This window comes from Trematomus bernacchii, unplaced genomic scaffold (assembly GCF_902827165.1).
Source record: "Trematomus bernacchii unplaced genomic scaffold, fTreBer1.1, whole genome shotgun sequence".
Lineage (NCBI taxonomy): Eukaryota > Metazoa > Chordata > Actinopteri > Perciformes > Nototheniidae > Trematomus > Trematomus bernacchii.
Genome location: NW_022987705.1, coordinates 4251972 through 4396150, shown reverse-complemented (window position 1 = coordinate 4396150; position 144179 = coordinate 4251972). Strand labels below are relative to the sequence as shown.

Sequence of the window (144179 nt, the reverse complement as noted above, 5' to 3'; positions counted from 1 at the left end):
ATCACAGTATTTAGTGAATGTGCAAAGTAAAAACAAAGCTAGTATAAACTTCTGTATTTTAGTGATGTGTTTCTGTTTTAGGACAGTTGGTTTTCAACTCTTATTTATTTTCTTCCACCCCTTTATTTTATTTCTTATTCTTTCCTTTATTTTATTCTTTTTCGCTCTTTTTTTTCCCTTTTTATTTTAAATTGTTGAGTTTTTCTCATTATCTTATTCATGTTTTCTTATTTTCACTTTTTCTTGTTTTTCTTTTATTTATTTTTCACCTTTTTTATTATTATTTTTGTTTGTTTTTCTACTTTCCTTTCTTCCCCACACACACATTTTCTCTCTTATTTTTATCCAATTCATTTTTATTGGAGTAATATCCCAACATGATCACATGTCTCGCTGTATTTAATATGATGTGTAATATAATCTGATGAAATCCAGCTGTAACTCAAGAGGCCCTTCAGTTTATTTGTTTGTTTCATAAATGTTTTAACATTTTGCTGTCAGGACTTACTGTATTGTCTCCCTGTTATAATGAAACAATGTAAAAAGCATGTTACATTACATTACATTGCATTTAGCTGACGCTTTTATCCAAAGCCACTTACAATAAGTGCATTCGACCAAGAAGATACAAACTTGAAGAAAACAGAATCATATAAGTACATCAGGTTTCATAGAGCCAAAACATTTCAAGTGCTACTCAACTAGCTTTAGATAAGCCAGCCCTTTATTAGTATATAAGTGCTTTGTTAGTATGTAAGTGCTTAGTTAGTATCTAAGTGCGTGTTTTTTGTTTTCTGTTTTTCATTTTATTGCTCGAAGTGGAGTCGAAAGAGATGAGTTTTCAGTCTGCGCCGGAAGATGTTAAATGAAAGAAACTCTAATAATGTGTTTTAAACATTGATTTATTTGGTCTTTCTGTGATGATATTTGGTGTAAAAACAGACTGGTGAAACTCCACTGCTCTTATACTGGTTTTCTTGCTTGAAGATCATTTAATTCAGTGACTGTTTAATATTTTAATAACGTAAATTACCATATTTTCTCACTAGGGCACCGTTTGGCATTGTGTGGTTTCATACTAACATGATGTTAGCTAACTAAAATGATTGTGTTTATTCTTATGACTTTATTAGGTCTTTAACATCAAATATTAGATTGATTTTTTTAAAGAAAATCATGTATGAACTGTCTACCGGGCCATTTCCGTTCCTACCCTCACCTATGGTCATGAAGGATGGGTCATGACCGAAAGAACGAGATCGCGGATACAAGCGGCCGAGATGGGTTTTCTCCGCAGGGTGGCTGGCGTCTCCCTAGGGAGGTGTTCCAGGCACGTCCAGCTGGGAAGAGACCAAGGGGTAGACCTAGGACCAGGTGGAGGGATTATATCTCTTCGCTGGCCTGGGAGCGCCTTGGGATCCCCCAGTCAGAGCTGGTTGATGTGGCCAGGGAAAGGAAAGTTTGGGGCTCTCTGCTGGAATTGATACCTCCGCGACCCGACCACGGATAAGCGGGAGAAGATGGATGGATGGATGGATGGATGGATGGATGGATGGATGGATGGATGGATGAACTTATTTGAAAGACTTTATTTTGGCCAGATAGAATTTACGAGATTTAATAAACTAACTTTGACTTGAACCTGAGTGCTTACATCTAAGTGTGCATTTGATATTTATAAAACAAAAACATGTCATTCAAGTGTTTGATGACAGATATTGTGCTGGGTTTTTTCAGTTCTAGAAACAGGTATTAAAACAAGCTGTGTGGAACTCTACTGTAAACTGCAAATGAGGAGTACATGTACTAATGGTGGAGGATGTTAACTGTTTCATTTGAGTGAAATAAAGAAGACGGTGAAATAGATTTTGCTGACTGCAAAGAACATTAGTATTTGTACTCATACGACACTGTAAACATGTTTTAGTATAGATTTGCTCGTGTCAAACACAGTAAAGATTGTCTTCAATTCATCAAAGTTGTTACTCCTTTTTGTGAAAAACAACATTGTTTTTCAAGAACTTGATATATAATTGATAAAGTCATTATTATTATTTTCTGGGGTAGATTATTTCTTTAACTACATTTGACTAGTTCTTTTACTACGTTTCAATGCAAGACCTTTACCCAAATGAAGCATCTCCGTACTTCATCCACTGCTGATAAACATAATAAGATGCAAAAACCACGACAAAAAGACTCATCAAATGCATATTTTGCAATTTATTGTTTATTTACTTTTGATACTGTTAGGTGACAGGTGAGGGGTTTCTGGAGAATGACAGCGACTAACTTTCTCCATCAGAGGCCTCCAATGTGCAAAAGTGACGCGATGCAGTTTTAAAGGGCCATTGTCTGAAGTCACAGCTGCAAACAGCAAGTCATGGCTTCTAAAGGAAAGTATTTAGCAGAACTAACTTAAACATTTATCATGAGAGTAAGTATTTGAGATTGGTTTAAACTAGTGTTTGCATCCATTGAAATGTACGTGTCCCTTATAATAATACAGTTTACACAATACAAGATAAATTAACTGCGGATAATGCTCATACATGCTAATATATATCTAAAAACAAAACAAATAATGAACGCTTTATAATACAGAGAATAAGGCAGAGCATATACAGAACTAACCTAAAAGATTTAGTATCAAACATCTGTCAAGTATTAAGACCGCAACAAATAATTCAAAACAGTTTTATAGTATATACAAAAATACTTATGCAAATGCCCCTAGGAATATCTTAATAGAAAAAATAAGAGGAATCTCATCAGGAGGACATCACATTATATCTGAATCATGCACTGTCCCCACAGAGGGGTTTCAGTCCACATGTCTAGTTGTTGCTTTTGGGGTTTTAACTGTGAAATCACTGAGAAAAAAGTAGTTGGTCTGCTGTGCTCATTGGTCCTCGTTCTCAACCTCTGCAAGCTCATCCCGGAGAGACACACGATGATCTCATCCAACTTCTCTCACACTTTGGACTCGTTCTCTACGTTGGCAATGTCTCCGTTCCTCTCCGGCTGCAGGATCTTCCCCTGGTACTCCGGGTTCTTCTTGGTCTCCTGCTCTGACATCTGAAGCCCCTGCTGGCTCAGCTTGCTGGCCAGCGACCAGGTGAAGGGGAGGCGGCTGCGAGCGCTAAAGAGGTCTTTGGCGCTGCAGCTGGGCGTGTTGGTCTCGTAGATGTCGTGGAAGCTGTTGTAGTCCACCTCGTAGAAGCCGTCCTCCAGCGTCAGGACTGGCATGAAGCGGTAGCCCCACTTGATCTCACTGCTGACGTAGGAACTCCTCGCCTGGCACGTCATGCCTGCAGTCACAAGGACAAGGTTTTAAAGATTCAAGATTCAACGCTTTATTGTCATATGCACAGAAGCTAGTGTAGATATGACGATGAAGAACTTAAGTCCCAGGCTCCTCCAACAATGCAACATGAATATATGGGACATAAAACAAATTAAACCAATACAAGGAAAACATTTTTATGAATGGTTGGTTCATCCAAATAGTATAAGAAATGTTTACACCTATATCATAAGTGTTACATTTTCATACACTGCACTGTCAGTTTTCTTAGTCTATTTTAAGCTTGTTTTAATTTCCAATGTTAAGGGTTCTTTACAACATTTCTTTAATTGAATGTGTATGTTATTGGGTTCTTTTTGCACTTAGTCTCAATGTTTTAGGAAATGCACCCATTGAATTGTCTTGTTGAAATGTGCTATAGAAGTAAAGTGGTGAGAAGAGAAGCTTAAACCTAAACTTCTCTGTGATCACCAGCAACGGGATATTGTTATAAACCAAACCCTGTCAAAGAATAACCAGATTTAACACATGTGGTTCCCTAGGAGAAAGAAAATGGCTAGCTTTTCAGAGGTTTCTCTTGGCGGAGAGAACTCATTTCAGGTTTTCAAGCCTCTTTCTTAAAGTTTTGAAAAACGTGAAACAGCTAGAATTGAACTTCCAGGGGTTTTAGAAACATTTTTGTCAACTTTATCTGTCTAGGCAGATTAAAGGATTTAGTGAGTATCCTGGTGACACACTATGTTCATGCTGCTTTGCTACGTGAAACAATGAGGGGGTACTATCCCAAATTTAACACAACAGAAAAAAATTCTGGTACCAAAAGTGAATTGAGTCATGTCTAGTCGAGCACCGCATGGCTCGGCTTTGTACAATGCAGCTGAAACACGGCATATGTAATCTACGCATAATAGGCGTGTGGCGCAGTGGGTTGTGCGTTGGTGTTCGGATCAGGGGGTCACAGGTTCAAACCCCAGGTTCAAACCCCACTTCAGTCAGCATGTCGTTGTGTCCCTGGGCAAGACACTTCACCCCAAATTGCTCCTGGGGATTGCCCACAGTATTGAGTATGTAAGTTGCTTTGGATAAAAGCGTCTAACAAGTGACATGTAATGTAATGTAATGTAATAATAATAACATCACAAATCCGATGTATATCTACATGAAATTATGGGGCCCTTTTGTGGCGGTGACTTGAAGTGCTGGAGAGCTCCACCCTCTCTAAAGTTACAATGTGATGTACTACGTGTTTGATATAATGTGCAGGGTGGTTTGCATACCGCGTATCATGTATATCGTGTATACCATGGATGATGCTCTACCTCTGTGATGCTCCCTTTGTCCGTCTTTTCTGTTCTTGTCCTGTCTCTGGGGTAGTTTGCTGTGGTACTCTGATATTTTGATATGTGATACATTTAGCAGGCTGTGTTGGTATGTATGTATGTATGTTTTTCTTTTTCTGAAAAAACAAATACGATGTATAAACCATCTGGCGTCTCACCTGTGGCCTCCACCATCCCCTCCAGAATCACCACGATCTCCAGCTCTTCCGTGTGCAGGTTGCTCCGTGAGACGTCCCAGAAGGGGCTGCCCTGGTTGATCTCGTGGCAGATGATGAGCGGAGACACCAGGAAGAGCCGGTCGTCGCCCGTGTTGTAACCCACGTTCATGTCCGTCTGGTTCAAAGGGATGAACTCCCCTTCCTTGGTCTGCTTCGACTTGATGAGCTTGGCCCTGATCGAAGCCTCCACGATGTGCGAGTTCCTGAGATCTCCCACTCTGAACATCAGGCACAGCCGTCCGTCTCTCATGGAGATCACGGCGTTGGTGGAAAACACTAAAGTCTCAGCGCGCTTCTTGGGCTGGGAGATCTTTACAAACATGCAACCCACCATGAAGGCGTTCACGATGGAGCCCAGCACCGACTGGATCAAAAGCAGAAGGATCCCCTCGGGGCATTTGTCCGTGATGACTCTGTGCCCGTAACCGATGGTGGTCTCTGTCTCGATGGAGAACAGGAAAGCTGAGACGAACGAATGGAGGTTTTCCACACATGGAATCCACTTTTTGTCAATGTCTGATAAATGGTCTAAATCGCCCCGAACATACGCAATGAACCACCACGCGAACCCGAAGGTGAGCCACGTCACGGTGTACACCAACACGAATATGAACAGGTTGAGCATCCATTGCAGATCTACCAGTGTGGTGAAAAGGTCCGTCAGATAGCGGTACGTCTCACGCACATTCCCGTGATGGACGTTGCACTTCCCGTCTTTCTGGACGTACCGCTGAAGCCTCCTACTGCGGTCCCTCTCTGCTATCTTATTCGGAGGGTCCTCACGGGCCTGCTTTGGCAACTTGTGCGGTTTGAAAGTGGCCGGGCTCTCCACATCCTGCTCCATGGGGTTTCTGGATTGGAGGAATCAAGCCTTTAAGAGCAGAAAGAAGAAACATGGGGTTTAGCAAAGGCAAAGATTAAGAATTGAGTCAATAGTATTATGCGTTTGCAGATGTTCCCTTTACTGTAGTGTGTTATATAGGTTTTTGTGCATGTAAATGGTCTGCAAAGGCTAACATCCCTATTCTCCCCCCCCTGCCTGAAACGCCTCCATTGGACTCCTTTGTTTACTTACATAATGACATCACTATGTTACACTCTCGCTTCTATTGGCTAGCGCTCCAACACATTGTACGTGAAGGGGCGGGACATCTCTAAGCGGTTGGCCAATCACAACAGAGCCGGCCAGCTAACCAATCAGAGCAGACTGGGCTCTGGTTTCAGACAGAGGGTGAAAAGAGGTGCTGCAGCACAGGCAGTATGAGAAAAATAAAGAGCTTTTTGAACATTAAAGCATGGAGACATGTCACAGTAGAGACACAACATACAGCCTAATATGTCCTCTGTCCTCTATGTCCAATCTGAAGGCAGTTGGAGAACCCTGAATAATACATTTAAATAACAACACAATACAAAAAGATGGTCTCCTCTCCTATGCACATTGTCCTTGCCTTCATCAGTGTGTTTTTTTCTTGTATTGTATTTTACCACCTGAACAAATGGCCGCTCTGCTCTCCATTCACGGGAGAATATTATGAGCTGGAGCAGCACTGGTTTCCGTGGTAACGCACTGCTCAGTGTTCACAGAGGAAGGAATGTACCAGATGGATGAGGGCACGCACACGACCGCGGAAAAAACATCTATTTGTTTGGTTCTGTGAACGAGGGCCGAGGAGAAAAACTGCTTTGTGCATTAAGCTTCAATTAACATCTGTTCTAAAAAATATATATATAATAGATGCATATTTTCCTCAGACTGCAGACTCTTCCTGATACTGCGTACTGTGAACCTTCGCACATGCCAGCACGACAATACTACCTCTGAACAGCTCTTTCAATTTTATTTCATGTATCCTGCATCTTTTTTGGGAAATGTTTTTGAATAAATAGTCTTTATATTTTTATTTATTTTCTTTAATCTCCTTCTTGGTTGATGTATGCACCAATACACCTTAGCCAATTCCTTTAATTAATCTACTGCAATTAACATGATTCTGATTCTAACATTTACAGGCTTGTTAGGATCATGTTTGTTATGAAAACACTGACAATAAACTATTACACCCAGTAAAATATAAAGCAAGTTTTAAGGTGGCAATAGACAATTTTTTCTTTGCCTTCTTGTCATTTTGTAATATATTTTAATTGCAAAACTGAAGGCTTAATAGGCAGTGAGGTCTTTGGTATTATGAGATCGATCCAGCCCCTTGACAAAGACCATAATAATTGAATTATGTTATATTGTACAGTTTGACTTTTATCTCAGAGAAATGTATCTGCATTTTCTTGTGAATTTGTAAAATTAATATTTCAGATAATATATTTTTAAAATCCTGTTAATATGTGAGTGTATTACTTGTAAACGTACCACATTGGTCTCAAAGAGTATTCATGTTTTTCTTTCTAACAAATGTTTCTCTTAAATGTTATGCAGAATATCCATCCCTGATCTCTGAGTGTTAGCCGCTCTCCAGGCTGCCATTCATTTCCTACAATGGCCACAATACGCCGTCACAGTCTTATCCTTTAAGTAACCTGCTTTGTAATAGGATTACAGTATGACATATGATGAGTGAGAAGAACACACTGTGCTCATTTACAGCCAAGCTCTGCTGACATTCAATTAATAAAACATTATGGCCATGTCAAAAATAAAATAAATTACAAAATCATAGCTAGGATAGTAGTTATCTGGATTGTTAAAGTCAGTATAGTGAAGTTACTGATGGATCTTAAGTCAATCGATGGAGGTATTGTTTAAAGGATTGTCTATTTGGAGTTACATAAGCGTCCGTGCTGAAACAGGTGTTTGGCCTGCAGCAGGACGAGGTGCATAAAGGCATGTTGTGTCTAAAGAAGTCTGTCGATATGCACAAGACGAGATAAATAACCATTGATTTCAGTCCTGATATTGATTCTGCTCGTCTCAGCTGCTGCAGGTAACTGGAGCCAGATGTGGATCCAACATCCAGCCGAGCACAGATGCTATTTTTAGCACAGGCAGTATGCACGGCTCGGCTCATACTAAATATTTTCAAATCTCATCACTGTATTTCTTACGTTTTTTAGATCTCAGGTTATATGGTGGTCAGTGGTTTGAAACTAGCCTCATTTGACAAGATATTGTGAAAAGTACTGCACTGTTTGTGCAAAACGGTCAGTGTGAATATGGAACCCAATTATCCAAAATCACTCAGACTGCAAGACCATCCGCTGAGATTAAAGCATCAGCTCGTTCCTATAACACACACACACTAAATAAAGGGGAAACTACAACAGATTCACCTGCTGAGAAAATATTTGACATCAAGAGGAGAAGTTTGTGTCTGTTTTACATTAAAAGCCTAGAATCGGCTGATTCGATAGGTCCCAATCTTATTTCATCAAAAACGTACTACAACGTATAAAGTAGTTTAAAATAATTTCCAGAGAAGAGTAATCTCATGTAAGATAAGTGTAATTGGGTTAGCATCTGCTCCAAGTTCTCATTTGTATGATGTTTGCTGTAAAAATAAAATATAGGTTAAACAAAATACCAGGGAAAGAGAGGATTCCTGCTTGGCATCAAACCCTGGAGGTTTTTAAAACATGTAACTACAACAAGAGCACATCAGGAATCAGGTATCTCCACTTTAATTATAATAACATCATTGTGTCTTCCATTTAAATGTAGTGACACATTGATCAAACAGGTGTATTACTTTGAAGTAAGTCACTAAGCCTCAGGCAATCAATGAGTCATTCAAAAAGGCTTAATAGCTTTATTGAGTCTTAATTTATTCTCCAATTGTGTGACTTCACAGCACAATAATAATGTGCAATAATTAAACTGTGCAATTCTCTGGTTTGCTCTGGCATTAAGACGGCATGTTACTGCACATCTCCTTAAATATTCATATCCATCTTGCAGGGAGTTTTTTGCAGCCTTGATTGGTGATTATTTTCTTGGTAGAGCAGCGGGCACTACGCCTGAGAGGCAAGTATTCCGATGAATTGCTTACGTAAAAGTACTAATACCACAATCTAAGAATACTCAGTTAAAAGTAAACATTTTTTTAATTTGGAAAATGTACTACAAGTTCAAATAAATGCCACTATTAAAAATAAAGTGTGTGCCATGTTTGTGTTGTTCTTGAAATTGAATACAATTGAACTACACAAACCTCTCTATAATTAATCTTCCGAATATATATATATATATATAGATGATAAATCTCAGGAAACAGCCTTTGATTATATGTATTGTAAAAGTATTTTGGAAAAAGTGAACATTGTAAAATATGGTAACACCATGAAACTGGTTACGTATACTAAGAAAATTATTTATAACGTTTTCTGAAATTTGTTTAAATATTCAGTTGAGGTCATGTACAATTCTAACCTTTTGTAAATTTAGGAGAAATCTAAACACGCACAAAGACAGAAAATAGTCAAATAAAAAACGAAATGTGGATTTTGAATGTTCTACTTCCCTTGTAGTTTGAAAGAAGACAAGTGAAAAATTCTCTAAATTTGACCAGTGCAGGAAAAAATAGACCCATTTAGATTGAGCTGATCTTATATACTCATATAATACTTTTTAAAACATCATAATTAGCTTGTTAGAAAGATAGCTGCACGGTAGCCTGTTGCTTGAGACCACCTGTGTGAGGGCTTTTATCATTATAATAAGCACAATAATAACGTTTTTTTTTATTATAGAGCCATGCTAAGCTACGTGTGTGTGTGTGTGTGTGTGTGTGTGTGTGTGTGTGTGTGTGTGTGTGTGTGTGTGTGTGTGTGTGTGTGTGTGTGTGTGTGTGTGCAGCTGGGATCAGGTGCAGTAAGAGCAAGCTATTAGTCTGGAGATGTCCTGTTGTCATGGATACGGAGGTGATCCAGATAATAAGCATAACAATAAGCGTTGAGTTTCTGCGTTTTTCTCTCTAAATAAAAGCACCATTACTGCTGGTTAGTGGGGGGGAACGAGCGGCCCGCGGGCCTGCAGGCTCCCACAGCCCGGAACATTTGATCCTCTTCAACACCTCCAGGTTTCCATTCACTGCCGATTCCTCCTCTTCTTCTTCCTCCACAATGTCAACAGGAAGAAGCAGAAACCAGCCTTCTACAATTAATATTCATATCTTCATGCGTGTTTTCCTAATCATTGTTAATTAATCTGTGATTCGGCTCGCGCTGTTATGTAACCCTCCGCCCCCCGCAGCCAGAAACAGATGATCACATTTAACTAGCCTCCACCCGCAAAGCGAGCAGGAAAAGGAGGAAAAGGAGGAAGAGCCTACCTTGATGCTGAGTCCTCCCCCCGGGTCATCGTTGGTACCAGCTCTCTCCTCTCATGGAAAATGGTTCCTGGCTCAGGTTTCCGGGTTCCTGATGTATCAGCTCTGTGGCAAAAAACACCGAGTGAAAGGAGAGCCACTAGTTCCCTTGTTTCCTCCATCCTCAACATGGATAAGACATCCGTCAGCCTCACCCCTCAGCTGGGTAGAGAGACATAGAGAGAGAGAGAAGAGAGAGAGAGAGAGAGAGAGACGAGAGAGAGGAGAAGAGAGAGATAGAGAGGAGGCAGAGAGAGAGAGAGAGAGAAAAAGAGACATAGGAGAGCACTGAGAGAGAGAGAGAGAGAGAGAGAGAGAGAGAGAGAGAGAGGAAGAGACATAGGAGAGCACTGAGAGAGAGAGAGAGAGAGGAAGAGACATAGGAGAGCAGTGAGGGAGAGAGAGAGAGAGAGAGAGAGACATAGGAGAGCAGTGAGGGAGAGAGAGAGGGAGGAGATATGTGTGGTAATATGGGAACACAACGTATGCTTATAATAATGCATGTTAAATATGATATATGAATCTGCTATGAGGAGGAGGGAGCCTGAGTGTAGTAGAGCATCAGTTCCAGGAATAGAGGAACCAAAGAGGAAGATTTATTTTTATTTATGTTGCATTTGGAAAATAGTGTCGAGAAAAAAGTCGATTTTAACATTTATTCTCATAATTTCGAATATTACTCAAAATGCATGTGTGTATACAACACACACACATATATATGATGATTTCTGGTTATCTGTGTTCTTATTTACTGTGTATATGAAGGTTATAAACCTAAAAATAAATATAATTAAAGGTAGGGTAGGTAAGAATGGAGAAACCAGCTGGAGTGCGCTAGAATTTGAAAGTACACAACAGAAAAAAATCTTCCCCTTCCTTCAGACTTCCTTACAGAGCCCCTCCTCCAACACACACGAACGCGCACATGACCAATGAGGGCACGAGATAAGTTTGTGCACGAGATGGAAGGCTGACAGGCAGGTAGGCCATCCAGTTATTTTAGCCGGGCCGGCTCAGATGATTGGTCGTGCTTTTTACAGCACCACGGCTTCCACAGATGACATTTTTGTATGTATTTATTGTCAAAGCATTTAATGTATTCATTGCTATCGGGATGTTAAGAGCATTCCATGGAATATAACAAAAAGTGTTTCTGAAATAAATGACCTACCCCTTTAAAGGACATTATCAGAAATACTGAAATTAAAGGTGGGGTGGTAAGTTTGAGAAACCGGCTCGAGATACACTTTTTGTTATATTCCATGGAATGCTCTTAACATCCCGATAGCAATGAATATCTTAAGTGCTTTGCCAACAAATCCATAAAAAAATATCATCTGTGGAAGCCGTAGTACTGTAAAAAGCACGACCAATCATTTTAGCCGGCCCGGCTAAAATAACTGGATGGCCTACCTGCCTGTCAGCCTTCCATCTGTGCACAAACTTATCTCGTGCCCTCATTGGTCATGTGCGCGTTCGTGTGTGTTGGAGGAGGGGCTCTGGAAGGAAGTAGCAGATTTCTTCCGGCTGTGTATTTTCAAATTCTAGCGCACTCGAGCCGGTTTCTCCAAAATTACATTACACCTTTAAGTATAAAAAAATAAAAATAATATTTATAAATAATATATTATACCTACAGTATTTAGTTCTGTTAGAACATAAACAATAATAATAAATCAATAAAACAGGAGTCTCATCCCGTGTTGGAGCTCTCCGTGGTGCTGATCTTCTCCAAACTGCTTCTTTATTTCTGACCGACATTCAAAGATGGACGCAGATAATCAATCGGTTTCGCTGAGCTCTCTCTGATCATTTCACGGTGAAACAGATCATTAACTTTGTGTAAAATCTTCCAGAAGCTTCTGTAAATAAACGGACACATTGTGAAATCATTTATCAGTTTTTTGTTTTACTTTCACCATAAATAAAAAAAGAAAAGGACATTTCTTTTTTCACTGCAAACAAACAAACCTCAAATAATACTGCAGAACTATAGCTTCCTAGAAGCTAACAGAAACAGATAAATAACAATTAAAACAATTGCAATACATACAAGTGTAAACCCAGATTAGTTGTGTTGCATCACTTCTGCATTCATTTGTTTAAATTACAACAAAACAAGCTATTAAATGACCGATGGCGGCGACGATGCTTTCTATCGCTGTTTGAAGGATTCTCTCACTTGAGGTAAAAAAGGAAATAGTGTATTGGTTACAATCACAAGGTGCTTCATTATCAAGTACAGTAGGAAATAACATTTAACTTAGCTCTGACTCTGCTTCAACGCTTCGGTGGGTTTCTCTTAACGTGGTGATGTTAACAAAACATGTGGAACGAGAGTTGACATTAAATAGGAATAACTATTGATTATCTCTGTGACAATAATAAATATACATCTTCAAAGAAATGAAAGAATGTGTAAACAACTGCATCACATCTGCATTAGAGTGCAAACACTGCAGCTACCTTTAATTCTCTACAATTTAAATTAAGAGTAAAATGTGAAGACTGATAAAATGGATACCACCCAACCTTCTCACATCTTTAAAAACACGCTCCTCAGGAGGTTGCATAATTAAAATATACTCTGTTTATCCAAAAAAGGAACAGGCTCACAGTTCATCTGCATAACTTAGTCCTAAAAATACAGATCTGACTTCAGACTTTACCTACTTACAATATTCAATATTTACCACAAGGTCCTTTTGTGAGAGAGGAAATGTGAATAGATGACATGTTAGTTTAGGGAAAGCCAGGAGAAGTTGGGTGTGGTCACATGTGTTTTTTAGACGTGTAACCACACCTTACAGTGATGGAGAACAAACTGCACATCACTACGTTCAAGTGACAAATTAAAACACTGGAGGTCCGAAGATTTTATATTTTTAAGGGCTGCTACTTAACTTTTTTCAAAACGAATGCAGTCTTAATACAACAGTCGTACACTTAACCTTTATGAAGGTTAGCATTTCATTTCTTTCTAGGATTTACTGCAGGATTTCTTCATTAGAAAGCATTAGTTTTAACCTCTTAAAGGTAGGGTAGGTAAGAATGGAGAAACCAGCTCGAGTGCGCTAGAATTTGAAAGTACACAATCGGAAAAAAATCTGCCTCTTCCTTCAGACTTCCTTACAGAGCCCCTCCTCCAACACACACGAACGCGCACATGACCAATGAGGGCACGAGAGAAGTTTGTGCACAGATGGAAGGCTGACAGGCAGGTAGGCCATCCAGTTATTTTAGCCCGGCCGGCTCAGATGATTGGTCGTGTTTTTTTACTTGGATTTACAATAAAATCTTAATATTTTGGGGAAATGTAAGATACTAAGATGTTAAACCATGAATAGAAGGGGTCACATTTCAAGATATCAGCACAACATATTGGCAATATCAAAAAAGGCTAGTGCAGTCTTGCAATAACTCTTCCATTATGAAGGTTAGTTTTTCAGTTCTTGAGTCATGATTTAATGCAGGACTGCTGTATTAGATCACATTATTACATGGCTTAGTTGAATACTCGATTCTGATTGGTCAAGTGACACGTTGTTAATCCAGAACAGACAGACCGCTGTCAAGGACTTATTGACCGTTGTTAAGGACGCTCACATCTGCACAAAGAAGTCCGGTCGATTTAACTGTTTTGCTTTTCGAACTGGGACAAGAAAACAGCGGAGAAGTAACGGGGCAGAAACCCTCCTTTTTACGCAGCGGTCCAGACATAGACATCAAACGGCAAAACATATTCAGTTGCCAGTTACTTTGGCATTAGGGCAGGGATATCTAGATACTTTCCAAGGTTTGACATAATGAATTGTGCTACTTTTAAAGCAAGCAACGATGTTTTCAAATCTGTAATCAAAAAGCTCCTCAAAAAACGCTATCGAAGCACTTCCTGCCGTTGCTACGTAGTTCAAACGGTAACAACGGACTATTTTTCTTAGCGGATGCATATAATTTTAAATAAATAATAGCCTACTATTTTTTAAATCAATAAAAACATTTCAATTAATATTGGGAGTCATATTGTTACTTTGTTGAGAATGTGGCCGTGTAATAAGCGGGATAAAGTGCAGCGACTTGGTCATTATGGGGAAAAGAACACCCGACATGTCGGGTGTTCTTTTCCCCATAATGACCGCCTCGCTGCACTTTATCCCGCTTACTTAATAATAACTAGGTGTCATAATAAATTACAACTGAGATTGTTTGTTTTCTTCACTTCTTCACTTCTTTCTTCATAATAAATTAGAATATGTTTTGATTAAGCGCAGAATACTTACATGTTGGTTTTCAAAAGGCTCACATTTTACGGATATCAGCTCAAAATATTGGTGATATCAAAACTACGGTCTTGCAATAACTCCTTCTTTATGAAGGTAACTTTATCAGTTCTTGATTCATGATCTAAGTCAGGATTGTTGTATAAGACCACATTAATAATAGCTAGGTGTCATAATAAATAAAAACTGAGATTGTTTGTTTTCTTCACTTTGATAAATAATAAATTAGAATATTTTTGGGGAATACTTACATGTTGGTTTTAAAAAGGGTCACATTTTAAGATATCAGCACAAAATATTGGCGACTTCAATACAAAAACCAATATCGGCCGAGTCATAGTAAAAATTGAACATCCTCCCTTGTTGCCCTTTGGTCCCATCCGCGCTCTGAGTCGCTGCAGCCTCACCACCACGTGATCTTGAACTCGTAGATGGGCCTCTTGCAGTAGTAGTGGTTGATCAGGTGTTTGTCACAGACGCCGATGCACTGCTGCTCCGCCGTGATGCCGCGCTCCGACAGGTCGCTCACGATGCAGTGCAGCAGGTCGTAAACGTCCGCCACCGCCTCCCAGGGCCCGAAGGAAACGTCCACCTCGCAGTGATGCTCGAACAGCTTGGCCTCGCTGTCCGAGCGCTCGAAACGCAGAGAGTTAAACAGCGGACGCTCGTACGGCGTGATGGGCATCTCCTCTTTGTACACGCAGATCTTCAACTTGGCAAAACGAGCTTTCTTCTGCATGGCCCTCAGTTTGGCGATCTCCACTATGCGCTCCAGATTGTCTGAAACGAAAACAGTTGCATTTATTATTGCCATTTCAAAATGCATAATAGCCTTATTTATGTTTTTTTTCACGTTCAAGTTCAAGTTCCTTTACAGTGAGTCTCACATAACATGTTACATATACAATATCATACTGTTATATACAACAGCGTGTAACATGGTGGCACGCGTGCCGACCCCTGATTTAGAGTCATTGCGTGCCTATTGATTTGAACACGATCCGTGTATCCATCATTTCCTGGTCTTCTCTAAAGAAGAGGGACCAATGAAAACGTTGTCATGTTGCCGTTGTTCAGCATGGAAACATTCATTAGCTAACAATGACATTATTGTTCTATTAATATAAAGGGAGGTGTGAGAGGACTGCAGGTACCTCTGTAGTAGGGCATCAGGTCCAGGAAGGCTTGTCGAACCCTCTCCCCTGTGAGCGGCTGCGTCTCCTCCAGGCTGTCGAGCAGCGGGCCGAGGGCGTAGTACTGCGCCTCTTTGTGCACCGCCCGCACCCGCTCTCTGTGGGGCAGCTCCCCCTCCCGCAGGAAGTTCAAGATGTCCCTATGAATAGAAACAAGCATCACTACAACAAATCCACACACAGAAAAATGTATTCCTTATTTAGAGTTGTTTTGAATCTATTTTCAGACAAACTTCCCCCCTTAATAGCTATATATCGAAGAGGCCCTATTGTGCTTTGTGGGGTTTTCCCTTTCCTGTAGTGTGCTGGTGGTTTTAGTGCATGTAAATGGTCTGCAAAGGCTAAAATCCCAAAGTCTCTCCAACACACACCCCCCCTGCTTGAAACGTCCCATTGGTTTACTTCCGCAACATAGTTACATCAAAATGTAACACTCGCGCTTCTATTGGCTAGCGCTTCACCACAATGTATGTGATAGTCTAAGGGGCGGGGCATCTCCAAACGGTTGACCAATAACAACAGAGCCGGCCAGCTAACCATCAGAGCAGACTGGGCAGTTTTTGAATAAACTACAAATATGAAAGTTAGCATAACATGTCCTCTTTAATGTGCGATTATCTCAATTATTTCTATGTATATTTATATATTCATTGTATATATCGTCATTGTGATGTCATCTCGCGCAAATGATCGCTACTGGGAAAAACAACTGCAAACAGAATTGACAGAGGCTTATAGGCAACCAATCTAAAAGCCTCTGATGTCATGTCTATAGCTTTTAAAGTGTGTACTGTGTAATCAATAATACTTTTATAATGATCAGTTTAAGCAAAGAAAAACATTTTGGGTGTGACCCTAGATAACAACCTGTCCTTCACCGCAAACATCGCATGTGCCATCCGACCTCTGCAGCTCATCCAGAATGCAGCGGCTCGTCTGGTCTTCAACCTTCCTAAATGTTCCCACACCACCCCGCTCCTCCGCTCCCTTCACTGGCTTCCAGTAACTGCTAGAATCCACTTCAAGACACTGGTTCTTGCGTACCATGCTGTGAATGGATCTGGCCCTTCCTACATCCAGGACATGGTTAAACCGTACACCCCAGCACGTGCACTCCGCTCTGCATCAGCCAAACGGCTCGCTGCACCCGCACTGCGAGGGGGACCCAAGTTCCCATCAGCAAAAACACGTGGGTTTGCTATCCTGGCTCCAAAATGGTGGAATGAGCTCCCCATTGACATCAGGACAGCAGAAAGCTTACACACCTTCCGGCACAGAATGAAAACTCATCTCTTTCGACTCCACTTCGAGCGATAAAATTACTAACAAAGCACTTAGATACTAACAAAGCACTGGCTTATCTAAAGCCAGTTGAGTAGCACTTGAAATGTTTTGGCTCTATGAAACCTAATGTACTTATATGATTCTGTTTTCTTCTAGTTTGTATCTTCTTGGTCGAATGCACTTATTGTAAGTCGCTTTGGATAAAAGCGTCAGCTAAATGCAATGTAATGTAATTTTGATAGCAACATTCAGTAAAGAATCAGAGTATTGTTTCCATCACTGCTCAGTATATTGAGAGTTTCTGACAGCTGGACTCAAAGTCCTGGTATGATTCAACGTACTTGACCAATAAATGAATGATGATTTTCTGCTTCACTGCAGCAGAATCTGGAGGGCTTTTGAACATAGAGAGTAAAATGAATGCGGAGAAATACTGAGAAGTCCTGCAGGAGAAGAAGCTGCTGCAGTGTACAACACAACAGCAAGATTTATTCCCCAGAAAAAGACAAAAGCCTGAAAACACAGAGCAGGCTGTAAAGACGTTTCTGGGTTTACCTGCAGAGGCTTTTCTTATTTATTTAGTTACATATCCTCCAAGCTCCTTGTTTTTCCAGTCTCTCATCCACACCCCCTCACATTCACACAGAACTGACCTCACCCCAACCCACTCTTACATAAGTCATACATCTTGACTCAGATTGTGATCACATTCATATTTTAAAAGATTTTCTTTCGCCTCTTAGCGACGCTAGCAGCCCACTTTGGTCCGGACTTAAATATCTTATGAAACTTTGTACATCCGGTACTCTTCCCCAGACGATGATGCCCGCTGACTTCTCCTTCAAACCCCAGCTTGAGATTGACGTTTGAGTGAAATGTCTCGACAGCTATGGGATGGATTTCATTCACACTTGGAACACACATCATCAGTAACGATTTTAATCATTTTTCTTTCAGCTCAGTTTAGATTCACACTCACAGTATGACATTCACCATGTGTTCACTTTTTAGTACGTGTATAATTTGAATTGCATCACACTGTCCTTTTGTGCATTTGGTTTCTGCTGCTCATTATTATTCCTTAATGTTTATACTTTATGTACTTTTTTTAACTATTTCCAAATCTTTCCTCTGGTTATTAAAGTTGTATCTCTTTCCCATCAGCCTCAGCTTTGTATTGAATGCTATTGTTAGAATGATTATAAACTAATCTTATTATACCTTATAAACATCAGCCCATTTGAGCTTGATAGCATGCTGATATTAGCATTTTAAAGCCTCATAGAGCTGCTAGCATACACTCTTATTGTGTCTGTTTGGTATGTAATTCTACTCGATTACAGTTGATTCACAATTGAATGTCATTACATAATTAACTGTGACATTACTTTCATTTGTCTGTATACAGCGCAGAACAGAGAGGAAGAAAAGGTGTTTCTCCAGTCCAAACAAAAGGAAGAAATGATTCACGTTCAGACTGAGCGAAGACACAAAACAGGTACGAACATGTAGTGCAATAGACAACAACAGAAGGAGATTTATAAATATGAATGAGAGGAAACTAATACGTTTCACTGCTGCAGTGTGACGACCCTGTGGGGATGTTTACTGAAGTGTTGGTTTTTTAGCACAGATAAAAGAGATCGAATATTTCAAAGAAATGTCATTTATTTTATCTAGTTTTCTTGATATCAGTAACAGAGACGGCTTCAGGGACAAACACAAAGGTCAATAGCTGCAACTTTTTGTCAGTTTCCTCTTCCTCTCAACTTTGTTAAAGGTCACTGTGTACACAAAGACACACAGGCCCTTTTTTCACTGGTATCGACTTCTATATATCAACGAATAAGCAGAAAAATAAATATGTAAATCAGTTTAAACTCAGGGAAACCTGTCAGAAAATATAATGAGCTGTCATCAGCAGCTTTAAAACGTCTTACAGATTGCAGAGCGTTAACTTTTTTTCAAACGTTTTACTCTCGCACTTCACCCTGCTCTCCCATTCTGTAGATAAGTGAATAATTAAATCAGTTCGATAATATGAATGTTGTCTTCTTTGCACTACTGCTCAAAAGTTTGGAATAAGCTGTTATAATGTACAAAACAACAATTTGTAAAGAGGACTTTTCACAACCTAAAAGCTTGAAATAGCATTAGGAAACATAAAGTAGTCCCCTAAGACATCAGAGTGGACATTAATTATTGAATGAAAATCTGCTGTTCATATTTGACAAAAACAACTCACACACTTATTGCAACTCACCCAAAGTATGTTCCGTCCCGATCTATGAAGTATCGTCCCTCAACATCTCGAGGGATGTAGTGGCGTCCGCTGAACATGGCGGCCAACATGGTGTCCTCGTGCCGCCGCAGCGTGGACAGGCGGGTCGTGAAGTACGTGCCCCCGACGTTCAGAGAGATGACCTCTGGGAACTAGGAGGAAGAGGAGATAAAATGAGTGTAATGTGTCAATGAGATTGTTGGGAAAATACTGAATGTACTCTTCCAATATCATGATAACAAAGGTATCCCAACTGTAGCTGTGTACATGGCAGGATGTATGATTACCTAGAAGATAGGGCTGTGCGATTATGGCAAAAATCATAATCACGATTATTTTGGTCAATAAGATATCACGATTATTAAAAACGATTATCCATTTACTTTGAAAACATCCATATATTGTATACAGTATGTTTTTAACAGTTGATTACCCTGAACTTTAAGTATAATTCAACTGAAAAACCAATACAAATAAAAAATAAATTAAATTTTTTTTTTTTTAATAAAAATAATAATCGTTTTATTTCGATTACATTGTTTTCGTAATCGTTGCAAGCCAAAATCGTAATCGAGATTAAAATACGATTAATTGCACAGCCCTACTAGAAGAGCATCAGGACTGTTTTAGACATATGATAGCTATGTGATTAACATGATGATTCAGCCTCAATGGAGATAGACATATGACAAGCATGATCATTTCTGACGTGGAGCTAATCTGAACTAAACATTGAATACTGCTTTGAACCGGTATTCCTCCATCTTGTGACTGTGTAACTCCCTCTCGTGTATATCAGCATGTGAAGGACACTGTTCAGGAACTAGTTGTACCAAATGCTCTGTATGTGATGACTAACGCAACGCAAACATTTCCCAAATTGGGATAAATAAAGTATCTATCCATCTATCCATCTATCTATCTACTTCCATTCTTGCAAGGATAATAAATAAATGTATCCTGATATTGAAGCTCAAGCCGGTGACGAGTGATATTTTTCTAACAGAGATAATCCAGTATGACCAGTGGCGACTGGTCATTAGGGGCAGCCCCACCTAGTGTCAGCAGAAAGTATTACAAATAATGATTACAAAAATGCAAAAAAATAAATAAAAAAATATATAAAATATATTTTAAGATCATGTTTAATCATCTGATTCGTCTGTACATTGCTGTTTTAGTCTGTGTTCTTCTAATTAGTGTGTCTACAGTCACAGTGTGTGCCTATTGAGCTGTTTAGAGCCATGTGGGACAAAACCTTCCTCTCGCTGTGAAGTGAACGGTGACTGTAAAAACTACACTGCGCATGCTCAGAGTATTTTTCTATGTAATGTGTGTGGCAAAAAAATAATGACCAGAGGGGCATGGAGCTACCATCCCCACCATACGTCATCTCAAATCATTCAGAGCTGATTGGCTGTAAGTACGTGTGCCGCGAAAAGTGTGGTGCTTGAAGAGGAGACGAGAGAGCTGCAGTGGCGCGTCCTAAAACCAGGAAGTAAGCACAAAAAAGCAATGAGGTTTCTCCATAGCATTTTAGAAAATAGCTCGAAATAAGATCTGTGGGAAACGTACCTGTTAGATAAATGCACGTTTTGATCAGCCGGATAACATCCACATGTCTACCCTACTTTTATAATTTTTTATCATAAATCTATCGATTAGATTTATGATAGACTTTTGAAACTACAAGAAGATAAGGAGGACTTTTACAAAAAAGTAATAGAAATGTTTGTCCAGAAGGATAGGCAAATGGACTTCATCTTCAAGTCAAGGTAAGACCGCCATTTTATTGAAAATGGGATCTTACTAAGAGAGAACAATTCAATATTTAAATGATAAAATTACATTTTTTGGGTATCCTTTTGTTGAACTGTCTGTTTAAAATTAATCGAAGCATCAGACAAAAAAAGCTTTTGAAAATAATATTATATTTTGGTTTAGGTCAAAATATAATATTTGTAAACCTGAAGAGTCAGTGCCAGTGCCTCACCAGCCATGAACCTCACTGCACGTCACTGCAGAAGCTTATATATAGACATCTAAGTTTTTTGTGCCCCACCACTTTTGTACATATAAAAACGCCACTGAGTATGACACATGATATAGTAATTCAAGAATGTACATTTGGAAAGAACAACAAGGCATTAAAGTGTTATTTAAACCACTTGTAATGTTGAAAGGGCCTTTTTTCATGAGACACAAGAGTGCAAATGTTTGTGTTATTCCCCATGAGATGGTACAGTACATCATATAAACAGATAGATCCGCACAAAAAGAGTGTTTTAATACTGCCGTGTATAATAATAATACATGTTATTTATATAGTGCTTTTCCTGGTACTCACAGCTCTTCCCCATCCAAAATCAGCCACTACAACGTGCTACTACTGCATAAAAGCGGGCGCGGCAGACTGACAAACCCACATGTATTTGTGCAATTATTACAAAATTCACTAGATGTGTCATTACAATGTTGACATTTTCATTTAGAAATTGCCCCACCATCAACGAATACAAACATGTGCATTGGTGTGGCACACATTTGGTTAGAAATCAATGTCAGCTGGCCCAGATATCGCCTAGCTTTGAGGATCATTTTTATTCATCTGTTGTGCACAACATGTTTTTGAAAATACAGAATTTTTCTAGGAGTTTTTTTTTTATTCAAGCACTTTTGTAACCTTAAAGTATAACTGTTACTGAAAAGTGGTTGAGCTGCAACAATATGTTAATGGATGGGAGAGAGTTGCCATCTTTTTGGATTGATTAATTGTTGAAGTATTTTTAATGCGAAAACAAATCATAAAATGTTTTTGTTCTTAGCCTCTGAAATATAGAGATATCCTGCTTTTCTCCATTTTATATAATTGTATTAAACAAACAATTAATCTAGAAAATAATCATCAGATTAAAGCGATAATGAAGTTTATGATTTAAGGCCTCTACATATTGGACACACTAGGTTAAAAGTAGAACAGCTTATTTCCTTGTTGTTTATTGGACCAGAGAATTCAATAAATCACTGGACCCAGTTTGATTTAAAAGCTAATTCAACACCTCTTCAGATTAATCCAAAGGGCTGTGAATAGCCTGTATTTGACTGCAGGTCAGACTACAGAAATAAAAGGATTATTCAACTGCAATCCAAGTTAACACAAGTCATGTGACACGACTGTCGACCAATCAGGACGCGGCCTAGGTTCAAGACCACTGATCCCTTCTGTATAAATAGCCATAAACAGCCAAAAGTGAAACTATCAGTCAGGATGTACTAAGAATGTAGTTAACATCTGACACTGGGTAGAGATAATATGTTTTATTATTATATGGAAGTTTGAACTGACTTTAACTTTCTCTTTTTTGGAATAGTAGTTATTGACTAATTAATCCTTTGTTTATTAAGACAGTTATACTTACTCAAGTACTGTACTAAAAAAACTATGACATACTTTTACTTCACTCAAGTGCATAGATACTCACTGCAAATAGGTGGAAAATGTTGTGCTGTTTTTTACTGTTACTTTGCAAAATCCTAATGCAAAAAATAATGACTAAATGACTAATAATTTAGATAAACATAACACTTTATTCATCGCTTGATACCCTGCACATATAAGTTCATTTAGTAAATAATGAATGCAATAAATACTAAAATATATACAATTTATAAATAGGCCATTCTGCATTATGTGTATTTTTACTTTTTGTTGCCTACTTTAAGAAGGCTATGATTTGATGCTTTACTTCATTAATTTAAGTAAAATGTGTACTTGTTTACTTTCTACACTGTAACGTTACTACTTTAACTTAAGTAATGGATGTGAGTAGGCTACTCCTTCCACCATGGGTTATTTAGTACTAATACCTTACAAGTTAAGAACTAAATATCATGTCAATGTGTTAGCTTGTTTGTTTGCTGTTTCACGTGATTTTCTCCCGGTCCAGCAGCCCTGTACCGCGGCTCGGCCTACCTCCTGCTCCGGTGTGTTGAACGCGGAGCGGAGCGTCTTGCTGAGGGCGAAGCTCGGCGTCGGGGAGGCCGGTTTTCTGAACTCGGCCTCGGCAGCCGTAGTGGAGCCAGAGCTGCCGGACATGGCATCGCCAGGTTTCTCGGTGTCCCCCGCGGCCGAGAAAACCACCGTCACCCTGGGTAGAGGCAGCGCCCGCCTCTCCTGGATGAAGCGCCTCACCCGAGTAGTGGCGGCGGGCAGCGGGCTGAATGACGGAGCCTGCTGCCGCTCCTGCCGCTCCTGCCGCTCCTGCCGCTCCCTGCCACCGCCGCTCCCCTCAGAAGAACCGTTAGACCCGTTAGAACCGTTGGGACCGCTCGAGCCATTCTGCTGCATGCGCGCGGCGAGCCAACCGTTGGGCGGCGGCACCGAAATCACGGGACGATAGCTGCACGAGCCACGGTGAGCGACTGCTATTAAAAACAACAACAACACAGGGTGGGGAGCGAGCAGCTGCCGGAAGGAACACACCCCCGCCTTCAGAGCCGAACCGGAAGTAGGGGCACTCCGCCTTTCAATAATTAAACATTAAAAGAAACTGCACATATTCAAACCAAAGTGTTTTAGGTGAGCAGTCCAAAGCAAACAGGGCCCACAAAGAAGTCTCCACGCTGTCACGTATTGTGACGTCATCACGCCAAGAACCGCTCTTAAAATAAATAATAAATGATATCAACACGTGGCAAGAGAATCACAACTTAGTTTATGTGAAATATCACCTTTTTTTACTTTCGATGTTTGTCTCTGATGTCACCGTTTTTGTGTGTGTATATATCCTATGTCTATATTTTTTCTTGAATGAATACGATTTAAAAAAATAGGTTCATAACAAAAAAGTAGTAAAATATTGTACTGTGACTTTTAAGAAATGCAAATGTTATCACAACCTGCTGCCACTAGAATATATTAAAGCAAGGCATCAATACATGTAGATACATCTGTAATTAGAAGATATAGTACTACATTATTTTCTAATTTATTATTATTAATATAAATCAAAATACATGTACTAAATGTATTGAATACATGTGGTGTAGAGTAACATTTACGATACATAATATATTAAGAAGCAAAACAAAGAAGCTCCTCAAGTAAAGTACAATTACCTCAAACATTATACCAGAGTTCAGTACTTGAGTAAATGCACTGTAGGATTGTCCTACTATTAAGATAAGATGTATTAGTTGATTTAAAAAACAGCTGTTGTCAATTACAACAGAAAGATATTTAATATGACATGTAATGTAATGTAATATGAATTTTCCTTTTATTATTATTTATTTTTTGTATTTTCTATTACTTGAATAAGTTGGTTTAGCAAAACATTTTTATTATTGTTTGTATTTTGGCTGAACTGTGTTGCTAATTTCACTTCAGTAAAAAAACTAGTCCTTCCACCACTGCATACAACAACATGTGCAGACCTGTCATTTAAAAAAACATGATTAATCAGCTTGGATTAAATGTGTTAAAAGGATGTGTTACTGTGTCCACTCTTCAAAGCTCACAGAGATCAGACGAGCAGCTTCGGGGAGGTCTTCTCTGCCTCGAGTGTGACGGATGTGGCAAGATGTTGAAAAAGGAAACTCTTTGCTGCTGCTGAGCAGAAAGAGGGCAGCGGACCACTGGAGGTAAAACACTTCAATCATTATTGAGTGAGTTACATCTAACATAATGGCTCTTGTTGATGTCTAATATTATCTTTAAAATGTTTGTGTTTGTAGGGGTGTAAAGTAACTAAGTAGACTTACTCAAGTTTGTGCTTACAATTCTGACTTTACTGGAGTATTTCCATGTTATGCTACTTTGTTCTTCTACTCCACTACACTTCAGAGGTACATGGTGTACTTTTACTCCACTACATGTATTTAATACCTTTAGTTACTTTACATATTTGGATGAATGATGTGAAATATAATCAAGTGTTAAATCAGACTTTAGTTCCACCTGGAGTAAATTCACAAGCTACCCTGCAGTATACAAAGTTATTAAAACTAGCTGCACCTTTACCAGCTTTGATAACACTTTAATGATCAATCATTATAAAACATATCATATATATTATTCTGAAATGGACCAATCTGCACAATGACTACTTTTACTTTTAGTACTTTAAGTACTTTAACGTTTTTTTACTCTGCACTGTTTCTTAATAAATAAAAAACTCATAACTAATTAGTTAAAATAACAAATGTTATCAAATAAAAAGTACAATACAGATTGGGAACACATTTGCAAAAACATTCAAACAAATTCAAACTAATGGAAGAATACACATGGAAGATATTCATTCGTTACTTCGAGACACCCTAAATTCACAGTATACACAAACAAAATGTCACTTCAAAATGCTGGAGAGAGTGCGGAGAGCAGAAGGACAACGATGATTATATGTTTTGGTCCTGTAATGTTTTGTGCTGCTTCTTGGAAATAGTTATTGTTGGCATTTTTCGAAACAAGAACCCTCTATTACTTGGGAAAAGACCAGAGGCAATAAAACAAAAAGATTCCCTAACCCTAACCCTTTCAGTGACACGAATAGCAATCATTAACAAATCACAAGGAATTGGCTAAAAGATAATAACCTTATCAACTCACGATGGAACAACCTAGTAAATGAAATGTATGGAATGGAGAAAATGACAATGAGAATTAGAAACCAAGTTCATATTTTAGATTAAATATGGGTAAAGTATAGAGCACAACACATGTATAATGAACATGAAGAACTGACACTTAAAGTACACCTAATAATGTCTCCATTATGTTTTTGCCATGTATTATTATTTCATTTTTTCCCTGATTTGTCGACAGCTAAGTTATGTATCTATCTGTGTTTATTTGGTTAAAGGCAGGGTAGGTAAGAATGGAGAAAGCAGCTCGAGTGCGCTAGAATTTGAAAGTACGCAGCCGGAAAAAATCTGCCCCTTCCTTCAGACTTCCTTACAGAGCCCCTCCTCCAACACACACGAACGCGCACATGACCAATGAGGGCACGAGATAAGTTTGTGCACGAGATGGAAGGCTGACAGGCAGGTAGGCCATCCAGTTATTTTAGCCGGGCCGGCTCAGATGATTGGTCGTGCTTTTTACAGCGCCACGGCTTCCACAGATGAAATATTTTAATGTATTTATTGTCAAAGCATTTAATATATTCATTGCTATCGGGATGTTAAGAGCATTCCATGGAATATAACAAAAAGTGTTTCTGAAGTGAATTACCTACCCCACCTTTAAGTAGGCTTTGTAAATAATTTCTGCACAAATAGTACAATACAAGAAGAAGTATTATTGGCAAAAAAGGAATTGAAGAGTCTTGAGTAAAAACACATTATGCAATACCTTGTGAACAGCACAGAGAGATTTCTGGGGAAAAACGTTATCCACTTCCAAAGTGAATGGAGAGGTGAAAGAGACACTACGCCTCTGACCTCATGGTCTTCATTAAACACATAAAAACAACATTTAGTAGGTGATTAGTGGTTTTAGCACAGCTCAGAACAGGAAGTCTCTGCAGCTGATGATTAAAACCACACATATTATCACTGATATGCATCAATCATCGAGCAGTCGTCTCACAAGTAAAAGTCCTGCATTCAAAATGTCTCACAAGTAAAAGTACAAAAGTATTATCATCAAAATATAGTTAAAGTACAAACGGTAAAAGTACTCATTATGCAGATTGGTCCATTTCAGAATAATATATATGATATGTTTTATAATGATTGATCATGAAAGTGTTCTCAAAGCTGGTAAAGGTGCAGCTAGTTTGAATGACTTTGTATACTGCAGGGTAGCTTGTGAATTTACTCCAGGTGGAACTAAAGTCTGATTTAACACTTGATTATATTTCACATCATTCATCCACATCTGTAAAGTAAATAAAGGTGTTCAATACATGTAGTGGAGTAAAAGTACACCATGTACCTCTGAAGTGTAGTGGAGTAGAAGTACAAAGTAGCACACAATGGAAATACTCAAGTCAAGTTTAAGTACCTCAACATGTTACTTAAGTACTTGAGTAAATGTACTTAGTTACTTACTATAACTCTTATGTTTTTTTAAATTATTTTTATCATATCTTATGTTATATAGTATTGTATCTTTCCAGCTATCGTGTCTCATCCTATATTACCGTAACTACGATATATTATTCAATTTTATCCACGATTATCATATCAAATCGATGTTGTATATAAATATATATATTTGTATAAAGTTGTATAAAGTTGCCTACAACACTTTAGTAAAGTATAAGAAGTACTTAAAGGGGTGTAAATGTACTCAGTTTCACTACTGATGCATCTGAAGCGTCGGTGTCAGTTTTAGATACAGTTGAGGTTTCATTTTGTTTTAGCCAACCACATCCTGAGGACTGCTCTGTCTCAACAGGAAGACAGCAGCTACTTCAGCCATGAAGGAGAGAACACGTCTTTAAACTTTGTCCACTGAGAAGCCACATCATTCTGTTTCTGTGTGTGTGTGTGTGTGTGTGCCAGTGATGATAGGAAGCTCCGACGTTCTGGTCCTGACCGTTGGGTCGGTTCTGTCTCTGAGTCTGCTCTCAGTGCTCTGCCTGCGATGCAAGAAGAAACCCAGTAAGTGCATCATTTCCCTCCCACAGTAAAACTATCTGGGTCAGTCGTGGGCTGGTTCTACTCTAACAGCAGATCATTCTTTAGGGAGGAAACTTTCACACTTTCTACTACTGCCCTTTTCAGCCTGGGGTTAAAAATAAGCTCCTTTGTGGGGCTTGTGCTTCGTTCAGGTGCTAAAGTCAGACTTTCTGTATCCGTGCTAATGCTACTAGTTTTGTTTTTTGACGCTTAAAATATTCCTCTGATTTATTTTGTCTCATATATCTAACACTATAACTCATGTTTGACTTTCTTGACATATTAAATGTTTTCTCAACAATTCAATTGTATTCTCAACATTTGGGCTTAATTCTCAAAACGCTAAATAAAGAAAAATGTGCTTTTCTCATTTTTGAGTAAGAATTCAAATACTTTATTTATCCCGGGGAAATTAGGTAGCTCTATTTAAACCTTCCCCCCCCCAAAAACAAAACAAAGATAAAATAAAATATACACATAAGGAGTTCAAGTTAAACTGAGGATTAAGAATATTAAATAAAAGAATACAAATATTTATAATATCATAAAAAGTACAATATACAACAATGAATATTTAAAAATGGTACATCAAGTAATGATATTAATGATAAAAACCAAATGATTACTAGTAAGACTAGAACTACATATTTTTGAGTAGATTAAGTACATTTACCCAAGTACTATACTTTGAATAAGAGGATTGAACCCTCTTTATTTTTGTCAGACATGCACACGGTACTACACACTGTGAGATTATCGTGCCGTGTCCCGGCGACCCTTCGGTCAGAGCCACTGCCGCCCACTAAAGTACATCTAAGGAACTTATACTTAACTTTAAACTCCATTTAAATATGCTTTATACTTCACTTCTCACACATCTTCAGGGAAACTATTGTACTTATTACTCCACTACATTTATCAGCTTTAGTTACTTTCCAGAATAAGGTTTTTCGTCCCCTTCCTGTCCAGTGAATAATAATTATAATAGATTTATTTTGTAAGCGTTTTTACAGGTGCTCACAGTCTCTTTACAGAGATAGTGAAAAGAAAAGAACAACAAATAAATATATTTGAAGTCAAATTAAAATCAAGCAATACAACAACAATCACACAATAAAAGCCAGATTGAAGAGGTGAGTTTTTTGAAGGTGGTGAGGTCAGTGAAGACACGTTTCTCCACATTTGTTGATTTCTAACGTCTTGAAACTGAAGGATGCAAACTATTCCTTTACTATCAAGGTGTTTGACAGAAAGCCAAATTCATACCACCTCTGTACCATCCTTGAAAAACACAATTTCTTGAGTTTTGACCATTTTAAGTCTTTTAAAAGTATGTGTTTTATTTATAAATGTTTACATGGACCCCCCCCCCTCCCTCCCTTAGGGGAATTCATCCACAAAAAACACACTGGACGCTGCACTAGGTCAGAAACCAGAGGAGACTGTGAAGTCCACCGTAGACTGACCACTTTTGGACAAAATGTCCTCTCCATTAAAGGCAGCTCATTGTGGAATAGCCTCCCAACTGAGACACGGGATTGTCCCACTCTCAATAGCTTCAAAGGACAACTCAAAGAATGGTTGAGAAAAAACAGACCTGTAATCACCGCTAAATGCACTTTAACACAGGGGTATCTCCTCTTGCACTTTAGGTAGCACTTTTATCTTCTCCTGCACTTTATATATCATAGCTGCTACATTGTACTGCCAGGTGGTAAATGCTTGTATGCTGCTCATGCTCTTTCTGAATGTCATGTATTTATTTTTGCTATGTATATAAATGTCATGTTCTTGTATGTTGTATGTGACGGGACTGCGGATGGAAATGAGCTTAAAGCTAAAATCCGGCTCATTTACGCTTGTAAGCATTGTTTTGTTTTAAAGTGTTCATCGATGTGCACTGTCCCGGTTCAAATAAACGATTAAACAAAACTTTTTAAATCCCCTCTTGGATAAACTGGAAATTGCATCGTCGCAACGCTGTTTGTTGATTCTGAGAAACAAACATACAAACACATGATTATATTGAAGAAATAAAGCACTGCCGGGGATTCAACTACCCACCACAGATAGAGGAGTTCACAAGAGGACAACATGTACAGACAGTAGCATCACGTAGGCGGATGGAAACACGCTGATGGTCTGACAAGCGTTGCATGGCCCTGTAACATTTTCCATTTCTGATTGAAGCTCTTTTATCATCAGCTCTGTTTGTTACAGTAACTTCACCAACGACTGGTTTCATCAGCAGCCTAGTTCAAAGTGTTGAATAATAATGTGGGTTAAAAAGTATCCCACAATGAACAATACCAGATTTTTATAAACCAGCCGACTGTATGTTCAACACATTTGAGTTGAATGTCAAATCAGTGTGAATTAGACAATATGGATGCTTTGATAATAAAGATTTGATAACTGCTGTGTGTCGTTGCAGAGATCATCCACGAGGAGCATCAGATATACGACCCGAGGACGTTGTGAGTATTTGTTCCACAGAAGATCAATTTGACCGTTGTTTCAAACAGATTCGGAAGAAAGAATAAACAAAAAACTGTCAAATGATTATACAGACTGTCCATTATAATTAACATGGATGTTTTAAAAGAACTGCATACAAAAATCACATGTTAACAGTTAGACAATTGCTCTAATTTTCTTTTCAATCTTCCCGTCAACACTGTGGTTATTTCTTTGTTAAAATGAATATTTAATATATACGGATTTGTTTAATATCTTGACAGCCAACGGGGGGGAAGTAGGTTTGCTGTGACAGAATCAAAAACAGGTACGGTTATTTATTTTTGATTATCCAACTTTAAGATTATATCACTTATTTTGACTCATTTTATTGTGCTGTGTTGTGTTTCAGTCACCAGAGCAAACCAGATCCCTTCAACCACAGTGTATGTGTTTATCATTACATTTCTTATCGTCTTTTTAAAGTCAAATACTGTTTTCATTTAGGGTTAGGGTTAGGTGAAATACTGTTTTTATTAAAAAGTCAATTACTGTTTTCTTTTACAGTTTTTTAATGCTGGAAGAAGGAGATTTTAACATGTTTAGTTTGAAGTCATATCGCATAAAATACCATTATTGGTGTTTGAATTAGTAACAGAGTTTGTGTCGATTACTTTGTTAAAATATATTATTATTTGTTATGCTCCGTGTCACAGGGGCTCTGGTCCCTGTTGGTCCCCCCCCAGAACCGCCCATGCTTCATATTGCTTTGATAAATTAAAAAGGTCAGGTCACATTGTTTATATTCCATTCATATTTTCTCCGTTTATGAAAATGTCAAACGGCGCTTTCAATTTCACTTTCCAATGGTCAGAACATGGCCTTGTGACTGAAATCAAACAAACAAGTATACGCTATATGATAATTTAAATTGCATTGTTTTCATTTTACTCCAATAACATGGTAAATTATGCCATTTCATATTTAAATTAACATTTTAATAAAGTCCCGTATGGACTTCCATAGGAAACAGTGTTATGGCAAAATAGTAACATTTCTCTCAACATTTGAAATACAAAATGTCCCGTAATTAAAAAAATAAAATAATCATTTGATTTGTTTTTTTAGAGAAACTCAAGAGGACTTTGAGGACTTTTCAACAGGTACCATATTTTTCTCATGCTAAAGATGTCAATGCACACTAACAGTGGAAGTTAAATTATAACGACAATGTCTTACAGCTGCAAATGACGAGCAGTCAGACTATCAAAATGTCTCGGATGGTGAGAACACACACTATTTAAAACATACTGTAGATATCATTATACTTATTAAGTGTTTGCATTTTCACATATGTTCATCCCTACTGTCGCTACAGCTCAAACCGGAAATCCAGAACACACATATGTGTAAGTTTAACTTTTTATCCTTTGTATTTCTGAGAAAAACTGTACAAAGCAATTAATGGAAGCATTTAATTTTTTTAATGAAAATATTTAAAGGGGACCTATCATGCAAAATGCACTTTTTGATATAAACGTGTGTCCCCGGTGTGTCGGGAAACTCACACAGCATCAGAAAATAAAACCCTTTCTCTTTTCCTCCGTACCCAAATCTTTAAAAAAACGGGGGTACCACAAGCGCATACAGATTTGCTGTCGATATGACGTCAAATCGGCGGCGGACCCACAGAAAGTTGCTATCAGAAACAATGCCTGACGTGTTTTGGACGTAATCTCGTTTTTGTTTACATTAGCAAGCCTCGCTAACACTCAGAGCTAACCTGTACTGTGTAGAGCACATGTGTTTAAAAAGCAGGAAATAAAAAAAGGAACTCACCTTGTGGTAAACCCGCAAGAGAAAAAGCATTTGAGCTCTATACTATTTCAGAAATAATCCTTGATGTGGTTTAGAACAGGATGGTGTTTTATCACAGCAGAATTTAACTTTATCTCCGGTAGAATTCTGATCAGGCATTAGCTCCGCCTCCTCTTTTTTTCTTTTTCAAGCTGAGGACCCAAAATTCGCGTTTCTCTAACGGGCTAGAATGGAGGAGTATGAGCAGTATGAGGCATGGCAACGGGTGATCCGTTTGCTATTTTAAGCAAAAACCTTCACAGACATGTTTTGTATAGGTATGGCCCTACAATATATTTTCCCAATATAGCATAATAGGTCCTCTTTAAAGTCTGCGTCAGAAGAGAAGAGACCTTTCTGAACCAAGAATATGCAGATTTATTTTAAGTCTTAATGTCTTAAAGCGTTAATCTTTTTATACATTTTGTATATATATACTATTATTATTATTTTCAATTGTCAGAATGTAATCACCCAGCCGGTTTTTAATTGGAATAAAATACAAGAGGAGAGTCTTTTAGGAACTTGTATTAATGCTGAAAAAGGACATTTTGCATAAGTAATTTCATTTTTTAAGAATATTTTGCTAGTAATATTGGTATTGTTAATACTTTTTAAGATCACCTATCGTAGAATCTCTTTTACTTCCAATACAAATATAAGTGTATTTTTTATAGAAAGTATAATTCATAAATTGTCGAAAATGAGATAAATAAATACATGTGTTTTGTACCTAAACTTTAACAAACTTAGGTATGACGGATCTAGTATGTTCTAATAAACGATGTATTATGTTAATTATGCAACCTTTTAAATATCCATTGTTTTAGTAAAAGAAAAAAAGGTTAAAACACGTCATATTTTACATGTTTGTATAGAGCTCCACTCCCGATGTCAGCTTACATAAACGAACTGACTAAAGAAAGAATAACTGGTGAGCATTTTTACTTCATACTTCACTTTGGCCTCAAATACATTGAAATACTTTTGATACGTTTAGCATTATTGATTTAACATTTCTTACATTATTGTTATAGATCAGAATCCAGCTGTTTACGCCAACGTCATCTCATCACTGCCGATTAAAGAGGGTCAGTTCAATCATTGAGTCGGAATAATACAACAGATACAAAATAAAAACTCTCAACTTGTTTTATCTTATTTTTATTAAACAGATGAGGACGACTACGAGAACTCTGATTTTCTGGACAAAATTGTGGAGGAGGAAGAAGACAGTGAGTGCTATCACTGATATGTATTTATTATCCAACACATTGTACTGAAAGGCTAAGGGGCGGGACATCTCTAAGCGGTTGACCAATCACAACAGAGTGTATCAGGACAGGAAAAAAAGCACCTATTCTGATAGTTGATTAAAGGTAGGGTAGGTAATCCACTTCAGAAACACTTTTTGTTATATTCCATGGAATGCTCTTAACATCCCGATAGCAATGAATACATTAAATGCTTTGACAATAAATACATAAAAAACCGTCATCTGTGGAAGCCGTGGTACTGTAAAAAGCACGACCAATCATCTGAGCCGGCCCGGCTAAAATAACTGGATGGCCTACCTGCCTGTCAGCCTTCCATCTCGTGCACAAATTTATCTCGTGCCCTCATTGGTCATGTGCGCGTTCGTGTGTGTGTTGGAGGAGGGGCTCTGTAAGGAAGTCTGAAGGAAGAGGCAGATTTTTTCCGGTTGTGTACTTTCAAATTCTAGCGATCTCGAGCAGGGTTGCATTCGAATAGTCCATTTAGCTTAGGAACCTTCCTAACGGAGTGAAATGACCCGGAAGTCCCTCAGTGGCAGCCATGATAAGTGCCGTTCGAATTCTCTAAATTAAAAGGAAAGGAGGTTTCAAACTTCCTTTATAACCTCCTTTAGCCTAGGAACCACTGGACCTCCCTAACCGAAAGGAGAGGAGAAAATGCTGCCCCACAATGCCTTGCGGCCGCAGCATTTGCCGTCACACAACAGTCGGCCGTTCACGGAAACAACCGATTATGAACGAGAAATGATATCGGTATAAAGTTACGGTGCTTATTAAGCAATTTAAAACGTATGTGGTAAGTTGCCAAAGTGCTTTGTTTTGAACGTTCATCAGTATTATAATCAAAAAGAGAAATATGAACGTTAGTTTTTACTGAAATGATCAAATAAAGTCAAACATTTCACAGTCTTTACTGAGCTGTGTGGGGTTTGTTCAACTTTTAAAAGATGTTTGAATGGTGATATACACAGTGATAGATGTTAAGGACTAACGTTTATAATAAATACATTTGTATTGATTTTAAGATCTTTTCATACAATCATACGTATTGGGATCATTTGTATTAATGTGGACCGGAGGGAGAGGGTGACGAGCATAAGTTTCACTTTCCTTTTTTATTTAAATTCCAACTTTGGTCATGAAGAATATGTTTCTCTGTTGTCCCTGTTCATAAAGCATAAAACAACAGCATCAGAGCACGGTGCAGAGTCTCTAGATGAGTTTACAGTAGTCCCTCGTTCTTATTAAACATCCATGTTGTAGTCCGCTGTATAGAAAACTGTAGTTTCCATAGTTTCCCCACAGCAGCAGACGCACATTTATGACCTCCGATGGCGCATCATAAACACGTCGGATAGTGAAAGTGCAGTCGGATTCTCTAAAGTGCCGCAGTCTCTTCTCCTAAATCCTTTTGAATTCTCCTATCCACTATCCCTTAACCCCATGACGTTTCACTCCGAGGTCAAGGAATAGACGATAGGGTTAGAACTTAGGAGCTGTTTTTTTGGAGTATTCGAACGCAACCCTGGTTTCTCCATTCTTACCTACCCTACCTTTAATTGTTTTAAGTCCTATTTTGAGTAAAAAAAATCAAAAGGTCCTTTCATTCCACCCTCCGAAATGTCAAGTGTTGCTGCTATCCGTTTCACCCTCTGTAAAGTAAATATCTTTGGGTTTTGGAGTTGTTAGAAAATAAGAGAAATGTAGGTGGTCATAGATTCTTTTAACCGTGTTTAACCTGCTGGTATGTTCGTAAATTTGTTCTTAATCTTATAGAATTGTGATGCCATCTCGTCTTTGTGTATATTTTTTGTCTAATTTGTGCGTCTATTTGAAACTTTTAATTTCTTTGCTTTCCATTTTCCCCTGGACTCCCTGACAGAATATAGCATCTCAGTGGTATTTTTTAAAATGAGAAATATTTGAATAGGTTGCATCGCTCCTGGGAAATCGAGTAGAGTACACATATTGAAACAGTCATTTTCTTTTCTTACAGATGAGCCAGATTACGTGAATGAGAACGACTGACCGCAGAGAAGATGTTCCTGCACCCTGACCTCTTTGAGTTAAATTCAAAGTAAAATTATTATTTTTTAAAGTGTTTGTGTTCCTGCTCCGTGTCATGTGTTAATGATGGAGACAGCTGTGTGAATAAACGCTCATGGAGCTTGGCTGCCATCTACAGGTGAAAAATATGTTATAATATAATTACAAAACGGGGAGTAAGACATGTTTTCTTGTTGGTATTCTTAAATATTTAGGTGCTTTCTAGAGTCAACATTTTAAAATATTAGTTGTGAACTTTCAGCAAGTGTTTTCAAAAGTGAATGACGTGAATAACTGTTACTGCTACTCACAAACCTAGAGTCAAATCTTTTATCACATTTGATTTCACTTAAAATTAAACACTGAATAACATTAGGGTTAAAGAAAGCTCTGGATGTTTATGGAGCTAATTTAAAATAAGTGTTTTGCATGAAAGGTGACAGATCAAGCATTATGTATAACTCACAACAGGGTTAGAGATCAAACCCATAGGATTGGTTTCTTCCTTATTTATCAAAGTGATGTAAAGATAAGAGAAGTTTATCAGCAGAATTCCTTTCCAACTTTAGTTGACTTCTGTCTCTGATTTGTATCTCTATTAATATTAGAACATTTGTACAAGTTTGTGATCGCCACAGTCATTTCTAATAGAGAAATTAAGGATTTCACGTTAAAAGTCACACATGCAGGAGAATATATCAACCAGCTGAACACTTAATACTTTTGTGTGCTAAAATCAACATTTGTGAAGTAACTAAAGCTGCTAGGTACACGTAGCGGAGTAAAACAATAACTGAGTTTTACGAGGTGATGGATGATAGTCTTAAATGAAAACGATTTTATATTTTAACCTGTGCTATCATGGACTTGAGTTCTGATCACGACGACACGTCCTTACAATGAAGAATCAGACAGGAACGTTTTCACACTGTTTTATTAATCTGAGCAGATCAGATGAAGTCACTCAGAAACCAACGACCAGATTTAAAGACACAACGTCTACATACACATCACATAATTCTTATATATACTTTATGTATACACACACACAGGGTGGTAAAGTGACGTTTTCCATGGTTGGCTATGCAAAAGTGACGCAGCATTCACACAGGAGCAATGCTTAAGTATTTTGGGGGTTAACGCCCAGATTGAACAGATTCAGGCGACAGCAACAACCGTTAAATTCAGCAGGACATGATTATCTGAGAAAATAAACTAGTTCCACTTCAACAAGCCAAGATCTATCGTTTCCTCAGTGAGGTGAAGTAAGGCAGAATAAATCTCTGCTTTTTCTTTAAAAAAAAGATGGAATAGAAGATTTAATAGCTGGTGAAGCGGCGTTTGTTTTGAGGGAATTTCAGGAGTAGATACACACACACACACACCTCTCACAAGCACTTCCACACACATTCACGCACACACCAACAGGCTGATGGGAAGTTTAGGCGCTGCTCAGTGCGTCCACGCCGGGCAGGACTTTCCCTGAAAGAGAGGAAGCAAAAACACAGTCATGAACAAGCGACACAACAAACAAAAACAGCAGTAAAAAGGAAATAAACCCACAAATATTTAGAAAATTGTTGGGAAAATACTGAATGCACTCTTCCAATATGAGAGTAGCACATGATAACAAAGGTATCCCAACTGTAGCTGTGTACATGGCAGGATGTATGATTACCTAGAAGAGCATCAGGACTGTTTTAGGCATATGATAGCTATGTGATTAACATGATGATTCAGCCTCTATGGAGAGAGACATGTGACAAGCATGATCATTTCTGACGTGGAGCTAATCTGAACTAAACATTGAATACTGCTTTATATTCCTCCATCTTGTGACTGTGTAACTCCCTCTCTTGGATATCAGCATGTGAAGGACACCGTTATTGATATTTAAGCTCAAGCCGGTGATTAGTGATATTAACAGTATTCAGAAAGTCAGAATTTTAGATTTTGAGAAAAAGTAAAAATTATGAGTCAGAATTTTTGATTTTGAGAAAAAGTCAAAATTATGAGAAAGTCAGAATTTTAGATTTTGAGAAAAAGTCAAAATTATGAGTCATAATTTTTGAATCTTTTGAAAAAGTCAGATTCTTTTTGAAAAAGACAGAATTTTTTGATTTTGAGAAAAAGACAGAATTTTTTGATTTTCAGAAAAAGGCCTACATTGAGAAAAAAAACTCAGTATTTTGTACATGGCAGGATGTATGATTACTAGATGAACCGGTATTCCTCCATCTTGTGACTGTAACTCCCTCTCTTGGATATCAGCATGTGAAGGACACTGTTCAGGAACTAGTTGATGCTCTGTATGTGATGACTACTTCCATTCTTGAGAGGATCAGAAACACATGGATCCTGAGGTTGAAGATCAAGCCGGTGACCAGTGATATTTTTCTAACAAGAATAAAATTGTTTTATGAAACATGTCAATAAAGCAAGATGTCACTGTTTGTGTTTCCGTCTCTCACCCTCCAGCAGCTCCAGGCTGGCTCCGCCCCCGGTGCTCACGTGGCTGACTTTGTCCTCTGTGTTCCACTTGGCGCAGCAGGTGGCGGTGTCACCCCCCCCCTAAACACAAACACAGATCAAATGTCATTTATAGGTTTACCAAACATATTCAAATTGACCTCAGGTTGGGTTTACAGTATATTTCAAGCTCAGGCTTGTTCGTGGTTGGCTGGCATTTTGATATGCATGTACAATATAACATTTTAAGAGCAAGTCATGTGGTATGTCAATTCCAAATGGGTAAGGAATATTTCCGTGCACTAATTATCTTTATTGCACATTTGTGTATTAGCAAATCCCATAAAGCAGGACTTCATCGAATCATTTATTAATATGGCTTCAGGAGTTCAATAGGTAATAATTCTTGCTCTAATTATATTGTTGTGAAAGCTGTATTTATTCAATTGTGTTGCTAAAAATGACCTTTTACGTGATGACATTAAACACATCATGATAATGTAATTCTTAACTGTTGTCAAGTACTATTTTTTTTTTTATAAACCGAGAATAAATGTACCACAATACAACTCCATGTAAACTCTGCTCACTGTCTGCTAACAGCTTACAATAACTAGCTCTCCATTTGCCAATTTTAAAATACACGTGTTGTTCATGATGTAGCACAATCAGGGGAAAAGACAAAAAAGAACACATTTTCAGAAAGGTGGCAGCAACTTGGTATCAAAGTATCGTTTCTTATGAAATCCCTTTTTCTTTAACCAAAGATTTAGATTGTCATGCACACTGAATGACGACACTGCTGAAAACAAATGGACGCCGTCTCTCTTACCGATGATTGTGACGCAGCCGGACTTGGTGACCTCCACCACTTTGTCCATCATGCTCTTGGTGCCCTTGGCGAAGTTGTCAAACTCGAACACGCCGACGGGGCCGTTCCACACGATCTGCTTTGCCCGGCCCACCACCTCAGAGTTGGTCTTAATGCTCTCCGGTCCACAGTCCAGACCCTGAGGAGGGGTTATATTTAAAAAGGTCACCTATTATGCAAAATCCTCCTCTACATCACCATGTGTCCCCTCTGTGTAAAGAGACTCTGAAAGTTTCAGGACAAAAGATCATCTCTCTTTTTGTCCCGATCCATTTATATAAAAACCTGTCTGAAAATGAGCTGATCAGATTTTGGCCACTTTATGTCGTCATAACGATGTTTTGGCTTGTGTAACCATTAGCCAATCAGCAACCAAGGTAAACCCCCCCCCCACCTTATCACCTGAATCTCCTCCTAGAGCACCATTGAGTTCTTTTTAACCAAATATCTCTCAGAGGGGCGTGGGGAGGGGCTCCTTATTTTCATCTAAAGTAACAGACAGAGAATCAGCACTTTGGAAACAGGGCTGAAACAGAGGGGATTATGGGATGCTGCAATGATCTGATTGGTGTTTGGAGCCAAACACTTCAGAGACATGTTTTATATATATATCTGAGACCTGTAATATATTGATTAAAAACAGTATAATAGGGAACCTTTAATACAGAAGCAGAAATAACTGAACGATCAAAAGGAAGTCTCCTCACCATCCAGCCGGCGGGGATGCCAGCAGCGACGGTGGCGGAGCCGGTTGCTGCTTTCTCGTCAAACTTTTCTGCGGTGATGAAGTCGACGGGCAGAGTGATCTTCACTCCGTTCTTCTCTGCTTTGGCCATCAGGTCCTTAACGATGCCAGCCCCCTCCTCATCGAACAAGGAGGTGCCGATCTGATGAGAGAGAGGCAAGGAAATGTTATATATTAATAATAATTCTTACATTTATCAGAGCGCTTTTCCAAGTGCTCAAAGCGCTTTACATTACATATTGGACATGTAACAGTGAATATTGTGGCCAATACCCATAGAAGCAAATTAGGGTGAAGTGTCTTGCTCAAGGACACAACGGCCTGATGCAGTGGCGGGTGTTATTTCTTGTCATCTAGAAGCTAAATATCTTTATTGGAGAGCTCAAATGTTAGCATGATTAATTATATTTTGGAAGGATGAGGTGTAAAGTGAGTCTGATTTAACAGCTTCAAAATATTACGTATGCAATCATTCTCAGGCAAGATCTATAGGTATATACAGGGTTCCTGCAGGTTTCACCAACTCAAATGTAAGACTTTTTAAGACCACTTTGAATAGAATTTAAGACCTATTTCACGGCAAGAAAATATGAAGGAAAATTGCTAGGAAAGAAATACGTCCCATAATTACTTGCAAAGTAAATGTATTCATGTTCAACATGAGAACGATGACAGTAACCAGACCAGTGTTAGCCTGTTAAACAAAAAGTGTGTGTGTGAGTGACAAGAGCTATAGTCAGAGCTCTGCTGCCTTCATGCTGTTGTATGATTGGTGTTTAGCTACGGTATTTAGCGTCCATAGCACCTCCGCTTTTAGGGTTGACGTAGACCCAAACGTCGCCCGGAGGTCACCCGGTGTTGTTGCGGAGTAGCTGCACTAGCTAACGCTGCATTAGCAAAACAAACGCTAATTTTGTTTGCAAAAGGTGCAGCGGGCTTCAAACACGTTCCCCTCCACTGGTTTCAACCAAGCACTAAATTCGATGTTTTCCAACCAAATGCGGTTGAACTTACACTTCCCCATATTTGTTTGTGAGTAGACTCTAAGATACCTTAGTTTCTGACTGCCGCTAGCTGAAGCTTGGTTGCTAGGTTACTAGCTGGGTGTTCTCCGATAAGGGGCCGGGGGAAGCAAAGTTAGTGATTACTGGTTCCATGTTGATTTATTTCAATGCAAATTGTTGGGGGGGGAACTGAAAGGCTCTTACCGTACTGGTTACTTTGCAGCCCGGACATTTCCCCCAAAACACATTTAGACTCGATCGCTACACAGAAGTACCTTTCAAATCCCATCATTTTCAAGACCTTCTAAATCATATCATATTTAAGACCTTCCTTATTGATCATATTTAAGACCTTTTTAAGTGCTTAAATTCAGATTATCAAATGTAAGACTTTTAAGACCAATTAGGGTCATTGACGTGATTCTCAATCTCTGCTGTGAAACTAACAAAATCAGTTTGACAAGTCTGTTTGAAGCAGAACGTTGAGCACAAAGTGGTGAGGAAATCCAACTTGAGAAACACCTGAAATGACACACTGATGTTTCTTCAGTCATACAGGGCACATTCAAAATACTATTTTACTCTGTGACAGCAAAAAGAAAGGATTCCCCCGATTCAAAACATATTTACACTAGCTTTAAAAAAAAAAAAAACAGTGTAATAACTAAATCTGCAAATGACTTGTTTGTGAAAGACGTCTATCGAACTACATGACTTGGGTTTGGAACATGTCTATTTAGTAAATGCACTACATTTACCATTTTCCTTCACACATAATCTTTGTTATATATATTTTTTCCAATTGTACATATATGTTATTTTTGCAGCACGGTAGTGGATGAGCAATGAAGCACTTTACTGCAGGGATATGTCACTGTTAGTTTTAGTCTTCCTCACCTCCATGTTGTTGAGCACTTTGAGGAAGGTGAAGGCCATGCCTCCTCCGATGATCATCTCGTCGACTTTATCCAACATGTTGTTGATCAACTGGATCTTATCTTTCACCTTCGCTCTGAAACGCAGAGAGGCGGCGAACATCAGAACAGATAAGAAACAAGCATGGTGAGCAACACTGAAACATACATGCAGTATAAACTTGTTACATATTTAAACAACATGTTTGAGCTGGGTTTGAATAGTTTAGGAAATGTATTTATTTTTGGTTCCTTATTTTTTTTAGCTTGAACTAGTGAATTTGAAAAGAAAAATAACTCCATTATTTATGACTCATGCAATAATTGATTAATTGTTGCAGCGCTATACCGTATGGCCGTATCAAAAAATAAGATTGCTCCTGCCGCCTTGTCTCACTTTAACTGACTGTCCTGGGTCATACAACATCATTCTTTTTTAATTAAAAAATGTGTTTTTATTTATTCAGACCCACTTCTTACCAATCATAACAATAACAACTCTTAAACACAAAATCTATCTGTAACTCTGCAGCTGTTCCTGATGCTGATCGCACTAATAATCAGCGTCCTGTGTGTGACCTAGAGGAGGCAGCGCGGCTCTACGCTGAGCAGCAGCCACAGTTACACAATGCACTCGGGTCTAAAATGGACTCCGACACAAAGACAAAAGCAACATGAAGCACCAGCAGCTCGGTGAAACTGAACTCAGACTGTGGTGCTAAAACTAGGATAAATCTGGGAAAATAACTAAAACACCCGTAGCACAACAGAGACAAAGAAACTACACATATTTTAAAAAGGTGCCTGCATTTTGTGGCTTATTTTAAATAAAAAAATGTTTCTTCTTGTTCATCTTTGGTAATAACCTCCAACCTCCTCATAAGGGAATATAGAAGCATAAAGAATATTAGGAGGCGTGTGGTGCAGTGGAATAGTGCGTTGGTGCTTGGATCAGGGGAGCACAGGTTCAAACCCCACTGCATGTCGTTGTGTCCCTGAGACACTTCACCCCAAATTGCTCCTGTGGGGATTGCCCACAGTATTGAGTATGTAAGTCGCTTTGGATAAAAGCATCTAACAAGTAACATGTAATGTTAAATTCTGTCACTGAAACTGCAAAACAGGATGATTTAAGATTCATTCCTTTAAGGAAATCAATCAGTTTTGGTGACTGTGGCTGTAGTTTGTGTGTATACAATTTGTATTTTAATATGAAAAAAACTTCTGTTAAATAATTGAGTTGAAATGGGCTAATGGAAAACAATTATGGAATGCCTCAAAAGTGAGTGACTACATCAACAAACCCTGAAAATATTCGTAAATTAATGTGTAGCACTATTTTCACATCATTTTTCAGACACTAATAATCAACATGACTAAACACAGGGTATACGCTCTCATCCCTGCCTGCACACCATCTTCTCACTAAACTGTGAGCGGTGTAAAGCAGAAAGCAGCTGTTCTGTGAAACCAGATCACATTATGAGCTTATAGTCTCTATTCCTGGAGGCCGCCAGGTTGAGAGGCTGCTGTGAGATGATATCCAAACACAGGAGCGGAAGAACGGACAACACTGACAGATAATTGATTTTAAAAATCAATAGTACATAGAATAAAAACTGGTATTGTATAAGGTCGTAATGCTTATTTTGTCAGCAGGAATCCAACTAGTGAGTTTTAATTTGGTGTGTTAGTCTAAATGCCCACAAATACGTTTAACTGCACAATTTCTATTATATTCTATTTTATTGTATTTACTTGCACTATTATCTGTTTTATTGTGTTGCACTGTTGGAGTGGCATGTGACCCAAGAGTGTCATTGTCATAACTACACTGTAGCTATGCACATGTGCTACTTTAAAGCAGATGTGTCTCTTGGCGTAAAGAAGTGGAATTCTTTGCCGAATGATTTAAAGAGCTGTAAGAACATTTTTATGTTTAAGAAAATGTATAAAGAAAGTGTAATTAGAAAGTATGAAGTTGACTTTTGATTGTAGTCGGGTTTTATGTTTCAGTATTTGTAAGCAACTGAAAGAATATTGCTTTTATTTTACTTTTTTATGGTTATTTAAAAAAATGTTTGTTTGTAAGAAGGGGCAGGTAAAATAAGATATTCTCCTCCCTGCGCTATAAAAAAAACAACCAGTATAAGTGTACATGTTTTGTTTTAAAATAACTGCCAGGTGTGGAATAAACAAATAAAATACATGACAATAAAAGCCTCGATTCTTGATAACTTCATCAGTGGTTGCTATGAAGTGTTCTCACCCTCCGAGGATGGCCAGGAAGGGCCTCTGAGGTTTCTCCAGAGCCATGGCAAAGTAGTCCAGCTCCTTCTTCATCAGGAAGCCGGCCGCCTTCTGAGGAAGGTTCACTCCCACCATGGAGCTGTGAGAGGAGGAAGAGGAGCCGGGGATATCAACATCATATCATCACTGATGTCACTCCTCCATTAATCGGCACCCTGCTCACCTGTGGCCTCTGTGAGCTGTCCCGAAGGCGTCGTTCACGTAAACGTCTCCCAGTTTGGACAGAGACGCCCTGAAGGAGTCGATGTCTGCCTGAGAGGCCTTCGTCTAACAGAGGGGAGAGTGAGAGAAGAAGATTTAGCATGTAGTGATATCTGTGATCCTTTAACATGCATCTGTTCAGCGTGGTGTCCTAAACAATCATTACCACACAACAAAGCAGCATTTTCTAAAGGATCATGTCAATACCCTTGGTGCAAACAAACACAACGTGGTTAAAAGTGCAAGAATAATCCAGGAGCAAACTCAGTTTATTTTCTAGAGGAATGTATCATTTTTTTTAAGAGGCAGTTGCTCTGTTTATGTTTCACGGGGGACATGTTGCTACTTGATAAGTAATGGAAAACAATGACAACGGGAGACAAAGACTAGCAAGGCGCCATAAAAAGACAATTCCATTTAGCATTGTGTTCCGCTTTACATCATCAAATAAAACAATATTTCCATTCAAAACATTGTTGACTGGCTGTGTGTGTCTGTGAGAGTCAGTCATTGTGGATCAGGTTCCTGCTGCACTTAACAGTTGAAGGTCGTGACTGTGTGAGAAGAGGGCAGAAATAAGGTCACCAGAGCTCCTCAGTGTCGTTCAAATGTCAGACGAGTGCTGAACGCTACAGTTCCTCCTTCAGACTATACAGTTAATACAGATGACTGCTGCGTTTCAATTTTTCCCTCCGAAGCTCAGTTAGAAACGACACCCAGCTTGTATTTAGTGCACTTGCACATTATAGTCTTCTCATATGGAAATGCGATTCTTTTCTGAGATCACTTCAGCCCCAGAGAAATGTCTGTACATTGAGCTACAAATCGAGTCTGATATTACAGCGGTACAGTAGGAACCGTCCCACATGCCAGACAGGCCTCAGGACAGGAAAAGCAACACAAGCTGCCCCACTGACCTTCAGGGGAAATGTCAGGAGGTCAAACTGCTGATCCGACGAGGCAGACTAACATTATTCAAATGTGTGAAGACAGTCCTGAGCCTGGTTCTGTAGTTTCATATCAAATAGGGCTGGATGATTCATTTCACTTTAAAAGTCCAGTGCACTCCCTTTCTTTACAACTGTGCGCTGTAAAACCTAAATAAACATTGTGCACTGCAGTTGTTAACAAATTGGATGTTTTTCGGAAACAACCACCACCACCACCAGTCCCTACACCACTCCTGGCTATGACATCATCAGACGGTGACTCAGCTTTTCAGACGGACACTGCAGCTGGAGTGACTGTGCGGTTCCTTCAGGTGACCCAGCACAGCACAAAGATATAGCACCAAAAACCATCCAACTGACATATACATGTTTTCTTTATCATTTCCATATGTTATGTATGAAATAAAACTTATATTTATTTTGTAAAGCGGAAATTAAATATTCTATTTTTGCAAAGATACCACACACCAGTGAGGGAATGTGTGTCTCCCAGAGCCTCAGTCAACTTTATTCTTTCAGTTTGTGTGCACAGACAGAGAGATCGAAATACCGATATGTTAGAGCCAGTATTTTGTTTGATAAGAAAGGCCACCTAATTGTGACGTCTGTAGTCAACACACTATAAAAGACTACAATTCCCACGGCCCCTGCTCTAAAGTGACAGTGATGGGCAACCTGCTAAAAAGACGCCGCTGAGGAACAGTTTTTAACCGTTCAATTACCCTTTAAGTTATATAAGCCTTAACAAGAAGTTAACTAAGTTGTTTGTTATTTTATTTGAGTTTTGCCTATTTGTTTTGAATATTGTAAAGGCCTCTTTTGTCTGTTTAAGGCGTCTAGTGGCTTGATAGATAAACAAGGAAGGAAGCCACGACAGGTCACTTTGCCTCTTTGTTGTGCTCCGTCTGGATTCTGCCTCACCTTGTTTCCGGCGGCGTCCTTGCCCTTCCCCTCCTCGGCCACGTGGAAGCGGAGGTTCTCCAGCAGGATGACGGAGCCGGTGGCAGGGTCAGCGCAGGCCGCCTCCACCTCAGCTCCCACACAGTCCTTCAGGAAGGTGACATCCCTGCAGAGTCACAAAGCGAACAGGGAGGATGTGTGTTATGTCCTGTCCTATTAATTATTTGAACATTTTCCGCATCTTTCTGACTAAAAATACTTTATTATAAAAGATTGTAACTTGAATTCCTTTAAAGATCTCCTATCATGCTATTTTGAGGCATATATTATAAGTCTCAGATATATAAAAAACATGTCTATGAAGTGTTTTGCTCAAAATACCAACAGATCACCCATTCTAGCCATGCCTCATACCCCTCTATTTCAGCTCTATTGTTCCCCCGTTTTTAGAGATTTGGGTACAGAGGAAAAGAGAGGGTTTTGTTTTCTGACACTTTGCGAGTTCCCTGACACACCAGGGACACATTTATGTATAAAAAGTCGTAAAAAAGTGCATTTTGCATGATATGGTTTATCAACTAAGCGAGCACAACCACAAAGTCTATAAACTAACCTCCCCAGCAGGGTTTTGAGCTCGGCACCGACAGGCTCCAGGGAATATTTCTCCGGCATAGCGTTCCCGTCGGGGCGGCCCAGATGGCTCATCAGAACCACAGATTTGGCACCATTGTCCAGGCAGTGTTGGATGGTGGGAACGGCTGCCTTGATTCTGTAAAAATATCAAAAACATTAACATTCTGCCGTCTCCCTTAGAGAAACACATTTTTATGCTAACAATATAAATGATGTTGCATTAACTCTTCGTCAAAATGATAAAAGGGCAATATTCTAACTGCAATCGCTGATTTATTTATTTTGGGAACAGATTACATTCTTCAGAAATCAGACAGACTTTACCTCTGGTTGTTTGTGATCTTCTTGTCCTTCATGGGAACATTGAAGTCGACCCTGAAAGAGAAGAAAACTTCATTACTAGAAAGAAATGGACAGAGAAAGAGTGGAGGCATTACAAACGTTTTGTCACATATTTCCTTTTCTGGGAAACCTGTAGTCAAACAGAATCAGCGCACAGTGGGGTTCATTTAAAAAGAAACGCAATCAAAGCCAACGTTTTATAAAAACTATCATATCATGTCTGACAACTTTAAACTGTGTAGTAAGGAGGTCATGTTCATGTTGAGTTAAAGTGGACCTATCATGCTATATTTGAATAATATAGTGTAGGACCATACCTATATAAAAGGCATATTTATACTTTTTTTTTTTTTCAAAATACCAAACAGATCATGCATTTTAGCCATGCCTCATTTTGCTCAATTTGACATTTTTTAGATCTGTTTTAGCAAGGGCAGATTCAGTGAGAACAGCACCACCTACAGGCCTGGCATATGTACTACAGCGTCGCCAGCGCTTTCGAACGGCAATGGCCGTGGCTGTCTCCTCCTGATTGGTGGAGTTGGCCCAATAGCCGTAGCGCCACTGTCCTGACGTCAGGACAGTGTTCAAATCTGGATCAGTTTTTATCAGATCCGTTGCAGCCCCTTTTTTAGAGATTTGGGTATGGAGGAAAATAGAGAGGGTTGTGTTTTCTGACACTTTGTGAGTTCCCTGGAACACCGGGGACACATATTCATGTATAAAAGACATACAAAAGTGCATTTTGCATGATAGGTCCCCTTTAAATGAACCCCTTTAAGGGAAGAAAGGCACTCAAACTAATAATATCTGTGTATCCTAATCTTTATCTGAAAATGTTCAGAAATACTGGCTTCAAACAAAATGAAATGCAAACACACAGCCCTAGAAACTTGTTGTGTTGCTGCATTGCATTCTGGTTCCTGTAGGATTACTCGGTAATCATTACAAAAGATACGTTCAGACACTTTTTAATGAAGCATCGGGGTCTTTGTGTAACTGTAGCCAACGAGGCGGTGGCACACAGCCGTGCAGTGCTGCATGCTGGGAGCTCGTGAGAACATGCTGCATCCCTCGTCCTCCAGCCAGTTACGTAATCCCCCCCCCCTCCCTCTGAAGACCCATGAGACACATGATCTGCCTGCCCTGCACATAAACTACACATACACAGTCTGAACGCACACCACCGTACACTCCTTTGTATTAGCTTAGAAACAGCAGAGTCAGCACTTCAGTAGCCCAGCAGCTCGGTGCCATCCAACAACAACTGCAGTAGTTTTCCGCTCGTAAATCGATTTCACCTGTTGCTCTTGAGGATGATTTGGCATTTCATTAAAGGTTTTTCAGCATCATTTACACAAATCACTGAAGCTTCAAGGATAAGTTGACTAGTTTATAAGCCAAATCAACATAATTGTTTTTTATTAATCAGTTAGTGAGGTGATGACAAACTTTAACTAGTGATTGGGTAGAAAGGCTAGTTAGGACTAATAATCTCCACTTGGTTACCTTTAGTAACTTTTTTTTATCAGTAGCAGAACGGTAGGCTATGACAGGCATTTTGTCTAAGCTTTCAACAGAAAAAATGTATTGTTATTGACTAGTAAATAAGAAGGAAGGGTTATCGTGTGCAATGCTTCTAGAGGAAGTCAGTTCATGGTATCGACTGAATTTGGCATCTGAACAGATTTTTGGCAAGAAATGCAGGTCTCTACAGCAACTTCCCTCTTTTACATTTTGCACCAGCACAACGCTGGTGATATGAAGTATATGATTGTCTCTTACACCAAGACTTGCTCAACATGGAGTTTATTGGACCTTTTAACCAGCGCAGTGTGGGCCGGGGTCTGCTGCTACCGGTGAACCTTGTCCTATGCTGCCTGTAGTTCAATCACCAAGCCGAGCACACCAAAGTGGCCCTCTGACATTTCCACAGAGGGTGTCAGTTTCAAGTGAACTTCCATCAGCAATAGCTATCACAGAATTATAATGCATTACACATGAATATAAAGTCATTAAAAGCAGCTCCACCGTTACCAGCTGCAACATTTAAGTGAACACAGGAATGCATCAATATTTATTATCCAGTTTTACAATGCAGATTATTTAGAATTATCCACAATTCGACCCATTTGGTATGTTTTGATGCTAGTATTGTTTTTACCTTCATGACTTTCACTATAGTTATATAGTAGTGATGTTACTTTTATAAGAATACAATACTTCTACCAGTGGAATAAAAGTCATGCATTAGAATATGCTTAAGTATAATTATCCCTTTACATTGCTGCTGTGAATCCCCCTGTATGGATCATTACAGTATTTTGATATAATATTATAGTTTGTTGGTCATATTTTGTATTTCCAATCTTAACCTGGGGAGATACTCAAGTAAAGTACAAGTAACTCGAATTGTACTTGTGTATTTAAGTATGTGTGCTTGGTTTAAATGGCTATTAGTCTTTCAACTCAGTGGTGAAAGTATCACTTAACACTCAAGTATTATAGTTAGGTACAATTTCAAAAATGACTTTGAAGGTTTTATAGACTAATAGATTACATATTGATACTTGCATGACTAATGAACTTCCTCAGGTTATCTATGCAGTGTGGGATAAAATGATGGTTGAAATTGCAGTGATGTTCGTGTGCATAGATTTTAAAGGCTTGACTAACTAATGTCGGATACAGCAGTTGGTTGCATCCATGCAGCATCTCCTCACAGGCACGTAATGTATGGATGAAAAAAAACGTGACACCAATAAATTAGCCCTTAATTCAGTGTCACTGTGGCAGCACCAAACCGTGTGTAACCCCATTATATAAACAGTCTAACGTGTAACCACATGAATTATATATGTGCGGAGTGGAAAATCTCCAAACTGTCAGTTAGCTGGTTTAGCTAACGTCAAATAATCCCATTTCCGTTTAGCTTGTTGCGACGGTTAGGACAGTAACGTAGCAACCAACCTCATAATGACACGCTTCCCCTTGACGTCCACCTTATCCAGGGTGAGTTTGGTAGAGAGAGACATGTTTCTTGTATTTTGCCGGTTCTGCTCCTTCCTTAGCTGGGTCTCCTCCGCTTCCTTCGACTGGTTAGCTACCGAGTGACGGTGACCTTAACACCGCGTGAAGTAGAAGAGGCAGGGCGGTTCTCTTTATACATCCATGGTTACCATTGGCTGTGATAGATTACACCCCCGTCTTGTGATTGGTTAAAGGTGGCGGAAAGGAGCTGTTTCATTGGATACGGTTGCTGCTTGTTCTCTGACGTAACCACGTTGCTCCCAGAACGATCCTGTTGAAGTGTACTCAAATACTGTAGCACTGCACCTTTTCTGCTAATTCATGTTTCTACTATATTTCTCACTTAATTAGTTCATAGTTGCTTGTTAAGTTAAACATGATATGTTTATGATACGATGCAGAATTATTTTTAATCTACCTAGTAGGCTACTAGAGAAAGCATCTACAATTGGCTCAATTATGATTAACACTTTGAAAAACAACTTTAAAGAACATGTATTCTTTAATGGTAAATATAGAATGTTATGGTATTCTTTAATAATATAACTCTTTAAAAGAAGCCATTCTGCTAAATTATTACTTTGATGCTTTAATTTCCTCTTAAAATGTTTGTAACTATGTACTTAACATTTTGATGCAAGACTTTAGGTTTTAAGATGTAACCACTATCATGACGTGAAAATATAACATTTGAACTCGGCGGAAACAGAAAACCTATGAAGTGCTTGAGCTTACAACAGTAATATATAATAGATTAAAAAATAACTACAATCATCACGTTGTATGCCTCCGTCAACCGGTCAGGCTGCAGCTTAAATATCATCACTTCTTCATTTTATGCTTAGACATTTGAGTGGAATGGTCAGATTTAACAAATGAATCATTCAACAGGTTTTATGAGGCCACAGTGACCTTGATCGCTTTTCACCACATTGTAATTAGTTTTCCCCTGAATCCAAAAATACATTTTTGCCAAATTGAAAAAAATTCCCTAAAAGCATTTCTGAGATATCACATCACAAGAACCGGTTGGGCATACAAAACACCTGGGGAAATGATCAGTAGAATCACATTTAATTTATTTGGACAAAGTAACATGTTGGAATAAACACAGACATTTACTGTTATTCATCTGTACAAAGAGAAGGTTTATTATTAGGTGGGGTGCAGGTCTGTCATGGCAGATCTTCACTCCTCCTCCTCCTCTGCCTCTCTCCATGCTACGGGCATGACCTTCCCAACGGGTGACAGATTCCAGGTGATGCCAGTCTGAGTCAGCACCTGCACAAAGACAACACAAGTTTTAAGGGCAATGGCACACTTTTATTGGACTATGTATGACTTTGCAGTGCACATTTGTCAAAAAATGTAAATGCAAGTTCACACGAAAAGTAAGATAAAGAAAACGTTTCTGTATCAAAATGATACAACCAAACCAGAGGTTGGTCAATGGAAAACATACACAATTAAATACAAAAAACTCAAGTACATTTTTATATTCAAAGTTAAAACTAACTGAGCATATTAAAGTATTTTTATTGTAATAAAATACCATTGCAATGTAAGACTTGTCAGTAAATAAACACGCAGTGTTCGCCCTTCAGTGGTTAGCAAGTTGTATGTACCTATTTACTTTCTGAGCTGCAAAACGCAAATTCTTTACAGGTAGGCTAACTGGTGTGATTTGTTTGCATGATGAAGCAAATTAAATTCCAATAAGTTAGGATCTTTGCACACATCTCTTATATTTGCAACTTCTCAGCCATTTCATTTCATTTGAGTTAAGTTTGTTTTAATGCTTCTGTTCTATAACTGGAATCCCAGAACTTACGTATGACCACACAACCACGCAGAAGCCGGCTCCAGAAACCATCAGGATGTTGCCGTACTTCTTGTTGAAGTTCACATTGCCGGTGGAATTGTGCCTCACCTGCCTTGTGGCCTGACCTGGAAGACAACAAAACAAAGTGGCATTTATATACTGCACAATTACCATGTTGTTATCTTTAAAAAGTAGTTGTTCATGCCTTTCATTGTGCCATTCTCTTTATGGAATAACTCGTGCTTCTATGAAATGAATATAAATACATTCAAATAGGCACAATTCAGGGTAAAGTTATGAAACAGAAAATCGATCATATCTGGATACTCTGATGAAGATTGCCATTTTCTGTCTGTTTTATTTTCCAGGCTATTTTCTTCTGCATGTCATATCAACATCAGGAGATAACGATACGTTTGAAGTAAAATACAAATGCCTATACTATATTTATTGTTCTCTTAATGTGAATCTTATGTTCATGACTAATCTTTCTCTGTTTTCACTTGCTTTGCCTGTGACTTTTGCCTTTTTTTCAACGACTTCTAAATTAGTTAGCCAGATGAGAAGACAATGTCCTTGTTTACCCTTCCATTCGACAGTCGAAAAGTCTAATTTTAAGCATAACAAATAGACAGTTAAGGGTTGGTTACTTTTGAAAAGACTAAAAGGCAATCCGTCTTTCACATAACTGACTTAAAAATATAAATAACATTATAAATAAAACAGCTTAGTATCATGCTAACTCTTACAGGTCAGTTTACTTGGGCATCGCGATGGTAAATTGGCATATTAAAAGAGCACTTCCACATTTTAGATTAACTCAATACTAAAGTACAAACTACCTTGATTAATGGAAGATACCTGAAGGGATTCAGTAAAGACAAGACAAGTAAAACGACTGCAGGAGATGCTAATGTTAGCTTGGCCAGCAACGTTAGCACGCTGACCGCGGTGAACCACCAAAGACAGGACGGTCAAACTTATGGTCGATATTAAAATGTCACTTGGCATCAATACACACATCTAACATACATTCCTACAAACACTGGTTTTCTTACCGGTGAGGTTGAGTGCAGCTTTAGCAAACCGGAACATGTTGTCTAGCCTGGTTACTTTAGCCTCGGATACCCTTGAAGAACGGAGTGTAATATGGCCGCCGCACGTACACACAGCGGAAATTACGTTTTGCCAGTGTTAGCATCCGCCGAGGTACATTTTACGCTGAAAAGTGGGCAAACAAGTCATTCACACAGTTTAACACATATAAATACAATGAAACACGTACACGGAGTAATATATATTTATTTATTTGGTAAATACAACAACATTTTGACTTCTATATGGGTTTGTATATTGAATAAAATTGTACTGGAAGTCGCTTTTTAACATCGTCAGGATGGCCGAGTGGTCTAAGGCGCCAGACTCAAGGATTAAGCTCCTTCCGCTTGAAACGGGATTTCTGGTCTCCGAATGGAGGCGTGGGTTCAAATCCCACTTCTGACATATCTTTTTTGTTTTGTTTTATGAGAGGAAAAAACGACAACAGCAGCAATGTCATAATAAATGGCGTCAAAATCATTGTACTTAATGGGAAACAAACATCCACATTTGATCGCAACTGGGTGAGATAACTGAAACCAATTCTTGTTGTGTAAAGAAGTAGCTTTCAAGAGCTTATTTTTTTACAAAAGAGATAATACACAGTCACCGATGTCTAGAATTAAGTAGAATTTCAACAATATGTCTCTAGGTTTTACCCATTCAGCCACTGCCATTACATTGACCAATCAAAGTGGTCCTACAAAGGCCCAAAACATTAAGACACACAGTGTTGAACTGTATGTTAACTCATCTGTGACTGCAGCAATCTTTCCATGTTCAAACACAAATCTAAACTCACTTTTCAGAACTGCTTTTAATCTGTAATTAATGTTGAGTTTGATATATTTTAAGAGTGTAGTTTTATATATTGTTTAATGATGTGTTCTTGTAAATACAATGTATTACTATTATAATAATTTGTTATGATTCAACAACTTGTTGAGATGTACAAATGAGTTCAATTTATATAATAAATTACAATCAACCAATGGATTTACATTTACCATTTAACATGTTACAGAAATACACACATATATATATATAATAATACAGAAAGTTAATGTGTTTCTTTCTACCAATTTAAAGTTTATTTAGGTTCGTAATAACATTTAAAATGTTTCATTAAATCTTAATCTATTTGGGATAATTATTTTCTAGTTTAAAATCTGGTTAAACAATAATTACAATGCTTTAAATGCAACATCATTGCAATTGACATCACTATATGTAACATGTAAAACCAAATCCTTATCAAGGAATTAAAAAACAGACTTACAATCTTAATTTTGTAGTTTTCTTTATTAAGTCAAAATATCATTTATCAGGATTATGACATTTATGTTATGTATGTACATCATGCATATTGAACATATTCCATCACTGACTGTTTTTATGGAAAGTGGCCATTCTTTCTACTTTGACAGGGGCAATCATGACAAAGTAAATATTGATGATTTAACACACCATTTAAAATATTCAATATAACTTCAGGATTAAACAATATTTCCTTGCAAACAAAGCAGAAGCATCATTTAACGGACACATTTGTGGATGAAAACAAGTTTCTTGTCTTGTATCTTTTGCAGCCTACGAACTCGGACTGTGAAATATTGCTTAAAAAATGCTCTGACTAGTGTCAAAGAAGCATGTAAACTATTACCTAAAACATTCAATTGTTTGCTAGTGTTTTTGAGAATCTTAACTGGCCTTTTTAGTGTTAGTTTTACAATCCATTTCTCTGTACTTTGAACTTTTCTCCTGCAGCATGTAATGATCAACAGAACACTACTTCATGTACATGAGAGCTTCACGTTTATCATTAAGTATTTCTTTAAAAACATTGCACGTTACTTTTTTTATACCCGCTCTACGGTCCAAAATTCACATTGTTGTGTGAAGCAAAGAAAAGCAGCAAATTGTAATAATTGAGAAGCTGAAGCCAGAGAATATTTTAATAGTTTTGCTTAATGATTAATTGATGTTACATTTAGGATGTTGGGCTATGCAGCAAACAACATGGATTGTCTATTTGAGTTTTACAGTCTCAAAATCTGTGAACCCCTGCAAATATCTCAGGATTAATTAAAGAAAAGGGGGTCTCAACAGAAAAAAAGAAATCTATACAATCTGATAAATGTATTACGGGACCGGTGAATTGAGATTGGCAGATTCACTTGATAGGTTTTCAATACATCTGGACGTCATTGCCCTCATTGTTTAAAGATCAGGGCCCGTTCACCTTCTATAACCGTTTGCACAGTAAATGTTGTTGGTACAGTAAGCAGTATTTTTGGGAGGACTTCTTAAGTATTTGTTAATAAGAAAATTCCTGTTTTCCCTCAGCCTGGGCGTTGCTCTCCAAAAAACAAAAACACTTTACAGATAAACTTTAATTTCAAATTTCCAACCCTATAGCGTCTGATCTATTTTCAGGGAAACCAAACTATCTTTTGGTGAGAATCAAAGATTATCCTGTTAAAAAATACTTACAATCTGCCCTCTGGCTCCAGACCCTCAATATATGTGTAGTACATTTGAAAGGAGAATACTTCCTGAGACAATTAACTTCAATGTGATCCGAGCTCAAACCTTGATGAAAGGAATGTGTACAACCTGCAATACATCAGCAGCGATATCTAAGGGTAACTTTGGTATTTTCTCATATTTTTGTGTCTAAAGACGAAAAGGGGCAATTTTTTTTTTGCAAATGGTCCAGCATTGAGTCAGAGGGCTGGAAACCATTGTTGGAATCAGCTTAATATTCTAAATGCCACTAGGCTTTCTGTACTCCAACAACACCAACTCTTCCCGGCACTTTCCAACTCTCAGATCAAACAAAAACAATAAGAAAAATGTTTTATTCCTGTGTAGGTTTCTTTACACAATGTTAGCTTGAACTTGAATAAAACGATGAGAGTGTCAGTGGCAAATACAGTCGCTTTTAGTTGACTTTGATCGATCTACCGAGCTGTTTCGCAGTTGCTATCGCTTAATACAAGACCAGTTTCAAAAATGGTTGTCCCAATTAGTAACTAAGACTAAAAATACCCAAATTACCCTTTAATAAAGTGTACGACAGAGCTGTGGATGTTCTCCTCCTTCAGACAACCTACAGGACATTTAACCGTCATCGGTCCACATTCTTGATTCTCCAAAACAACACAAGGATCCATTTTAAAGAGATAAACAACTAGTCACAATGCAGCATCTTTTAAATGTTGATGCCAAGAGATAAATGGAATTCAGTCACTCAGCATATAAAATGCAGGATAGTGTCCAAAAGTATTAGAGTACATATAGAAGACTGGCCCTAATAGGAGGCAACAGGCGTCAGAATTACAAACATTAAGGCATCAATCATTTTCCCCGTCGCGTTCACTTTTCATTCTCTAGTCCGTCTTCTTGTCTTTTACCTCCTCGTCGTCTGTGTACTCTGCGGGCTCCTCGCCTGGTTTCAGCAGCTTACCAATGTAATCATACTTAACTGTAACAGAGGGGGCAAGAAAAGAATACAACAGTTAATAACAGCCTCATATAATTCATTCTCAGCTGGATATTAAAGGACACTGGATAATGTTTGTTCATGCAACCCAATTTAATATCGCTCAAGTCATGAAGATAAAAATGTGATTTGCTTCTGATGTTTCAGGAAAAAAAGTCACCAATGTTTGTTTAATAACCACTAAGAGTCCTCTGGGAAGCCTTATTTGAGTAATTATCTTCCTAACGTAATAAATTAAGTTGACAAAATGTCACAAAAACAGATGGTATGGTCCAACACATACATTTCTGCTTTACAAAATATGTTTTAACCATTAGCCGCTTTCACACCAAGTACTTTGCCGTACTTAGTGCCAGCACTTAGTACCCCCATGGAACTAAGTACAGATCGCGTTCACACCAGAATAAGTTCCCGAGGGAAGATTACGCAAATGAAGCCGCTGACGTCACTTCTTCTTCTTCTGCTTTGGGTTTACTGGCAGGCCGCAAACAACTTCACGGCGTATACTGCCACCCGGAGTCCCCGGCCGGAAGTCCCCGGAGTTGGGGACTAGCTTCCCAGCAGCTTCTACTGAAGACTTCCGAGTAAATTGCCAGAACGCCGACACCTCCTCATCACTCGACCGCTCCCATGTTTTTTTTTGTGTTGCCATAAGTTATTCTCTCTCCGTTGGTGCACGGGGCTAATGCTAATGCTAATAATGCTAATGCCAGCAAATACAATGGCGGCTTTACAAAACTTTTCCGAGTTTTACGGGCCGTGGTTTGCAATTCGCCCAGCCAATCAAAATTGGTACTTTTTTCTCCCCAGGATAGTACCACCTCTCTAGCAGGCACTAAAAATGGGGGTAAAAGTTCTCGGAACTAAGTACTCTTTTTGGTGTGAACGCAAAATGCCAGGCACTATCGGAACTAAACGGGAAAAGTAAGGGTAAAAGTACTCCGGTGTGAACGCGCCTAATGATACTCAAAATAAATCTGCAACAGGAAATGTGAATGTATGATTCCATCAGCTCCTGTTACATGAACACGAGGAATTGGTCAAGTAGTTGGTTGTGCAAATTGAGGAGGGCATATTGCAGAAGTACGGGCTGTCCGTCATTATGTTTTGGGCTCCGAAGCTTTATCAGAAATGAACAGCACATTTTTTGAGCATGACTAGGGATAGACACCAAAGCGCTGACACATGTCTCTGATTTTAATTAAAAAGCATTTACTTTTACAGCTTCTGTTATTCTATAGTTTAGGGATTTTTCCAAATGCTCTAGTGCTTTTAATGCATATATGTAATTCAGATTCATGAAGAGATATTACTGTTGATATCTGTAAAAGCTGTACAACAGTACCAGGGTATATATGCAGGAATCCTGAAGTCAAATGTAAGACCTTTTAAGACCTTTTTTAAGACCCTTTCCATACATTTTAAGACCTCATCACCACTTTGAGTTTTAACCGGTTACATTGACGACACACTTTACCTCACATTTACTATATACAGTATTGATTGTCCTTCCTCCTTATCTTCCAACCATTTGGACACAAACTTGCATTTCCCCATAACGATGTTGTTTAACAACCGGCGTAAACGGACCTTCGCGCGCTATCAAGCAGTGAGTGTGCGATGTCCTGTTCAGATGACGTCAAATCCAACGGGATGCCATAAATAAACTACACAGAATCACACTACACACCTACGCAATGATTACATTCAGGCAGACTGTAGAATACAACCTCTTTGGACAATTTATATACTTATTGAAAACAAGCTACAAAATGTAATGCCTTGGAAAATGCCATTTAATACTTTTTAATAGCCTTAATTTTTGCTAAATTGATTTATCAACTTTTAATACTTTTTAAGACCCCGTGGACACCCTGAGTAACTGTGTCTATGACTCACAGGTGAACTGCGTCTCCCACTCGGACAGGCCCTCCTGCTGCATGGTGTTCAGGTCCGACAGGTCGTCGTGCTCGTCTTTCAGTGCCTCTTTCTCCAGGCAGAACGTAGCCAAACCTCTGGAAGCATCTTTGCCTGCAAACACTCCATATGGACCCTCTGCAAGATGGAAGAGATACAGAACAGTGAGGCGAATGCAACAAGTGAGCACAACTCAGCATTTGTTGTTTTTTAGCTGCACCTTTACCAGCTTTGTTAACACTTTAATGATCAATAATTATGATCAAAACATATCATATATATTATTCTAAAACGGACCAATCTGCACAATGACTACTTTTACTGTCGCTACTTTAAGTACATGTTGATGCTAATACTTGTGTACTTTCACTTCAGTAACATTTTGAATGCAGGACTTCTACTGTAACAGAGTATTCCTACACTCTGGTACTTCTACTTTTACTCAAGTACTTATCTCACCTCTGCTAATATATATAATAATTATATTATGTGTTTTTCTTTGCTTTATTGATGGCCATTAAGTTTAAACAATGAAAGGAAGCACTGCTAAGTCAGTCTTTGATAGGATTTTTCCTTTTTTAAATAAGTATTTGCCATGTTTAAGACTGATTTTAATTCAAGTTTGCTTATGGTCACACATACATCTGTTCCAACACTTTCAAACAACCTCCAGCCCTTATTATTTCAAGTCAAACTGACTGCAACAGCCTTGAGCGCTATCAAAATGTCCTTGAGCACCAACCCCTCTGCTCATGGACACATTTTTTAAATAGCTAAATTCCTTTTATACCCAAATATTCCCCAAAGGCTTCAGGGCTGGGTGTGCAGGGTCATTAAAAGTGTGCATGACAGTTAGATACCATGTTGGTCAGAGGTTACAAGCAACAAAGGTTACCATCACAGATAAGATCAAATAAACAGAGGTCTAACTCTGCTTACGTTTCCACGTGGCTGAAAGTAAGAAGCATGACAGGGCAGAATCTTATTTCAGAGTACACATGACTTACTCTGTTAAAAAATTATCACAACTGCAAAAGATCAACACGCATGAGGCCTCCTCTCGCAAAGCTGAATTCATATTGACAACAATCTGTCTTAATTTGAATAATGAGCTCTATAAAGTGTGGACATTGCTTGTTGTGATTGGCTGAAATTCTTATTGCAGTTAACAACATGCATGAGAGCGAATACAATTTAGGCATATGCTGATATAGTGATAAACAGATGAATGCATCAATCTATAGTATCACATTAATCTGAAATTGACCTTTCTGCACAATAAAACATTGAATTTGTGTAATAAATATTCTGATGTCAATACCTTAAATACATTGTGAATTCAGGGGGTGTACAACATAGATTAATGTACTTTATTGTACTTTATCCCAAATTGGGGTAGTATTGAGTTGGAAAATAAATGGACTATTGAACTGTGATATAACTACTTTTAGTGAAGTAAGACACATGAGTATTACAACTATATATGTACATAGAGAGCATATATCCTCTATTCGCCCCACAGCTGGGAATTAAATCCACATTTTCAAATGCACTTGTTTTTTGACTATGGAGTAACACTAATTCCTCCATAGACGATCTGTGGGTCCAAGGCTAGTGCCCCTCTGTTGTGAAACGGGATCTCAGATCTTTAACTAAAGGGGGTGTGGCGTTAGCTTCCACTTAAACAATAACTAATTAAACGAGTATTATTTGGTAAAAAAGCGAATTTTTATCAATGAAAATATAAAATATCACAACGTCGCCAACGAGCTGGCGTCGTTGCGTAGTGACGACGGAAGGGTCCGCGCGGTGACCGTTACCCCAATAGTTACCTGGGCCGTAGAACTTCTTCCCCCGCGTGACGTCGAACACTTTCCCGTTGACTGCCATGAGGATCCTCGGGTCCTGGAGCCCATCGTAGGGCTTCAACTCTGCGAGGGTGAAATCTCTCTTCTTGAGTTTGGGCAGCGGCGGCTCCACCTCGCCGAGATCCGGAGGTTTGTCCCCGCGGAAGATCTTGTAGAGGAGGAACAGACAAAGGCTGAGCAGCGTCAGGTTCAGCGGGGAGGTGAAGATCTCCTGGAAAAGACCACCAGAAGTTACCTCGCTTCCTTCTTCTTCAGCCATGTTGGGTCCTCTCTCTGTCGGTGTGTGTGGGTGGGACCGGGAGAGCTCGCGGGTCCTGAACCAACCACAGCTGCAGCGCGAGAGGCGTCGGTTAACGGCTTTAAACCAATAGGGTTCCTCCGACTGCGTGCCAAAAAAGCGACACATAAAGATTAATATAATTATGTGTTGTCGATCAGTGCGATCGTTAGTTCTTATGATTGATTATTTGTTTTTTATAGTGTCAGGAATATATTTAATTTAAAAATAACAGATATGAAACTTTTTTGCTGTTTTATTATTGCATAATATTATTATATAATACAATCAGGTCATATTTGCAGAAATGGGTTACTGTACATTACAAAATCAATAGAGATAAAGATGTGTGAGAAAAGTCGGCAAATAAGTCTGAAAGACCTTCTCAAATAAATCATTTTGGAGGAAACATCATATAAGAACAACGTTATTATTTGCAATAAAGTTTATATGGCTTCTTATAAATGCTCAGCTGTCATACTCTGGTGGATAACTAGCTATCAACAACATTATTTTATAATGGCCAAATCCAATAAAACAATATGTTATTATGGCAAAATACAATAAAACATTATGTTATTCTGTCCATATCAAACAAAACATAATGTTATAATGGAAACATCCAATAAAACATGATTTTATTATGGCCATATCCAATAAAACATGATGTTGTAATGGCAAAATTCAATAAAACATGATGTTATTGGGAAAAAATCGCAGAAAACATTATGTTATAATGGCCAAATACAATAAAACATTATGTTATTATAGCAGAAACCAATACGACATTATGTTATTATGGCAACATTCAATAAAACATGATGTTATAATGGCAAAATTCAATAAAACATGATGTTATTATGGCCAAAACCAATACAAAATTATGTTATTATGGCAAAATCTAATAAAACATTATGGTATTATAGCAAAATCCAATAAAACATGATGTTATAATGGCAAAATTCAATACAAAATTATGTTATTATAGCAGAATCCAATAAAATATTAGGTTATTAAGGCCATATATAATAAAACATGATGTTATAATGGCAAAATTCCATAAAACATTATGTTGTAATGGCAAAATTCAATAAAACATGATGTTATAATGGCAACATTCAATAAAACATGATGTTATTATGGCCAAATTCAATAAAACATTATGTTATTATGGCCATATCTAATACATATTATGTTATGATGGCAATATCAAACAAAACATGATGTTATAATGGCAAAATCTAATAAAACATTATATTATAGCAAAATCCAATAAAACAATAAGTTATCATGGCCAAATCCAAAAAAGATGTATGTTAATATGGCAAAATTCAATAAAACATGAGGTTATTATGGCCAAAACCAATACAAAATGATGTTATTATGGCCATATACAATACAACATTATGTTAGTATGGTCAAATACAATAACAAATTATGTTGTAATGGCAAAATCTAATAAAACATTATGTTATTATAGCAAAATCCAATAAAACATTATGTTATAATGGCAAAATTCAATAAAACATGATGTCATTATGGCCATATACAATAAAACATGATGTTATTATGGCCATATCCAATACATAGTATGGCAATATAAAACAAAACATGATGTTATAATCGCCAAATCTAATCTCTATTCTAGTAATTTCCATACACCTTTGTATCACACAGTCGCAGTCTGCACAGGACATCTTTAGTTATTTTCCAGCTTCACAAAGTTATAAACAAACAAGTGTCCCGGTCCAACATGGCGGCCTGGATTGTACGGATTGTACACATCCGGCGGTTGTTCCACGCATTCGGGCACTTCCATCTCCTGGAAACACCCGCCTCTTTGGTTCCCACCCCAACAAACAAAGCTCAGATGGAGAAATCCCTCCCTTCAGTAACAGCTCCGTCTCCGGCCAGCTGATCCTCATCACTTAGCTGGGCTGGTTTTATTAAATCAAACTCCTGTGATTGCCGGTTATTGCATTTGTCTTATCTAAAAGTGACGGTTTGTAATTTCAGCCATTGCGCAACAGCAACGTTAGCTAGCTGCCGCTGCCAGTAAACAGCCGCCGGTTGGTCGGTCACCGGCTGTACTTCAGAAAGGTTCGACAACTCGGATGACAGTCCCGGTTCGGCTCGGTTCCTGGACGGAGATCAGATGTTAACGAAGATTTTTTGATTCAAACTAGCTACAAGGTGAGTGTTTTTATGTGAAGCTAGCTTTGTTAGCTAACGTTAATATGAATGGTTTTGTTTTGGCTATGTCATGTTTGTCCCAGTGAGGCAGTGGACAAGATGTACTCAGGTATTTTACTGGAGTAATAACGAGTAATATCACAGTGTACTGTACACATACTCTGTTACAAGTAAAAGTATTTTATTATGAATGTTAGCTAAGTAAATGTACAAAAGTATTACCTTCAAAATGTACTTAAAGTGTAAAAAGTACTCATGGATTATAGTTATTGATGCCATAATCTGTTCATCGCTTTAATGTTGCAGATGCTAAATGTTAACTCTTTTGTCAATTTACCATTTATTTTATCTTATTAATAATTTGTGATTTAAACAACATCATATTTGGTTTATTAATCTGAATCTGCGAAGTTATCAATTACATGTAGTGTAGAAAAACTTACATTTTCCCTCTGAGATGTTTGTCAAATTCATTGTAATGTCAGGTAATATATAGAAAGTTAATGCTTTGTTACTTTGGAGAGTAATTCATCCATTTACAGTTGAGCTGAAACGAAACGTAGACAATTAAAGCTTTGGTCATTATTGAGATGTTATCAGAAAACCTGTCAGCAAGAAATAGAGATTATATAACTTTTCATTCATATCCATATCCAGTTTTAGGAATTAATTAGACATACTGAAGAAGTGTATTAACTTTTTTACTTTATTTTTCTTCTACTTAATATTTTCTTACTTCATAACATACAATAATATTCCAATATTTCGTAAAGATGCAACATATGTCATAGATGATAAGAGGAAGTAAAAAAGGTTACAGAGAAACTCTAGAATTTGTTAAATGTGTATGATTATTCTTAAAATAATTAAACACCACTTTATTAGGACAACATTTTAGGGCCCTTCTAGGAGAGCTGGGTAATATTATACCGGAAAAATAAACAAGACAACAAACTTAAATTTTCTCTGTCCCAATTGGTTTTATTCTCAAGAAAACGCATCGCTTCACTTTGCAAGGTTGGATTACCCTCTCACACAATACCTGACAAAGTAGATGTAGCTACTTGACAAAAAAACATGTTTTTCTAAGTTTTCTCGTAAATATATGCTTTAATCTCAGAGAACCTCTCAGTCTTGTCTCGTAAATGTAGTACTTTATAACCTCAGATAATATTTTAGTTTTTGTCAACACATTAAGTCTTAGATAATAAAATATCCAAGTTCTTCCTCATTAATCTCACCCCTTTTCCCATCCCTGTATAATAAGGATAAATAAATAAATTACCTACAATAGCCCTTGTACATTTGTTATTTAAATTCAATGGTATTGTTTGACTTCATTAGCGCTCTCAATGGTTGTGTATCTTGTCTTTTCACCTCACGGCACATTAAGCATCGGTGTACATTAACATCCCCCCCTTCTGTTTGCTTTGCTGTGCTCTCCTCCTGTCCTTTCCCTCGACCCTCGACTCTCCAGTTAACATGAGTGCGATGCGTGTGGATGCCAAAGTGGTGATGCTAGGAAAGGAGAGTGTGGGGAAGACCAGCCTGGTGGAGAGATACGTCCACCATCGCTTCTTGGTCGGCCCGTACCAGAACGTGAGTGTCAGCTGCTTCAATTTCCATGCCTACGATGAAAAGCATTTTTTTCCTAGGGAGGTTGTGGGAATGTATCTCATGTCTGTGTTAATTTTGAAGCATAAAGGTCCTCATACAAACTGATGCAGTAATGTTTCGGTGTGTTTCTGTAAGCATGAGACAAGCGTTTCTGTGGGATTCTTGCATATTAATGTTGGAGCTATTCAGACACGCCTTTCTCATGTCCTGTTTGATAATACGCCATGAGGTTTTTATAACAGTTGCATAAAACGGTAAAGTATCCTTGGAAAGTTTTCAGACTAGGAGTGTTAGGGGACTTAGAAGTCACGGTTGGGTTTTGTCCCGAGTTAAGACGCCCTATTATGCTTTATGGGGGTTTCCCTTTCCGTGTGTTATAGTTTTTGTGCATGTAAATGGTCTGCAAATTCTCCTGCCAGATGGAGTTTCTCTCAAACACTCCCCCATGCCTGAAGTGCCTCCATTGGACTTCTTTGTTTACTTAACTTAACATACTGACATCACTATGTAACACTTGTGCTTCTATGGGCTAGCGCTCCAACACATTGTATATGATAGGCTAAGGGGCGGGACATCTCTAAGCGGTTGACCAATCACAACAGAATATTTATATTTAGTTCAAAAGCAATTCAATAGCTGTTGATGGTTAAGCCATATCTCAATTTTATATTGATACGGTGATATGACACAAGATATTGTCCTGGTTTTTAAAGACATTGTAAAAGGGAATACGGGTTGTCTTTTCATGGTTTTATAGGTGTAATTACAAGAAAGAGATCTCATCATCCACACTTTACCCACTCGGTCATTAAATGCTAAGAATTATTTAACAAAAATGTCATTGTGTAAATTCAGTTTAAAAGTACCCATAAGTCCACAGAGAGTGTCTGAAGCTTGTTTTTCCTCCGGCAGACTATCGGTGCTGCTTTTGTTGCCAAACCAATCCAAGTGGGAGAGAAGGTGATCACCCTGGGAATATGGGTGAGTCAGAAGATACCTTATATAGTGAATTATTATCTGGAATATTATACTGAACCTTAATTAATAACATAACGCAGCCAAATGTATTTTATACAACAGTTATGGCTTATTAAGTTTCAATCAATAAGTTGATTCTTAAAGGTGGGGTAGGTAAGTTTGAGAAACCGGCTCGAGATACACTTTTTGTTATATTCCATGGAATGCTCTTAACATCCCGATAGCAATGAATATCTTAAGTGCTTTGACAAAAAAATCCATAAAAAAATGTAATCTGTGGAAGCCGTAGTGCCGGCCCGGCTAAAATAATTGGATGGCCTACCTGCCTGTCAGCCTTCCATCTGTGCACAAACTTATCTCGTGCCCTCATTGGTCATGTGCGCGTTCGTGTGTGTTGGAGGAGGGGCTCTGTAAGGAAGTGGCAGATTTTTTCCGGCTGTGTATTTTCAAATTCTAGCGATCTCGAGCTGGTTTCTCCAAAATGACCTACCCTACCTTTAATTGTTTCTTTCATTATAATACAGTAATACTCTCTTCCATATACATAAACTACTGTACTGTACCTTTACTAATCGTTCTGTCACAACATAATGTGTTTATACGTTTTTGATCCATGGTCTGTTTTCCAAATTAAGTTCAAATAAGCGCTAAATTAAGGATTAATAATAGGGTAACTTGGTAAGTGATTTTGAGAGTTGGTTGACGTGAGAAAGACATCTCATTCACTGTCTGTTTTAGAGTCTTATCTAATTAATAATGAAGCTACTTTTCATACGCAGGCTGTTGTAAATTATGTATGTGTTACACTTCTCATTATCTCTAATGGATGTACTATGCATGGTTTGCATATGACTTGGAAAGGAGAAAAAAGTGTCAGAAAATATAAATAAATACGAGTTTGATTTAATGCCAAAACAACTTGTCTGAGGTTTAGGGGATTCACAACCTTTGCAGCAGTGAGGGGAAGTTAGCTTGCAGCTGCAGAGTTTGTCACACTGGGGGTTAAACGGCATGTAAAGCCTGCATGGGGGTTGTAGGAATGTTGCCTGTGTACAATAATATAATCAGATCTGAGACATACAAAAGCAGAAACATAACAGGAAGCAGTTTGTGGTGTCTTCTTATCATGTCTCCATTTACTGTAGATGTATTTACATTTCTCTCCCTCAGGACACAGCGGGATCAGAGCGATATGAAGCCATGAGCAGGATCTACTACAGAGGAGCCCGTGCAGCCATCGTCTCTTATGGTAAATCTACATTTGTGGCATTGATTAAACCAAAGAAACCTATTTCTGAACATCAACGTTTATATTAGGGTTATATTCTTTCATTCCCTTTAACGGCTTAGATGTGACACATTTGCCTCATTAAGTATGCACGTTTTTTTAAACATTCAAATAGCTGGTAATCTGACTTAAACTGAAACTCACTGGTGGAAAGACATGTTGGTTTATACTCTGCTTCCCCAGCTAGATGGATGGAACAGAGTCAGGCTTCAATATAAGTTTTAGCCCAAAACCCATCTGTTTTTGGTCAAATGTTAGAAACAGTGCTCTTAAAAGTAGCTACAGCAAATCCAAGTTTTCTTCAGCTTCATCATTATGATCTCTCTGATCTCTCTGAATATTGTTTCAATGTAGTGTTACTCAACAATGTGAAAATCCCCATCTGATTGACAGGAATATTTCCTTAGGTATGTGACAAATGACACATTGGCTTTTTGAATAAATCAAAAATAATGTTGACTAATATATATATATATAACTACAGTATGTGTGAATAACAAAGAGCAGTTACTTTGACAAATGGATAAACAAATGAGCTTTAAACTTAAATTCAACCATGTACAGTAAAGAGATATATTTCTCAGCAGTATTATAGCAAACGAAATACCAGAAATTCTTTCCTTATATACGTGACTAATGAAACCCTGACTGTCTGACATGGTGTTGACTGCTTGTTGTGCTTGTGATATGTCTTGTGGCAGTTAATAAATACCTGAAGCACAAACAAAGTGACATTTATTGTGGCTGAAGTCTAATGGGACAGCTCTCAGTTTGCTGTGTTGGAGGCGTTTCAGTATTTAGGGCACACCAGCTGGATGCATTTCTAAATGTACTTCACCGCATACAGAACTGAAAGCATAGAGTTAGTGTTTGTGGTGTTTCTAATGGGGGAACTGAGCATTGTGCCATTGATAGTCACACAGTTAGAGACTTAAAGGTCCCATGTCATGGCCATTTCTACTGATCATAATTCCATTGTTGAGGTCTACTAGAATAGATTTAAATTGTGCAATTTTCCAAACTCACATTGGTTTCTCATACAGCATCTCTGTAAAGTATGTGTATTCACTCTCTGTCCTACACGCCTTGTTGGAGCTCCTGCCCCCCCTCCCTGTGAGCCCAGTGTGCTCTGATTGGTCAGCTCACCCACTCTGTTCTGATGAGTCCACCACCGTTACAGCGGAACATCAGTGATTATGTGTTACAATGGCGTTAGCAACCAGAAAATGACACCAGTAATGACAAACAGATGAGAATGCTGCGTGGGGTCTGGGTGCAGTGTTCTACTTTTGAAGCTTCGACGGAAGCGTCAGCCAATCGTATCATATGCCAGTACAAGCTCTAGCCAATCAAACTGCTGCTTGTGTGTCCGGGGCGGGAGATTCAGGTGATTGGTTGTTGGTCTAGCTTCAGACATGCTCGTCGGCAAGCGTCAACGCACGCCGCCGTGTGTAGGGGCCGTGAGGGTTTGTGACTCTGCAGACCGTTTACATGCATAAAAAAAACTTTCATAACACACAAGGGGACGGGTAATAACCGGAAAGCATGACATGGGACCTTTAAGATAATACAACTTCAGATACAAGTGAAAGCAAGTTTTAAACCACACCTGCAATATCCCACTATCACCAAAGACAACAAAACAAAGATCCTTGAGTTATGAAAGAGGACACACTATGCTCATTTTCAGGTTCATATCAGTATGTAGTGTCTCTACTTTAAAGAGTCCTCTCCTGCTGATGTTCAGGTGTATATCAGTATGTAGTGTCTCTACTTTAAAGAGTCCTCTCCTGCTGATGGTCAGGTGTATATCAGTATGTAGTGTCTCTACTTTAAAGAGTCCTCTCCTGCTGATGTTCAGGTGTATATCAGTATGTAGTGTCTCTACTTTAAAGAGTCCTCTCCTGCTGATGTTCAGGTGTATATCAGTATGTAGTGTCTCTACTTTAAAGAGTCCTCTCCTGCTGATGTTCAGGTGTATATCAGTATGTAGTGTCTCTACTGGGACATGTCTCCATGCTTTAATGTTCAAACAGCTATTTTTCTCATACTGCCTGTGCTGCAGCACCTCTTTTCACCCTCTGTCTGAAACCAGAGCCCAGTCTGCTCTGATTGGTTAGCTGGCGGGCTCTGTTGTGATTGGTCAACAACAAAACAACAACAACAAAAAAACAACAAAAAAATAAAAGATTAACCTGAACATTGACAACTCCAGGATCAAAGTCTTATATAAAAAAATACTGTTTATGATGTTTAGCTAAACATGTAAACATATACACATCACAGCAGTGTCAATAAAGGTTTCCTACAATACAGTACTGAGACTCGAAGCTTGATGTAAAAGCAAAAAGAGTCCTTTAAAAAACAAATGTAATACATTTTTAATCGTGAAGATAGGAGAAACACTTTGATTCTAGAGAAGAGGCGAGTCTGATCAGCAGATAAGAGCTCTGATGAAGACAAACACAGTGTGATGAGATTAACGGGGTCTTCTTCATGATAATACAGTCGTTTTCACGTCTCAACTTCTTTCAAATGATCCTCTTATTCATCTTGTTTTATCAGTTTTCCATTATGTTGTTTTTTTAACTTTCAGATCTTCTTTCGACAGCTTACTTAATCTTCAAATACCCTTAATGTGACTTTCCTTGGGGATACATCACTGAAAGAGAAGAGCTGGTAGATTAGTTATTGATTCTAGTGTTAGTGTTGCTCTCCTGGTTCACTTCATGCAGGGTTGGGTTTATTTACCTTTGTGTTTTTTACCTTTCAGATCTGACCGACAGCAGCAGTTTCCAGAGAGCTCGGTTCTGGGTGAAGGAGCTGCAGAACTGCGAGGAAGTAAGAGAGCGTTTCTAGACCAACGTTAAACTCAACACAGCTGATTGACTCAATGATGTGTTACCTTACACTCTGATTATACAGCTTTTACCAGTTCATAAAACCACCTAAATAACACAGGAACAGTTAAAGTGTGTGTCTATATTTCTTTGTTTCGTTGATTTGAACACTACATTTTGACAAAGATACCAGAACTATAGATTCTTAATACCTATGCTGACAATTCGAAACATTTTATTCCACTAAAACCTTTTTTCATTTACCAAAAGAAGACATTTTATTAATAAATGCTTTACAATAATTTTGCCTGAATAAAATGCAGTCTAAATTTGACAAAAGGGTTTCACGCATGAAAAGATTAGGACACAGGATTATCAATCAATCATTTGAACTTAATTGATATATCACCTTTCAGACAAATTAAATTAACTTTAAAGGGCTTTACAAGAAATAGACAACATTAGGATTGGTATATAGAGGAAACTATAACCTTCCTGAACTTTCACACTCAGAACCAGCCCACTCCCCTTTGAATGTCATGGGGCTCAAACCCACAGCACCTCACACTCAGGGACATTACACTCATTTACAATCTCTTTATCTACTATTTATCACATTTGTATTTATCTATATATGTCTAAACCCGGCACCTAATATTTGTTCTGTGAATGAATTGAAAACGAATGCGCTTTATTACTATTTGCACTTTGTGTTCTCTCTACACCTCAAAGTGTCCGTTAGTCACCGTGTGTTTGATGTATTCTCTCTCTGTTGTTCTGCAGCACTGTAAGATCTACCTGTGCGGCTCTAAGAGCGACCTGATCTCAGAGGACCGGAGTCTGCGACAAATCGACTACCACGACGCTCAGGACTTTGCTGACGGTAACTACACTCTGCATAGGGGTTTGATATTTAGTCATATTGGTTAACTGTGAAAAATATAGTTTGTTATGTCATCATCAAGCCATACATGGCAAACTCAAGGCCCGCGGTGGATTTAATTTCGGCCTGCAGGATCATTTCTAATTACTATTAGATCTGGCCCGCCGGTATATTGCACGCACACCTTCACTCAATCCTGAGGGTCTCCTCAGCTCAGAGCCTGAGCCCAAACATTGATGAACTTGCACCCAAGATGAGATGCCAAGTATCTGGCTTGAACTAGCATCACAGAGCAGCAACCTGAGTTTAATGGATGTTTCCTTCTGCACTTTTTCTCTCACGACAACAGGGCATGTTTGGTTTTTTCTTTGAGGGGAATTGTTTTTTTGAAGCTGTTGTTGGCCTATGGAAAAATGTAATCATAAGAAATGACTCTGCAGATAGAGCCATAAGAAATGAATGCAACTGATTATTTAATGTTTAATGTTGTTTTTATAGGCAATAATTTAAGCTTTGTTAGTTCCAGGTTTAATATGTGCAATAAGTTCATTTCAATAAGTTTTGCAATAAACATTGAACCAGTCCGGCCCTCGACTAGTACACATTTTTTTATATTGTGTATTTGAGTTTGACACCCCTGATCTAAGCCTTTCTTTCCTGTGGTGCTGCAGCCACAGTGATACTTTCTTTTTTTCAATGTACAAAATGCAGACGCAAAACATAGCAACATCTTAAATCCACTTTATAATTGAATTGTTTTAATTCAATCCCTTCAATGTCTACTTACTGGTACTTCTCTAGGTCCATTATCAATAACAATAATTCATATTTTAGTCTGAAAAATGTGAAACCAGGATTTCCACTAACATTCACATCTCTGAGTTAAGGACCCTGCCCAAGTTGTCAATAGTTAGACCTCTGAAGTGCATTTAGACATCTTGAATATGTTTTTTTAGAAACGGTTGACCTCCATCAGCCTCTGTGTGTGAAGCTCACTGACCTTTAACCTCACTGTCGTGGTTTTCTTTCACAGAGATTGGTGCCCAGCATTTTGAGACCTCCAGTAAAACAGGAACTAACGTGGGTGAGTCGCACCTTCAGTCATCTGCAGAACAAATTTAACACCAGTGGTTTAATGTTTCCCATATTGATTCACTGTCTGTCAATTGAGGAAGTGGGTTTTCCTCAGGACTCTGATATTTGCAAATCTGGGAAATCTTTAAAATACGTAAATCGCTTGATTGTAGAACTCAGAACACCTAGCCCGACATATCAGATAGTAATTTCTTCAGGAAAGATACTGTTGAATGCCAACTTAAGATATGCACAGAAGTTATATTAAAGGGGACCTATCATGCAAAATGCACTTTTTTATGTCTTTTATACATAAATATGTGTCCCCGGTGTGTCAGGGAACTCACGCAGCGTCAGAAAATAAAACCCTCTCTCTTTTCCTCCGTACCCAAATCAACATCAATGAGGAAACAAAAAGAAGAATATGTGTTATCATTGTTTGAAGAAGAGCTGAGTGTTCTCTTGATGTTCATTAACTGCACACATTTAATATTTTTCTGTATAATAATAATAATAATACATAATATTTATATAGCGCTTTTCCTGAGGCCTGTACTACGAAGCTGGTTCAACCTAACCTGGATATGTTTGAGTTAGCCGGTTGGCCCAATCCAAAACATACGCGCTCTGGCTAAACTGTACTACGACGCTGGTTATCAAGTGGATCGCTCAAGCCAGCCGTGTCCTATCTAGTTAGGTGCGCGTTCACATGAAAGGGGTGGTATTTGGAGCATTCGACCAATCTCAAACACGGACAAGCGTACTGACAGCGCAGCGTCATACTTCCTGAATGAAAAGTGAACTTTAATATTAGTCAAATATGAAGAAGTTAAACTTTAAACATCCATGACTTAAACACTTTATCCAGGATAAAAGCCACATAGCTGCACCTGCAAGGTGAATACAGCTGGTAAAAGAAAAAGCGTTTGAATGCGTACATTAACAGGTTTATGATATCACTGCCCCGTCCAAGACACGATCTGACTTTAATTAGGAGAATTTGACTCAAGTGTTTCGTCAACTTAATGTGTTGCTTAAAATAATACTTCTGCATACAGTATGTGACACTGTGAGTGTTGCACGGCCAGATACGGCTCAAGAAGCTGACTCAGATAAGGAAATATATGATACATTATGATGTGATATGATATGAATGATAATGGGACACATCGAAGTCTGCACTCACAGTGCCGCGGACTGTACTTAATGTTACTCTGATCCGGTTACTTATGTCATGGCAGATATTTAAGTAAGCTTTCTTAACGCTAATGTTACATTAGTCAGATTGCTCTGAAGATGGGAGGGGATATTCTATGAATTTTCACGTTCACACAGTCAGTTGATTTTTGCCGGCCGTCTTTCCTGCAACGGCAGTTTTTCTGTATTTCCTCTATCCTGTAATATGACTTGATATCTTTAAACTCCGCACACGGAGCTCTGATTGGTCAGCAGGCGGTGCTTTCACTGAGTTGATCTCTTAGCCTGCCACCTAACCTCCTCCCGAGGAGGTTAGCCGCTCAGCATAAGTTACCATGGAGATCTAGCCCGCTAAAAAGAGAACCAGCGTCGTAGGACCGGAAAGCCCGAGTTTTCCCTGAAGTCAGCCGGCTAAGCGAAAATCCGGCTTCGTAGTACAGGCCTCTGGTGCTCAAAGCGCTTTACAAGCAAGTAAAGAAAAATAACAACAAAAATAAAAAGTTCCAAGCTCGGTGGAATAGGGGCGAGGGGTTAGTGGGCGAGGAGTTAGTGGGCGAGGGGTTAGTGGGTGAGGAGTTGAAGGTAAGAGTGAAGAGGTGAGTTTTGAGGGCTTTTTTGAGAGAGTGTTGGCAGATCATTACTTTTAAACTCCGCTGGGACACAAGTATGAGGCTCTCAAACACAAAACAAATATTTACGTAATGGGGGTCTTCAGTATGTTTGAAGGACAAAAAGCAGTGGCATTACATTTGCAGTAAAGATAACAATCTAACAATCTCAGCAGTATTATCGAGAACTTGATACCAGCATGGGAAACATTACAACTATATTAACGAGGGGAATGTAGCGGTGGCTATTTGAAAGCAGCCCTGATTCTCTTGAAGGAAAAAGGGAAGTGCATAACAACGTAACACATGAGTCAAGTTGAGACGTAGGAGACATATATTTATGTTTTTATAAAAAGAAGACAGCACAGAGGAAGAGTCTCACAGCCTTTTATCTGTAAACAGTTCATGGAAACTATTTAAAAAAACGTATTTATATCCAAATGAACATTATACATTACAGTTTTGCAATCTACCACAACATTAACTTGTGTAAATAATTCAGATTCTATGAGAGGAACGCAGTAATGGCTTATTTGTAGCCTTTTAGCCTCGCTGCATGTTTCCTAGCAGAGATAGCGTCATAGTGAAAGTGCACTGAGCTGAATGGACGCTGTGCTTTTATACCGCATGGACTTGTTTCTGTGAATGAACTGATGGAAACTGACAGGACTCGTTCTTCCTCTCCCCGACAGATGAGTTGTTCCAGAAAGTTGCAGAGGATTACAACAGCAATGCCTTCCAGGAAATGAAACGTGAGTGCTTTATTAACACACACTGTGGATGAATCCTTTAAATAGGGGATTGGGACATACTGACCCCCTTTACCCCCCAAACTCACCGCTCACTGCTCTCCATTGATATAACTTAACACCTGCCCTAGTGTAAGTATCTGTCATTCATCTGTGTAGACCCAGCAACAGTTTATTTGGCTATAATCTAAAAGAAAATAGAAAGTCTACCACCTGAATTTGTCCCCAGAGCTGCTACTTAGCTATTCATTTAGTGATAATAAGCGATAACGGGACTAAACAGGCCAAGTACAGCGACATGTAAACAGACAATAAGAAATATACATTGAGATAGAGGCGAATGACAGAATCTACTCTTGAATAGGGCTGCACGATTTGATAGAAAATCTCATTGTGATTATATTGACTGATATTGCAATTGTGATATGATATGTTGTATTATACGAATTGATCATTTTTTTTTAAATAATCTTTTATCATTAAAATGCTCATGGTGTCATTTTTTTTTTAAGAGGATCCGTACCAAACAGGGATTTTCTATTAAGTCTGCAGAATACAGTTTGTAGGCCGGGACTTCTCTACGAAATGCTTCATTCAGACATTTTCCTAGACTAAATATTGTGATTACTTATGCATGGGCGACTGTGGCTGTGAGGGAGTGCGGTCGTCTCTCAACCAGAAGGTTGTGGGTTCGATCCCAGCCCATGCAGTCAACATGTCGATGTATCCTTGGGCAAGATACTTAACCCTGAGTTGCTCCCGATGGCATGGCCAATGAATGTTGGTTCCTAGAGTAAGGTACACTGCAATGGGTGTGAATGGGTGAACGACATGTAGTATGTAAAGTGCTTTGAGGGGTCTTAAAGACTGGATAAAGCGCTATATAAGTACAGTCCATTTACCATTCCTACTTTTGAATGCACTTATAACATACATGTTATTTAGTGTTATGGTTGGAGACAAGATGCAGCAAGAGAAAGAGGGATCAAGAGTAGAACAAGAAAGTAAAATAATGTATTTTTAAATACCATATACTGTGTCTTCCTGTGTTTCAGCAGAGGAAACGAGCGTGGACTTGAGCCAGAAGAAGGACTCGTATTTCTATTCCTGTTGCCATAACAACTGAGGAAGAGGAAGGGAAACGGACCTGTTCGCCTGACTCCGGTTGGATGAAAAACCTGGATTTTATGCTGGATACATTTGATGGGAAACTCTGCTCTGGAGCTGGGATCCAAGTCACAAAATACCAAGTTGCACAATATGTTTTTCAATAGGTTTCTTTTGTGCCATAAAAAAAAAAAACTGACGGCTGCAAAACTTTATGGAAGAAGATCTGCTAGAGGCTGTTACTGGGTGTGAGGGATGGAAACGACAAAACACTTTACCCAGTGATGTCCTTGGTTCTTCCGTAGCTTCTTCTGGATTGGACCACAGAAGTAAAAAAAGGGGATGAAAACGTGATTGTTTGCAGTGCAGAGATCGAGGAGGGTGACTGGTTTTTGTTCAGATATTTAACCTTGTTGTCTGTTATTCCTGCACAACCTGACAGGAGTGGAGTGAAGCAAGCTGGATCTAAAAAAAACAAACACTCCAATGTTCCCGTTTACAGAAGCCCTGAGAGGCCGATGAGAAAAACTAAGTCTGGTGAGACAACTCTTAACATCTGATCTGAATACGTTTCTCTCTGGGTTCATGACTAGAGGAAAGGTGGAGGAAAATAAGGGTTAGCAGCGTTTAAGATCCCTTTTTTAAAATGTATTTTGGTTGGGGAAAAGGGTTTATTAAAATTACCAAAAGGTTATCATCTTTGTAAAAGCATAACCTCTTGTCCCCCATATCTATCGTAACTTATGAAACGAGGAAGAAAACGATTTCGATCAGACCTTAAAGAAGTCTCACCAGAGTTTGTGCATGAATGAAATGATACGAATGATATGAATGTATGCCTTATTACCCACAAATTAAATGTACAACATTTTGCAGAGCGCTGGCTCTTTAACGTTTACAAAAACATTATGGATGTATTGATAACAAGCAGGGGTCACTCGTGGTACTGCAGAAATAAAAAAACACTGCCGCACCTAAAAGCTTTTTCCGGTGAGACTGCCATTATAAAAGAGACGCCTATAAGACTATTGACAACACATATATTGATGTCTGAATAGCCCTCCAAGTCATCCCAATGTAACGTTTATGGGATGTACTGAAGTTGGTAAAACATTGGGTTATGCACTCCGTTAGCAACTTTCTTTCAAATGAATGGCCGCCATCTTTGTAGTCCAGTTTCATGTTCCTATAATACATCCACAGTGACGACAACATGTTTCTGGCACATCATCTTTTGCAGAATAAGCTAAGATTCTGATTTCACTTGACGCCAAAATCTCTGTAATTAAACTGCATGACCCGAGCAGACTGAAAGAACATTTTAACGTTTGCTTTTCCACATTTAAACTCTAAAATTATATTTTGTCATTTCAAATGCATAGAGCACATATGGAAACGCAAATATTCGTTCAGTCTGTTGCTTCAGTGACATGTTCCTTTTTGAAGCTTTTAAGAAACACTTAAGTTCCCCTCCACTATGGTGAAAAACTGCAGATTTCACAAACGGGAGAAAAGCCGTTGTGGGTGAATGTGGAAACATGTCCTCTCGATGTCCTCAGAACAATCTGTACAGCTGTCTCACTTCAGGACTCTAATTTATTGCCTTTTTAAGTTATGCTGCCTGGAAGACGTGGGGAAATAAAAGATAATATCTGTTTCCTCCGTGTCGCTGCTTTGACGTGTTGATGTGTCATTTGTTGGAAATTAAATGCACAATATTTTTTATGGAGAATATATAAAAATATGTTCTGTGAAATTAAAAGCTTGTTGAAATAACTTTTTAAAGATCTGTTAGATTTGATGGGGATTCACTCTTTTGCCTTTGTGTTTATCTCACCTTCTCACTTGGGTAAAAATAATGGCAATATACGGGAAAGGAAATGTATAATTTACAAATCATCCCAATCCATAATGAAATGGATAAAAGGAATTCTTTTTTTTTTTTTTTAACAGTTCCCATGTCATGCTCCATAATCAATCCAGAAGTGAAGAAGATAATCGTATCCAATAGAAGGAGCACTAAAATCAATAAGAAGTGTGGCCCCCTTTTCCAGAGTAGTTATACAATGTCGTATTGATTAAGAGTCAATGGGTCACATGACATGAAAGCTGTTCAAAATGGACCTTTTGAAAGAAAACGAAATATTCAAATGAATATAGTAATTGGTTTTGTGTCATTGAAGACAGGAAGACGCCCTGTAAGATGTCGGCCGAATATCCAACTTACAAACTTCACTGTGCTGCTGAAATCTCAAGTTCGTTAGCATTTTGCAAATCAGTCTTTCCGAAAAAATCTCATTCGTACTTAGTTTTTTTCAAAACTTTGCAGGACATTCAAATGTTAAAACCATATTATTTTTACTAAGTTTCGTAAGCATAACGACAACAACAAAAAACAGTGAGGCTAATCGTTCTCTTACCCTTTTCAAAATATTTTACGAAGCACTTAATTGCATTGCATTAGGCATTGATTCAATTAAATATATTTAAAGCCACATGAGTAGTTAGCATAGCTTGTGTCATCAAACCCATTATAAAGAGGGTATATAGCTTCATGTTGGACCAATAAACAAAAAGAAGAACGAGGCCAGTACGAAGCTTATTTCATATTTTCTTTTCCATATATATTTATATATATAGCAGTCATTTTAATGGTTGAGATCTAACAGGTCATAATTACACAGGAATGAAACATTGCTTTCGGGAAACTGTAAAAAGGCATAAGTAGGGAAACCATTCCTTCAAAATATCTCCAAAGAAATACACTCTAAGGCATTGGCAGATAACACACAGACCATATTAAGCTTGAAGACAGAGCGAAAACACGCATGGCAAAAAAACAAGTGCAAGCGTCATGGTGGGAGTCTGTTTAAACGTCCCATTGAAGACCTTTGATTCCCCTCGATGGATCTCCTCATCTTCATCACAGAACAGTTCATAAATAATGACTACAGAGCACAGCATACACACATAGTGCTATCTCTGCTATGTCTCCTTGTAGAGCTGCTAAATAACCTACGAGACAGCGTTAGCGTCCTGTGACGGTTTATAAACACTTTCTCTGAAGCACGAGGACTATTCTCAGTCACACTGACTCCTCAGCAGTTTTTTTTGGCATGAAATGGTCAAATGTTGATGCTTGCCGCTGCCAGCTTCGGTCTAAAACCAGCAAAAGCCTCTTGTTCGCGTCGTGGATTTCATCTTGAAGCTACACCAGGCAGCCCATCATGTGGCACTTTCACATATTATCGTAGATCGTCTGACTGTGAAGCACCGTAGGAAATACGCAGGGGAGTGAAATCATGTTAAACTGATATTTTAAAACTTCCAAGGAATTCATTCTTAGTCCAGTTGAAGCTGTGCTGATAGCAGATAATTGAGTTATTAAGAGAACATGTAATGTGTTTCTGGGTCTTTCAAACACGTGGTCACCATTTGATTCAAATGCAACCAAGTCAAGGTTAATAACATGGACTGAAGATGCAGTCTTTTCTAGCACGAAACACCTACAGTACACTCTGCAGATACAACGACTCTCCAACTACATGAAGCTTCTTGCAATACTGCAAATACTAAAACAAACCGGCAGGAGAAATCGGTGAGAAATATGTTTACAAAGTCATTTTCATGGAGAAGTCCCAGATGATTTTCTTTGTCAGATCTCGAGTTTGAAGGTGCAGTCTGCGCCAGTGTGTGCAAAGTCACTGCGTCAAGAGTGTTAGGATTGTGAGGACAAAACTAAATAAATAATATCTGCTGTGTATAAATATGGTTCTGTACAGTATTTTATTCTTATTTATTTTATGTGTTGATTTATTTTTGTCCTAAAATGTTCCTCCATATGTCCACAAGCTCATCAGATACAAACAGTGACAGACCGGGCTACGTGTGGTCGGGAAATCTTCATTTGCTGAGGGCTCTCGCCTGCAGATGTAATAATCCAACATGCGTCACTCCTCTTCCTCCTCCTCCTCCTCCCCCTCCTCTTCCTCCTCTTCCTCCTCCTCTTCCTCCTCCTCCTCATCCTCCTCCTCTTCTTCATCTTCATCCTCTTTGATCTCCACGCACTCCATCACTGCCTCTCCATCCTCTTCATGAGGATCTGATTTCTGGCTCGTCTCCTCACCTTCTTCTTCTTCCGACTCCGACTCCTCCTCCTCCTCCACTTCATCCAGAAGCTCCTCCTCTTCCTCTTCCTCTTCTACGTCTCTCTCCTCTTCATACGAGGATATGGGCGAGTAGTGAGGGAGGTCGTACACTGGAGGGCTGCTGGGAGGAGACGAGGAGCCGGGCGGGACGGGGATAGTGATGGCAACTGGGATGGAGAAAGCAGGAAGTGTCTCAGCTTCGACGACCTCTCGCACCTTCCTGGAGTTCTGGTTCTGTCCGGTGGTTCTAGAGGTGTTTGGGCCGGAGGAGGGGATGACGGCCATGCCCAGCCCGGAGGTCAGGGCTCTGGGAGGGGGGCTGTACTCTCTGATCTCCCCCGGCTCCAGGGGGTCCGAACCACAGGGGTCGTGCTCGCTGCAGCACAGCTTCCCGTCCAGCTTGGAGATGAAGAGCAGGCCGTCGCGGTGCAGGTTGCAGAACGAGCTGGGGCACATCTCGCAGAACGAGGCCGCCTCCGTACAGCAGACATCACACTGATGCCACGGACACTCCCAGCGACCTGCAATACAGACAAGAAGATAAAATGACCAGCAAAAAAACAAGTTTAAAATGTATTTACAAATATTAATAATAATAATCCATTTTATTTGTAAGCGCACTTTTCATTTGAGTAAACAAAACTCAAAGTGCTACGGAGTAAAATGGTTGAAACAAAACAACACAAATATAATAAAGTAGACAACAGAATAAAAACCGTGACGTGTGTGCCTTGGTGTTTATAGTGCATTCGTACACAAAGTCAAAGATGTAATAAAATAATATATAAATAATATTTAGATTATTTTAGATTAGATATATTCATTGGTCCCAAATTGGGAAATCGTTTTGTTACAGCAGCATGTTAACAAGGCATTGCACATGAGTTAAAATGTTATGAAATATATATATATATATATGTTTTAAATATATATATATCAACAGCATAAAGATAAATATCTATAGGGTATCCATAGAAAACACAATATAAAATATACAACATAAGTAAGAATACACTGTAATAGACAAATGTACTACTAAAACTAAATATATAAACATAGGATACTAAATACATTCATTTGATGGTTTTTCTATTATACTCACTTCCCCCTTTAGATATATGATATCAGGATTGGGGTCTAATCGCCAAACACTATTCATATTTCAATCATATGGCGTAAATAAATGTTCTTTAAACCAAATATGAAGTCTCTCCTGATTGATACATCCCAAGTTGGAGAAACTTTCTAATGAAATCTTTTAAGGTTTTTCCAAAGAAAACTCCCCGACACCCCCCAGAAGAGAGAGGTTTGTGTATTCAGGATTGTGGGGAAGGGTATTTCGATCTCTCTGTCTGTACACACAAAATGAAAGGTTGACAATAAAGTTGACTTTGACTGACCTGCGGGCCTCTTGGTGAGGTTCAGGCAGTCTGCGTGGTAAACCTTGGGGCAGCCGGGCCTCTTACAGGAGACCATCTGTCCTCCGTCTCCGCAGCTGAAACACTCGTCCTCCCGCTCTTTGGTCACCAGCACCTTCTTCCTCTTACCCCTCCTCTTCATCTTACGCCCTTTATCGTCAGATGGAGGGTTGTTCTGTTCAGAGGGAAGATTTTAACATAGCTTTTTATTCATGAGACTCAATTATGATGTGCCCCTTTAGAGAAGTCTTACCTCAGGTAGTGGTGACTATATACATTTAGAATTCAGTACACCTTTGTACTTCTTCACAACACTGAAAGTTCTGTTCTGAACCAAGGGATGAAGTCAAATCAACTTTTTGAAAAGCCTAATTTGCTTTGCATCAATTGTAAAATGCTTCGATACTATATCTGGTGCATTGCTGTAGAATAAACTACCCACAACCCTACTGTATATAAAGGAATTAGCACCCTATTGTACATCTACAGAAGTAACATGCTAAATATACATGAATGCAGGAGTAATATTGATCTAAAAACATCCTACTGTATATAAAAGTAAACCGCCAGTGAGCCTCGTACACACGAATATTCACCAGAAATATTGTCAAATGAATATATATGCATGTAATGCATATGCACACACACACATATACACATCTACTGTAACCTACACACATACATATGCTGCAGATAAATTAACAGATCATTTTACCGAGTGTGGAATGAATGTAGGGGATTACTAGTCGTTCTTATTGTTTGTTTGTGTTTTCCGTTGTACATATAAGCAATACAAACCATTGTTTCATTTGTATATGCATACATGTTGCTTTCCATTTCTAAATGACAAGCCCCTGGTTATGCATTGTAGAAACGTAATAAAAAGATTTTTGATCTGAAAAGTGAAACACTGACCTTTGGCCTGACCCCCAGGAAGCCGCTGCAGTTTGGAGCTCCACATTTACAGACTGTCTTCCCGTTCCCCAAACACTCCAGGTTGTAGTTGAAGGTGAGCTCTGTGCCTGCACGGAAAAACACAAAATACCTCCACTTCAGAATTCCTTATTTACCAGTGTTTCCATTAAACTTGACAAGGTTCTTCGTTGACCAAATATTGAATGGTCGATGTTTGACCAAACTCCCTGATGTCAGCGGTTATATTTACCTGCAGCGACGTCGATGAGAGCGAACAGCCCCACCCTGGTGTCTCCGCTCACCGTCCACTTCTGCGTCTCACAGTTGGGCTGACAGCAGTGGTTCATGAAGCGAGCCTCGTTCCCCTTCGGACCGGCGTCGATGATTCGATCCTAACAAACAGAGACACAACTGTTGAAACTGCAGCTTCCACACAGCACATACGACATTTTAAATACTGTTTTTATGCCAATGCTATAGCCTGTTGAAACTGCAGCTTCCACACAGCACATACGACATTTTAAATACTGTTTTCATGCCAATGCTATAGCCAGTGCAAGCAGAGACTTTTTGGTATTTTTGTTAGTATTTGGAGTTTGGCCAGACTTTCCCTTTGGCCGTCTGACTGATCAGCAGTGGACAGAAGTTGATGGTATTTAGTGCAAAACCGACAATTGTTTCAATTGAAAAGTCACAAATCTGGGAAATGTTAATTTTTTTGTAAAATTGTACACATTTAGTGGAGCAATCTCCAACCAGTAGTGTTAGCATGTGTTAGCACAAAGAGGTCTTGGTACTTGTTTAGTTCAAATGGCCTTTTTGATCGTGTCTTATAATTCTCCCGTAAAATAAATAATATATTTAAGACGTCTATTTTTATGATATAGTCTAAAAGTCCATTATCAACTTCACAAGATGTAAACAAGAAAGCATTTTTTAATCTTTCCTAAAACAAATTTGGACCTTTTTTACCGAATAATTATGTGTTTTTTTAGCTTGGTTTGTTTGTGTGTTTGTCAGCAGGTAAACCTCCTGCCCTGATTTTCATGAAACTTGTTAACACAGTGTACCATCGAGCAAAGAGGAAGCTTTCAAATCAAGAGACTGATCTGAATCATTGGTCGCAAACACGCAACAGCAACAAACTTAGGTGGTGCTTTACATCACGCTTTGAAACGATGGTACAATTATCACCAGATTTCTGGTTCTGACGTCTCAACCAATGTTCTTTATGGGATTTTCATGAATACACACTTTAACACACACTCTCTGCAGCTGTACCTTGTCCAGAGTCAGCATGTAGAAGTTACAGATGTCGGTCTCCTGAGCCTGTCTGATCCTGGACCGGCACTCCTCCTCGTCGATCACCTCCCCGACGTACTCACTCACAAAGTGACCCTGAAACATTTAACATTATTAATCCTCTGGGAAGTAAACACCGAGTAGTATCAGCAGTGTTAATGACAGTAGTGTTGCTACCTTCTTGATGTCGTGGACGCAGCGCAGCCCCCACCCTCGGGACAGCGTCCTGAAGATCTCCACCTGGCTGTACTGACGCTTGCTGAACGCCTGATTCAGGCAGCGCTCCCCCGCCGGGCAAACCTGAAAACATTTCAGCGTCTTTCAGCATTTTTTTTCCATTTAAAGGTCCCCCATTATACTGTTTTTCATCAATATATTATAGGTCTCAGATACAAAACATGTCTCTGAAGTTACCTTGGTTGGTGATTGGCTAATGGTTACACAAGCCAAAAAATCGTTATGACATCATAAAGTGGCCAAAATCTGATCAGCTCATTTTCAGATAGGTTTTTATATAAATGGATCAGGACAAAAAGTGAGAGATTCTTTTTTCCTGAAACTTTCAGAGTCTCTTTCCACAGAGGGGACACATGGTGATGTAGAAGAGACATGAAGAAGTGAATTTTGCATAATAGGTGACTTGAACAGTTTCGGACAAATTGTTTTATTTGACTTTGTTTTCAACAGTCTCTAAAATTCACCTCTTGCTGAACACTTTATTATAATAACTAAGGAGGGTGTAAAAAATAAGAAAGCTGTACATCTCCTGTTGAACGAAATAAATGCAATGAGACTATAGCATGTTAGATTAACCTGTGATACCGGTATACTAGGCAAGTTTATTTATACTTATACTATTACAACCCTTTATGTAAGTGTATTTTAAATGTATATTTCTATTCTTTGTGTCTATCTATAGATCTCTAAACCGGCTGTGGAAGTTCTGGTTTCTGTACCTGAGGGTGACACTCGTAGAGCAGCATGCGGTTGATGCACTCAGAGTCCATCCCACACGGACTCTCGTCTGACGCCTTGCAGTTACAGCGCGGGATCTCTGATAGGTCGGCCGTGAAGATCTGAACCTTTCCTATTGGTCGGTTCACCTGAAAGAGTCAGAAAGGTGAAATGACACATCAGTATGTATATATCTAATCCATCCTTATTTAATCAAAGAGCCACATTTTCATGGGAAACAGTGTTATATGCCTTTAATTAGTCTTAACTTAAAAATAGATTAAAAAAGATTATATGGATATACGATAATGATAATAACAATAATAATTATAATAACTATTATCATAATTATTATTATCATAGTTTATATAAAAATAGGATGAGAAATGGAACTGTCTTGTTATCTGAACATGGACTTGTTTTTTTAAGCTATGCTTTCTGCCCTCCCACTTTTACAAATTTGTTTTTTCGGATGTATAAACTGTCTAATTGTTGAAATAGTAGAATAAATAAAAAAATAAAAAATATGAGAAACTCATAATTCATCTCATAATTGAATCACTACAATAAAAATCATGTATTTTTAAGGGTAGAAGTAAGTAAAGCCACAAGTGTCCTTCCTGACCTTGATGTGTTTGTATGGCGGAGGCTTCCTGTCGTTCTTCCTGTCCTCCTGCAGCTGCCGGAGCTCCTTCTCTGCCTGCAGCTCCCGAAACCGAACAGCCGCCTCCTCCAAAGCTGAGGAGCGAGACCAACAGTCAGACACTCGCCAGGTAAAACCAAAACAAACAACAAACAACCATTTTGCTGAGCACACTGATTACCTTTCCTGTAGGTGGCGTCCACTCCTTTCCCCATCTTCTCTTTGCTGTTAGCGTCCACGTCCATGTACGGGAAGACGCGCGCCTGATAGGTCCACAGGTAGTCGTTGGAGCCGAAGAAGTGGACCGGAAACTCCCCGACGTCGTGCCTCATGCGCAGGATGTTCTCTGGGATCGATTTGGGATGGCTGACCTCCGCTGGCCACCACCTTTATGGAACAGGAGAAACAAAACAGAAGAGAGAATAATAAACTTTATTTGTATAGCACCTTTCATGCACAAAGCAGCCCGAAGTGCTTTACAGAAAACATAACAACAATATTAAAATAATATTAAAATAGATACAGAACAAGATAAAACATCTACAGTGATCCTAATGAAATTCCCGTGAATTAAAGCCGACAAGAAATTAAAATAGGTTAAAATAAAACAAAAAAAACTGAAAAATACAGTAAAACATGGACAATGATACCAGTGAGAAATAAAAGTTAACCCAAATTAAAAGCTGTTGTTTTAAACATTTCAAGGGAGTTTCTGTTCTAAGATCCACTGATGAATGAACAGAGTTATTACAATTCAGCCTGAGGTCACTTTTAACTCCGTAAAAAAGGGGAAGCACTGACCTGTAGCGGCCGACCTTCACCCAGAGGATGTCCTTGTAGTGAGGTTTCTTCCCGGCCTTGCAGTCATTGCAGAACCAGCTCCCTTTAGGCATCTCCATGTTCAGACACTCGCGGTGAAACGCAGCGGGACAGGACTCGCAGCACAGCAGACTGCCCCCTGCGGGACGGGAGGAGGACACATTGTGAAAACTGGTGATTGTTTTAGTGGGCTTGCATGTGAAGGTTGGCTAGAGCTACATTAAAGGTCCCCTATTATACTGTTTTTCATCAATATATTACAGGTCTCAGATATATACAGAACATGTCTCTGATTGGCTGGAACACCAAACAGATCATTGCAGCATCCCATAATCCCCTCTGTTTCAGCCCTGTTTCCAAAGTGCTGATTCTCTGTCTGTTACTTTAGATGAAAATAAGGAGCCCCTCCCCACGCCCCTCTGAGAGAGATTTGGTTAAAAATAACACAATGGTGCTCTAGGAGGAGATTCAGGTGATAATGTGGGGGGGGGGTTACCTTGGTTGGTGATTGGCTAATGGTTACACAAGCCAACAAAACATTATGACATCATAAAGTGGCCAAAATCTGATCAGCTCATTTTCAGACAGGTTTTTATATAAATGGATCAGGACAAAAAGTGAGCAAATCCTTTTCCCTGAAACTTTCAGAATGTCTTTACACAGAGGGGACACATGTTGATGTAGAAGAGACATGAAAAAGTGGATTTTGCATAATAGGTGACCTTTAAGGTTACTACTATTTTCTGTAATCGCTTTTAGCTTATTGTCTACACTTCAATATAACAAAGTAAGCAAATTGCTGGTCATTGGAATTGTTGGAGACCAATAACACTGTAGCTGTAACAACTTTACAATATGTGGGTTCAGTGTTTCTGTCAGCTTGCCGTTTTGTTATTTTGCCACCGAGTGGTTTGTTAGTTGTTCATCACAGTGAAGTTGAAATGCTTTCACATGTTCCTGAATCCGTACCTTCGGTGCAGACGAAGCACCAGCTGACGTTGACATGCTCGTGGTTCTTGACTCCGCGGCGGGGGGTGAAGTGGTTGGGACAGATGATGCTGTTGTTGGAGAGGACGACGGTGCCGGCGGCCATGCACAGGTCTGTCGCATGATAGGCTACCGGGCAGCGCACACAGCGAACCAGACGACCTGCAGAAGGATACACGGACAGTCAGAGCAGGGAAGGTGCAACAGAGGTCATTACCCTAAAATATCTTTGTTAGAAAAATCTCACTCGTCCCCAGCTTGAGCTTCAATATCAGGACACATGTATTTATTATCCTCCCAAGAATGGAAGTAGTCGTCACAAACAGAGCATCAACTAGTTCCTGAACAGCGTCCTTCACATGCTGATATCCAAGAGAGGGAGTTACACAGTCACAAGATGGAGGAATATAAAGCAGTATTCAATGTTTACTTCAGATGAGCTCCACGTCAGAAATGATCATGCTTGTCATATGTCTATCTCCATAGAGGCTGAATCATCATGTTAATCACATAGCTATCATATGCCTAAAACAGTCCTGATGCTCTTCTAGGTAATCATACATCCTGCCATGTACACAGCTACAGTTGGGATACCTTTGTTATCTTGTGCTACTCTGATATTGGAAGAGTACATTCAGTATTTTCCCAACAATCTTCTACCTTTGGAGACGGAGGGGCTGTTAGGGTTGGTGATGAAGCAGGTGAGACAGACGTGGATAGAGCAGCGGAAACCTCGGTTCACAGGTGCGGTCGGGGCGAAGTTGGCGATACACTCTCCGTGATAAAACTTCCCGCACACAGGAATCATACATCGCCGCACGTCAGCACTGCGCTTTTTGCACACAAAGCATGTGTGGACTCCTGGGGAGGAGAAAGTACAAATTAAGAACAAAAATCAAATAGCTTTTTTGTTATTTTGCAAACAGTTAAACGGACCCCAATGGAAACTGGCATTATATTAATTCAGCTGAGTTACAGGCAGAGATGGCAAAAGTACACACATCCTTTACTCAAGTAGAAGTACAGATACTCGTGTTTGAAAATACTCTGGTAAAAGTAGAAGTACTGACTAAACTTCTTTACTCAAGTCAAAGTAAAGAGGGCTTTGAAATGTACTTGAGTAAAAAGTACCCATAACTACCATCTGTTTTAAAGAGTACCTGACCTCCCTTTATATTAATAGAACAATAATGTCATTGTTAGCTAATGAATGTTTCCATGCTGAACAACGGCAACATGACAACGTTTTCATTGGTCCCTCTTCTTTAGAGACGACCAGGAAATGATGGATACACGGATCGTGTTCAAATCAATAGGCAGGCAATGACTCTAAATAATAATGATCACGCCACCAAACACACATTCAAACTAAAGTAACCAGCCTGTTTGGAAAATGTAATAAGTAGAAAGTACAGGTATTTGGGTTCAAAATGTAAGAAGTAAAAGTAAAAAGTCGTCAGATCAATAAGTAGTGGAGTAAAGTACTGATACCAGAACAATGTACTTAAATACAGTAACGAAGTATTTGTACTCCGCTACTTCCCACCTCTGGTTACAGGTTGATTTACCTGATTTGCACTCCGGACAGACAAACTTCCCTTTGGGCGCCTGAGCCAGAGAGATGCAGGCCAGGTGGAAGGCTCCACAGCACTGACCCTCACACAGCAGCAGCTCCCCCGTCTTCTCACACACCTGAGACACCAAAAACAACCCACTTTAAAACACCTCATAACATAGGCGTAATAATGAGAAGCTGTGAAGGTAAAGGTGTGTTTCTATTTTCTGTGAAGTTTTATTGGTGAATTGTGATTTTATTGTACAAAATGATATTATAATACTTTATTGCCAGATCAAGCATGACATTGTTCTTGTATCAAAGCACCCTTATCTGACAAAATCAACAAGGAAAAATATTTCATATGAGAAACAAGGAAACAGACATTTAACATAACATTACAATCACTGAAGACAATATGCTATAGACCAGGGGTGTCCAAACTTTTTTCACGAGGGCCACACACAGAAAAATATACGAAGGGCTTGGCCACTTATAGAGGTGAGGTATATTGCCTTGAAAGTTAAGTTATAAGTTCACAAAATGTAGGTAAATTAGGCTCGATATATGACTATGCTTTAAGAAAAAAACCAGCTCTATAGGGTTTCATTTATCTTCTTCGCCTCAGAGTGATTATAATAAGATGAAATATGAAGGGTCTATTTCAAGCTAAGATTTGTTAGAAAATGTTTTCAACATGAATTGACTGAATTTATTTTAAAAGTGGGCTTATTAACACATGAATACTACTGTGTAATATATTTTTCCATATATATTTGAAAAGCACAAGTTTCATTTGTGGGCCATATGTCATTATAACTTTCTTCATCAGTACATTGGGACTTTAGGAGGAAGCTCACCTGACATATGTTCTCCTTTAAGGATGCAGGACCCCCTCGGTCCCCTATGATCTTCCTTGAGGGTGACAGAGGATCGTCACACAGCGACAAGTCGTCATTCATGGAGGAGAAGCTGTGATCCAAGCAGGACGGCTCAGCCTAAAGAAAAGAAGGTGTGATTGTGATTTGTATGAGTTTTGTATGTTTTTCTTGTTTATTGATTTAAGTATTTTGGTTATGGTGGTGGAGTTTTTATTTTTACGAGTTGTGTTTTATATAGATCAAAAAAATGTGTCCATAAAGGACTTGTGTATATTATGTTTATATTGTAAATAAAATGTAAATAGCACATTTTCTAATAAAAAAATTAAATAAAAGAAGGTACAATTTTCTACATCCATAAATCAGGGCTCATTTTGTATTCTCATCTGCCAGTTCCTGTCACGATCTGTCTGTGTTTTCCCGTTTTATTCTGAAAGGTGTGCACCCCCCTAGTTATGTCTGCTTTTACTTCCTTGGTGTTTCTCAATGTCGAGGAAGGCTCCTCCAGAGCCACTATTTCAAGGATGCTACGTCATCGAGTCCTGCCGAAGGACTGTTCCAATGTCCAGGATCCTTGGAATTCTACCGAGGTCGGCGTCCTTAGTTGCGGGAAATTTCGAGGCTGCACATGTGTATCCTCCACGGTCTTAAAATCCCCACAATGCTTTGCGCACGGACCAATTTCCAAAATCTTTGGCGGAAATCGCGCTCCATTTAAAGGCCCTGACACACCAGGCAGTCACCAGAGAACTCGCCGACACCGACACCGACAGTTCCATCGACGAGTTCTCCTGCGTCTTGGCCGTGTGTCGCACTGGAAATCACCGCAAAGACTTCAGCCGAGCACGTACGAACTGCGCATGCGTGAGTGGCAATAACTCTCCTTACCAGCAGGCGGCGGTAGTGTGTATTCGTCATTCAAAATAGGCAACAACCGGAAGACAGAGAAGAAGAACAGACTGATATACAAACAAATAGCGTGTGCGTTCCATTTTCACTCTCGTCCATCGAAAACATGTTTTAGAATATAAAAATACATGAATGATGAAATGAGCACATAAAGTGCAGACATACTATAAAATCACAGTTAATAGACCTGCATCTGATGATCGCAGTGTTCTGGCGGGTGTGTAGTTTATTGAGTCAGCAATGTAATAATGGCCACTTCTTGCTAAATTTACGATGAGATGAAAAACCGGACTTGACCAAACAAATCACGGAGCTCTTAGCAGAGGACAGCTGGGGACGCTCCCGCCGATATCAGAGATGTCCCTGCAATGTGTGGGAGGTAAGAGAGGACATTTAAGGGCTATGTTTGATGTCTTTTAAGTATCACCTGCTGGGGTTTAGCTGCTGTCCTGTGCCTTTTTTAATCGTTTGTTTACGTCCCTCACTTCCGTTTCGCTTCTCATTTGCTAGCTGAACAGCTGATCAGAGTGGTTTCTTGGCCCGATAGCTTGTGGCCGTATTTTGGCCGATTCAACATGTTGAATCGGCCGTGTGTCGAGCGTGAAAGGCCAAATAAGGCATGTCACGGCCGAGGGTTCGGGACACACCAAATTGACTTTGGGCGACAAGGAACCCGTTGTCGCCAGACAACGCAAGACGGCCGAATACGGCCTGGTGTGTCAGGGCCTTAAGGCGGGGCCTCGCATATGACGCACACCTGCACACCCGCTAGCCTGTTCCACCATTCTTCGTTTTCCGAGGCTAGGAAGGATTCTTGCCTCGCTTCTGAAGGACCTGACTCGAAAGACATGTCCTACTAAGGAAGCGTCCTCGACATTGAGAAACACCCCCTGTCTCTGTGTTTCCCTCCTGTTTGATTGGCTGATTGTGTTCACCTGGTGCTCCTGTGTTTTTCCTCCCCCCCCCCACCTGTATCTTGGTGATCACTCGTGCTGGTATTTAAGTTATTTTCGTCTTTCAGTTGTTGTGAGTTCCTTGTCGAAGTTGAATGTGTTCACTGGGGAGAGAGTTCTGCTCTGTATGTGAAGTTGATGGAAGGATTTTGTTCTGAGCGATTCTATGTTTTGCCTTGCCTTGTTTTACTTTGTTTGCCTGGCCTAGTGTAAAAATGTGTCTTTGATTCTGTGTATATATATATATATATATATATATACACATATTTGCACACGTATTTTTATATACATTTGTTTTTATATTCGGGATTGTGGGAAACGGTATTTCGATCTATCTGCCTGTACACACAAACTGGAAGATTGACAATAAAGTTGACTTTGACTAGTTCTGCAAATAATTGTTTTGTTTTCAACCAATCGTCTGCATTTGTGTCGTGTGTACCTTGCCCTCCAGCCATGACAGTTCCTGCAAACATAAGGAGAGGAAGAGGAAAAAGGGCTTACCTCTGATTCTGTCGCCTCCTTCTTGTCCTCAGCTTGAGGAGCATCAATGTCTGCTGACGGTGTTTCCTCCAGCGTGGGTTCAGGTGACGGAGGTGCTGGAGGGGAGGGGGCAGGAGATTTGGGGGGAGGGTCTGTGGTGGAGCTGGAGGAAACCTCTGTTGAGCTGGAGGCTGTGGGCTGCCGACTCTTTGATTTTAAAGATGGCGGTCCAGCATCTGGGAGTAAGAAAGACGTGTTAGAAAAAATAGAATAAGGCAGGTTAAAAATACAAGATTAAAAGAAACAATGTTTTGGAATAAATTATTATTATTGGATTTCATCAAACACAGCAGCAAACAGAAATTGAGGTTAAACAATTGTTTATTTGAGTTAACACACATCCAGGTCCATCCCAAACTTTTTTTTTGTTATCTAGATTCTGGGCGATTTAAAATCATATTTTTAAATCTAAAATAATCTTTACTTGTCTGCAAATTCAGATCTGCAGATGCGATGCGAAACATGGCTTCAGTTTGACTTATTTTAACATTTTAAAGTTATTTTCAAACAAAACAAATGCACACAATGAAAATGATCAGTATATGCTTATAATGCATTCCACTATTGTATAAATATAGACTGTTGTAAGATGATTCACTGACCTGACTGAGGAGCAGGATTTGAATTGTTCTTCAGTGTTTTGACCTGTGGCAAGAGAGACATATTTATGTAAAAGTGACAGCAGAAAAACATCACCGTTAAAACATCCTAATTCATGACGTGAATTAAAGTGTACAATATCTGCCTCTGAGATTTAGATGAGTCTAAAGTAGCATTCAATTGAAATTCTACAGTAAAATAAAATAATGACAGATGTACTAGTTAGGGATGCCAGAAACTGACCATGATCAAAATCGAAAATCGGACAGCCCTGGCGAATATTAATCGATTATTCGACCGCCCCCCCCATATAAAAAATATGTATGCAAATATGTATATCCTATATATACACAATCAAAAGACACATTTATACATATGCACAAATTAAGACCTAAATAAAAGCACAACAATCAATATATACAAAAATAACAGTCACTTCAATATCTTTGAGAATGTACATTAGTGCAAGACTGTCCATAGCAGCGTAAAAAAAGTGTCTGTGTGTGTGTGTGTGTGTGTGTGTGTGTGTGTGTGTGTGTGTGTGTGTGTGTGTGTGTGTGTGTGTGTGTGTGTGTGTGTGTGTGTGTGTGTGTGGTGTTACTACAGATTCAACAGAGATATATTTACCTTTTTCTTGGGGCCCGTTGAGGCCTCTGCCTCCATACAGTACTCCAGGATCTTCTGAGTGGGTTTCCTCTTCCGCTTCCTCTCCAGCACAGGAGCGCTTCCTGTGAAATAAATGTAACACAAAAGACTCAATGCATTGTTGTATATTTAAATCAGTGTTAACCAATCGTTTTAGCTTAAGACCCTCTGGAACTCCCTCCCTCTTGAAATCAGGACCGCTGAAAAAAGCAATCAAAACACACCTGTTTGTCGAGGCCTTCAGCCTCAGTTAACTCTCTCCTCTACATTTTTGTGACCAGTGTTTTTTATCTTCTTATTTTCTCGTCCCTGTTGTTTGCATTTGTGTCCCCCCCGCAGCCCCTCATCCTATCGTAAAGCGTCCTTTGGTTTCATGAAAAGCCCTATGTATGCAAATGATTATTATTATTAAGCATCATAGTTTGCACAGCTAAGGTCCAATAAAGGAAAACCTAATCTTCCAGGATACAATCTTTAACAACTATTTTCTCCTAACAGTTTAGGTAAGGCCCTTTGACAAGAGACTCAAACACTTCCTTACTCACCGTTGCCTTTGACGAGGCCTTCTGACAGCAAATGGTCAGCTTCAGGAGGAGGGGTTAGTGTGTCGATGGAAAGTACAGGTGCATCTTGGGAAGATGTGTTTTCAGTGTTGTGAATTTGTAGTTCAGACGGTGTTGTTGTAGGAATTTCCTCAGGAGGTGGCGTCTGTATCTCAGGAGGCAAATTCAAGGAGGGCTGGTCGTCCTGTGAGCTGCTGTCAGATCCCGGGTGTTCGGACATAACGGGTTGAGTTTCCTGGAGAAACAAATAACTTTATTTAATTGTCATTCATTGATAAAAGGTTAATGTGTAGCCTGAGACGTGATATTGGAGGCTTAATGCCATAGCATTATGTATTGTACTTTAAACAACATATGTTATAAAGTTACAACAGATCATACTTTGTATGAGTTTTACCTTTCCAATCAACTGGAGAGGCTTTTTGATTTTCTTCCTGGTGGAGAAAATCTGATCATACTCTTCAGTCCATTCAATCAGTCTCTTGCTTGGTTTTCTTATTCGTTTGTGTGCTGAAAAAGATATATAAGGAAATACACTATATTTTTTAGTATTTGTTAGTTATAGTGTGAAATGAAGTAGAATAAATTAGAAGACTTTCATGTATCTTATCGCTCTTCTACCTGGCATCACTATTTGTGAGAGTTAGCCTAACTGCTAACACGTAGCAATCAAACAAAGAACAGTTGCTTTGGACACCTACAGTCTAATGTTGCCTTCAAATGGGTTGTGTTAAATCTGTTCACAAGAAGAATTCAAATGAACACCCCCCTCTCAGAGAGATATTCTGAAATCTGAAATTACATCAGTGATGTGTTAGCTGACATGTTGTAAAATGGCGGGGGCTATGGACATCTGGCTGGTTATCTATAAACAACCACAGTACTATGAGTTTTTGGTGTGGTTTCCTGTCATTATGTTGTTGTAGCAACTTCTTTGTGCCAAGTTTACACCAAAATTGAGTAAATACATGGAAAAACCTTAGCTAAGGAGATGGAAGCAACTAACCAAGAAAGGCAAGAGTTGGTCAAAGTCCTGAGCTTGTTGATTTGAGAAACATACAATAACTACAATTTATTGTTCTCTTAACACCACTTGAATGCACCAAATATGTGGATCGAATTGTGCTTAGTTACTTTGGGCAGACAATAAACTAGTATTACCTTTTGGAGCCTTGTCACTTCCTCCAGTGTCGCGCATGAAGCTCGTGGTCGTCTCAGTACCATCTGCAACGAGGCCATTTGGCTGTTCCAGACACAGCGTAGTGTCACATCCCCTCTGCTCCAAAGGCACCATGTTCTGTAGATTCTCCTTTACTCTACTCCACGTATCATCCTCCTCCCCAACTACTCCTTCAGCTCCTCCAGCGTGCCTCTCCCAGCTGCTGGTCTCTATGCCAAACAGTGACTTGTCTCTTGACGAGCAATCGAGTCCTGATGAAGAGTCTGTGGTTGGCAATGACTCCAGTCCTGGGAAACCAGGGCCAGACCTGGCGGGACGACAAGGCACCTCACGGTTGGCTTTCTTTTTTACCCTAGTTGAGCTGATTCTTCTTTTATAGGGCCTCTTGGATGTCTGACTTGTGCTCTCCTCATTGTGTTTGTTTTCAACTTTGTCTGGACTTGAATTTGAATCATTGTTAACCTGTTTAATTTGTGGATCTTGACCTGCGGATGTAGCCTCCCCAGGCATCACTAAAGGTTCCTCCTTCACATGTGCACTTGGTGGCCCAATGTCAAGCTCTAAAGGGGTCCCCTCTCGCTCTCTAGTGTCATGCAAGTCCTTCAACATCATGAGAAAAGTGCTGAACTTGTAGCTTGTGTCTGCTTTGAAAGAGATGGGTTTACCTTCACCCTCATTTGTCAGGGACTGGAAGGATACCTCCTCAACGTTTTTAAAGGAATTGATAAAAGAAAATGGTGAGGAAGGTGCAGACGACGAGTGCTGCATGTCAGAGGATTGATCTTCATTCTTTGCCTTTACCCTAGAAGTAAGGGGTATGAAGTCCATTGGAGGAGTTGAGGATATTGAGAGATCTTCATCTTCACTCTTCACATCAAAGTCAGCTGAATCAGGACGTGTCAAAGGGGAAGTGCTACAGCTAGAAGTGTCCTGATCACAATCATTGTCAGTACGAGTTTTGATTTCAGTGCAAAAGTCCAGTTTGGAGTTAGATGCAGAGTTGCATGCGACATTCTCAGTTGTTTTGTATGGATTTAAGAGTTCTTTCTGCTCTGCCTTCTTTCTGACTTTTTCTCGCTTTCTTTCTTCCACCTCCTGCATGGCCTTCAGGGCTCGAGTCATCAACCGACCGCTCGCTGGGAGGTGTGTCGGCTGCTCATGGAGTACGATTTTATTGACTTCATCTGAAACCAGCTTTAATTTGGAGACAACTTTCTTGGCTTTTACAGAAGATGGAGTTTTATCAAAAGCTGTACTATTGGCAGAGGTCATTTTTTGTTCCGAGTTGCCTAACTGGTCTGTGGTCATGCTTGATTCATTGGATGCAAGAGTCTTCCTACCTTCTGATTGGTTTGACAATGAGTAAGTCATGTTGCTTACATTTAAAACTGGTACCCTTTCCGATTCTTGACTACCCAACTCATCAAGCACATTTGCCACTTTGGATGTAACAATAGGTTTATCGTGTAATGATTCTGACGAGAGACGGAGGATACCTGTCCCACCACTTGCTTTTACCTTCTTAACTGAGATCTTTATGGATTCTGAACTGACTGCACGATCAATGGAGATACTTGCCTTGCCGGTCACCCAATCTGATTGTTTAGAGGACATTTCAGGTACTTCAGCATCTGGTATTTCATTCTTTGTACATCCAGGTTGGTCATTGGGATTAAGGGTCACAGTGGAGTTAAGGAACTTCTTACCCTTCATGTCCTTGCGTATTAATTTGACAAAAGGTAGCCTACACTTGGAGAGTAGACTTGTTTGCATTTCTAGCCTTGCTACTGGGTCAAAAGCATCGACATTTAACCTGGCTGATGAAGTATTTTCTTCTGCCATGTCAGAAACCCTTTCGATTACTTGGACCTTGTTATTAGCCACTGTCTCTGAATGTTGAGTATGAATGATCTTCTTAGCACTCAACCTTTTACGCTCCTTTTCTTCTGCTTGGTCCGAAACTCTGTCGATTACTTGGACCTTTTTATTAGCCACCAAGTCTGAATGTTGGGAATGACTGATTCTCGTTGCACTCAACTTTTTACCCTCCTTTCCTTCTGATTGGTCAGAAACCCTGTCAATTGCTTGGACCTTTTTATCAGTCTTTGTGTCTGAATCTTCCGTTTGACTAACTCTCTTTACACTCGACTGCTTTCTTTCTTTCTTTTCTGCTTGGTCCGAAACCCTGTCGATTACTTGGACCTTTTTATCAGTCTTTGTGTCTGAATATTCAGTTTGACTAACTCTCTTTACACTCAACTGCTTTCTTTCTTTCTTTTCTGCTTGGTCAGAAACCCTGTCGATTACTTGGACCTTTTTATGAGCCAGTGTCTCTGAATCTTCCGTTTGACTAACTCTCTTTACAATCAACTTCTTTCTTTCTTTTTCTTCTGATTGGTCAGAAACCCTGTCAATTGCTTGGACCTCTTGACTAGCCACCAAGTCTGAATGTTGGGAATGACTGATTCTCGTTGCACTCAACTTTTTACCCTCCTTTCCTTTTGCTTGGTCCGAAACCCTGTCGATTACTTGGACCTTTTTATCAGTCTTTGTGTCTGAATCTTCAGTTTGACTAACTCTCTTTACACTCGACTGCTTTCTTTCTTTCTTTTCTGCTTGGTCCGAAACCCTGTCGATTGCTTGGACCTCTTGACTAGCCACCAAGTCTGAACGTTGAGTATGACTGACTCTTTTTGCACTCAACTTCTTAATTTTCATTTCTTCTGATCGGTCAGACATTCTTTTCATTATTTCATCCGACATTCTGTCTGAATATTTAGTTCGACTGAAGCTCTTTACACTTAACTTTTGTATTTGTTTATCTTCTCTTTGGTCAGAAACCCTGTCAATTGCATGGATATTTTTAGTAGCCAACATGTCTGAATGTGGATTTTGTCTGACTGTCTTTACACTAAACGTTTTACTTTCCTTTTCTTCTGATTGGTCAGACATTCTGTCAACTACAGTGTACTTTTTATTAACCATCGTGTCTGAATGTTGAGTTAGACGTGCTCTTTTTTTACTCAACCTTTTACTTTCTTTTTCTTCTGCTTGGTCAGAAATGCTGTCAATTACATGGACCTTTTTATTAACCATTGGTTCTGAATGTAGAGTTGGATTGGCTTCTTTTTTACTCAACTTTTTACCTCTTTTTTCCTTTGCTTGGTCACAAATCCTGTCCATTTCATGGACCTTTTTATTATCCATTGAGTCTGAATGTTGAGCTTGACTGGCTCTATTTCCACTCAACATTTTCCTTTCTTTTTCCTTTGCTTGATCACAAATCCTGTCCATTTCATGGACCTTTTTACCAGCCGTTGTGTCTGAATGTTGAGTTTGAATGACTCTCTTTGCACTCAACTTTTTACTTTCTTTTGCTTCTGCTTGGTCAGAAATCGTGTCAATTAGGCCAACATGGGCCTTTTTATTTGCCACCGAGTCTAAATGTTGAGTTTGACTGACTTTCTTTGCATTCAACTTTGTACTTTCTTTTTCTTCTGATTGGTCAGAAATCCAGTCAATTACTTGGACCGTTTTACTAGCCATTGGGTCTGACTGTTGAGTTTTGCTGTATTTCTTTACACTCAACTTTTTTCTTGGCTTTTCTTCTGCTTGGTCAGAAATCTTGTCGATTACATGGACCTTTTTGCTAGCTGTTGTCTCTGAATGTTGAGTTTCACTGAATCTCTTTACATTCAACTTCTCACTTGCTTTTTCTTCTGATTGGTCAGAAATCCAGTCAATTACTTGGACCGTTTTACTAGCCATTGGGTCTGAGTGTTGAGTTTTGCTGTATTTCTTTGCATTCAACTTTGTACTTTCTTTTTCTTCTGATTGGTCAGAAATCCAGTCAATTACTTGGACCGTTTTACTAGCCATTGGGTCTGAGTGTTGAGTTTTGCTGAATTTCTTTACACTAAACTTTTTTCTTGGCTTTTCTTCTGCTTGGTCAGAAATCTTGTCGATTACATGGACCTTTTTGCTAGCTGTTGTCTCTGAATGTTGAGTTTCACTGAATCTCTTTACATTCAACTTCTCACTTTCTTTTTCATCTGATTGGTCAGAAATCCTGTCATTTACATGGACCGTTTTACTAGCCATTGGGTCTGAGTGTTGAGTTTTGCTGAATTTCTTTACACTAAACTTTTTTCTATGCTTTTCGTCTGCTTGGTCAGAAATCCTGTCGATTGGATGGACCTTATAATTAGCCATTGTGTCTGAATGTGGAGTTTGACTGACTGTCTTTACACTTAACATTGATTGATCATTGAAAATGAGTGGGCTGGGTTTTATGTTTTTTTTAACATGTGACCTACCCAATTGATCCAATGGTAAGACTGTAACAGGTTCAATTGTATTACAGTCTGTCTTTCTATCCTTTGAATATCTACACTTATCAAAGGGCACGTCTAACTTATCAAAGACCAGTGAGCTATGCTTGTCTGACAACCCTGATAGGTCATTGGTACTGACAGATGTACTAAAAGGCCTATTAGCAACCTTTGTGTTAAAACACTTAAAATGCCCTGGCTGTTTATGTTGCAGATTTGTTTCAGCAGGTACCAGAGTGTTATGCTTTTCTGAAAACCATGAATGCTCTGTGGGACTTGCAGTTGTACCCAAAGACGTATTAGCCACCAATGTGTTTTTACACTTCGAATGTTGTGGCTGTTCAGTTGTCAGATTTGATTCCGCCGGTTCCAGAGTCTTACGGTTGTCTGACAAACTTGACTTGTAAGGGGTACTGCTGGTTGTTACAAACGGCTTGTTAGCAATCACAGTGTTTTTACACTTCAAATGTACTGGCTGTTCAGGTGACAGTTTTCTTTCACCAGGAGTCTTATGCCTGTCTGAAAACCCCGGCTGCTCACTGGAGGTGGAGAAACTAGGAAGTAGTGACTTTTTACTAGCTGCAAATGAGTTTTTTTTCTTACAGGGCACCTTACTGAAGAGAGTGCGGTCCGACTTTGAACTGGTTGTTTTAGGTCGTCTGTCTTTGCCTGATTTACTGAACCAAAGACCAGTCTGAATCTCTGGCTGCTTCTTCACTTCTTTAACAATTGTAACCAGTGGCTGAGTTGGAGTAAGCTTAGACTGACGTTCAAGTGCTTTAGGACACAAAATCTTAGGGACAGAGTCAATGTCAGAATATGGGCACTCTCCATTGTCTCTCTCTGATTGGTCAGGACTATTACGCAATGTCTTTGACTTTTTGGAGTGTTTACTACAACTGTCCTTTGATGATTTACTTGGTTGCTTCTTTCCAGAAGATTTCTTTAAAGTGCTTGGCTTTGCTGGAGTTGTAATTGGGGGTGAAATGGACCCATTGGTCATGTAGAAAGTCTCAGGAAGGGTCGGTGAAGTGGAGGGAGTAAAAGTTGGATTGGCCTTGCGCTCTGTCTCCGGTGAGAAACTGTCTTGAAAGTCATCGTCTATGAACGAAGGAAAGGAAGAAGACATTTGGTGTCTTGCTTGGACAACAAATTCAGCTTCTGCCACACTGGATTTCCATGACTCCTGTAAACGCTTTGCAATCTACGGAAAGATAAAGGCAAACACTGCTCAGTATTTGCATACATAGCAGTATAAAGAATAATGTGTTTATTGCAATGTTAGTTATTCCTGACCAAGTCTGAAAACATAATTGTTGTTGTCCAACATGATGATAACCAAGCAATGATGATGCTTTAGACCAACTTTTTATTAGGGCATGCAGAGAAGAAGTATTTACAGTGTTTTTGTAGTTCTGCTCCCTTTGCTTCCCCTTCCGGCGCAGTAGGGGGAGCTGATCGAATTCAAAGCCTCCGTGGAAACTGTGAGTTGATTTTTCCTCCACCCAGGTTAGCTCCAAAGGCTCCCCAAAGGTCCTGACATGGTAAAGCCGACTGGGCCGGTCACTGGGCTCTAAGACAACAACAAACATCAGTTTCAATCTCATGATACTCAGATTAAATCCACATTCAAGTGCATCAACTAAGCAAAGGAAGCTTTAAAATGCAAGAAAACTAACAGTACAGGTTGATGTAACTAGGACTGCAAGAAACTATTATTTTTAATTGATGCATTAATGAGATAGTCAGTCTATAAAAAAAGTCAGAAATTGGTAACAATTGTCAATGAGTGTTTGCAAGAGGGATCAGTCAAACCAATTGCCCATTTTCTTAAATAGTAAACAATAAATGTATGAGTCAGTCTTTGCAACTATAGATGCAACTGATTGACAAATGTTTCAAAAGTAATGTATAGTGAAAAATGAGTTAAATTAAAGTGGACCTATCATGCTATATTTGAATAATATAGTGTAGGACCATACCTATATAAGGCATATTTATACTTTTTTTTTTTCAAAATACCAAACAGATCATGCATTTTAGCCATGCCTCATTTTGCTCAATTTGGCATTTTTTAGATCTGTTTTAGCAAGGGAAGATTCTGTGAGAACAGCACCATCTACTGGCCTGGCATATGTACTACAGCGTCTCCAGCGCTTTCGAACGGCAATGGCCGTGGCTGTCTCCTCCTGATTGGTGGAGTTGGCCCAATAGCCGTAGCGCCACTGTCCTAACGTCAAGACAGTGTTCAAATCTGGATCAGTTTTTATCAGATCCGTTGCAGCCCCTTTTTTAGAGATTTGGGTATGGAGGAAAATAGAGAGGGTTGTGTTTTCTGACACTTGGTGAGTTCCCTGGAACACCGGGGACACATATTCATGTATAAAAGACGTACAAAAGTGCATTTTGCATGATAGGTCCCCTTTAAGTAAAATTCCGTGTTTGATAGCAAAAGGTAAAATGGGAGACTTTAAATCTATATTTTACAATCTAATTTAAGGATTGTATTAGATGTTTTCTGGTATCGTGGTTCCTCCACTTGGTAACCTGACCAAATATGGCAATTGGCATGCCAATGTATGTCATAAATTATAATCTAAGACTATCTTGTTATCCTTTTTGTGTATTTTGAATCACCCATCAGTTTATGCTATTAGCAGCTGCTGATGTCTAATACAGGCGACCAAACAATCCACACAGTGTACCACAAGGAAAACGATCCTTGTACATTGTAGGTAATCACATGAAGTCAACAATGTCTCAGGCCCACCTTTCACTTTGTGATAGATTCCCTGTGCAGGGTCAACGGTCACCTCGCAGGGCCACCATGGTCTTCGGTTTAACTTTGCCCAAATAACTTCACCCTCTAAGAACTTCAGAGATGGCACAGACTTTTTCTTGAGGCTGTTCTGCTGTTCAACATGACAATAAAGACAGAATATTACAATAAGACAAATACAAATTAGATACTGTTTTGTGTTCTGACCCAGTAAGAGCTACAGGTGTGTTGGTTGCGCTTGTTATGTAATTTAATTGTCTGTGTTTTCTGTATTGCATCCAAAATAATCTGGCCCTTGTGCTTGTGCACTCCTTGTGAGAGGAGTCAAATGACTTTAAAAAAAAAGATTCTACTCATTTCAACCAAACACATAATTGAGAACACATGTTATGTTTCAATGGAGGCCTGGCAGACACTTAACCATTGACGGATGGTTTTGTTATTTACTTATTTTACAGAATAAACAGAGGCTGCCCCCAAATATATATATCCTGGTGTGGGCCTCTCCATCAAAACACCACGTACACAACGCTAGACACTACCGGTCACACTGGTATTGTGCATGCTGGCTCACTGTCACATTGTCATAATTTACTGGGGCATTAAATAGAACAAAGCCATCACTAATGTCTTTAGCAACACCAAGGCTTTTCTTACTAAAACAAGTCAAAATGCTGTGTTAACATTGATTGATCTGTGAGCTGTTATCCTGGGGAACTTGACGAAACATTGATTCACAAAAACAGATGCATCCAAGTTGTTATTTGTTGTTGTTTTGCTTTGGCTTTAGTGTCACCTCCTGAGCAGTGCCAAGTTTTAGTGTGAATAATCTGCACCCAAAACAGGCGGAGAAACAAAAGCAGAACTTGTGGCAATGAATAAGCATTATGTTACAGGTCGTTTGTGGTAATATATGAACCCTGTGGAGGGTAGCCTCAGCGCTGACAAAACATATCCATATATGCAACAAATAAAGTTTATATTAAATGGTTATTTTGGTCATATAAATAATCTTTGTATAACTTTTATTTGGGGGATAATTATGCTTTATGTTTTTGGACTACAGTTCCCATAAAGCTTTGGGGAATGTAAACAGGAAGTAAAACATTTTCATCTTCTAAGCACCCTTCTTTTCACCTATGTTTGTTGACATTTCAGCAAATTCATACCATTCAAATAGTGCAGAATAAGCAATTAGCAGTCCCTGTTTGCAGCGTACAGAAAATGACCACTTGATTACTTTGATACTGAAGAAAGTCTATGATTTCTGAGTGGCTTTATGAACATTTACTGAAAAGACAATGATATGCTTGCGTGGCGTAAGACACACTGAAAGTAAAAACATGTTTATCATGTCTGTGTGTTGAGATCTGACAAAGTTATTACTCAGAGAGGAGGTGTGATTTTTGCCATCAGGCCCTAAGGGGTTTTCAGGTACTTTCCTTGCTTCCATGAACAGCCTCTCTGCAGCTGACTGTCTGATACTGCTAACAATAGGCGATTAGTCCAAATCAGCTTTCAATCCACAATAACTAACTTTCTGTTCACACCTGTGCCTTTCCCATTTTGCATAGTCTCACCCTTCAGCTCTCCTCACAGTTTGAAAACCTCTAGAGAAGCTGACCTTCAGTTCTTTGTAAAAAATAAGTAAGAGAGTATTTATTTATTTATCAATGACAGAGCTAAATTTGTGGAGCTCGGACATCTCTGAGCCCACACATTATTCACAATGAGCGGCATTCTGGTGAAAAACAGTGCATGTGTTCAGTATTTACAGTAATCCGGCAACATGGTAAATAAGTTCTAGTCTTTTAGTAGACAGTGTGTTCTTGTATTTTATACCTAATCAGTCAGGGATCAACACTTCCAGTTCGGAGTAGTATTCCTTTCTGAGCCAGATTTACAATGTGTATAGTTAAACATCCCCTCAATTTATCATATTTTTGGATATGAAATTGTGTCCATCTATATGTATGTATATACTATACTATACTATAATACACTTATAGTGAAGTTTGCCCTGTTGTGTCACACCAAGTTGAAAACTAATGTCTACCTGTGACAATAAAACCTGAAAAGCTGTTTGTTTACTTGGAGTAATAACTGGAAAACTTGCCATTGAATGCCTTGTGGGACTATCGTCCAGCAGGAGCAGCTCGGAGCCGCTCTCCCACTCGTCATCCGAGCCGTCCCAGTATCTCCGGCGCTGACCCGAGGACTGGGACCGGGTCACCGCCTTGGCTGAGGACAGGGTAGCATCCTTGGAGTCTGAATTCACGTTTCCAGGAGTGGATGGGAGCAGATTCTCCGGCCTGTCGTGTTTATCCAAGCCTCCGCCCAGAGGGGACACCGCCTCCTGCTCTTCATCGTCATCCTCAAACAAAGAGGACTCAAAGTGGAGGAAGCCGTTAGCAAAGGGGCTGTTGCTGTCCAGAGAGAAGGCCGGGCTGGGCGGGCCTGAGAACAGACCTTCTGTCTTTTTCTCCGAGACGTCAGGAGCTGCAGGTATGTCTCGACTTCTACTCTGGACCACAGGTTGTTTTGGTCCAGAAGAAGAGCCACTATAGCTTTCCTCCCTGCTTGTGTTCTGGCTGCCAGAATAATCCCCGCCCGTGCAGTCAGCCCAGGAGTCCGTCTCCATCTCCTTCCCCCTCTCCTTCTTATTCCCCCCCCACTCCCAGCTCCTTTCCGGCTCCCTCACCGGCAGCACCAGGTCCGGCTGGCTCACCATGGATGTGAGATGCTGCAGCCTCCTGAGAGGACTGTAGGATGCAGAGGAGGAAGAGGAGGAGTGCTCCGTTTTTGTAAACCCATACATGGATGCATGCTTGAGGGAGGAGGCAGACATGTTTAACCCGATCCTGTGGTCATGGTGTCTGGAGGCGGAGAGGTCGCGCCCGGGGGTCAAAGGGCAGCCGGACTGATGAGTCTCCCTGCCAGGGCCTGGGTGAGGCCCACTCATGCTGGCATGGTTCCTCCCTGTGACACAAACAGAGAATTGTTAGCATACCAAAAAATCAAAGTTTGGATATTAAAACACCTGCAAATTGTTGCTAAAGCTTGTTATGATAAACCTGAAAGACTGACATTTGTTTTAATTAATGGTATATTTTATAATCCTACAATTATCCTCAAAGAAAGTACACTTCATCCATGTTTCATGTTTATTCTCAGCATATCCCTACAATCTGTGTTACATCACTGCAGCTTGATCAAAGTTATCCCAGGCAGCTGGTGATGAAATATATTGAAGAAAAAGCGACACAGCTCTGACTTGAAATCCGTGAAAAACAACCCAATCTGCTTCACATGATGATCATCAGAATAAAACGTAAACAGACTCACTGACAAAGAGCGGGTCGACCTTATATGACATTATTTGGGAGAGATTCTGCGCAAAACAGCATCACAACAGCCGCTGTAAAGCCTTTGAGGAAAATTATCGCGATGTGATGAAAATGACATCAACACGATAAGGTCATCAGCCTGTAAGCTCGTGCATACTGTGGACTCACACAATAAAGACGATCAATGACAGCGTGTCATGTTATAACATCTACCCGTCGTTAAACAAGCCGGCTGCAGCCACCAACTGGAATTAAAATGGACCCATTCGTGCACGCGCGTATGCATAGATGCGTGCCACTGCATGTGTGTGTCAGTGTGTGTTGTGTGTGTCGATCATGGCTTGCAGTGGCTTCCATGCTTGCACGAGAAGAGAAACACTTAACGCTACATAATACCACGAGACGACACAAAACAAGTTCACCAACACACACTTACACACACACGCACGCACACGCACACACACACTTCCACAGGCTTCCCTCCCCGACAGATGCAGGCTATGTGTGCATCAAACAACAGAATCACGGAGAAAACGCCAAATGACACGGGATCTGTCGCAAGAATCTTACCATTCTGGTGTCGTTCAGCGCAAACATGACCCTCAACCCGCTCATTTTGCCCATTAAATGTGCCAATTTCCAATTTTGTGAAAGCGGATGAGGAGAGTCCCAGCGGCAATACTACTAGGCCTGGATCCTGTGAAACGTACTCTCTCACTGCCCCCTGCACCTCCCTCCTCCTCCTCCTCCTCCTCCTCCCTCCTTCTCTCTACATGCGCTAAAGCCTGGTCCAGCGGCCCCTGGAATTAGAGATTCAGGCAGCGACACTCCCCCTTCTGCTTTGAGATAACTACTTTATATTTCGCCGTGTATACATCCCTGCTCTGTTGAATGGCTGTTTCCTGCCTGCAGACTCTGAAAGTCAGCCTCTCTCTCTGTGCGCACTGCCAGGCGTCACCACTGCCTCCCTCCCCAGCCGGTCCACAGCATAGAGAGCAGAAGGGGCCGTAAATCGTTTTTCCTAGAAATAAAAACTAAGAAAATCTGAGCTGGCAGCCACCTATAAAAAAGAAAACACACCGGACGTCCACATGACACCTCTAAAAACTGGCCCCGCCCCTCTTCTTAATTACCAGCATCAATTATTAACCTAAACCAGGCTGCCATCACCAACATGTCACATGCCAAAGTTGTGCCAACAAACTGGCATCTCATACACCACCAACCTCCTCGAAACGCACTTGGGCAGCACACTAAATAAGACGAAATAAATAAATGGAAGTCATTCAAAAATGTCCTCCACTAACACGTCGGAAAGGCAGAGAAATTGTGCAGCAGGCTACCCGGAAAAACAGATGGGTTTCCTTTCCTGAGACGAGTTGCTGTGTAGTCTCTGCACACCCGGTCCCTTCAAAATGGAGTCCTCCAGTCCAGCCTTTAGTGGAGGAAAAAAAAGCAGGCCACAAAGTGTTAATGCAAGCTCGATATAAAGTTCAGCCAGGCACGGAGGGACTGAGCCTCTCTCCTGATCCCTGGAGGTGTTTCTGAGTCCTGGGTCCTGACAGGAACATGTTCCCTACATGCTGTCCCTGTCTCATGAGCGTGTGTGCCACGACAAGAACAGGGGCTCCTCTGGTGTGTGCGTGTGACAAACGCTCGTCTTAAAACATTAAATGGCACTTTAAACGTCGTCTGTGCTGTTTTTTGGTTACTGGTTTTGGTGCAAATGAAGGGGGGGAAACACACGGTGTATTTTTTTTTTTCCAGAAACGAATGGGTGAGAGTAGGCTACTGCAGCTCCTCGGCCGGGGAGAAGGAGCTGAGCTTTGGTGTATTGGATTGGATTTGTATAGGTGATATTTGTATAATTAGAGACGATATGTCAGTGGGGACATGGGAGGGTGAGTAGAGGGGGGGTTTCAGGTGTAGAAAAAATCCCCCCCACACACACACTCTTGTCACCGGGAGGCGGTGTGATATGGGAAAACGGCGGAAATGAGCGACACAACAGCAACACTTCCTCCCCTGCAGAATGAAGCTCGGCTGGGTCACTGTTGAGCACGAGGCGAACAGACACGAGCCTCTTTATGACTGTGCATGGGAATATTTCACGTTTTCTGAAACCTCTCGCTAAAATATCCCCTTCTGTTCTAACATCTCCCGGTTATTTTCATCTGACAACATGGATGTCCAGGATGCGTTTTGCTATTCGAGCCGAACAGAATATGTTTTGTTGGAAGTAGTGAGACACACCGGTTAGAGACGGGCAGACCGGAGCAGGGCCTGCTGCGGGTTTATCAGGCTGAGTTTCGTTAAACAGCGCCTCGACCGGCAGCCGCGCGCATCTCCACGTGCCCAGCCATCATTAGCGCCATTAACGTGGTTCACCGTCATTTACAGGCAACATGTCAACACCTCCAGGACTTTCCACTGCTGCACATAACCGGGGTTTGGTTTGACGAAGCATCTGTATGAGTCAAATCCTCCAAATCAAAGTATTACAAAAATGTAATTCCCCTTAGACATGCAAGATAAGATAAAGATGAGAGAAACCTTTATTCATTCCTGTAGTAGGCTAATTCAGGTGTCTGAACAGCAGAAAAAAGGGCAAAACACAGGATAGAACAGATTAAGTTCAAACAAGGCTAATTAGATTGAATAACACATTAAACATATAAGTGACAGTATAAAATAAAATTTAAAAAGGATAATTAAATAATTAATTATAATAAATATATACAGTAGACAAAGTCCTACCTCAGCAGTTTACTGTGGCCTTCTTGTTTCAGAAAGTACATGCAGAGGTGTGAAGTAACTACGTACATTTACTCTAGTATTAGTACAAGATCTGAGTACTTCTCCCACCTCTGAGTACACGTATCCCTGTGTAAAATATGTATCTGACTAAGTGAGAAACCTACTACCTACTTTTGTTTAACAGGCTGTGGTATGTAAATGTGTTATACATATACAATACAGATGGGTAATATACAGCTGGGCCTGACATACTGGATTCCTGAAACACTGCTTTACTTTCGGTGTGTTAAATATGGCAGGCAAAATAACATGACATCATTTATTTAACTAAAGCCACACACAATACTTTGCAGAATCATGACACATCTATGTTGACCCCCCCCACCCCCAAACATATGACTCAGCTGTTCTGGTATGAGCTGGTAAAAGTGGACTGATTTGAATGAATGTATAGTGACAGTGACAGTGCTGATACTACTTTTTCTCGGTACCTTTTCCACTGCCTCTGCTGCTACTTCAGTGAAGTATCTCCTCATCACGAGCCGAGGCCTTTGTGTTGTTGAAGCGCCACATTTATTTGGAGACTCGTCAGATCCACCAGAGGGCAGCAGAGCACGCGACATGAGATCAAGGTGTAAAAGTGTTTCCAACATTCCCACAAAAACTGATATCCCCTTGTCCACGTCAATCTCATCTCTCATTTGTTGTTTATTTGTATCGAATCAGTTCCACTCCGTTGGCTTTCTCCAGAGGTTCTATAGTGTAGTGGTTATCACGTCTGCTTTACACGCAGAAGGTCCTGGGTTCGAGCCCCAGTGGAATCAGTCTTTATGTTTGGACAGTGATATGAGAATGCAAATATCAATAGGTAAAAATAACTAAGAGAAATATATGTGTATATGTCATTCCATTAAAGTTGAAACAAGCAGACATAATACAAATACATTATTCAATTCAAAAAGTATGAAAGTTAGCAAATAAATAGGAAATAAAAGTCCAAATCCATTTATAGATTTTTTAAATGTCACACATGCTATTCAGGAATCAACTGATGAAGATGTGGAAATGCTACACAAATAAGCTATTTATCCAGATTGTATTCATTAATTGATGATTAAAGGTGGGGTATGTGATTTTGGAGAAACCAGCTCGAGATCGCTAGAATTTGAAAATACACAACCGGAAAAAATCTGCCACTTCCTTACAGAGCCCCTCCTCCAACACACACGAACGCGCACATGACCAATGAGGGCACAAGATAAGTTTGTGCACGAGATGGAAGGCTGACAGGCAGGTAGGCCATCCAGTTATTTTAGCCGGGCCGGTTTATTTTGATTGGTCGTGCTTTTTACAGCGTTTTACAGCGGCTTCCACAGATTACATTTTTTTATGTATTTATTGTCAAAGCATTTAAGATATTCATTGCTATCGGGATGTTAAGAGCATTCCATGGAATATAACAAAAAGTGTTTCTGAAATAAATTACATACCCCACCTTTAAGTATTTTTTCTTCCTGGTGACACAGAGGTTGCAGTTCTCTTAAAGGGCCAGTACACCTGGGAAGAAGTGCTTGTTTGGATAGTCGAATACATTTGGAAACTTCTCAATGCACACCTGACCACACTTCTGACTACAGATTGGAGGGCAGTTTCCTCTCCAAAAATGTAACATTTACCATGCTGCGCTGATACCCCAAGTTGGTGGAGGTAATGAAAGAAATAGTTGTGTAAATGGAGGAATTAATGAAAAAAAGATCTCTATGGAATGAGGAATGACTTAAAGGTAGGGTATGTAAGTTTGAGAAACCGGCTCGAGATACACTTTTTGTTATATTCCATGGAATGCTCTTAACATCCCGATAGCAATGAATATCTTAAGTGCTTTGACAAAAAATCCATTCAAAAAATTCATCTGTGGAAGCCGTAATACTGTAAAAAGCACGACCAATCATTTTAGCCGGCCTGGCTAAAATAACTGGATGGCCTACCTGCCTGTCAGCCTTCCATCTGTGCACAAACTTATCTCGTGCCCTCATTGGTCATGTGCGCGTTCGTGTGTGTTGGAGGAGGGGCTCTATAAGGAAGGGGCAGATTTTCTCCGGTTGTGTATTTTCAAATTCTAGCAATCTCGAGCCGGTTTCTCAAACTTACAAATGTTGGGCTCTCCTTCACGCCGTGCCATTTTTTGGATCAAAGAGAGCCAAGTGGGGTGAGTCCTATATAAAAGTTATATTGTTTTCGGTTGAACTACACCCTAAAAGATACATTTTTTTCCTTATGGACTTTGGTTTCTTTGTTGACTTACTCTAAAAAAATATATAAAAATGTGGTCACTGGCACACACACACACACACACACAAACACACACACACATTGGAAGCTCCTGGATTAGATATGTGGGAGGAAGCGTTCACACCACCCTGATTAAGTTTTAGTTAACTGTCACACCAGAGATCCGGAGGCCCACGCTCACCACCTCTCCCGGAAATGTGTGTGTGTGTGTGTTTGTGCATATGTGTGTTTGTGTGTGTGTCTTCCTGTTGTTTTAGATTCCACTTCACTCCCCCACTGCTGCCATCCATGACCTGTGACCCCCGCTGAACCCAGCTGTCAGCTGTCCTGCATGAGACGCTCTCTCTCTTCATCAACTTTCCTTTTCTCAGTTTCACTCCTCTCACACTGAAGCTCTCAATCTGGTTCAGAGCAATGCCAAGAAATACTGGGATACTATACTAAAGTAAAAGTAGAAGTACCATTGTCTGAAGATACCCCATTCTGTTTTTAAACCCTAACATATAGCCAATGTGTTACTTAGTTTACTTCAAATGACTGTAGATATTACTAATAGAGTGTGTTTTTTATTGTATTGCAGTAACAAACACAGGATTAAGGGTAAATAACATTGTTTTAAGAATTGAAAGACTCCTTATTTAGCTTAAACTTGTACATTAAAAAGCATAATTACTTAAAGTGGACCTATCATGCTATATTATAATAATATAGTGTAGGACCATACCTATATAAGGCATATTTATACTTTTTTCTTTTCAAAATACCAAACAAATCATGCATTTTAGCCATGCCTCATTTTGCTCAATTTGCACTTTTTTACCCCTGTTTTTGCAAGGGCTGATTCTGTGAGAACAGCACCACCTACAGGCCTGGCATATGTACTACAGCGTCTCCAGTGCTTTTGAACGGCAATGGCCGTGGCTGTCTCCTCCTGATTGGTGGAGTTGGCCCAATAGCCGTAGCGCCACCGTCCTGACGTCAGGACAGTGTTCAAATCTGGATCAGTTTTTATCAGATCCGTTGCAGCCCCTTTTTTAGAGATTTGGGTATGGAGGAAAATAGAGAGGGTTGTGTTTTCTGACACTTGGTGAGTTCCCTGGAACACCGGGGACACATATTCATGTATAAAAGACGTACAAAAGTGCATTTAGCATGATAGGTCCCCTTTAAATAAACTGTAATATAACATATAACATCAGTAGACATATTTTCATTTCAATATATGATGTATTTTTAATGTATCGTCAAATGTTTTAAAGGGGACCTATCATGCAAAATGCACTTTTTGATGTCTTTTATACATAAAGATGTGTCCCCGGTGTGTCAGGGAACTCACGCAGCGTCAGAAAATAAAACCCTCTCTTTTCCTCCGTACCCAAATCTCTAAAAACGGGGATACAACAGAGCTGATACAGATTTACGTCTGATATGATGTAATATCGGCAATGCGGACCCTTGCCACGATCAGCAACGTTGCTATTAGAAACAATGCCCGACTGTTTTGGACGTAATATGGTCTTTGTTTACATTAGCATCGCTAACACTCAGAGCTAACCTGTACTGGAGAGCATGTGTGTGAAGAAGCAGGAAATAAAAAGGAACTCACCTTGTGGTATAACCGGCAAGAGAGAAAGCCTTTGAGCTCCATACTGTTTCAGAAATAATCCTTGATAATCCATGATATGGTGTTTGATCACGGCAGTATCTGCCTGTAGAATCTCCCGCATAAGCTCCGCCCCTCTTTTTTTATCATTTTCTTTTTTTAAAGCTTTATACATAAAATCAGCACTTTTGAAACAGGAAGTGAAATAGAGGGATATGAGGCATGGCTAGAATGGGTGATCTGTTTGGTATTTTGAGCAAAACACTTCATAGACATGTTTTTTATATATTTTTATATATCTGAGACCTATGCTATTGCCTAAAAATAGCATGATAGGTGACCTTTAATGTTTAAAGAACTTAAAGTGATTATAAAATGAAAAGATGAGGGAAAACGGTTTTACTTGCAATATTAATTTGGTAATATGCTGCACCAAAGACTTTTATGAACCTTTGTAGAAGAATAAAATAAAAAGGTGAGATGATGTGTGATCAGTGTTGTTGTAGCAGCAGCTCTTCTCCACACAGGGGAGGCAACAGCATCTCTATACAAATACACAAACAGGGAGACTCGTCTCTTCAAATTACTTCTACATGTTGTAATCTAAAACAATGTTTTGTCCTTTTAAAAATATATTGATACCTTTACATAAAAATCTGAGCGACTCCAAATCATGAAAAGTCAGGAACATGTGATGCTGCCAAATCCTGACTCACTGCCATGTTTTGAAATCTCACACTAAATATCCTCTCTGCTCTCATCAAAACTCATTACCTCTCCTCATATACATAATCCTCATTAATCCACTTGTGAACAACGTGTGAAATAAAGAAGAAAAAAACAGCTTTGGTTCCTCTGGACAAAAATATCTCAGGATACCATTAACAGAAAACGTCAAATTCAATTATGCCTTTCTCTCCTTATCACACACACACACACACACACACACACACACACACACACACACACACACACACACACACACACACACACACACACACACACACACACACACACACACGCACACACACACACACACACACACACACACACACACACACACACACACACACACACACACACACACACACACACACACACACACACACACACACACACACACACACACTTATGTAAAAACTGACTGAAAGGAAGAGGAAGTCCTGAGGGCTTTGAAAGCATGATTGGGAGAAAGCTCTTGTGCTGCTGAGAAAGGAGAAGGTGAATACCGGCCAGCAGCCAGCACAAAGTGGAGTGGAGGGCTCCATTCTCCGCGCCAGAGAGGGAGACCCCTCCTGGGGGGTGGGTGAGGGCCCTCAGCAGCCCGGGACCCTCGCTTAATGAGAAATTCCTGGGGATTTAGAGGGGTGCAGAGGTCTTCATTTTCTCACTGCGCCGGTCCACGGTGGTGAGTTTCTCTTTCAGCCCTGAAACGTCCCCAGAGGAAGGGAGACCCCCCCCTCCATTCAGCGAGAGCAGGGGCCCGCCTGCCTGCTGGATTATGTATATGAGATGTGGGCTGCAGGATCACAACCTGCCACCTCCTGCACACTGCAAAAAATGTCCAGTCATTTAAAGCTGCACCTGCCTTCACAAAGTGGGTCTGCAGCAAGGAGGAGCGTCCCCCCCCCCCCCCCCCCCCCCCCCCCACGCTAATTAAGATTTGGCACATTCACACTGATGAGGAGGACATTTTGCCCACAACTGTGGAGAAAAACAGAAGGCATGTGCCAACATTCAAATCCTCTAAGCCAACATCATTAGAATAAGTAAACAACTTCTTAAATTAAAATTAACTAGTCGTGTATCAGGAATTTGGCTCTTGTTTTAAGCAGCTTTCCATATAATTATTATACGACTTGTACACACAGCATTGAGAGCTAATGTACAGTAATATATCAATATAGACACACACACAAATATTTAGAGGTGTTAGTCAAATTGTAGAGAAATTGTAATATAGTATTTTTGGGAAATGTACAAGTAATGAGCATTTTGTTGTTATACTGCAACACTGAAACTACTCGATTGGACTTACTTAGGGAACACAGTGACATCACCATGTAACACTCAAGCTTCTACTGGCTTGCGCTCCAACACATTGTTCGTGATAGGCTAAGGGCGGGACATCTTTAATCAGTTGACCAATCACAACAGTGTCGTCCAGCTAACCAATCCGAGCAGACTGGGCTCTGGTTTCAGACAGAGGGTGAAAAGAGGTGCTGCAGCACAGAGAAAAATAAAGAGCTTTTTGAACATTAAAGCATGGAGACATGTCCCAGTAGAGACACTACATACTGATATACACCTGAAAATGAGTGTGATAGAGCCCCTTTAAAGGTCAGATACTAGGACAGGTATTGACTTAGGAACAAGTCACTTGAAATGGCGTTTTTCCTAAATCAGGTCCTCATTAGTTACAAGGATACAAGGATAACTAATTGTCATTGTACACATGTTTGGAAATTAAATGCAGGTATATTCCCATTTAGCTTTATAAGAAAAAACTGAAAATGTCAGAAAACATTTTTGGGAGTGAATGGGGCGAAGCCTGCGAGCTAGTTCAGGCAGTCAACTCGAGCACCAATGATACATTAACACGTGACGCACCTCGTCCCTCTTACAACCAACCAAACACATTCTCCTAAACATGCCGCTCTATTTAAACTGCCAGGTCTTCCTGCCTCTGCCTCGCTATGCTGCTGCTGCCACTGCTGTGTTCACTTGCTATTGCTGCGTTCATGTTCCAGCTGCTGTGTTTCATGTTGCTGCCGCTCGCCTACTTCACCACCACCCCAGCTTCCACCCCAGCTTCCACCTGTAGGCTCGGGGGATAGTTATCTAATCATCACTCAATGTTCTATGTAAATCTGTGGAGTGATGAGGCCCGAGCCTAGACGCCAAACTCAAACTATATGCTGCTTGCCTGCTTCTAATAAACATATTAAGAAACACGTGAGTTGTCTGACTGAAATTAGTTTGAAGGATAAGTTCAGGAGTCTTACAGCCTGAGGAAATATATCTTACTAACAAACAGTTAAGATCTGCACATTAAAACATTTCCCCAAACCATACTTATTTAATTGGAATTTGCAGAGAAAAGAAAGATTTAAAAACAGGTCAAAGTCAATACATTGCAACCCTACACCGACAGAACTTCAGCTCTGTCCTTGAAATGTAAAATGTAAAAACTGAACTGTGGAGGCAGATCTAATCTTTGCAGCATTTAATTCTCCAACTGTATGATTAGAAGAATAGGAGAGGAGTTGAGGGGCCGCTGGGCTTCAGATGCTCCTGTCAGACGCTCCCCCTCGACTCAGCTTCAGGGCTGGAGGGGTCGAGGCGTCGGACATTGTGTTGAGAAAACTCTCGCTGAGGATCGCCTCACAAACGAACCCCCAGTTGGCTGTTTGACGGCTTCACAGGTGGAGGGACGGCGTCCTCTCTCCAGGACTCAAACCCTCAGGAAGCATCAGAAAAGAGGGGGGAACACTGTCTGAATTCACATCAAAGTGCATGCTTCACTGAGGACTTACAGTGTGTTTTAACCTGGGATGACCTCTGCCGAAACCAAACAGGGATTATAAAATCTACACTACTGAGGGAAAATGTTGGAATCTGATTATTTTTGATGAGTCTCTTACTTCCTTTAATAATGGCTATTTTAACAGATATATGAAAAGACTAAAATAGTTTTAAATGGTAAATTGTATATAAAGCCCCTTCTATATCTCTGTGAAAACAAAAAAACGTGTGTGCCAGCATTTATCCTTTCACACCAATAAAGTAAAATCTAACATTGTTGCATAAAGTGTATTAGGATTATTATGTATAGATCATCAGCAGGATGCAAGAGAATTGATCTTAAGAGTTTCTTACCGAAGATGTCTACACTGCACAGAAGGTCATAATGCAAACCCTAACCCTGTAACACTAAACAAATAGTTAAAATCTGATGTATTTGAAGGAATCTTGCTTTTATGAATTTGTTTCCTCATGTTTGATTAAACGTACTATTACTCACTATTGATAAAAGCCTCTGCTAAATCTTAAGTAGTATACATGTACAAAATGTAATGTTTTCCAGTCCATAATTGAGACTTTTGACCATTATCGAACTTCGATGGTGCATTGGGACATACATATATATTTCCTCTGTTATTCTTTTCTAGTTTTAAACTGTGATTTGTCTATAGAGTAGTAATGGACACACACACACACACACGCACACGCACACGCACACGCACACGCACACACACACACACACACACACACACACACACACACACACACACACACACACACACACACACACACACACACACACACACACACACACACACACACACACACACACACACACACACACGCACAGGGCGGTGTTGGTCAGCTCAAAGCACAGCCGGGGTCTGGCAGAAGAAGAGATCTCCACTCGGCTCTCAGCGTGAGCGCCGACTCTCTGTGGACACAAGCTTCAGATCATTGTACGTCCAGCGAGCCTTTCACTTCACTTTAAATACAGAAAAGTCTGCACTTCACTTTCATATCAGCGATTAAATCTTGTGAGAGTTTCATCTATAATTTATATCATCACTCTACAAAAAATAATTATCAGTAATGTCAGTTTTTCTCTTTGTCCCTCCAATAAACTCAAATGTTATTACACAAATCCGTGTTATTGGTAATGTTGAAGCTGGTAAAGATGGAACTCATTTTAATGTAATCTTTTATTCTCCAAGATGTTGTATAAGTATACAGTTTGTATTTGAGTGAATGTACTTAGTTTCATGTTTTCACTGACAAACCCAAAATGCTAAACTCTATAAAGTACAGTCTTCAAAGGCTTATTAAGTCAAATCAGCCTAACAGGACTTTTATCAAGTCTTCATAAGTCTGAAAGTGAAGTTTAACAACGTCCTTGAGGTTTTTTTTCTGCACTGTAGACGCACTGACCATCAATTACAGCTTTTAATTATTCTGAATAAACAACCTTGGAGCTCAAAATCCAGAGCAAAGAAGAGAAAAAAGCTGCTTTCTCCCTCCGGCTAAAAATCTGATTAAACATCACTATTTGAGCTCAAGTTTAAAGAAGTCGTCTTTGCAGCAGAAATGTCCGGCTAATTGGTTTGTTAAGACGAGAGAGGGAGTGAGGGGGGAGAGAGGGAGAGAAATTCTCCCTTTTCTTTGAGTCCAGACAGGTTAAATGTGCAGTTAGGCCTCGACAAAGAGTCGTCCTTTCACATGCAAAGATGAGGTATATGGAGCGAGCCGGTTTTGTGGCCGGTGTTCAGACTTCAATTGAGAGGCACCAAAGCGTGACGGCATCCCCTCCCCTCCTTTGCCTCCCACTCGCCCTTCTTTCCTCCCCACCTTGCATCCTTCCTTCATTTCCCTCCACTATCTCTTTCTGCATCCGTGTTTTCCTCCGTCCTTCATCTCAGGATTCCTGCAGAGGTCTGTTGGGCGGTTGAGCTCCTCATGTCTTTAGCAGAGATTGAAGTAAGGAGGTTGTAGTTTGTGTCCTGTCATCTCCCTTTTTATTAACCATAACCACAATATTTCTCTAATGGCACCTAAACACTGTAGTCGTCTGATTGCTTTTCTTATCTTGAAGTTGTTTTGGTTTTATTTTTATATTGTTTATTCAATTTTATTTTATTTACTTGCACTATTTTATCTGTTTTATTGTGTTGCACTGTTGGAGGAGCCTGAGACCTAAGATTTTCATTGTCATAAGCTCATAACTACACTGTAGCTATGTACACATGACAATAAAAGCCTTGAATCCTTTCCAATTACACACATGATCAGCAACAGGAAGTCACCCATTACAAGTCTTCACAAGAAGTAATACCGGACAACTATGGGTGGGATTTAAACTACATCAAAGCATACTTGAGAAGAGATACTGAAAAAGATGCAAGACTCGTGTGGTACAGTCCTTTCCTGTAAAAATGGATTTCCTCAAGAAGCTAGCAATCCAAGTAATTGCATTGATCTTAAGCAAAAGTGAGACGTACTGTAGGCATCAAAGATTTTGTTATACACCGAGAGTTGATTGTAAATTATTTTGTTTGATTTGATTACCATTACCATTCGTCCAAAACTAAATTACAAGACAGTGTCAGGAATTTTGAAAAAAAACTACCAATAGGGTTAATGAAATTCATCCTGGTTGAGCGTGGTGAATGCTAAACAAACTGAGTCTCACTGTTTTATCCGCAGATTAGTGTTAATTCATGCAAGACACACATTAATTATGCATCTGATTCCCAAAAGGAGAAAAAACCCCTCCATAAAATCACAGTGAGACAAAAAGTACTTATTGCAACAAATGAAAATATACTTTTTTGGACGCACAAGTGGATTTTTATTGTTGTTTTTCGATTCTAATAATAATAAGCTGCTGGGTCCCATCTCTAACCAGCACAACAAAGACAGGGAGGGCTTGTGTAAAGAGAGAAAAGAGGGAGAGTGTGGGGGTGTTGTTGAGGGAATATTGGAGGGGGTTTGTGGTACAAAGACTGAAGCCGTGAAATGCTGCTTGTAAAAGCCCGGCGCTGGTCCACTCATTGAGTTGTCAATCTGCCCGGCAGGTCTCCTGTGAGATGAGTCCTGTCAGAGGGGACCAGGAGGGGTGGGGATGACCTAATGCTACACCCTCTCCTCCCTTTCTCCTCCCAGGGCTTTGAGTGACACCCCCACCAGCCCATAATACCCCCCCCCCCCCCCCCCATGGCGCTGAGGCAGCAGACGAGTGGACCAATGGAGACACGGCTTAGTGGTCAGTGATGGAGAGAGTCAAGAGGTGAAGGTGGAAGAGAAAATCCTTTTAGCAACTCGTGGAGAAAAAGGGTTCAGAAGAAAGAATTGTAGAGATGCTGCCAGGATCCAAAGAAGCCAAATCATCCAGTTAGTGACAGCTAAATGTTTGCTCACATCAACAATCTGGATGTTTTATATCTCCCTGAAGTCTGTAATAATCTGACAGACATTTGGTTATCATGACATACATTTTATGAAACTTGTCTTGCCTCTTGATCCTAGTTTGTTTTTAATTGATTCTTGTTTTTTTCGTTGTCTTTGCTTGCCTTGAATGTGTGTCTTTTTTTAGCTCACAATGCACACAATGCATGTGTAAATTCAATATGTGCAAGTGCAATGTTATTGTGTCCAAATGGATCACGGGGATAGGGTGAAAAAGTTTCTCTGCAGAGTTGTAAAATCTAGAAGTCTCGTATAATTATGAAACAATGTGTGCATTGTTTTCACGTCTAATAAACCTTCAAACTCATGTATTCATGATATTTTCATTTGTGAAACACACAACTATTTTACTTTTAACGGCCTCTAAATAAGTTCAATGTTTTTTCCTCCTTGACACCGTAGAGCTCCGTAGTAATCTCATTATTTTAGGACCCTATACCTAGAACTCACAATCATTGGTGAGGATTGAAATGTAAATTGAAAAGTGATCCAAACACAGATACTTTAGGTCTGTCACTGAACGATAATTATCCTGGCCTCACACTTTGACATGCTTCACACTTTGCTGCATGCTAACAAAAGCGTGCGATGAAGGTCACGGCTTGATGAAGCAAACAGAGTTACATCGTCAGCAAAAAGGCAAAGACAAACTGCTGTTATCACAAAAACCTCCACTTCATTAAGTATTTTTTACAGAACAGTGCAGTGAGAATATAGACAAACCACCAGACTCAGGGACAGTTTCATCCCACAGGCCATAAGACTGTAAAACACCTGAACTTTTGAAAGAACATCCATAACATTCATCTGTTTGCAACTTACAAATTATTTATCACTTGTATATAGACTCTTATGGCACTACTTCTATTCTATTTTTGTTTGATTTACTTGCACTATTTTATCTGTTTTATTGTGTTGCACTGTTGGAGGCATAACTACACTGTAGCTATGTACATATGACAATAAAAGCCTTGAATCCTCGAATCTTTAAAACACAAAATGCGTCCAGTAAAGTAAATTCTCTGCTTGGATCTCCGGGGGATATTTAGCTCTCAGAGTGATTGTCTGGTTGTTCAGACAGCGAGGGGGCAGGTGGCGACACAAACAGCTTCATCCTCCGGCCTTTAGCTCTCCCTCACCTCCTTCCACCTATCACACCATCTCTTTGTGTTTCTCCGTCTCCCAGAGTTCAGAGCTCGGGACCAGACACATTGTCCCGTTTGATGACTTGACGTCTCTGTCTGTCAGGGAGACGCAGACACAAAGACGTGCACACAGTCTGCGCTCTGACAGGTTCCCCTTCAAAGGTTACATGTCAATCTGATCTGACAGCCGTGATAAAGACTTTTTGATTCAGTCCCACTCACAAAATCAGAGCCAGATGAATGTTGGGGAACTGCATCATGCCATGCAAAACTTTTAAATGTGTTACAAGTGATTTTAGGCAAGATAAACTTTCTTGTTTTAATGTATGGCCAGTCCATCGAATATCCTGATGCTGTGGCGAAACAATTTATAAGAACATGAATAAGAAAATCTCACTAGCTTAAATCCTTTACTAATGTTGAAGTTCTATACCAACAATATCAATGATCCATTATGTGCAATGCCTTGTGTTTTATGCTGCTGCAACGCAAACATATAGTACATCTTATATTATTTATCTCATTACAAGAGAAAGTTCTGCCTTTCCAAAAGATTCCTCTGTAAAGCTTAATCTACATTCACTTAAAGTATGAAAGTACCTTTTTGGCAAAATAATTTCCCATTGAGATATTTAAAATAAATCACGTGAGAAGTCTAAATGTGTCTGACACGGAGTCTGCTTGTGTCTGGTCACATGTAAATACCGCACTATTTGTTTAAAATGTAAAATGAAGTCTTTTTAAATTTGAGATTCAAAGTTGAAAGGAGTTGCTGGAAGGAGAGAGAGACGGAGGAGAGATTTGCATGGAGCAGGGGACAGTTTGTGCTGCATCATATAATGTTAAGAGACAACTTCCTCTTCCTGTGTTTCAGGTTTTGTATTGTGTTTTTATCAGTCAACGGACCTGAGTCTAGATTTCTTGGGTTACATTATGAACATTTCATAGGTATAACTCCCAACAGTGTATGAGAACAGCCTCTCTAGCAGTGGCAGATTTAGGATTGGAGGAGATCCGGGGTTTAGCCACAATTTTGAAGTTGTTGAGGGGCGGTTGGCAGCGTGAACTGTGGACTCGCCGAAGCCTCGCAGCGGGAGTAGTACGCAGGCTACTGTCCCGCAGCTGCTGCCTCTCTGTTGGCCTCCGGTACTGCACATTAGTCACGAGACGTATCTCAGTGAAACATTCGGGGCTTTTCAGAAGAGATACCTTGAGCCCAAGTAGCCACCCCCTAACGGCCGCCACTGCTCTCTAGGTAGGGTGAGGTTTAAATTATGTAAATTAAACACTTGTTAGTGAAAGATTAGGGCAATCAACAAAGAGTTCATCCTTAATTGCAACATAATTCAAGTTAAACATAATCAAGAGAGCAAAATCATTACATTTTTTAAATGTTAACACTGCACACAATAACCAAACGTATCTTAAAAACAATATTCTACTTTTAAAACCTCAACAATTGCAAGAGTTTATAGTCTGTGATGTTTTCAAAATCATGACTTAAAGGTAGGGTAGGTAAGTTTGAGAAACCGGCTCGAGATACACTTTTTGTTATATTCCATGGAATGCTCTTAACATCCCGATAGCAATGAATATCTTAAGTGCTTTGACAAAAAGTCCATGCAAAAATGTCATCTGTGGAAGCCGTAGTACTGTAAAAAGCACGACCAATCATTTTAGCCGGCCCGGCTAAAATAACTGGATGGCCTACCTGCCTGTCAGCCTTCCATCTGTGCACAAACTTATCTCGTGCCCTCATTGGTCATGTGCGCGTTTGTGTGTGTTGGAGGAGGGGCTCTGTAAGGAAGTGGCAGATTTGTTCAGGCTGTGTATTTTCAAATTCTAGCGCACTTGAGCTGGTTTCTCCAAAATTACCTACCCCACCTTTAAAAGGCAGTATTTGTGTTTTTTTTAATTCTGTTGACGGTAATGAGGTTAAGTTACTCTTACAATTCATCTTTTCCACGTGCTCGTCCTTTTGTCCAGTAAAGATATTCTCCTGTCTTGGCTCAATCAAACTGTTGGAGGACATTTCAGAGAAAAAAAAGTCAATTTAAGTTTCATTGTGAATCAAAACCCTGTGGTGTGTGTTGTTATGACCTCTGTGTCACACACATTCCTCTCTTATCCTCTCTCACACAGACGTATAAGTAACAAACACAACTGCCCACACACAGCGACATCCAAAAACAAGCTGCTTTCAACCATCACTTTATATATTTATATTTTAGGGAAACATCTGTTGTTCTACATGTTTTTCTTTTGCTATGTTTGTACCTTAAAGAAACTGCTTAGTCTTTAGTATTGATTAATGCAACCAAATAGGCCTGAGTACTTTCTACAGTTGCCTTCCTATGAATGGACAATAACGTTTTTTTAGCAAACTGTAAATGTAGTGTTACTCTTCTAGCACAATTTCTCCAAACTCCAGGAGAGTGTTGACATATAAATGCAGGTTTTTCAGGAACACACACAGATCCCAGTAAGTGACGTGCGGACACAACAACAGCTCGTACCACAACATGTGGAACGACTTTGTTTGTGACGGACTGAAAAAGCTTCTTATTCCTGGAGTTAGCGTCTGTATTTTGGGACCGTCAGAGGTGGGCGGTCTGTTCCGATTCGACTTGGCACGGCTCGGCCCGGCTCGGCCTTGTTTGTTTGGACAGCAGGCAGTAATGTGGCACGCTGCAGCCTGGGAGACGGAGCAGGAATGTGGCTGAAGGTCTGCTCCGGCCTCATCAAGAGACGACCAGGAGCCCAGACGCTCTGAAGAACCAAAACCACCAACACTGGTCTCACAGAAACACTCACTGCCACAATCACAGACTGAAGTGAGGAGATTTAGATCAAATACAACATGATTTATCAGTTTAGTGCTAAATAATCAGTGGTGTAAAGTAACTAAGTACATTTACTCCAAGTACTGGACTTCTACCATTGTGTCTCTTGCACCATTCTCTTGCACTTATTTGCAGCTATTTTTATCAAATGAAATGCCTTTTTTATGCATAATAAGTCATTTGACTTTTGCTGCCTGAAGTATATTTTGATGGTAATACTTTTATACTTTAACTTGAGTTAAGTTTGAATGCAGTACCTTTACTTTGCTCAGAATGATCATTTTGATGCACAGTAATGCGTCTGTTATGAGTCCAGAATATGTAGTATCTAACCTGGTTATTTGTGTGATTCTAATAACACATTTCATCATTTGTGCAAGAGTGTTTTTAACTGCTCCACATCCCAGATCTGTCATCTCTGAAAGAAGCAGCAGGTATTTTCAGGATCTGAAGTTCACGTCTCGTCGTCCAGACCACATTTCGCGACTAAATATTTATTTTAAATCTATTTTTGATCATTTTTTCTGTCATCGAACAACACAACTGCATTAAGCTATGTTAGCTCTGCTTTAGGAAAACATACGCTGCCTCATGGCTTCCCGTAAATGTTTTATTATTATAATTTATATAGTGTCCTGATTGTAGGTGTGAAGATGTTGTAGACCTCGACCTCAGCACAAACAAAATACTGATGTTTTTAACTAATGGCGCCAACTATTATGGTACCTCACACATCTTTACTCTTCGTCCTATTTTAGACAAGCTTTTCACAATGAAAGAGCACTTTATGACTTTTGAGAGTTGAAGTAAATTCTAAAAGATCAGGGGGAACTTGAACCAACAACCTCCTGTTTCCAATACTGTTTCTCTACAAGATGAGCTACCAGACATTCTGCAGAAAGAGTAAGGTTTGCAAAGTATCCGATCCGATCCAATCCACTTTATTTCTATAGCACATTTTAAAAACAGAGGGTTTTCCAAAGTGCTTCACAATGAACATAACATTATAATAAAATATAATATTACAAGAATAGATAAAAGGCACACATAAGAATAGATAAAAGGCACACATAAGAATAGATAAAAGGCACACATAAGGGGGGCTGTGGCGCAGTGGGTAGAGCCTTGGTGTTGGGATCAGGGGAGCACAGGTTCAAACCCCACTGCAGTCAGCATGTCGTTGTGTCCCTGGGCAAGACACTTCACCCCAAATTGCTCCTGTGGGGATTGGCCACAGTATTCAGTATGTAAGTCGCTTTGGATAAAAGCATCTAACAAGTATCATGTAATGTAAGAATATATACAAGGCACATAAGGGCTATGGACAGACAATAAAAGCATAGAATAGGTAGAGCTCAGACTGACTCAAAAGCAAGGGAAAAGAGATGGGTCTTTAGGCGGGACTTAAAAGTTTGCAGAGTGAGAGACAATTTGACATGGGGGGGCAGGTCGTTCCAGAGCCTGGGGGCTACCGCTGAGAATGCTCGGTCTCCCCTGGTCTTTTTTTAAATTTAAAGTGGACCTATCATGCTATATTTGAATAATATATTGTAGGGCCATACCTATATAAGGTATATTTATACGAAATACCAAACAGATCATGCATTTAACCATGTCTCATTTCGCTCTATTTTGCTCTCCTCCACCCTGTCTTTGCATGCGCTGCAGCTGACCACGCCCCCCTGCAAAGGAGGGGGCCGAGTTACGAGCGTCGTGTTACCATGCTGTTACCATACCACGGCAACCTTTCATTCCCCTGATAGGTCAGCTCCGCCGTCCTGACGTCAGAGAAATGTTCAAATCTGGATCAGTTTTTATCAGATCCGTTGCAGCCCCGTTTTTAGAGATTTGGGTATGGAGGAAAAGAGAGAGGGTTGTGTTTTCTGACACTTGGTGAGTTCCCTGGAACACCGGGGACACATATTCATGTATAAAAGACGTACAAAAGTGCATTTTGCATGATAGGTCCCCTTTAAGTATCACAGAAGAAGACAGAAGATTTCTGTTGCTATAATAATAATAATGAGTTTGTACATACAGCACTTTTGAAACCACAGGTTAGAAAATGTTTTGACAGAAAAGGAAAGAAACAGATAAACCAAACAGCGATGCCAAACAAACAAAATTACTTTGGTAAACTTCAGTAAGATTTTTACTGCAGGGCTTTAACTTGTTTATTCCCGTTCTGTGTTCAAACATACACTTTAGGAAGACATTTAAGTACTTTTTTCATCACTGAGAATAAAGTGAGCATTACAGTGAGCTCAGTGTTTCAGGGAGTTTTTCCCACAAACACAAAAACATCTCAAGTTTTTACATAGTATCATCTTGCATAACATCTCATGCGTTATCAGTGAAAACAGTTAAACTCTCTGACGTGCAGGAACGTTATTTGCAACAGAGTACTTGTACATGTGTTATTGCTACAAGTGAAACCTTGAGTCTCACAGAGAGCTCAGTGTTCCTCTGCTCGGCTCCTGACTTCCTGCTCTTCCTCTCCTCTCACCTTTAATTGGTCGGAGCGGCAGTGTGACGCCTCGGCTCAGACAGAAAGCTCTCTGTCTGCCTCACTTTCCACTCGGAGCCCAACACAGACAAATAACCTACCTGTTCTGTTCATTTCTATTGTGAGTTATGACTATATAAATGTCCAACCCGGCCATAAAGATCACATTTTGGCTACAGTATGTGATGAAGTGAAAAAACTGTGTGTAGAAACTCTTTATTTCTTGCTACTGCTGGGACGCTCAACATTAACCAATATACATTGTCCCTTTATTTATCATCAGCTTATAATGACAGGGTGTTCAGCTTGAAGACATTAGTTAGACTCAATGAAGCTGATACGTGCTTTTTAAAGGACTCCATTCACGATTAGATTAGATTTATTGTCCACGGGGGGAAATTCATTTTCACAGCACTGTACATGTACACAATAAACATACAATATATAAACAACACATTTGATAATATGGTACAGTAGTAGGAGAAGAGGGGGGGAAACGTGCAGTCCAGTAATCTCTGTTTGCTCCTTTGGAAGATGTCTGTTGGTCGAAATGAAGTTTATTGTACAGTGTTACTCCAAGGTATTTAAAGCTGTCGACTGTTTCAACTGTTTGGTTATTGTTAATAATGATAATAATGGGGATAAAGGTTATCTCAGGTGGAACAAGTTAAGGAAATATATACAATTAAATCCAATAAGAAGCAGACAAATCTGGAAACATCATGTGTACACATCGCTTTTCCTAAAAGACTGATTATTGTGGTATGAAAACTTGTGTCCAATAGCAAAAGGTGTAAGAAGTACTGAGATATTTGACTTAAAGGGGACCTATCATGCAAAATGCACTTTGTGATGTCTTTTATACATAAATATGTGTCCCCGGTGCGTCGGGGAACTCACGCAGCGTCAGAAAATAAAACCCTCTCTCTTTTCCTCCGTACCCAAATCTTTTAAAAACGGGTGTACAACGAGCGGATACAGATTTCCATCCGAACTGACGTGTCCATCCGTGGTGACGTCGGCGGACCCACAGAAAGTTGCTATCAGAAACAATGCCTGACGTGTTTTGGACGTCTTTGTTTACATTAGCAAGCCTCGCTAACACTCAGAGCTAACCTGTACTGAAGAGCACATGTGTTTAAAAAGCAGGAAATAAAAAAAGAACTCACCTTGTGATAAACCCGCAAGAGAAAAAGCATTTGAGCTCCATACTATTTCAGAAATAATCCTTGACGTGGTTTAAACAGGATGGCGTTTTATCACAGCAGAATTTAACTTTATCTATCGTAGAATTCTGATTAGGCATTAGCTCCGCTTCCTCTTATTTATTCTTTTCAAGCTAAGGACCCAAAATCTGCGTTTCTCTAACAGGGCTGCAAAAGAGGGGTTTGAGCAGTATGAGGCATGGCTACAATGGGTGAACTGTTTGGTATTTTGAAAAAAAAACTGTTTTATATAAGTATGGCCCTACAATATATTTTTAAATATAGCATGATAGGTCCACTTTAAGTAAAAGTGGTAATACTATTGTAGATATAATCTATTTCAAGTAAGTCCTGCATTCAAAAATAAAAGCGTAAAACATCACTTTAATGTTGCTACTGATATTTAGGATCCCTTTTAGTATCTGACAATAATCTCCAAAGTAACTAGAGCTGTCGAATACCGGCGGAGCAGAAAGTTCAATATTTGTCTCTGTTGTTGGTGAAGAGGTATAGAGTTGTATACAATTTCCCTCATATTCATTATTAAAGTTATGTACTGAAGGAAATGTACTGAGTTGCTTTTCACCACTTGTTCAGAACTTTGTTTCTTGATATTCCTCATTGTCTGAGTGTCATGCAGACGTCTGACTGGAGCCTGAACCAGCCGCGGTGTGTTTGTGTCTCTTTGTCTCGGCTTCATTATCGTCTCTCTCTCTGGTCTGTCTCTGGAGTCTGACCCGTAGCTGTGCGGTCGGGCGGGGTGCCTGCCGGTCACCGGGGCTCCGCCACACTGTCTCATCCCCCTCTCACCCCCGTCTCACCGCCTGTCTCACCCCCACGGTGCTCTGCATGCTGGGAGACAGGCAGGTGCCTGCAGCTCTGAAATATTAACTAAAACAACAGGTTTGGATCACTTTCTCAGCCGTTGTGTTAATCATCTCAAAGTTAGCAGTTAACTGTTCAGATTGTAATGCCTGTCAACATCACACACACCCAGCTTGTATTTTAGTCAGAGGTCAAAGGAGACTTGCTTCAGATTCTTCAAATTGTTTAGACTCCAGAGACGTTTTTTTTTGGAAGACACCAAGCTGACATTTTTTTATTTATCTCCTGTGGGAAATTGGATTTGTAACAGTTGCTCCATCTTAGAATAAAATAAAAATAAAATACGTTTAAATTAAATTAAATTAAATGACGTGTATATATTCAAAGTAACGTAGTAATGCTAATTACCATAGATATGCCAAAAAAATTACTTTTATTTGATTCACAAATAGTTAAAAATACAAGAAAAATCATAAGAAATATGTTAAATGAGATACCCCAATAATCTATCAGAAGTTTTAGAATTTAAAATGTATAATTGGAGAGAGTTCATGTATTATACAGTGAGTTTTCAAGCTTAAACAATGTGTGTGATCATGCACAGTTGATTGATTGCACAGGTTATACAGCGTAAGTACGTTTATCTAATTATTTACATTGATCTTGTCATTTGATTATAGTCTCAGATTGTTTGTTGTTTTTACATTATCATTCATGCTTGTTGATTTGTGTAGCCCTCTGAGACAAATGTGTTTTGTGATATTGGGCTATATAAATACATCTGAATTGAATTGAATTGAATGATCTGGGCTGTATTAATAAAGTGTCTTATGTTACCACTAGAAGTACTCACCTAGTATAAAGGGGTTTCCTTTCAAAAGCGTTCAAACAAATCAGCTCAGAGCAACTTCTACTAATGAAAGGAGAGTCCTGAGATAAGAGGAGAGATGGATGATCACAGGTCTCACCTCCACACTGATGGAGTGACAGGAGACCAGGAGAGGAATGTGAGTACATTAACTCAGGTATTTCTACTTTTAATTGAGCTTTCTACTTCTACTTCACTCATAGACTCATAGTGTACACTTTATGTGCAGCTTCAGTTCCTTCAGATGAAAGTCGCTCAGCCCCTTAAATTGTCACAGCACCAAGACAGAAATAAAAACCGTTGTGGCCCAGTTGCGACATATTTTTAAGACGCCCAACCCAAGAGACATTTTACAAAACATTTCTAAGTTTGGCCAACAAGAACAACAGGATGAGGGAAGTCTAGACCAGCCACACCAGGGCCCCAAACCAAAGAGGAACAGGGCCCAGAATTAACTAAGACAAACCCAATCTAAGGATGACTCAGCGCCACAAAGTCAGGCAGCGAAACAGAAGCTTTCCTTAAGTATCAGAGAGGATGGCAGATCACCTGAGCTAAGGGAGAAAAGAGGAGAGATCGAGAAGTCAACTCAATGTTTTAATATATGCATTTGGCCTTTTTATCCTAAGATTTAAAGTGACAAAATGCAATAAAAAAACGTGCATACTGTATGTGCAATCTATCTTCATAACTTATACTTACGATTATGTTGGACCAAACCAAACCTCATGCTTGAACTGTGACCTCTGGGTGAGCACAGGGACTCTTTCCCCCTCTTCCTCCTCCTATTCCTCCTCCTCTTCCTCCTGTGATCAGGACAGCTGGTCCTTGTCTTTTTCCTCTGAGGTTTGTTATTGAAAGTGAAAGCCAAACAAACACAGCAATCAGAGAAATACCAGAGAGATCAGAGCAAACATCTGTCCGATCTTATCAGAGAGCGTCTAATACCGGTCCATTTAATCTCTTTCTGATTTGTACCTATTTGTTTAATTGAGTGTGGATCCGTTTGGAAATATGTTTCTGATACACTGATATACTTGTAGAAACTATAAACACAATATCCATGCACCAACTAAGTAAAATAGTGATAATAACAAAAATATTAACTAAGTAGGTTGATTCATGAACATATACAGACACAATAATAAAGACAAATATTTAAAATCAACAATAGAATATAGATTGTATGTATTGCTTCTTTACGAATAAATAAGATTAGCTTCAAAGGAAACAAGCCAGCATCTCTAAAGTTCACTAATTCATAAAGATTTATGAATATTTTTGTGTGGATTAAACAAATCACGTAAAATATGTTTACCTAAAATAATGAGTTTTGGAAAGTGTTTCTAGGCACATTTTATAACCATCTTTTAAACTAAATATCTCTCTTTCCCTCTAAGAAACAGATATAAAACCCGTATTATAATGTATTCAGATTATTCTGGACATTCGTCATTAGTTGTTTTGGTTTGAGAGACTTCAAGGCTCCAGTTGTTTCTCCTTCATCTACATGTTGAACAGTTTGTTTTAATTAACCTCCTGCTGGGAAACCATCGGGTGCTGAGAGGAGAAACTGATGCTCTCCACGTCTTCCCGGGGTAAGAGGTACATCACATTTATTTTAGCAGAAGCTTTTATCTAAACTACAACAACTCAAAATCTTCTAGTCAGAATATCTCTTTACATCTGATATAAGACATAATAACTTCAGAAGTACCACTGCAGTGAGATATCGGGTCTTGTTTTTAGACAATGCATCATCTTGTTCAGTCAAATAAACGTATTTTGAGTTGTAACACATATTTCTTTACATATTTATTAGAAAATCACCAACTAACATAAAAAAACAGAACACCTTTGAGCATTTGCGGCTCATATTGTAACACAATATTTCCTGATTCTGGTCAAATATAGTTAAAAATGAGTTCTCCCAGCTAATTACAAGATCTGGTTTATCTAAATATCCCATCTTATTTCAAGAAATCTTATCTTATCAAATGTTCACTTGTTCTATTGGCAGATTTATGTACTTATTTAAAGTGAAAATAGCTTGTTTTCATTATTGTTTAACTTGTTTTTGGAGCAGCATTATTTCCAGTGTAAAGCGACTTAAATCAGGTGAAATCAACCATGAGGATACTTCATCAGAAAAGCAAGAATCTCACGAGTCTTCAAAGAAGCCACACCTTTTTTTTGTGCTTCCTACAGATATGCAAAATAAGTTGATTGTGTTCCTCAGAAAAAGTGAATTGGATAACATGAAATACATTTCAAATAGCAAATGTTCTTCTTTGGGGATCAGTGAAGTGAGTTTTGTTCTCGGCAGGAGTTTGAGAATCGTTATCTCCTGGATCCTTGAACACACACGACTCTGCTTCAACATGTTTGACTTACTGAGGGCGAGTAAACAAGGTGTTGATTTGAAGTCTTTACATGCAACAATGGAAACTGTTAACCTTGTTTGTTAGTCTGAGAGGAGAGCGAACAAGTTCCCGAAGAGTTTCCCATCAGGATGAGGCAGAAATTCGCAAGTTGAAATTTGTTGATGGAAATACAGAAATTCGCAAGTTGAAATTCAGAAATTCGCAACCACCCCAGCCCTTCTTAGTGTTTGTTTTTTTGGAGCAGACCACTGAAACCACAGATGTATTTTTCACACACTCTCATTGCCGTGTGGTGTACCTGAGGCAGGGTTCGAATCCGCTTTGTTCCGTCTTCAGCGATGTCGACTGGTGTCTTTGCCTCTGGACCATCTCTGCCGCAGTTAAAACAAGAGAAGAAGAGAGAAAAAAGCCACATTTCATTGGAATAAGTCACCTCACAAGTCTTTACTCTCCTTCCTATAATATTAAAAAGACAAGCTTTACACAATCAAAAGCACCTTTATGACTTTTGAGAGTTGAAAGGAGTGAAGTAAACTCCAAAAGTTCAAGGGGGACTTGAACCAACAACCTCCCGATTCCTAAGCTGTTTCTCTACTAGGGCCCCGTCCACACGGAGACGATTTCAGTTGTATCCGCTAAAGTTCTTTATCGTATAGACCAGCGGTTTTCAAAGTGTTAGGCACGCCTCCCTGGGGGGGCGCCAGAGAGCTTCAGGGGAGGTGCCTTATGCCCATGCTCGGGGGTCTTCTTCGCTGCTTTTGGTGTATTTTGTGGCAGAAGTACAGCGCCACTTACAGGCCCGGCATATGTACTACAGCGTCTCCAGCGGTTTCGTGTGGACGGACGCGTTTCTTGAGCCGATTCCGTGTGGACTGAAGACTTTTTTGAAATCGACTTCGGTTCGAAATCCGCTTCGTCTCCGTTTCGTCTCCGTGTGGACGGGGCCTAGATGAGCCATACTTCAGAAATCCTCAGTAAATTAAACCGGACGATGTTTATATGTTAAGTAACTTTCAGGTCATTATCTGTTTAATGAGGCAACGCTTTACATTTTTTTGCAATATGTTTGAAGTTTAATTTGTCTGTTTAAATGTTGTTTGTCATGGATGGTGTTTCTTGTTTTTGATGCAGTATTTTCATTATTATTTAACTTTAAATGCACCATGAAAGGACTGGAAATTGACTTTTGCTGCCTACACTTCTGCAACTTTCTATTTTTATCTGCAATAGTCCCTGACGGATAAACATACAGATAGATACATTTTAAATTCCAGAAAATATTTCTTGGTGCGGTGGAATAGTTCAAACATTTCATCATGGAGCTCACATTTAACTTATTCAAATATCTTTTGAACCAAAAGCATAATAATGTTATTTATTTAGCCATACAACTTTATTGGGTTAAGCCCCAAACAATTAAAGTCCATTTAAAGATAGTTACCCCTTAAATACGTTTAAATCATGCTGATAACTCATTTAAACTAGACTTAAAATGAATTATGAAATGTCTCCCAGAACTCCAGATCATAAAACATGCCTCGCCTGTTTCCACAACTCAAACAAATTGTCGTTAAATGTGGGAGGGACGATAATAAACACTGGTTTTGGATTATTGTGGGAGACGGAGGGATAGAGGTGGACACTTTCACTCAAAACAAGTCCTTTTGATGAACACTAACACGAGGAGATCAGAGATGTGTGTTTATGAAATGTGTGTGTGTGTGTGTGCGTGTGTGTGTATGTTGTGTGTGTGTGTTGTGTGTGTGGTGTGTGTGTGTGTGTGTGTGTGTGGTGTGTAGTGTGTGGGTGTGTGGGTGTGTGGTGTGTGTGTAGTGTGTGTGTGTGTGTGTGTTGTGTGTGTGTGTAGTGTGTGTGTGTGTGTGGTGTGTGCTGATGTGTGTTGTATGTGTGTGTGTGGTGTGTGTGTGTGTCTGTGTGTGTGTGTGTGTGTGTGTGTGTGTGTGTGTGGGTGTGTGTGTGTATGTGTGTGTGTATGTGTGTGTGTGTGTGTGTGTGTGTGTATGTGTGTGTGTGTGTGTGTGTGTGTGTGTGTGTGTGTGTGTGTGTGTGTGTGAGAGATATTTTAAGGTGGCTGAGAAGACAAACACACACACATTCACAGAGGAAAGAGTGAGAGTATAAACAGGAGGCTGATAATTACATATCTTACTGATGAAAGGATGATTAGCGGGCTACTTCTTCTTTGTTTTTTACATACTTTCTCTTTCTCTGTTTGCTTCACATATCCACAGAGACTCCCAGGGGATTAAAGGGGCATTTCACTCATAACTCTTAATAAGTGTCTCTACTTTCAGAGCTACCAATAAAAAACATTTGCGAGAGTCTTCAGTTAATTAGACATTAGATTGTTGTGCTTTGGTCTCACTCCCAGTCTTAATAAGCACTCTTGTCTGTAACGTCTAATTACTTAAAACTTTAATCACATTATGTATTTTGTCACTTCAACATATTTACTATGTTGTCAACATTGAGTCTACTCGAGGAATGTCACCACAGGATTGCATTTGAAGAGGAAATATGTTTCTTACATTTCATTTATACTGACATATTATTTAATCTTCTTTAAAAGGAGTGATGTTTTAAGGACGACTTACTGACAGTATAAACTGCAAAATACACTGTGACTATTTCCCAGAAGGCCACGGATTAAACTTATACTTAAATTAATTCCCATTTAAAACATCAGTGATTTTGTTTGACTCTTATATCTGTCTTTGTACAGTTTACAGTTTAAAACACGCAGTGCTTTTTATTGACAGGTGTTATGCAGTCGAGCCAAAGTCAGACTGCTTACTGGTCTATAAAAACCTAAAATGATCCGTAATGTGAATTTTGAATGTTTGCACTTTGTTTTACTATCATTTTTTGGGATTGCAATGCATACAAAAGTTCCAGACTGAAGTTTTTCATCAACTATTGATTAGATTTATTATTATTTGGTGTTATTATTGAACAATTTGGTTCATGGTACCCAGCGGATGAATCCCAATGCCTTTAAGGACTTTTTCTGCTTTCAAGTTTTAAGGTTTTGTTATTATACCAGTGGCGAGCCGTCAGGGCCCTCTAGGCCCTCTGTGAGGGCCTAAGATATTCTAAAAAATAATATTTAAAAACATTTAAAAAAAAAATATATTTTTTAAATATATATTTTTTTAATATTATTTTTGTTATATTTTTCATTAGTTTTACCGAAAAAAAACTCGATTTAATTGTATTTAAAATAACATTTCCAAAGAAATAAATCCTTCGAATCTGCCTGTTCAGTCTCTGTTGAATGTGAAGGGTTACATGAAAGAAGCTCGTCTGGCCCTCTCTGCGATTCACAGAGGGCCCGCTATAGTAACTGAACGAGAGAGTAATGTCAAATGACAGTACAATTGACCAATCATATCTTCCCTCTAAATGGGTGGGTTTTATTATCGCGGACTTTATGACAAGTTCCGCCCGCTGTGAAACTTTTCTTGTTTCCATAGCAACAACAACTTCCTGTCAACAGCGTGAACTCGCCTTCAAAATAAAAGCATGCCAAATTACACTTAAAGCTCCCATGTCATGCTTTTCCGGTTATTACCGTTCCCTTGTGTGTTATGAAGGTTTTTATGCATGTAAACGGTGTGCAGAGTCAAAACCCTCAAAGTACACCCTGTAGCGAGTAAAACTCTAACACAGAAAATACCTCCCCAAAACGCCTCGTTGGAGATACGTCACTGCCCATTTGAGTCTTCCATTTAGTTCCGGGTACCGCCTGATGTCATGCGGTACCCGGAACGAAATGGACCAATCCCGAAGAGCTATGGCCACACCAGCAGCGGCGTGTTCCTCCTCCAGAGGTTCGAAGAACCGGCATTTCACAGACGAAAGCTTCCAAAACATTGCCCAGTTTGAGGCCGGATATGCACAGCTTGTTTGGACCGTTTGGAGCAGGGGAAGATCTGGGTATACAACCTGTAAGTTTGCATTGTTATTTGTGTATTTATCAAACAAGACTGTTTAAATGTGTAAACTGTGTTGGACTGCTAAGCCATTGACACAGTGCTAACTGTGCTAACTAAGTTGCTAGAGTTTCCATATATCAACTCTAATATCAGCAGATGGCCTTGCATACATGTATCTCATAGCAGGAGAATGTCTGCATTCACACACAAAATACCTATTGACAGTATACTGCGGGTGATTTGCCGGTCAGTCGCGAAACGTAATTACATTATAGCTGGCGTAGCGATCTAATACACGGAGCTTGAGCTAGTTTTGGTCAGAAAAACATTTTTGTGATGCTACGTTGCTAGCGTTTAAATATATCAACTACAATGTCAGCAGATGGCCTTACATGTTTGTCATGGCAGGAGAATGTCTGCAGTCACACACACAGAATACTCATACAGTATACTCCGGTTTACCGTACATTGTGACCGTACATATACTGCATGTAGCTAACGAGGCTAGCTGTATGCTAGCGCAAAACAATGTATTCATGCAAGTTACATTGTATGGTAGCAGAATACCCGTATACGATTGCAATTATAAACACGTTATTGCTAGCCTAATATGAACCACTAGCTTTTGTTCATAGTAGTTTTATTACACTGCATTATAGTTGCCTTTCCTCCAAGCTAACGTTCATATCGTGTTAGCTACCAAGGTAAACAAAGCTAGGTTAGCATATTAGCAGGCAAGCTGTTCATTACACAACTACTACTAACGAATCTAAAACAACTAAGTTTCTCTAATATTTTGTGATTTGCATTTGATTTCGTCCAGCCAGATCCTGGCGGACAATCCATGACGGGGAAGGGATTCTACTGAGGGTGCTAAAAGGCACCGCACCGCACCGGCTGTGCGCAGGCAAGAGGAGGAGGAATGGATGATATACCGTGTATATATGTATATTTATGTTCATTTTGTACATTTCTAAAAATAAAGTTTAATGGAAATACTTAGTAGGCCTATCCTTTCTTCCCTGAATTCATATATAGCAAACCATGATTTGATTTCTCATCAAACAGTAGTAGTTTATAACGGGTAAAAATAACTTACTCTTTGTTATGAGAGTAGCTCGTAGGCCACAACGGAAAGACAAGGAGACATACACGAGTTTACAAAACCACGGCACATTTATTGTGGTAAATGCAAAGATAGGTGGTTGAGAGGATCGCAGAGTTAGTCTTCCTGCAGCCGCTTTGGAGAGAGACTGGGGCCGTAGTGTCCGGAGGTGTCCGTGATCGTGCTGATTACCCTCTTCAGCTCCACCCCATCGTAAGACAAAGGCCCTGGGGCCGTCACACTCTTCTATAACAACAGTTAAAAATATATATGTATATAAAATATACCGCTGTACCGACGCCATGATAAGACTGATGTTACGCTGAGAGCAGCCGGGAAAAGCACTGACATGGGCGCAGCCTCTCTGGTGGTTGACTAATCAGAACGAGTGGCCGAGCTGACCAATCGGAGCACACTAGGCTCACAGGGAGGGGGGGGCAAGAGCTCCAACGAGTCGTTTAGTGGAGAAAGTGAATACTGCTGAATACACATGCTTGACAGAGATGCTGTATGCGAAACCAATGTGAGTTTGGAAAATTGCACAGTATAAATCTATTTTAGTATACCTCAACAATGTAATTATGATCAGTGGAAATGGCCATGACATGGGCCCTTTAAGACATACAACTGCAACGAAAGTAACAAACACAATGCAATATCATTTTCAATGTCAAAGAACACAAATGGGGTTCCCAGGTGTTGTTTTGTGTGGTAGAGGGTCGCTGTCATTGATGCGTTTTGCACCCTGGGCCGTTGTTTTGATATTCCGCTGAAGTATACGCTGTGACGTAATAACTCTTTTTTTTTCTTTTTTTCAAGGGAATTGGTGGGGGTCAGAGGGCCTAGGTATAAAGCTCACGGCTCGCCACTGTATTATACAATACATAATTCCAAAATGAAATGGAGTTGTAGCCCCCTGCATGATACACAGAGAAAATATATAAACAAATATTCAAAGTATTCAAATGGGAATAGAATAAAAAAATACAATAAGCAACAAATATGGACTTACTATAAAGACTATAGCACTAGAGGAACACAAATAACTACATTGAAAATAATACAGTCATCTGACCTCTCAATGCATGTGCATGTGTGCATATAACTGTGTGTATTTGTATATGTATGTGCATGTTGTAAAACATAACTGTGTGTACTTGTATGTACCTGTATAAAAAAGCATGTGCGTATATAACAGAGTGGAAACTGAATTTCCTCCTCGGTGGATCAATAAAGGTCCATCTTATTCTTCTTCTAATAGTTATTTTATAGCGATTTGATTACAAAAACAATGTGTTTATGGTGCACAGAGGTTGAATCCTAATGACTTTGGAGATAATGACTTTCATGCAACATTGTTTTATTTCTTTCTGTACTGTCCTTTTTGCTGAATGAATACAGTATTTCTGATTTCTGTTAGCAGACGCTGCTGCCGCTCGCAGACACAAAGCATTTGTTTTATTCGACTGGTTCATTTACAGCAGCACCCTCAGCTCTTTCATGTGTGTTTCTTCATGCTGTTAAGTTTACCCATAAAGTAGTCTCATGAAATCACAGAGTTATAAAACCCTGAAGAAGTTTGTTTTCTTTGAACATGTTTTAATTCGGTCTCCAAAAACACATGAGAGATAAAAACCGCAAAGACGACCACACTCGTAAATCACAAAGAGCTTTAACACCGCCCCACTGGAGTTTCTTTAAATATCCAAATATAAATAGATAAATTGTAGAAATTATGTAAAATGGTGTACTGTGATTGTGGTGAAGAAGTGGAGGGTGCGGCTCAGAAAAACTGCGTAAGTCGCTCTGGATAGAAGCGCCTTGTTATGTAAAGAAGGGGAAAAACACTGGTCCTGTATTTAAAATCTTAAGTAATAGAATATACTTTATATATGGGTTTTAATACACACTAAAGTACAAGAATAACAAGGACTTATTATGCAAAATGGCTGGTAATTATGGGGCTTATATTAAAAATAGGTTGAAAATGTCAAACCTGAGGGTCAATAAAGTTGAATTGTTATCAGTATTATTAATCTGAATCTCCAAATTAACGTTATGAAACAAATATAAGGAGTAAAAGTATTAAGTAGTAGAAAACCATTTCAAGTTCATTATAAAGGGGACTGAATTACATTTATTTTGTATCGTTTTTATATTTTATTAGATTTACTTTATCATCATTAGCGATGTCCTAGCGAGGAAATACAGAGAAATTATTTTCTCGAGGTACAGGGATGGGGAAGGTGTTTGACTATGTGTATGTGTATATGTGTATATGTGTGAGTATGTAGGTGTGTATATGTATATGTGCATATATATATATGTGTATGTGTGTGTATGTATGTGTGTATGTACATATGTGTATATGTATGTCAATCAACAGGTAAAGCAGATCAATAATAATAATAACAATATTAATTAATAATAATGATAATTATTGCAGATTACAGATTATAAATAAATCATTTAGGGACAAGGGGGTGAGATTAAATAAATTACACTTCTTCTCAATCCTTTTCGAACACGAGATGTGGGACTGTTTATGTTGCTAATGCTGTTGTTGTTGTTGTTGTTGTAAATGTCATTTTTTGTTTTGATTTCTCTTACATGACTATGCACTGCAAAAAAAAATTGTTTTGTAATTATTTATTTTACTTGTTCGAAATAAAATGTATCAATCAATCAATCAACCAGTAGAAATGTCTCTTTCGATTCTACAGCAAAGGCATAGACAACACACATATCACTTCACAAAAATACAGTTTACATTATTTTATAGTAATAATTGCATGAATAATATAAGATAGAGCACTGTCGAAGTAAAAAAGTATTTCAAGTAGATAATACATTTAAGTAAAGTATAAAAACGTTAGAAGTAAATAACCTACTTGAGTAAAAAGGCTCAGTTTCTTTCCACTACCGGATTCAAGATAAACAATTGCCTTGAACATCTAAAAATGTAGAAACAAGTTTAATGTATCGGACATTAACCTGTGATTGTGTGAAACCGAGTTATCTGTTAGCCTCTCAGAGTTACGGTCTGCAGGAGTTCGTGTTGAAGTGAAGGATTTCAGGTCAGACTGTGAGAACTCTTCATGCACCAAAGATCCTGAATGCTGCAACAAAAAAATACTCAATCTGCCTGTAGATCATGTAACTCTGAAACTCAGCGAGGCACGTCTGTTCAAACAACCTGAGGAACAAGGACCTGGCTCAATGGAGGGCATTTAGGGAAATTACAGTACAGTTTGCACCATTTATCAAGATATGTTTTCACATAAGCAACACACTGTTAGTTTGAAATCTAGATTTAATTTTGAACCAGACTTTGACTTTTATTTATTCCCATCCTTCTTTGCAAATCAATTTATGTACCAAGTATGTGTCAGTGTTTTCTTCTAATAGGGACGAACAGATAGTTTTTTTATACGAGTAATTTAGTTTTGGTCATTCACCAGTTTTCTGTCCTCTCTTCTCGGTCAAATCACGAAAATTAAGGACACTTCTGTGATCTGATATCAGTGGTAGAACTAGTAAGAACACATACATAAGAGCAACTTTGAAATACTTGTACTTCACTTGAGTATTTCCATTTTCCTTTACTTTGTACTAATCTCAGAGAATAATAATTATTGTATGTATATAGTAAGATGACCTATACTACTTATTTACCCAGCAGTATGCAAAGTGTCTTTTTTTTTTACTATAGGAACCAGGAAAACGCAATCATACTTTATGTGAAACCAAATAGTGGAACAATGCGTGTCGGCCCTCAAAGCAACTTTTAAGCAAATAAAAACACAAATAAAAACAAACCTACTTCAACGAGTAAACCAAAAAACATGGGTAGAACAACATTTTGCTCGACTAATAATGTAAAGTTTGTCCGTATGTTTAAATGAGAAGAGTTCCCTCTTAGAGTTATGTTTGTACTTAAAGCTTTTAAAACTAAATTACCACCGGGGTCATTAGCTGCCCTCTGAGGAGAAAGTGTAGGTTGAGTTTGACGGAAATAAAGTCGCTGCATGTCCGTTGACGCACGTTGGACTTAATAACATCCAATCAGTCACTTCCCGGGGCGATTACATGCCGCAGTAATCGTTCACATCAGCAGTAATGACTCTTTAAAAGCACAGAAGACCTGTTGATTTTAAATTACACTTTTGTGTATTATTAAAGGGACCGGCTGTTTTAAACTGGGCGTCCAAAAGTGTGCTTCCTGCAGCCTTTTTGCTGAAGCAGACTCCATGTGTAATGTTTCTTTCTTATGAATGTGCATCATAGTACTCCTGATCTCAGCTACACAAGCAAAAATAACATTAATATTTAGACAACTTTTATAATGAATGATAATCCTTAAGCAGACATGTCATTGTCACTGATTAACAGAAAGTCTTAAAGGTCACCTATTAGGCAAAATCCACTTCTTCATGTCTCTTCTACATCAACATGTGTCTCCTCCTCTGTGTAAAGAGACTCTGAACGTTTCAGGAAAAAAGATTCTCTCACTTTTTGTCCTGATCCATTTATATAAAAACCTGTCTGAAAATGAGCTGATCAGATTTTGGCCACTTTTTGATGTCATAATGATTTTTTTATGACATCATAAACATCATAACACCTGAATCTCCTCCTAGAGCACCATTGTGTTCACTTTGCAGAGCGCCTGAGACCTATAATATATTGTTGAAAAAGAGTATGATAGGGGACCTTTAAAGTATATAAAGTACTTGTCAACTGGTTCTTTTCAGAAAGTTGTATTATTATTTTTACTTCGAAAAAGACAATCAGTGATGTCAAAATTGGGGTTTTATTTGTAGCTAATAGGCCATACAAAACCAAACCAATATGCTGTCTTAGCACATTAGAGTTATTAAAGGTACTTTACTTAAGTTTTTCAATTTTCTGTGGCTTTGTACTTCTTCCTACTCTATCTCAAAGACAGTGATGTGAAATATTTCTAGTTTAAAGCCTTACAAAACCAAACCAATATGTTCATTTAACACATTCCACTTGTTCATTTCAGTAATTATAGTCGACAGGAAGAATGAAAACTTCCTGTAAACACGAACATCCGTTGTTTTTTTATCCAGAATAATTTATCCGCCTTGGAAAACGCCTGACACCGTCGCTGTCTTGAGACAAACATCCAACTATTTAAAAATTTAAAGATTTCTCCTCCTAGCTTGTTGTTTGTGGTTTCCTTGAAGGAAGTGGTTGTCATTGTTGTTGAAAGTGGGTGTGAGGGCAGCATGTTCTTAAAAGTGATTTATGAGTCCTCTGGTGCCTCTTTGTGTCTTTCCAGCTGCACTTTCCTCACCACTTTGTGTCTCTCAGACACCGCACTCTTAAATGAACGCTTCCTTTGTGTTTGTGTCCTTGAACGTCGAGGACTCGAAACCTGCTGCAAAGAGAAGCTTCAAGATGCTCTGATAACGTCCTGAAACATGATGCTTCTCACACTGAACTTCCTCACTCACAGTCTTTATTTCATATCTATTATTGTCTGTTGTTCCTGAAAACGACCATTGACCTTGATCCAGACAAAATTGTGAATCCTGGTAGTTTTTTTCCCCAAAGTTGATGACTTATTGATTGTAAACCATGCAGGAATATGGAGTTTATTGCACTTAAAACCTAATCAGAATGTGAAATAGTTGATTTGTCCTGCAGCAAATACAAAAACAACACATTTCACAATTTTCTCTGGATAAAAGTTAGACAACTTTAAGGATGTCATTTTCATGGACAGCAATGTGTTCTCTATAACATAGTGACATGTTAACATTATTTAAGTGGAGGCCTCTTCCTGCATTTTGTATCATTTATAACCTTCTTTCTGGTGTGCAGTTATTTCTGATGTAGTGTTGAGATGGGATGACATTGCTGAATAATTCACAATAATGTTTATTTTAAATGTGCAAATAAAGTTAAACTTAAATACCATGACAGTCAAAATACGGTGTATGTGAAAGCTCAAAAATATCAATCTAATAATTAGTTTTCAAGTTGTTTTAATCCTGAAATCAGTCTGAAGAAAGGCTGAAAATAGGACCAAAGATTAATATATAAGACTGAGAAAAAAAGGATTTCCCCAAAGTGTCAACACGTCCATGTCAAAGTTGTTAATAAGGCATCTCTGAAACAAAATTATTAAAAAAAATGTAAACACTAACAAAGCGTCTGCAGTGGATTCAGGAGAAACATGTTAACACAGTGAGCGTTTTTTGTCCTGATCCATTTATATAAAAACCTGTCTAAACATGAGCTGATCAGATTTTGGCCACTTTATGATGTCATAACGATTGTTTGGCTTGTGTAACCATTAGCCAATCAGCAACCAAGGTAACCCCCCCCCCCCACATTATCACCTGAATCTCCTCCTAGAGCACCATAATGTTCTTTTTAACCAAATATCTCTCATGCGGCTTTCACACCAGCGCTTTTCCCTAGCTAGCTCCGAGCTAGAGCTTTTCTGGTTCAGCTCCGGTTTCCCTTTTCTGCTCCCGCTTTGTTCACACCGCTCAGAGCCGGGATGGTGCTGCCGCTGCTGCGTCATGACGTCACCGTTTACATCGCTGATTTGCTCCCCAACGGCGCTCACAACAACAACGGGGCACTGCGTCGGGTCGATGATCGTGTTGCTTTTAATCATACGAAGCCAGATTAAATTAAATAACGACTTCTCCAACCTTATACTTTTCTCCAGAGTGCCGTCGTTCATTGTTTATTAATGTGTTTCAGCGGCATTTACCGACCGCTGCAGTGCTGGCTGCTCTTCCACGGGAGTTTATTCTCCCGTTAGCTCCGGGTTAGCTCACACGGCTCTAAAGTATTCACTGTCTGACTGTCACACAAGCAGCTGATACATATCCCCAGTTCCCCTTAAGTGAATGTGTGTCAGTCTGTTTGGCATCACAACGCTGTTATGAAAGTTTCTCTGGTATAACATGGGTGATGCTAGCATAGCAACCGATGCTAAACTGACTACTTGCTAAGCCGTTTTCTGCAGGCACATTTTACCGGCGTATTTTTCATTATGATTCTACTTGTGATAGTCGGACATGACAACCTGTACAGCCCATGTATTGATTCCATCCGATAGCTGCTATAATAAAAAACAAAACGTCTGCCTGCTCTCCACAATGATCAATAACAGCGAACGGATGGTCAAAGTAAGGTACAAATAAACAGAATCACACGAAGCCTGGTTAGTGTTGCCTGACTTTATAAAGTGTGTTTTTTTTTATATATATCTTCTAGTCACTTTGCTCAGCGCTACTGCTTGTAGGCGGCAGGCATGACGAGACTCTTCAGTCGACCCATGTTCAGGGGAGGTGGGTTTAGTTTCCTGCACGAAAGAGAGACGTAAGCGACGCCGCCTCTTAGCTCCGGAGTCTTGCTTCTAGACCGACAATTTTTTGGAGCTGGAAACGAACTGGATTCCGGAGCTAAGAGGCGGCGCCGCTGCGGTGTGAACAGGAAAAACCGGTACTTTTCAGGCTCTAGCTCCGAGCCGGCGCTGAAAACGCGTTGGTGTGAAAGGGGTATCAGAGGGGCGTGGGGAGTGGCTCCTTATTTTCATCTAAAGTAACAGACAGAGAATCAGCACTTTTGAAACAGGGCTGAAACAGAGGGGTTTATGGGATGCTACAATGATCGGTTTGGTATTTGGAGCCAAACACTTCAGAGACATGTTTGTATATATCTGAGACCTATAATATATTGATGAACAACAGTACAATAGGGGACCTTTAAATGTCCCATGTCATGGGCATTTCTACTGATCATAATTCCATTGTTGAGGTAAACTAAAATAGATTTACATTGTGCAATTTTCCAAACTCACATTGGTTTCTCATACAGCATCTCTGTATAGTATGTGTATTCAGTCTCTGTCCTAAACGGCTTGATGGAGCTCCTGACCCCCCCTCCCTGTGAGCCCAGTGGCCGTCTGCGAGACAGCGAGACACAGCGAAGCCCAGCCCGAAACACACACACACCCGCAGCCTGGCTGGGAGTTTGTGTGTGTGCTCAGGCTGAGTTCCGCGGTGTCTCGTGTTACGTCACTATACCCAAATACGTCACTATACCCAAGAAGTAAACAATGGAAAAAGATAAATCTCCAATGAGGCGTTCTGGGGCAGCATAGACAGGTCTTTTCTGTGTTAGAGTTTTACTCGCTACAGGGTGTACTTTGAGGGTTTGTGACTCTGCAGACCGTTTACATGCATAAAAACCTTCATAACACACAAGGGGACGGGTAATAACCGGAAAAGCATGACATGGGCCCTTTAATGTGGGAATACTGCTATACTGTAGACAGAGGAGGAATTTAACTTAGTACATTTACTCAAGTAAAGTACTTCAGGTTAACTTCAAGAAACTATACTTAAGTATTTTCAACGTTGCTGCATTATAACTCTTCCAACTCTCAGAGACACATTTCATTTGTACTACTCTACATTTATCTGACAGCTAAATCTGATCTCCTTCCTGTTCAATCAAAATAAATGTTATATCTAGATATGCCAATGTTGAAAGTTTGTGATAAACTTAAGGATTAAATGTTCCTTTATGTGTTGAGACAATGATCCTACTGCTTATGCCAAATAAAGTTTTTTAAAAGCCTGTTGGATCAGCTGGAAAATGCATCGTCACAAAGCTGAAAACAGGGCTATGTTTCTGGGAAACTCAAGAAAAGTCCACTTTTTTATGAACACTTTTACTTTATACTTACATTGCCTTTCAAATGTACTTACAGAACATTTTCCTTATACTATTAGAGGGCTTTTACTCAAGTAAGGTTTTTAATGCAGGACTTTTACTTCAGTAAAGGATCCGAATAGTAGTGTCCTTCTTTCATGCAGATTTTACACCTTTAAATATACAAATAAAAGCATTTAGAAGATGTTCCCTTTTTCTTTTCATGCTATATCAGAGCCTTCCTGTCATGTTGAATGTTGAATTGTATAAGTCACAAACCCATTAAGCCTTTGAACTGAGTTTCAAAATGAAAGGTTTTCACTAAGTGGAGAACACGAGGTGCCTTTTTTAAGTTTATGTTGGGTGAAACAAGCCAAAATGAATAAAAAGTAACCCAACAACCAACCCGAAGTTTGTAAATTACAGAGGAGCTGTCCCTAAATTCTGTTTCCATCCACTTTGCAATAGACCATTTTCAAGTGTATCCACAAAAAAGCTCAGTTTTTGGTGGTAAAACATTGTGGGTAGAAGGACACAAGATTCATCCAAGTACGATTAACAGGACTGTGTGTGTGTGTGTGTGTGTGTGTGTGTGTGTGTGTGTGTGTGTGTGGTGTGTGTGTGTGTGTGTGTGTGTGTGTGTGTGTGT

At 39.4% G+C, this 144179-nt stretch overlaps 7 protein-coding genes and 2 non-coding genes across 13 annotated transcripts; 3 read left to right on the top strand and 6 right to left on the bottom strand.

Moving 5' to 3' along the window:
• Positions 1 to 2212: 2212 nt before the first annotated feature.
• kcnj6 (potassium inwardly rectifying channel subfamily J member 6) lies at positions 2213 to 5733 on the bottom strand. The gene is made up of 2 exons (XM_034140443.1): positions 4806 to 5733; positions 2213 to 3311 (listed from the first exon to the last, which is right to left on the bottom strand). The coding sequence occupies exons 1-2, from the start codon at positions 5707 to 5709 to the stop codon at positions 2974 to 2976; spliced, it is 1242 nt and encodes a 413-aa protein (XP_033996334.1). The 5' UTR covers positions 5710 to 5733; the 3' UTR covers positions 2213 to 2973.
• Positions 5734 to 14324: 8591 nt separating this feature from the next.
• kctd7 (potassium channel tetramerization domain containing 7) lies at positions 14325 to 23614 on the bottom strand. Its single transcript, XM_034140441.1, has 4 exons — positions 23195 to 23614; positions 19204 to 19373; positions 15618 to 15796; positions 14325 to 15243 (listed from the first exon to the last, which is right to left on the bottom strand). Exons 1-4 carry the CDS (start codon positions 23567 to 23569, stop codon positions 14867 to 14869), a joined length of 1101 nt encoding a protein of 366 aa, XP_033996332.1. The 5' UTR covers positions 23570 to 23614; the 3' UTR covers positions 14325 to 14866.
• Positions 23615 to 36399: 12785 nt separating this feature from the next.
• On the bottom strand, positions 36400 to 49967 carry pgk1 (phosphoglycerate kinase 1). Its single transcript, XM_034140440.1, has 11 exons — positions 49793 to 49967; positions 46805 to 46855; positions 46461 to 46616; positions 45869 to 46013; positions 43960 to 44063; positions 43756 to 43875; positions 41470 to 41584; positions 39531 to 39710; positions 38785 to 38962; positions 37955 to 38053; positions 36400 to 36965 (listed from the first exon to the last, which is right to left on the bottom strand). The coding sequence occupies exons 1-11, from the start codon at positions 49855 to 49857 to the stop codon at positions 36925 to 36927; spliced, it is 1254 nt and encodes a 417-aa protein (XP_033996331.1). The 5' UTR covers positions 49858 to 49967; the 3' UTR covers positions 36400 to 36924.
• A 932-nt stretch (positions 49968 to 50899) lies between these two features.
• Positions 50900 to 52843, bottom strand: LOC117490334 (cytochrome c oxidase subunit 7B, mitochondrial). The gene is made up of 3 exons (XM_034140043.1): positions 52733 to 52843; positions 51684 to 51799; positions 50900 to 51133 (listed from the first exon to the last, which is right to left on the bottom strand). Exons 1-3 carry the CDS (start codon positions 52767 to 52769, stop codon positions 51041 to 51043), a joined length of 246 nt encoding a protein of 81 aa, XP_033995934.1. The 5' UTR covers positions 52770 to 52843; the 3' UTR covers positions 50900 to 51040.
• A 221-nt stretch (positions 52844 to 53064) lies between these two features.
• On the top strand, positions 53065 to 53177 carry trnal-caa. Its single transcript has 2 exons — positions 53065 to 53102; positions 53132 to 53177. It is a non-coding gene; the product is annotated as a tRNA-Leu (tRNA).
• An 878-nt stretch (positions 53178 to 54055) lies between these two features.
• Positions 54056 to 60368, bottom strand: pgrmc1 (progesterone receptor membrane component 1). The gene is made up of 3 exons (XM_034140042.1): positions 60027 to 60368; positions 58177 to 58332; positions 54056 to 56259 (listed from the first exon to the last, which is right to left on the bottom strand). The coding sequence occupies exons 1-3, from the start codon at positions 60319 to 60321 to the stop codon at positions 56165 to 56167; spliced, it is 546 nt and encodes a 181-aa protein (XP_033995933.1). The 5' UTR covers positions 60322 to 60368; the 3' UTR covers positions 54056 to 56164.
• A 1802-nt stretch (positions 60369 to 62170) lies between these two features.
• On the top strand, positions 62171 to 76545 carry rab24 (RAB24, member RAS oncogene family). Of its 2 annotated transcripts, none has more exons than XM_034140041.1 (9): positions 62171 to 62532; positions 64010 to 64131; positions 65062 to 65130; positions 66298 to 66376; positions 69189 to 69256; positions 70039 to 70138; positions 71172 to 71222; positions 73710 to 73769; positions 74825 to 76545. In XM_034140041.1, exons 2-9 carry the CDS (start codon positions 64015 to 64017, stop codon positions 74890 to 74892), a joined length of 612 nt encoding a protein of 203 aa, XP_033995932.1. In that variant the 5' UTR covers positions 62171 to 62532; positions 64010 to 64014; the 3' UTR covers positions 74893 to 76545. The 2 variants fall into 2 exon arrangements, with proteins under 2 accessions (XP_033995932.1, XP_033995931.1); XM_034140040.1 differs by having other exon boundaries at positions 74822 to 76545.
• Positions 76546 to 77456: 911 nt separating this feature from the next.
• Positions 77457 to 105960, bottom strand: nsd1b (nuclear receptor binding SET domain protein 1b). 4 transcript variants are annotated; one of them, XM_034140037.1, is made up of 24 exons: positions 105689 to 105960; positions 103115 to 103977; positions 100990 to 101131; positions 99620 to 99792; positions 93870 to 99423; positions 93106 to 93218; positions 92691 to 92943; positions 92128 to 92228; positions 91503 to 91545; positions 90862 to 91076; positions 88475 to 88612; positions 87628 to 87751; positions 86720 to 86920; positions 86042 to 86221; positions 85055 to 85211; positions 84435 to 84640; positions 84236 to 84348; positions 83613 to 83759; positions 82834 to 82956; positions 82636 to 82752; positions 81605 to 81746; positions 81355 to 81461; positions 80422 to 80614; positions 77457 to 79542 (listed from the first exon to the last, which is right to left on the bottom strand). In XM_034140037.1, the coding sequence occupies exons 2-24, from the start codon at positions 103958 to 103960 to the stop codon at positions 78824 to 78826; spliced, it is 10107 nt and encodes a 3368-aa protein (XP_033995928.1). In that variant the 5' UTR covers positions 103961 to 103977; positions 105689 to 105960; the 3' UTR covers positions 77457 to 78823. The 4 variants fall into 4 exon arrangements, with proteins under 4 accessions (XP_033995928.1, XP_033995929.1, XP_033995927.1 ...); XM_034140038.1 differs by having other exon boundaries at positions 105715 to 105960; XM_034140036.1 differs by lacking the exon at positions 105689 to 105960 and adding an exon at positions 104916 to 105373.
• Positions 105961 to 107853: 1893 nt separating this feature from the next.
• Positions 107854 to 107926, top strand: trnav-uac. The gene has a single exon. It is a non-coding gene; the product is annotated as a tRNA-Val (tRNA).
• Positions 107927 to 144179: the final 36253 nt, after the last annotated feature.

What these genes read in the sequence shown, in the direction of transcription:
- kcnj6 (XM_034140443.1), bottom strand. Translation starts at nt 5,709, where the DNA reads ATGGAGCAGGATGTGGAGAGCCCGGCCACTTTCAAACCGCACAAGTTG. An exon ending in GGGGATGGTGGAGGCCACAG is followed by an intron (nt 3,312 to 4,805) that starts GTGAGACGCCAG and finishes TTGTGACTGCAG; the next exon opens with GCATGACGTGCCAGGCGAGG.
- kctd7 (XM_034140441.1), bottom strand. Translation starts at nt 23,569, where the DNA reads ATGCAGCAGAATGGCTCGAGCGGTCCCAACGGTTCTAACGGGTCTAAC. An exon ending in TCAACACACCGGAGCAGGAG is followed by an intron (nt 19,374 to 23,194) that starts GTAGGCCGAGCC and finishes TCTTCCTCCTAG; the next exon opens with TTCCCAGAGGTCATCTCTCT. An exon ending in CGGGACGGAACATACTTTGG is followed by an intron (nt 15,797 to 19,203) that starts GTGAGTTGCAAT and finishes TTCTATTCATAG; the next exon opens with GGACATCTTGAACTTCCTGC.
- pgk1 (XM_034140440.1), bottom strand. Translation starts at nt 49,857, where the DNA reads ATGTCTCTCTCTACCAAACTCACCCTGGATAAGGTGGACGTCAAGGGG. An exon ending in GCATCCCCGCCGGCTGGATG is followed by an intron (nt 38,963 to 39,530) that starts GTGAGGAGACTT and finishes ACCCCTCCTCAG; the next exon opens with GGTCTGGACTGTGGACCGGA. An exon ending in CGGCTGCGTCACAATCATCG is followed by an intron (nt 38,054 to 38,784) that starts GTAAGAGAGACG and finishes TTTGTGTTTAGG; the next exon opens with GGGGGGGTGACACCGCCACC.
- LOC117490334 (XM_034140043.1), bottom strand. Translation starts at nt 52,769, where the DNA reads ATGTTCCGGTTTGCTAAAGCTGCACTCAACCTCACCG. An exon ending in AGCTGCACTCAACCTCACCG is followed by an intron (nt 51,800 to 52,732) that starts GTAAGAAAACCA and finishes GTTGTCTTCCAG; the next exon opens with GTCAGGCCACAAGGCAGGTG. An exon ending in GCGTGGTTGTGTGGTCATAC is followed by an intron (nt 51,134 to 51,683) that starts GTAAGTTCTGGG and finishes GTCTTTGTGCAG; the next exon opens with GTGCTGACTCAGACTGGCAT.
- pgrmc1 (XM_034140042.1), bottom strand. Translation starts at nt 60,321, where the DNA reads ATGGCTGAAGAAGAAGGAAGCGAGGTAACTTCTGGTGGTCTTTTCCAG. An exon ending in GAAGAAGTTCTACGGCCCAG is followed by an intron (nt 58,333 to 60,026) that starts GTAACTATTGGG and finishes TCCATCTTGCAG; the next exon opens with AGGGTCCATATGGAGTGTTT. An exon ending in GTGGGAGACGCAGTTCACCT is followed by an intron (nt 56,260 to 58,176) that starts GTGAGTCATAGA and finishes CCTCTGTTACAG; the next exon opens with TTAAGTATGATTACATTGGT.
- rab24 (XM_034140040.1), top strand. Translation starts at nt 64,015, where the DNA reads ATGAGTGCGATGCGTGTGGATGCCAAAGTGGTGATGCTAGGAAAGGAG. An exon ending in TGCAGCCATCGTCTCTTATG is followed by an intron (nt 66,377 to 69,188) that starts GTAAATCTACAT and finishes TTTACCTTTCAG; the next exon opens with ATCTGACCGACAGCAGCAGT. An exon ending in TGCCTTCCAGGAAATGAAAC is followed by an intron (nt 73,770 to 74,821) that starts GTGAGTGCTTTA and finishes CCTGTGTTTCAG; the next exon opens with CAGAGGAAACGAGCGTGGAC.
- nsd1b (XM_034140037.1), bottom strand. Translation starts at nt 103,960, where the DNA reads ATGAGTGGGCCTCACCCAGGCCCTGGCAGGGAGACTCATCAGTCCGGC. An exon ending in CAGCCCCTCCGTCTCCAAAG is followed by an intron (nt 86,222 to 86,719) that starts GTAGAAGATTGT and finishes ATCCTTCTGCAG; the next exon opens with GTCGTCTGGTTCGCTGTGTG. An exon ending in CCTCACCAAGAGGCCCGCAG is followed by an intron (nt 79,543 to 80,421) that starts GTCAGTCAAAGT and finishes TCTGTATTGCAG; the next exon opens with GTCGCTGGGAGTGTCCGTGG.